This window comes from Coregonus lavaretus (assembly GCF_964263955.1).
Source record: "Coregonus lavaretus genome assembly, chromosome: 24".
NCBI classification, from domain to species: Eukaryota; Metazoa; Chordata; class Actinopteri; order Salmoniformes; family Salmonidae; genus Coregonus; species Coregonus lavaretus.
In genome coordinates, this window is record NC_140011.1 from 13678822 (window position 1) to 13823000 (window position 144179).

Sequence of the window (144179 nt, forward strand, 5' to 3'; positions counted from 1 at the left end):
CCAAGATAGTCGTGAAGAGGGCACGACAAAGCCTATTCCCCCTCAGGAGACTGAAAAGATTTGGCATGGGTCCTCAGATCCTCAAAAAATTCTACAGCTGCACCATCGAGAGCATCCTGACTGGTTGCATCACCGCCTGGTATGGCAACTGCTTGGCCTCCGACCGCAAGGCACTACAGAGGGAAGTGCGTTTGGCCCAGTACATCACTGGGGCCAAGCTTCCTGCCATCCAGGACCTCTATACCAGGCGGTGTCAGAGGAAGGCCCTCAAAATTGTCAAAGACTCCAGCCACCCTAGTCATAGACTGTTCTCTCTGCCACCGCACGGCAAGCGGTACCGGAGTGCCAAGTCTAGGTCCAAAAGTCTTCTCAACAGCTTCTAACCCCAAGCCATAAGACTCCTGAACAGCTAATCATGGCTACCCAGACTATTTGCACTGCCCCCCCACCCCATCCTTTTACGCTGCTGCTACTCTGTTAATTATTTATGCATAGTCACTTTAACTCTACCCACATGTACATATTACTTCAACTACCTCAACTAGCCGGTGCCCCCGCACATTGACTCTGCACCGGTACCCCCCTGTATATATAGCCTCCCTACTGTTATTTTATTTTACTTCTGCTCTTTTTTTTCTCAACACTTTTTTTGTTGTTGTTTTATTTTTACTTTTGGTTGTTGGTTAAGGGCTGTAAGTAAGCATTTCACTGTAATGTCTGCACCTGTTGTATTCGGCGCATATGGCCAATCAAATTTGATTTGATTTGGTTTGTGTTTTGGGTCATTGTCATGCTGGAATAGCCATCCACGACCCATTTTCAATGCCCTGGCTGAGGGAAGGAGGTTCTCACCCAAGATTTGACGGTACATGGCCCCGTCCATCGTCCCTTTGATGCGGTGAAGTTGTCCTATCCCCTTAGCAGAAAAACACCCCCAAAGCATAATGTTTCCACCTCCATGTTTGACAGTGGGGATGGTGTTCTTGGGGTCATAGGCAGCATTCCTCCTCCTCCAAACACGGCGAGTTGAATTGATGCCAAAGAGCTCAATTTTGGTCTGATCTGACCACAACACTTTAACCCAGTTCTCCACTGAATCATTCAGATGTTCATTGGCAAACTTCAGACGGGCATGTATATGTGCTTTCTTGAGCAGGGGGACATGGCTGGCGCTGCAGGATTTCAGTACTTCACGGCGTAGTGTGTTACAAATTGTTTTCTTGGTGACTATGGTCCCAGCTGTCTTGAGATCATTGACAAGATCCTCCCGTGTAGTTCTGGGCTGATTCCTCACCGTTCTCATGATCATTGCAACTCCACGAGGTGAGATCTTGCATGGAGCCCCAGGCCGAGGGAGATTGACAGTTCTTTTGTGTTTCTTCCATTTGCAAATAATCACACCAACTGTTGTCACCTTCTCACCAAGCTGCTTGGCAATGGTCTTGTAGCCCATTCCAGCCTTGTGTAGGTCTACAATCTTGTCCCTGACATCCTTGGAGAGCTCTTTGGTCTTGGCCATGGTGGAGAGTTTCGAATCTGATTGATTGATTGCTTCTGTGGACAGGTGTCTTTTATACAGGTAACAAGATGACATTAGGAGCACTCCCTTTAAGAGTGTACTCCTAATCTCAGCTCGTTACCTGTACAAATGACACCTGGGAGCCAGAAATCTTTCTGATTGAGAGGGGGTCAAATACTTATTTCCCTCATTAAAATGCAAATCAATTTATAACATTTTTGACACGCGTTTTTCTGGATTTTATTGTTGTTATTCTGTCTCTCACTGTTCAAATAAACCTACCATTAAAATTATAGACTGATCATTTCTTTGTTAGTGGGCAAACATACAAAATCAGCAGGGGATCAAATACTTTTTTCCCTCAATGTACATATCCTGAAAGAAATAAATGATCTCACTCCAATACATTTTAAAAGAAAGTTAGCAAAAATAGATAAGATCTAGGTAACACTGAAAGGAAAATCTGTCTATTTGTGGAAAAATCACCCTGATTAACTCTTTAGTCATATCCCAGTTTACCTATTTGCTTAAGGGCCTATTACTAGGGAGTTGTTCCTAGCCACTGTGCTTCTACATCTGCATTGATTGCTGTTTTGGGTTTTAGGCTGTGTTTCTGTATAGCACTTTGTGATATCTGCTGATGTAAAAAGGGCTTTATAAATATATTTGATTGATTTATATAATGAATATTAATTCGGAGGGCAGAAATAATTAAATATTAAAGCGTTAGACCTCTCACTAAAGGTGTCAGTCATACAAAAGTTATGCAGTTGAAGTAGGTGTTTTTCAAACACTCCACAAATTTCTTGTTAACAAACCTATAGTTTTGGCAAGTCGGTTAGGACATCTACTTTGTGCATGACACAAGTAATTTTTCCAACAATTGTTTACAGACAGATTATTTAACTTATAAATCACTGTATCACAATTTCAGTGGGTCAGAAGTTTACATGCACTAAGTTGACTGTGCCTTTAAACAGCTTAGAAGAATCCAGAAAATGATGGCATGGCTTTAGAAGCTTCTGATAGGCTAATTGACATAATTTGAGTCAATTGGAGGTGTACCTGTGAATGTATTTCAAGGCCTACCTTCAAACTCAGTGCCTCTTTGCTTGACATCATGGGAAAATCAAAAGAAATCAGCCAAGACCTCAGAAAAAAAATGGTAGACCTCCACAAGTCTGGTTCATCCTTGGGAGCAATTTCCAAACACCTGAAGGTACCACGTTCATCTGTACAAACAATAGTACGCAAGTATAAACACCATGGGACCACGCAGCCATCATACCGCTCCTAGAGATTAACGTACTTTGGTGCGAGAAGTGCAAATCAATCCCAGAACAACAGCAAAGGACCTTGTGAAGATGCTGGAGGAAATGGGTACAAAAGTATCTATATCCACAGTAAAACAAGTCCTATATCGACATAACCCGAAAGGCCGCTCAGCAAGGAAGAAGCCACTGCTCCAAAACCATCATTAAAAAGCCAGACTACGGTTTGCAACTGCACATGGGGACAAAGATGTCCTCTGGTCTGATTAAACAAAAATAGAACTGTTTGGCCATAATGACCATCGTTATGTTTGGAGGAAAAAGGGGGTTGCTTGGAAGCCGAAGAACACCATCCCAACCGTGAAGCACGGGGGTGGCAGATGGTCTTTCAAATGGACAATGACCCCAAGCATACTTCCAAAGTTGTGGCAAAATGGCTTAAGGACAACAAATTCAAGGTATTGGAGTGGCCATCACAAAGCCCTGACCTCAATCCTATAGAACATTTGTGGGCAGAACTGAAAAAGCGTGTGCGAGCAAGGAGGCCTACAAACCTGACTCAGTTACACCAGCTCTGTCAGGAGGAATGGGCCAAAAATCACCCAATTTATTGTGGGAAGCTTGTGGAAGGCTACCCGAAACGTTTGACCCAAGTTAAACAATTGAAAGGCAATGCTACCAAATACTAATTGAGTGTATGTAAACTTCTGACCCACTGGGAATGTGATGAAAGAAATAAAATCGGAAATAAATTATTCTCGCTACTATTATTCTGACATTTCACATTTTTAAAATAAAATGGTGATCCTAACTGACCTAAGACAGGGAATTTTTACTAGGAGTAAATGTCAGGAATTGTTAAAAACTGAGTTTAAATGTGTTTGGCTAAGGTGTATGTAAACTTCCGACTTCAACTGTAACACTGAGACCGCACTCGTGAAGGTGGTCAATTACCTTTTAATGGCGTCAGACCAAAGCTCTGCATCTGTCCTCGTGCTCCTAGACCTTAGTGCTGCTTTTGACACCATCGAGCACCACATTCTTTTGGAGAGATTGGAAACCTTAATTGGTCTACATTGACAAGTTCTTGCCTGGTTTAGATCTTATCTGTCGGAAAGATATCAGTTTGTCTCTGTGGATGGTTTGTCCTCTGACAAATCAATTGTAAGTCCTCAAGTTTCAGTTTTAGGACCACTATTGTTTTCACTGTATATTTTATCTATTGGTGATGTCATTCGGAAACACAATGTTAACTTCCATTGTTATGCGGACATACACAGCTCTACATTTCGATGAAACGTGGTGATACCCCAAAATTGCCTACCCTGGAAGCATGTGTTTCAGACATAAGGAAGTGGATGGCGGTAAATGTTTTACTTTTAAACTCGGACAAAACAGAGATGCTAGTTCTATGTCCCAAGAAACAAAGAGATTGTTGTGTAAAATAACCACTATACTATATTACAAATAAGGTCTTACAGAGTTTTTGTTGCATCAAGATGACTTTATTAGAGTTTCAACAATGCCGATACCAGTCTGCAGAGTGGCACACCCCCTTACGGTCTCCCTCCATCTTATATAGTCCTCTTCAGTTTTCCCGCTCTTTTATTGCTCCGCCCACTTCCTTTGTCTCTGAGAGCGGCTAAACTTAATTTTCATTAAGTTCAGAGTACTACAATCAATCAATCCTTATCTTGCAAAAACACTCATGTTTGGTTTAAACTCTGTTCAACCCTGGCTCTTTTCACTGTGTTTGAAGACAGAAACAAACGGCCCAAGACAGTTTCAGTCTTTGATATGATAAGACAACCATGGATCTAAGTAAGAGCAAGCAATCTGACCCTAGGTCAGATTCCCTCTTTACCACCACACACACAGTGAAATGACCCAATTACATTCCTGGCCCAGTAACAAATAATTATAAATCTATGTTCGTGATTAACCCAGTTTTATCTGATAATCCATTAAAAAATACACATCAAGATCTTCTGTTGGATCTGACAATTAATCTTAATGGTTGTACAGTCAACTCAAAAAATAAAACTGTTAAGGACCTTAGCGTTACTCTGGACCCTGATCTCTCTTTTAACTAACATATCAAGAATATTTCAAGGACAGCTTTTTTTCCATCTTCGTAACATTGCAAAAATCAGCAACGTTTTGTCCAAAAATGATGCAGAAAAGCTAATCCATGCTTTTGTCACTTCTAGATTAGACTACTGCAATGCTCTACTCTCCGGCTACCCGGATAAAGCACTAAATATACTTCAGTTTGTGCTAAACACGGCTGCTAGAATCTTGACTAGAACCAAATATTTTTATCATATTACTCCAGTGCTAGCCTCTCTACACTGGCTTCCTGTTAATGCTAGGGCTGATTTCAAGGTTTTACTGCTAACCTATAAAGCATTACATGGGCTTGCTCCTACCTATCGCTCCGATTTGGTCCTGCCGTACATACCTACACGTACACTATGGTCACAAGACGCAGGCCTCCTTATTGTCCCTAGAATTTCTAAGAAAACAGCTGGAGGCAGGGCTTTCTACTACAGAGCTCAATTTTTATGGAAAGGTCTGCCTATCCATGTGAGAGACGCAGACTTAGTCTCAACCTTTAAGTCTTTACTGAAGACTCATCTCTTCAGTAGTTCCTATGATTGAGTGTAGTCTGGCCCAGGGGTGCGAAGGTGAACGGAAAGGCACTGGAGCGACAATCCGCCCTTACTGTCTCTGCCTGGCCGGTTCCTGTCTCTCCATTGGGATTCTCTGCCTCTGACCCTATTATGGGGGCTGAGTCACTGGCTTACTGGTGCTTTCAATGCCATTCCTAGGAGGGGTGCATCACTAGAGTGGGTTGAGTCACTGAAGTGATCTTCCTGTCCAGTTTGTCGCTCCCTCGGGCTCGTGCAGTGGAGGAGATCTTCGTGGGCTATACTCAGCCTTGTCTCAGGGTAGTAGGTTGGTGGTCTGTTGATATCCTTCTGGTGGTGTGGGGGCTGTGCTTTGGCAAAATGGGTGGAGTTATATCCTGCCTGGTTGGCCCTGTCTGGAGGTATCGTCGGACGGGGCCACAGTGTCTCCCGACCCCCCCATCTCAGCCTCCAGTGTCTATGCTGCAATAGTCTATGTGCTGGGGGGCTAGGGTCAGTCTGTTATATCTGGTATTATTCTCCTGTCTTATCCGGTGTCCTGCGTGAATTTAAGTATGCTCCCTCTAATTCTCTCTCTCTCCCTCTCTCCCTCCCATCCCGGAGGACCTGAGCACTAGGACCGTGCCTCAGGATTACCTGGCCCGATGACTCCTTGCTGTCCCCAGTTCACGTCGTGCTGCTGCTCCAGTTTCCATTCTTCTGCCTGCGGCTATGGAACCCTGACCTGTTCACCGGACGTGCTACCTTGTCCCAGACCTGCTGTTTTGAACTCTCTCTCTCTACCGCACCTGCTATTTCAACCTCTAAATGCCTGGCTATGAAAAGCCAAGTGACATTTACTCCTGATGTACTGACCTGTTGCAACCTCTACAACCACTGTGATGATTATCTGACCCTGCTGGTCATCTATGAATGTTTCATCTTGGAGAAAAATCTGGCCTTAATGGCCATGTACTATTATAATCTCCATCCGGCACAGCCAGAAGGGGACTGGCCACTCCTCAGAGCCTGGTTCCTCTCTAGGTTTCTTCCTAGGATTATGCCTTTCTAGGGAGTTTTTCCTAGCCTACATTTACATTTACGTCATTTAGCAGACGCTCTTATCCAGAGCGACTTACAAATTGGTGCATTCACCTTATTTTTTTTATTATTATTTTATTTAATTTTTTTATTATAGAGAATGTCCATTTGGGAGAGATGAGGATTCCTGTGCCACCACCCCGCTGACCAGATGCTCTCAGGGTATGCGAGAACACATGGTCAGACGAGGAGAGAGCAGTAGGAGTAGCAGTGTTTTCAGTGGTAATCCATGTTTCCGTCAGCGCCAAGAAGTCGAGGGACTGGAGGGTAGCATAGGCTGAGATGAACTCTGCCTTGTTGGCAGCAGAACGGCAGTTCCAGAGGCTGCCTGAGACCTGGAACTCCACGTGGGTGGTGCGTGCAGGGACCACCAGGTTAGAGAGGCAGCAGCCATGCGGTGTGAGGCGTTTGTATAGCCTGTGCGGAGAGGAGAGAACAGGGATGGACAGAGGCATAGTTGACAGGCTGCAGAAAATGGCTACAATAATGCAAAGGAGATCGGAATGAAATGAACTAAACATCTGGGAAAGGAGAGAGCGGGGCCTCCCTCACCACAACACCCAAATATAACTCTCCCAACTTCCACCTCAGAAACTATAATTGTTGTAAACTACAGCGGTTCAATGTTTTCTAGGAATAGACTAACTTAGTTTATTCAGCTAGCTAACCAGGTACAGTATTCTTCCGTGAAAATCGTCCAGGGCACCTAGTCATAAGACGCCACAGCCAGCTAGCATGCCGGACTCCAACAGCACGGTTTAGCACCAATACTCGGCCACAACAAACCACCAGTGTGTCAACACGCCAAGCAGATTGTTCGTGTCCGTGTCTAACGTTGTGGGTTAGTCCCGACAGCTTGAGCGAGTCCGTCGTCAACTTATTCAGCCAGTTAGTTAGCTCGAATAGTTAGCATACTAGCTAGCCATTGCTTTCAGACAAAGAAGAAACCCCACCTTTCACGGCACGAACACACAGAGAGAGCCAAACTAACGTTAACTAGTCACCCATGTCCCGAATTCCTTGAACGACTCTAGCTACCAATATGTAAAAATAAAACACAAATGTAGGTTATGACTTACCCCTAACAGCTACTGTTAGCTAGCCAAGTGCAAAGCTAGCCACTGAATTGACTCAGCCAGAGCGTCTGTTCGCTAGGTCTTTCCAGCTATTGTTTACTAGTTGCTATCCAGGTAGCAACAAGCTAGCTAAATTTCAAGCACAGTAGCCACTTACTACCTAACGTTAACGGTTCAGACAATGAGGTTAGAAAACAGCTGAAAGGTAGGCAATTATTGTATGTAATTATTGTAGGCAGCCAGCTGGCGTAATTACAGGCACTCTCAGGCGTGAAACAACTATACCGTTGCTAATAGTTGCCAGTAGCTACCCGCTAGGTAGTGGGTTAGCCAGCTAGCTTCGTGCTTCACCGGGCTCAGCCGAATACAATACTAACCTACAATAATTACATACAACAACCCACGATAACTACCTACAATACCTAACTACAATACCTAACTACAATCTAAATACATAGTTTAAGCCTTACTCGACAAAGCCCAAACTATGTATAAAGCCAAGCTTACCCGACGACCTCACCCCACAACCTCCTTTCTGTCCAAACAAGAGGTACATCTGGATTGCTTGCTGTTTGGGGTTTTAGGCTGGGTTTCTGTATAGCACTTTGTGACATCTGCTGATGTAAAAAGGGCTTTATAAATAACATTTGATTGATTGATTGATTCAAGGTCAGTGGAAGGTCATTAGTAAAAACAGAAAACTATGATGGTCCAAGCCAGCTGCCCTGCAGTACACCACACTAAACCGAATTTGCATTAGAGAAGCTTCCACTTCAGAAAACCCTCTGTGTTCTATTAGATAGATAACTCTCAATCCATGACAAGGCAGAGGTGTCACGCCCTGACCTTAGATATCCCTTTATTCTCTATTTGGTTAGGTCAGGGTGTGATTTGGGTGGGCATTCTAGTTTTTCTATTTCTTTGTCGGCCGGGTATGGTTCCGAATCAGAGGCAGCTGTCTATCGTTGTTTCTGATTGGGGATCATACTTAGGCAGCCTTTTTCCCACCTTAGTTTGTGGGATCTTGTTTTTGTATGGTTGCGTTGTAGCCTGCAGAACTTTACGTTTGTGTGTATTTTGTTGTTTTGTCTGTGTTTCAGTTAATAAATTAATATGTTCGCCTACCACGCTGCACCTTGGTCCGAGCCTTCAATCAACGAACGTGACAAGAGGATGCAAATCCATAACACGTACGTTTTTTCAGCAATAGGTTATGATCAATGATATCAAAAGCTGCACAGTCCAACAAAACATCTCCCACAATCTTCTTATTATCAATTTCTTTCAACCAATCATCTGTCATTTGTGTCAGTGCCGAGCATGTTGAATGCCCTTCCCTATAAGCATGCTGAAAGTCTGTTTTTAATTTGTTTTCTGTGAAGTAACTTTGCATTTGGTCAAACACAATTTTTTTCCCAAAGGTTTGCTAAACACTGGTAACAGGCTGATTGGTCGGCTGTTTGAACCATTAAAGGGTGATCTGCTATTCTTGGGCAGCGGAATGACGTTTGCCTTCCTCCAGGCCTGAGGGCACACACCGTCTTCTAGGCTTAAATTGAAGATGTGGCAAACAGGAGTCACAATGTATTCCGCTACCAACCTCAGCAATTTACCCTCCAAGTTGTCAGTACCAGGTGGCTTGTCCTTATTTATAGATAGCAGCAACCTTTTCATATTTTCCACACCCACTTTGTGGAACTCAAAACTACAGTGCTTGCCTTTCATTATTTGGTACGTTATGCATGTACAGTGGGGAAAAAAAGTATTTAGTCAGCCACCAATTGTGCAAGTTCTCCCACTTAAAAAGATGAGAGAGGCCTGTAATTTTCATCATAGGTACACGTCAATTATGACAGACAAAATGAGAAAAAAAATCCAGAAAATCACATTGTAGGATTTTTTATGAATTTATTTGCAAATTATGGTGGAAAATAAGTATTTGGTCAATAACAAAAGTTTCTTAATACTTTGTTATATACCCTTTGTTGGCAATGACACAGGTCAAACGTATTCTGTAAGTCTTCACAAGGTTTTCACACACTGTTGCTGGTATTTTGGCCCATTCCTCCATGCAGATCTCCCCTAGAGCAGTGATGTTTTGGGGCTGTCGCTGGGCAACACGGACTTTCAACTCCCTCCAAAGATTTTCTATGGGGTTGGGATCTGGAGACTGGCTAGGCCACTCCAGGACCTTGAAATGCTTCTGACGAAGCCACTCCTTTGTTGCCCGGGCAGTGTGTTTGGGATCATTGTCATGCTGAAAGACCCAGCCACGTTTCATCTTCAATGCCCTTGCTGATGGAAGGAGGTTTTCACTCAAAATATCACGATACATAGCCCCATTCATTCTTTCCTTTACACGGATCAGTCGTCCTGGTCCCTTTGCAGAAAAACAGCCCCAAAGCATGATGTTTCCACCCCGATGCTTCACAGTAGGTATGGTGTTCTTTGGATGCAACTCAGCATTCTTTGTCCTCCAAACACGACGAGTTGAGTTTTTACCAAAAAGTTCTATTTTGGTTTCATCTGACCATATGACATTCTCCCAATCCTCTTCTGGATCGTCCAAATGCACACTGCAGGATTTGAGTCCCTGGCGGCGTAGTGTGTTACTGATGGTAGGCTTTGTTACTTTGGTCCCAGCTCTCTGCAGGTCATTCACTAGGTCCCCCCATGTGGTTCTGGGATTTTTGCTCACCTTTCTTGTGATCATTTTGACTCCACGGGGTGAGATCTTGCGTGGAGCCCCAGATCGAGGGAGATTATCAGTGGTCTTGTATTTCTTCCATTTCCTAATAATTGCTCCCACAGTTGATTTCTTCAAACCAAGCTGCTTACCTATTGCAGATTCAGTCTTCCCAGCCTGGTGCAGGTCTACAATTTTGTTTCTGGTGTCCTTTGACAGCTCTTTGGTCTTGGCCATAGTGGAGTTTGGAGTGTGACTGTTTGAGGTTGTGGACAGATGTCTTTTATACTGATAACAAGTTCAAACAGGTGCCATTAATACAGGTAACGAGTGGAGGACAGAGGAGCCTCTTAAATAAGAAGTTACAGGTCTGTGAGAACCAGAAATCTTGCTTGTTTGTAGGTGACCAAATACTTATTTTCCACCATAATTTGCAAATAAATTCATTAAAAATCCTACAATGTGATTTTCTGGATTTTTTTTCCTCAATTTGTCCGTCATAGTTAACGTGTACCTATGATGAAAATTACAGGCCTCTCTCATCTTTTTAAGTGGGAGAACTTGCACAATTGGAGGCTGACTAAATACTTTTTTCCCCCACTGTATATGAAGGCTCAGCATTGGTTGTTTGCATGTCATGCCTAGGTGTGCTAATCTTGTCAACAAACATTTTATTGAAGTGGTTGGCATTATCAAAGGGTTATGTTATGAACAAGCCATCAGCCTCAATGACGGATGGGACAGAGTTAGCTTTTTTGCCAAGTTCTCCAGAGCTTTTTACTATCATCCTTTGTATCATTTATCTTGGTTCCATAGTATAGTTTCTTCTTCTTTCAGTTTGGTTTAGTTACGTGATTTCTCAAGAGAGAGAGAGAGTGAGAGAAAAATACAAATAAAATTCGTTGAAAGAGAGACTGATAGAATGTGTTTTTGTGTGCCTGCATGTGCATGTTGCGAGGTCGGGACGGTTGCACATTCACAGGCAATCATTCTGTCCTCGTATTGATCCTATATCAATTCCCTTGGCCACACACAACCACGCACACACAGAGTCCTGCTCCATTTCAGGAATAGATTGCTGCCGCCAGCGACCGGTTGTCACACACTGATTGAAGCAGCTATATACCAATGCTCTAACCTCAAGGCTATCTGCTGCCTACTATGACAGCTGTTGACAGCCCAGAATCTGATCTGTTCAGTGCTGCTTGTCAGATTTTTTTCATGTGCTTCTCAGATTCTCACTGGGGGCAAATATAGGCTAGCAGTCTGTAGCTATGACTACATGCCCATTAGCTACAGGCTAGCAGTCTGACTGTAGCTATGACTACATGCCCACTAGCTACACTACACTCTAGAGTCTATGTCAACTAGCTAACTGTACTCATTTCAGCAGACACTCTCATTCAGAGAGTCTTATTTAAGTCCAGGGTGACTGACTCTATGACATCATAGACCATTGTGTGTACAGTCGGCTATCAACATTTTTGACGGTTTCTTATTGTTTGTCTGTATGATGAGGTTAATAGAATATGTGTCAGAGAAATAAGGTTTCTCATGCCTCTATTAATTGTGCACTGCTGTAGAGACTCCACGTGTGTGTGTGGGTGTGTTTGTGTCTGTCTGTCTGTCTGTCTATCTATCAGAGCTGATTGAGTGTGAAAGGACATCAGGGGGTTGATCCCTGTTGCTCTGCCGCTGGCTGGCTGGCTGCATCTGTGTGGAGCAGTGGGGTATCTCACACACAGAGAGAGAGAGAGAGAGGCACACACACACTTAATTTTAAGGGGTCCTTATTACAATGTAATTACATATGAATTACACTCTAGCAAGTATTGTAAATAATTGTAATAATTCATAGTTACACTGTACTAACAACATGTAACAAGTGGTAATTGCAGTCTGTAATTACAGAGGTGTAGCAATGAATGCTTGTTACCATGTTTGTTACAAGTTAGCTAGCTGGCTACTTGAGTCAACACAGCTAGTATGAGTAGTTTATTTTCGTTGTGAACACTAGCTAGTTAGCTTATTCATGTTAGCAAGCACCACTATTGGTATAATGCTAGCTGGATAAGACAACAACTAGGTAGCTTGGCCTAGCTATAGGCCTAATCCCTAAATTATCGAAATTATGATAATGATGATAGCAGAGATATTGGAGGAAGGTTTATATACCATCTCTGATGATAGCTAGCTAACTAGCTGGTAGGCTAATTGTAGAGTGTCTTTGCTAAATTATAATACATTACTATTTTCTACCACAGATTCCCACAAGTTTTCAGACTCCAAGATGGGAAAATGCTTAAAAGATAGAAACAGATGAAGACACATCCGTTGTCGATTTCCATTGTTATTTGTAATGTTAAAAAGGGGAGAAAAAGACAATCATTTTTTTCTGAAATAGCTAGCTAGGTAGCTAGGCTACTCACCATACTATAGGCTGCAGATCTGAGTCACCACTAAAATAGTTATTTTCTTTTCTTGAGTAGGCCTATATCTTTGTTTATTCTAATTAATCAAATTGTTAATCCAGCAATAAAAATCTTTGTTTTGTAAGAAATGTAAGATCTTTTTACATTTTGCATTAAAGTTGACTAAAGTACGAGCTCATTTTTTGTTTGTTTTCACTTGGTAATGATTAACAAGTAAGTACAGTGGCTTGCGAAAGTTTTCACCCCCCCATGGCATTTTTCCTATTTTGTTGCCTTACAACCTGATTTTTGGGGGGTTTGTATTTTTTTGATTTACATAACATGCCTACCACTTTGAAGATGCCAATTTTTTGTGTGTGAAACATACAATAATTAAAGACAAAAAAACAGAACTTGAGCGTGCATAACTATTCACCCCCCCCAAAGTCAATACTTTGTAGAGCCACCTTTTGCAGCAATTACTGCTGCAAGTCTCTTGGGGTATGTCTCTATAAGCTTGGCACATCTAGCCACTGGGATTTTTGTCCATTCTTCAAGGCAAAACTGCTCCAGCTCCTTCAAGTTGGATGGCTTCCGCTGGTGTACAGCAATCTTTAAGTCATACCACAGATTGTCAATTGGATTGAGGTCTGGGCTTTGACTAGGCCATTCCAAGACATTTAAATGTTTCCCCTTAAACCACTCAAGTGTTGCTTTAGCAGTATGCTTAGGGTCATTGTCCTGCTGGAAGGTGAACCTCCATCCCAGTCTCAAATCTCTGGAAGACAAACAGGTTTCCCTCAAGAATTTCCCTGTATTTAGCGACATCCATCATTCCTTCAATTCTGACCAGTTTCCCAGTCCCTGCCGATGAAAAACATCCCCACAGCATGATGCTGCCACCACCATGCTTCACTGTGGGGATGGTGTTCTCGGGGTGATGAGAGGTGTTGGGTTTGCGCCACACATAGCATTTTCCTTGATAGCCAAAAAGCTTTTTTCTGGCCACTTTTCCACAAAGCCCAGCTCTGTGGAGTGGTCCTATGGACAGATCCTCCAATCTCCTCTGTGGAGCTTTGCAGCTCCTTCAGGGTTATCTTAGGTCTCCTTGTTGCCTCTGATTAATGCCCTCCTTTCCTGGTCTGTGTGTTTTGGTGGGCGGCCCTCTCTTGGCAGGTTTGTTGTGGTGCCATATTCTTTCCTTTTTTAATAATGGATTTAATGGTGCTCCGTGGGATGTTCAAAGTTGCGCATACTTTTTTATAACCCAACCCTGATCTGTACTTCTCCACAACTTTGTTCCTGAACTGTTTGGAGAGCTCCTTGGTCTTCATGGTGCCGCTTGCTTGGTGGTGCCCCTTGCTTAGTGGTGTTGCAGACTCTGGGGCCTTTCAGAACAGGTGTATATATATATACACTGCTCAAAAAAATAAAGGAAACACTTAAACAACACAATGTAACTCCAAGTCAATCACACTTCTGTGAAATCAAACTGTCCACTTAGGAAGCAACACTGATTGACAATACATTTCACATGCTGTTGTGCAAATGGAATAGACAACAGGTGGAAATTATGGGCAATTAGCAAGACACACCCAATAAATGACTGGTTTTGCAGGTGGTGACCACAGACCACTTCTCAGTTCCTATGCTTCCTGGCTGATGTTTTGGTCACTTTTGAATGCTGGCGGTGCTTTCACTCTAGTGGTAGCATGAGACGGAGTCTACAACCCACACAAGTGGCTCAGGTAGTGCAGCTCATCCAGGATGGCACATCAATGCGAGCTGTGGCAAGAAGGTTTGCTGTGTCTGTCAGCGTATTGTCCAGAGCATGGAGGCGCTACCAGGAGACAGGCCAGTACACCAGGAGACGTGGAGGAGGCCGTAGGAGGGCAACAACCCAGCAGCAGGACTGCTACCTCCGCCTTTGTGCAAGGAGGAGCAGGAGGAGCACTGCCAGAGCCCTGCAAAATGACCTCCAGCAGGCCACAAATGTGCATGTGTCTGCTCAAACGGTCAGAAACAGACTCCATGAGGGTGGTATGAGGGCCCGACATCCACAGGTGGGGGTTGTGCTTACAGCCCAACACCGTGCAGGACGTTTGGCATTTGCCAGAGAACACCAAGATTGGCAAATTCGCCACTGGTGCCCTGTGCTCTTCACAGATGAAAGCAGGTTCACACTGAGCACGTGACAGACGTGACAGACGTGACAGAGTCTGGAGACACCGTGGAGAACGTTCTGCTGCCTGCAACATCCTCCAGCATGACCGGTTTGGCGGTGGGTCAGTCATGGTGTGGGGTGGCATTTCTTTGGGGGGCCGCACAGCCCTCCATGTGCTCGCCAGAGGTAGCCTGACTGCCATTGGGTACCGAGATGAGATCCTCAGACCCCTTGTGAGACCATATGCTGGTGCGGTTGGACCTGGGTTCCTCCTAATGCAAGACAATGCTAGACCTCATGTGGCTGGAGTGTGTCAGCAGTTCCTGCAAGAGGAAGGCATTGATGCTATGGACTGGCCCGCCCGTTCCCCAGACCTGAATCCAATTGAGCACATCTGGGACATCATGTCTCGCTCCATCCACCAACACCACGTTGCACCACAGAGTCTGCAGGAGTTGGCGGATGCTTTAGTCCAGGTCTGGGAGGACATCCCTCAGGAGACCATCCGCCACCTCATCAGGAGCATGCCCAGGAGTTGTAGGGAGGTCATACAGGCATGTGGAGGCCACACACACTACTGAGCCTCATTTTGACTTGTTTTAAGGACATTACATCAAAGTTGGATCAGCCTGTAGTGTGGTTTTCCACTTTAATTTTGAGGGTGACTCCAAATCCAGACCTCCATGTGTTGATAAATGATTCACCTGGGAGTCAGAAATCTTTTTGATTGAGAGGGGGTCAAATACTTATTTCCCTCATTAAAATGCAAATCAATATATAACATTTTTGACATGCGTTTTTAGGATTTTTTTGTTGTTATTCTGTCTCTCACTGTTCAAATAAACCTACCATTAAAATTATAGACTGATAATTTCTTTGTCAGTGGGCAAACATACAAAATCAGCAGGGGATCAAATACTTTTTTCCCTCACTGTATATATTTTTAAATAGCTATATATACACTGCTCAAAAAAATAAAGGGAACACTTAAACAACACATCCTAGATCTGAATGAATGAAATAATCTTGTTAAATACTTTTTTCTTTACATAGTTGAATGTGCTGACAACAAAATCACACAAAAATTATCAATGGAAATCAAATTTATCAACCCATGGAGGTCTGGATTTGGAGTCACCCTCAAAATTAAAGTGGAAAACCACACTACAGGCTGATCCAACTTTGATGTAATGTCCTTAAAACAAGTCAAAATGAGGCTCAGTAGTGTTTGTGGCCTCCACGTGCCTGTATGACCTCCCTACAACTCCTGGGCATGCTCCTGATGAGGTGGCGGATGGTCTCCTGAGGGATCTCCTTCCAGACCTGGACTAAAGCATCCGCCAACTCCTGGAGAGTCTGTGGTGCAACGTGGCGTTGGTGGATGGAGCGAGACATGATGTCCCAGATGTGCTCAATTGGATTCAGGTCTGGGGAACGGGCGGGCCAGTCCATAGCATCAATGCCTTCCTCTCGCAGGAACTGCTGACACACTCCAGCCACATGAGGTCTAGCATTGTCTTGCATTAGGAGGAACCCAGGGCCAACCGCACCAGCATATGGTCTCACAAGGGGTCTGAGGATCTCATCTCGGTACCTAATGGCAGTCAGGCTACCTCTGGCGAGCACATGGAGGGCTGTGCGGCCCCCCAAAGAAATGCCACCCCACACCATGACTGACCCACCGCCAAACCGGTCATGCTGGAGGATGTTGCAGGCAGCAAAACGTTCTCCACGGCGTCTCCAGACTCTGTCACGTCTGTCACATGTGCTCAGTGTGAACCTGCTTTCATCTGTGAAGAGCACAGGGCGCCAGTGGCGAATTTGCCAATCTTGGTGTTCTCTGGCAAATGCCAAACGTCCTGCACGGTGTTGGGCTGTAAGCACAACCCCCACCTGTGGACGTTGGACCCTCATGCCACCCTCATGGAGTCTGTTTCTGACCGTTTGAGCAGACACATGCACATTTGTGGCCTGCTGGAGGTCATTTTGCAGGGCTCTGGCAGTGCCCCTCCTGCTCCTCCTTGCACAAAGGCGGAGGTAGCGGTCCTGCTGCTGGGTTGTTGCCCTGCTACGGCCTCCTCCACGTCTCCTGATGTACTGGCCTGTCTCCTGGTAGCGCCTCCATGCTCTGGACACTACGCTGACAGACACAGCAAACCTTCTTGCCACAGCTCGCATTGATGTGCCATCCTGGATGAGCTGCACTACCTGAGCCACTTGTGTGGGTTGTAGACTCCGTCTCATGCTACCACTAGAGTGAAAGCACCGCCAGCATTCAAAAGTGACCAAAACATCAGCCAGGAAGCATAGGAACTGAGAAGTGGTCTGTGGTCACCACCTGCAGAACCACTTCTTTATTGGGGGTGTCTTGCTAATTGCCTATAATTTCCACCTGTTGTCTATTCCATTTGCACAACAGCATGTGAAATGTATTGTCAATCAGTGTTGCTTCCTAAGTGGACAGTTTGATTTCACAGAAGTGTGATTGACTTGGAGTTACATTGTGTTGTTTAAGTGTTCCCTTTATTTTTTTGAGCAGTGTATATACAGTGGGGGAAAAAAGTATTTAGTCAGCCACCAATTGTGCAAGTTCTCCCACTTAAAAAGATGAGAGAGGCCTGTAATTTTCATCATAGGTACACGTCAACTATGACAGACAAAATTAGAAGAAAAAATCCAGAAAATCACATTGTAGGATTTTTAATGAATTTATTTGCAAATTATGGTGGAAAATAAGTATTTGGTCAATAACAAAAGTTTCTCAATAATTTGTTATATACCCTTTGTTGGCAATGACACAGGTCAAACGTTTTCTGTAAGTCTTCACAAGGTTTTCACACACTGTTGCTGGTATTTTGGTCCATTCCTCCATGCAGATCTCCTCTAGAGCAGTGATGTTTTGGGGCTGTCGCTGGGCAACACGGACTTTCAACTCCCTCCAAAGATTTTCTATGGGGTTGAGATCTGGAGACTGGCTAGGCCACTCCAGGACCTTGAAATGCTTCTTACGAAGCCACTCCTTCGTTGCCCGGGCGGTGTGTTTGGGATCATTGTCATGCTGAAAGACCCAGCCACGTTTCATCTTCAATGCCCTTGCTGATGGAATGAGGTTTTCACTCAAAATCTCACGATACATGGCCCCATTCATTCTTTCCTTTACACGGATCAGTCGTCCTGGTCCCTTTGCAGAAAAACAGCCCCAAAGCATGATGTTTCCACCCCCATGCTTCACAGTAGGTATGGTGTTCTTTGGATGCAACTCAGCATTCATTGTCCTCCAAACACGACGAGTTGAGTTTTTACCAAAAAGTTCTATTTTGGTTTTATCTGACCATGACATTCTCCCAATCCTCTTCTGGATCGTCCAAATGTACTCTAGCAAACTTCAGACGGGCCTGGACATGTACTGGCTTAAGCAGGGGGACACGTCTCGCACTGCAGGATTTGAGTCCCTGGCGGCGTAGTGTGTTACTGATGGTAGGCTTTGTTACTTTGGTCCCAGCTCTCTGCAGGTCATTCACTAGGTCCCCCCGTGTGGTTCTGGGATTCTTGTGATCATTTTGACCCCACGGGGTGAGATCTTGCGTGGAGCCCCAGATCGAGGGAGATTATCAGTGGTCTTGTATGTGTTCCATTTCCTAATAATTGCTCCCACAGTTGATTTCTTCAAACCAAGCTGCTTACCTATTGCAGATTCAGTCTTCCCAGCCTGGTGCAGGTCTACAATTTTGTTTCTGGTGTCCTTTGACAGCTCTTTGGTCTTGGCCATTGTGGAGTTTGGAGTGTGACTGTTTGAGGTTGTGGACAGGTGTCTTTTATACTGATAACAAGTTCAAACAGGTGCCATTAATACAGGTAACGAGTGGAGGACAGAGGAGTCTCTTAAAGAATAAGTTACAGGTCTGTGAGAGCCTGAAATCTTGCTTGTTTGTAGGTGACCAAATACTTATTTTCCACAATAATTTGCAAATAAATTCATTAAAATTCCTACAATGTGATGTTCTGGATTTTTTTTTCTCAGTTTGTCTGTCATAGTTGACGTGTACCTATGATGAAAATTACAGGCCTCTCTCATCTTTTTAAGTGGGAGAACTTGCACAATTGGTGGCTGACTAAATAGTTTTTTTCCCCACTGTATATTGAGGTGAGAGCATTGGAAATGCTTTTGGCGGATGACCTGCTTCTGTTTTGTGGGTGGCACTGTGTGCTGTTTTCGATTGATGGGTCCTGGCCTCTCGGGGCCCTAGGGATCCGGAGGGATGGGGGTGGTATGCCGATCACTGGGATGACGGCCCAACTTGGGATGGGGACTGGCTTTAGCGGGGGAATTAGTGGAGAACAAATTGGATGGTTACTTAGTAGCAATGCAAATATCATGGTACAGCTATATGGACACTCAATCACTATGGTATTTTTTTTTTGTAAATGTATAAACATATATAATGATAAATAGATTTGAAACTTGTATCTCGTTATGGCATATGGTGAAATAAGTATAGCCAGTTATAATTGTAATGGCTTAGCAGATAATAACAAAAGAAGAACAATATTTACATGGCTCAAAGAAAAGGAATATAATATCTATTGTTTACAGGAAACTCATTCAACAATTCTAGATGAAGTTGCGTGGAAAAAGGAATGGGGGGTGGGGCGAAATATACTTCTCCCATGGGCAAAGAAACTCAAAAGGGGTGATGATATTAATTAACAGTAATTTCGATCCGAATGTTCAAATTGTCCAAACAGATACGCAAGGTAGATGGATTATTTTAAATATGTTATTGGACCATAAACAGATATGGCTCATTAATCTTTACAGACCAAATAATGATGATCCACACTTCTTTGACAATATATATAATAAATTATCAACCCTGCATGCAATTCAGGACTCTATTATTATGGTGGGAGATTATAATACCGTTTTTAAATAGCTCAATGGACCGTAAAGGAAATCACACTACAAACAATCACCCTCATGCTCTTAAGGAAATTGTGAATGCCATGGATACATTAGAACTTGTTAAATATCCTGATCTAGTGAGATATACATGGCGGAGACTCAATCAAGCTAGTCTTCTTGACTTCTTTCTTATGTCATTCTCGTTGGCACCAAAACTTTAAAAAGTGTTGATAGGGGACAGAATGCGGTCGGACCATCATATAATTGGCATATACATTACTCTTACTGAATTTCCACGTGGGCGAGGATATTGGAAATGTAATCAAAGCCTATTGGATGATAACTTGTTTTTAACTAGGACAGAGGAATTTATAACTGTTTTTTTCCGACATAACATAGGTACAGCAAATCCCCTTATTGTATGGGACACCTTTAAATGTGCCTTTTAGAGGCCATGCAATTCAGTACTCATCTCGAAAACAAAAGCAATTTAGGTCAAAAGAGTCCATACAAAGGATAGCAATAAAAACTGTAACATAGAGGCTCAGTATAAATTAGAGGAAAAACAAAAAGAAATGGAGAAACTTATTCAAGAAAGATCAAGTGTAATATATTATGAAAATAAAGCAAACTGGATTGAATATCGGGAAAAATGCACCAAATTCTTTTTTAATCTTCAACATAGGAATGCTACCAAAAATAATTTACTGAAACTGGTTACTTTAAGCATATGTTTTTGTTTCAGTCGCCTCCATCTCCTCTTACTGAAACTAATTGTAGAGATTTTTGTTCTATTGATAATGTAAAATTAACAGCCATACAGAAAGACTCATGTGAAGGTGAAATTACAGAGGAGGAACTTCTGGATGCAATTAAAGACTTTAAGTCCGGTAAGATTCCAGGTTTGGATGGCATACCAGTCGAGGTAAACCAAACCTTTTTTGATATACTCAGAGGACCGTTATTAGCATGTTTTACCCACTCCTATGTAAATGGTAGATTATCAGACACTCAAGAAGAAGGTCTGATTTAATTATTACTGAAACAGGATACAAGTGGAAAATATAAAGATCCAGTCCATTAAAAAAATTTGAGGCCCCTTACACTTCAGTGTTGTGATGCAAAAATTCCAGCAAAATGTATAGTGCATACAATTAAAAAGGTATTGTCGGACATTATTCATTCTAATCAAACAGGTTTTTTACATGGATGTCACGCCCGGACTCAGGGGACTCGTATATGTTGAGTCAGGGTGTGTAGTTTCTATGTCGTGTATTTCTATGTTGTAGTTTCTATTATGTCTAGATCTATGTTGGCCGGTGTGGTTCCCAATCAGAGGCAGCTGTCGCTCATTGTCTCTGATTGGGGACCATACTTAGGCAGCCTATTGGCACTAGTGGGTTGCGGGATCTTGTTCTGTGTTAAGGTATGTTGTGTTGTACTGCCTTGGACTTCACGTTTCGTTTCGTTTTGTTGTTTTGTCGGTTGTTTATTCCTTTAAATAAACATGTATGCATATCACGCTGCGCCTTGGTCTGTCCCGTCTGTAAGCGAACGTGACAGAAGATCCCACCAAACGAGGACCAAGCAGCGTGCCCAGGAAGAGCGAGTAGCGATGTCACAGGTGGGCAAATTGTGGTCATGGGAGGAGATATTCGCGGGGAAAGTGCCATGGGCGAAGGTAAATGCCCAGGCAGGAGGGGAGAAACGGCGCCAACAGTGCCGACGAAGGAGACCCGAGAGGCAACCCCAAGAAAATTTTTTGGGGGGGGCACACGGTGTGGACGACGAGGCAGCAGGATGCAGCGACAGGGCGGATCTGCAGGTTAGGAGAGGAGGCCACCATGTTACGGGGGCTATTGGTTCAGAGGGAGCAGGGGTTATTAGGTCAGATGGAGGAGCTACAGGAGGCAAAAAGGGAGAAGGAAAGTGTAGAGGCACGGCGAGAGGAGCTGGTTAGGCAGCAGAAGGAGCGGGGGTTTATAAAGGAACCCAGTCCCGCTCCTCGCACCAAACCAGTGGTGTGCGTCGCCAGCCCGGCCCGGCCTGTTCCTGCTCCCCGCACTAAGCCAGTGGTGCGTGTTCCCAGTACGGCCCGACCCGTTCCTGCTCCTCGCACCAAGCCAGTGGTGTGCGTCGCCAGCCCGGCCCGGCCTGTTCCTGCCCCTCGCACCAAGGAAGTGGTGCGCGTCGCCAGCCCGGCCTGGCCCGTTCCTGTCCCTCGCACCAAGCCAGTGGTGCGCGTCGCCAGCCCGGTCCGGCCTGTTCCTGTCCCTCGCACCAACCCAGTGGTGCGTGTCGCCAGCCCGGCCCGGCCTGTTCCTATCCCTCGCACCAAGCCAGTGGTGCACGTCGCCAGCCCGGTCCGGCCTGTTCCTGTCCCTCGCACCAAACCAGTGGTGCGCGTCACCAGCCCGGCCCGGCCTGTTCCTGCCCCTCGCACCAAGCCAGTGGTGCGCGTCGCCAGCCCGGTCCGGCCTGTTCCTGTCCCTCGCACCAAGCCAGTGGTGCGCGTCGCCAGCCCGGTCCGGCCTGTTCCTGCTCCTCGCACCAAGCCAGTGGTGCGTGTGTCCAGTCCGGCACGGCCCGTGCCTGTCCCACCGGTGCCTGATCCGGCACCGGTCAGCTGCTCCACTCCGGAGCCAGAGCAGTCAGTTCCACCGGTGCCTGATCCAGCTCCGGTTAGCTGCTCCACTCCGGAGCTAGAGCAATCCGCTCCACCGGGGTCCAGTCCAGCTCCGGTCAGCGGATCCACTCCGGAGCCAGAGCAGTCCGCTCCACCGGTGCCTGATCCAGTTCCAGTCAGCGGCTCCACTCCGGAGCCAGAGCAATCCGCTCCACCGGGGTCTAGTCCAGCTCCGGACAGCGGCTCCACTCCGGAGCCAGAGCAGTCCGCTCCACCGGTGCCTGATCCAGCTCCGGTCAGCGGCTCCACACCGGAGCCAGAGCAGTTCGCTCCACCGTCGTCGGGTCCAGCTCCAGTCAGCGGTTCCAGTCCAGACCCAGACGTCAGCCCCTCTCCAGGTTCGGGGTCTCCCACACCAGGGTCCAGACAGGGCTTGGTACTTTGTGGGAGGAAGGAGAGGGGAAGCTGCGCGCCGAGGTCCAGACCAGACCAGGGGTGCAACAGGGAGGTGGAGAGTAAGTGGTGGTCAGGCCCGGAGCCGGATCCGCCTCCGAGGTGGAATGCCCACCCGGCCCCTACCCTGTTATGTTTATGTGGCGCGGTCGGAGTCCGCACCTTTGGGGGGGGGGGGGTACTGTCACGCCCTGACTCAGGGGACTCGTATATGTTGAGTCAGGGTGTGTAGTTTCTATGTCGTGTATTTCTATGTTGTAGTTTCTATTATGTCTAGATCTATGTTGGCCGGTGTGGTTCCCAATCAGAGGCAGCTGTCGCTCGTTGTCTCTGATTGGGGACCATACTTAGGCAGCCTATTGGCACTAGTGGGTTGTGGGATCTTGTTCCGTGTTAAGGTATGTTGTTGTACAGCCTTGGACTTCATGTTTCGTTTCGTTTTGTTGTTTTGTCGGTTGTTTATTCCTTTAAATAAACATGTATGCATATCACGCTGCGCCTTGGTCCGTCCCGTCTGTAAGCGAACGTGACAATGGAAGATCCATTGGAGATAATATAAGGCAAGTACTGGAAACAATAGAACACTATGAAAAATCTGGGAAACCAGTACGACTGGGGTTTATATATAAATGCCTGGACCATTTCAATTTTGGAGAATCTCTTATAAAATGGGTTAAAATCATGTATAGTAACCCTAGGGGTAAAATAGTAAATAATGGCTATTTCTCAGAAAGTTTTAAACTCTCAAGAGGAGTGAAACAAGGTTGTCCACTATCGGCATATCTATTTATTATGGCCATCGAGATGTTAGCTATTAAAATCAGGTCCAACAATGATATCAAGGGATTAGAAATCCAGGGCTTAAAAACAAAGGTGTCATTTTACGCTGATGATTCATGTTTTCTTTTAAATCCACAACTTGAATCCCTCCACAGCCTCATAGAGGATCTAGATACATTTTCTAACCTCTCTGGATTACAACCAAATTGTGATAAATGTACAATATTAGGTATTGGATCACAAAAAAATACACATTTTACATTACCATGTAGTTTACCAATAAAATGGTCTGATGGTGATGTGGATATACTCGGAATATATATCCCAAATGAAATAAATGATCTCACTCCAATACATTATTATAGAAAGTTATCCAAAATAGATAAGATCTTGCTACCATAGAAAGGTAAATACCTGTCAATTTGTGGAAAAATCACCCTGATTAAATCTTTAGTATTATCCCAGTTTACCTAGTTTTTTTAATTATATGTGAAAAAATATTCAATTTTATTTGGAACAGCAAGCCAGACAAAATTAAATGGCCTATTTATATAATGAATACAGTGGGGAGAACAAGTATTTGATACATTGCCGATTTTGCAGGTTTTCCTACTTACAAAGCATGTAGAGGTCTGTAATTTTTATCATAGGTACACTTCAACTGTGAGAGACGGAATCTAAAACAAAAATCCAGAAAATCACATTGTATGATTTTTATGTAATTAATTTGCATTTGATGTTTCCACCCCCATGCTTCACAGTAGGTATGGTGTTCTTTGGATGCAACTCAGCATTCTTTGTCCTCCAAACACGACAAGTTGAGTTTTTACCAAAAAGTTATATTTTGGTTTCATCTGACCATATGACATTCTCCCAATCCTCTTCTGGATCATCCAAATGCACTCTAGCAAACTTCAGATGGGCCTGGACATGTACTGGCTTAAGCAGGGGGACACGTCTGGCACTGCAGGATTTGAGTCCCTGGCGGTGTAGTGTGTTACTGATGGTAGGCTTTGTTACTTTGGTCCCAGCTCTCTGCAGGTCATTCACTAGGTCCCCCCGTGTGGTTCTGGGATTTTTGCTCACCGTTCTTGTGATCATTTTGACCACACGGGGTGAGATCTTGCGTGGAGCCCCAGATCGAGGGAGATTATCAGTGGTCTTGTATGTCTTCCATTTCCTAATAATTGCTCCCACAGTTGATTTCTTCAAACCAAGCTGCTTACCTATTGCAGATTCAGTCTTCCCAGCCTGGTGCAGGTCTACAATTTTGTTTCTGGTGTCCTTTGACAGCTCTTTGGTCTTGGCCATAGTGGAGTTTGGAGTGTGACTGTTTGAGGTTGTGGACAGGTGTCTTTTATACTGATAACAAGTTCAAACAGGTGCCATTAATACAGGTAACGAGTGGAGGACAGAGGAGCCTCTTAAAGAAGAAGTTACAGGTCTGTGAGAGCCAGAAATCTTGCTTGTTTGTAGGTGACCAAATACTTATTTTCCACCATAATTTGCAAATAAATTCATAAAAAATCCTACAATGTGATTTTCTGGATTTTTTTTCTCTCATTTTGTCTGTCATAGTTGACGTGTACCTATGATGAAAATTACAGGCCTCTCTCATCTTTTTAAGTGGGAGAACTTGCACAATTGGTGGCTGACTAAATACTTTTTTTCCCCACTGTATATATATTTTTAAAGGATATGTATGTATGTATATATATATATATATATATATATATATATATATATATATTCATATATATTTGTGAGAAAAAATTAACATATGGGGGATTGGAAGTGATGCAAACAATTACATTGATGGAAGTTACAATCTATCTGCAATATTAAAGCTGATCTACCCCCTAAAAAAAATAAAACAATAAAAAATTATATTCAGACCCTTTATTATGAGACTCGAAATAGAGTTCTGGTGCATCCTGTTTCCATTGATCATCCATGAGATGTTTCTACAACTTGATTGGAGTCCACCTGTGGTAAATTCAATTGATTGGACATGATTTGGAAAGGCACACACCTGTCTATATAAGGTCCCACAGTTGACAGTGCATGTCAGAGCGAATACCAAGCACTGAAGTCGAAGGAATTGTCCATGGAGCTCCAAGACAGGAATGGGTTGAGGCACAGATCTGGGGAAGGGTCCCAAAAAAATTCTGCAGCATTGAAGGTCCCCAAGAATACAGTGGCCTCCATCATTCTTAAAGCTGGCCACCCGGCCTAAATTAGCAATCGGGGGTGAAGGGCCTTTGTCAGGGAGGTGACGAAGAACCCGATGGTCACTCTGACAGAGCTTCAGAGTTCTTCTGTGGAGATGGGAGAACCTTCCAGAAGGACAACCATCTCTGCAGCACTCCACCAATCAGGCCTTTATGGTAGAGTGGCCAGATGGAAGCCACTCCTCAGTAAAAGGCACATGACAGCCCGCTTGGAGTTTGCCATAAGGCATTTAAAGGACTCTCAGACCATGAGAAACAAGATTCTCTGGTCTGATGAAACCAAGATTGAACTCTTTGGCCTGAATGCCAAGCATCACGTCTGGAGGAAACCTGGCACCATCCCTACGGTAAAGCATGGTGGTGGCAGCATCATTCTGTGGGGATGTTTTTCAGTGGCAGTGACTGAGAGACTAGTCAGGATTGAGGGAAAGATAAACGGAGCAAAGTACAGAGAGATCCTTGATGAAAACCTGCTCCAGAGCACTCAGGACCTCCGACTAGGGCAACGACTCTAAGCACACAGCCAAGACAAAGCAGGAGTGGCTTCGGGACAAGTCTCTGAATGTCCTTGAGTGGCCCAGCCAGAGCCTGGACTTCAACCCGATCTAACATCTCTGGAGAGACCTGGAAATAGCTATGCAGCAACACTCCCCATCCAACCTGACAGAGCTTGAGAGGATCCGCAGAGAAGAATGGGAGAAACTCCCCAAATACAGGTGTGCCAAGCTTGTAGCGTCATACCCAAGAAGACTTGAGGCTGTAATCGCTGCCAAAGGTGCTTCAAGAAAGTACTGAGTAAAGGGTCTGAACACTGTGATATTCTAATTTTTAAATTTTTAATACATTTACAAAAAAATCTAAAAATCTTTTTTGGCTTTGTCATTATGGGGTATTGTGTGTAAATTGATGATGATGTTTTCTTTTCATCCATTTTAGAATAAGGCTGTAACGTAACAAAATGCGGAAAAATTCAAGGGGTCTGAATACTTTCTGAATGCACTGTATAGGCTGCCATAAAGACACACGCACACACCCAGAGAATATGGTATCCGGTTGCAAGAGGTTCAACATGTCTTTACTGTTTAACTTCCGGATACATTTATACATAATTACTCTCTGGGTTGGAGGAACAGAAAAATGTGCCTCTAGGAGAAATAATACAATTTGTAGTTTGTGTAGTGTGTTTGTGTTTGTGTGTGTGTGTGTGCTTGTATGTGTGTTTGTGTGCATACATGCATGCCCTGTGACGAGGTGTGAATGAAGGAGTCAGGCACAGGAGGTAAAACACCGAAGTCCAGAGTTTTTTTCGTTCACATATATAAAACGCACCCAGCGTCAAAACGAAACTATAACAAGGGAAAAATATTCCACCTTGGCAAATACAAATGGAAGAGTAGCTCAACCGAGCTACTCGCTCTCACAATAAACAATCACTCACAAAGACAAGGGGAACAGCGGGAACACTTATACACATACAAATGTAGGGGAATGAGTACCAGGTGTGTGTGATTGACAAGACATGACAAGTGCAGTGATGAAAATGGGATCGGCAGAAGCTAGTAAGCCGGTGACGACGAACGCCGAAACCTGCCCGAACAAGGAGGGGAGACAGCCTCGGCGGAAGTCGTGACAGTACCACCCCTTGACGCCCGGCTCCAGCAGTGCGCTTACACCGGCCTTGGGGACGGCCAGGAGGACCAGGAGCAGGGCGAGTCGGATGGCGATGGTGGAAATCCCTCAACAGGGAGGGAGAGGATGTCCCTCCTTGGGACCCAGCACCGTTCCTCCGGACCGTACCCCTCCCACTCCACGAGATACTGAAGGCCCCCCACACCCGACGCCTCGAATCCAGTATGGAACAGACCGAGTATGCCGGGGCCCCCTCGATGTCCAGAGGAGGTGGAGGAACCTACTGCACCTCAGACTCCTGGAGTGGACCAGCTACCACCGGCCTGAAGAGAGACACATGAAACGAGGGGTTAATACGGTAATCAGGAGGGAGTAACAACCTGTATGTAACCTTGTTTATCCTCCTCAGGACTTTAAACGGCCCCACAAACCGCGGGCTCAGCTTCCGGCACGGCAGGCGGAGAGGTAGATTTCGGGTCGAGAGCCAGACCCGATCCCCCATTACGAAAACCGGGGCCTCCCTGCGGTGGAGGTCAGCGTTCACCTTCTGACGACGCACGGCGCACTGGAGGCGAACGTGGGCAGCGTCCCAAGTCTCCTCTCCGCGCCGAAACCAGTCATCCACTGCAGGAGCCTCGGTCTGGCTCTGGTGCCATGGTGCCAGGACCGGTTGGTAACCCAAAACACATTGGAAGGGTGTTCGGTTAGTGGAGGAGTGGCGGAGAGAGTTCTGAGCGTATTCTGCCCATGGCAGGAACACCGACCACTCCCCCGGCTGGTCCTGACAGTAGGTCCGCAGGAACCTACCCACATCTTGATTCACCCTTTCCACCTGCCCATTACTCTCGGGGTGAAATCCAGAGGTCAGGCTGACTGAGACCCCCAGACGTTCCATGAACACTCTCCAGACTCTAGACGTGAACTGGGGACCTCGGTCGGTCACTATATCCTCTGGGACCCCGTAGTGCCGGAATACGTAAGTAAACAGAGCCTCTGCAGTTTGTAGGGCCATGGGGATACCGGGCAGAGGAAGGAGGCGGCAGGATTTCAAAAAGCGATCCACAACGACCAGGATAGTGTTACCTTGGGAGAGGGGAAGATCAGTAAGAAAATCAATACTAAGGTGAGACCATGGTCGTTGTGGAACTGGTAAAGGTTGTAGCTTACCCGCTGGGAGGTGCCTAGGTGCCTTACTCTGGGCGCACACTGAGCAGGAGGAAACATACACCCTCACGTCCTTAGCCAAGGTAGGCCACCAGTACTTCTCGGTCAGGCAGCGCATTGTACGACCGATACCTGGATGACCTGAGGAGGCTGACGTGTGTGCCCAGTAGATCAGACGATCACAGATAAGCGCAGGCATGTACTGTAGCCCAGCTGGACACTGTGGTGGAGATGGATCTGTGCGTAATGCCTGCGCTAAATCCGCGTCCATCACCCATACTACCGGAACCACTATGCATGAGGCCGGGAGTATGGGGGTGTTGTCTCTGGGCCTCTCCTCTGTGTCATATAGCCGAGACAGTGTGTCTGCCTTCACATTCTTCGTACCCGGAATGTATGAGAGTGTGAAATCAAACCAGGTGAAGAAGAGGGCCTGCCTGGCCTGGCGAGGATTCAGCCTCCTCGCTGCCCGAAAGTACTCCAGGTTACGGTGGTCTGTCCAGATGAGGAAAGGATGTTTCGCCCCTTCGAGCCAATGCCTCCACACCGTCAAAGCTCGGACAACAGCCAGCAGCTCCTGATCACCAACGCCGTAGTTCTGCTCCGCCGAGCTTCTTCGAAAAGAAGGCACAGGGGCGGAGCTTGGGTGGCGTGCCCGAGCGTTGGGATAAGACAGCGCCTATCCCTACCTCAGACGCATCCACCTCCACTACGAACGGTAGTGATGGATCGGGGTGAGCCAGTACCGGGGCGGAGGTGAACAGACCCCGCAATCTACTGAAGGCCAAATTAGCCTCAGCAGACCAGCGGAGCCGGGACGGCCCACCCTTCAACAAGGAAGTAATGGGAGCTGCGACCTTGCCAAAGCCCCGAATAAATCTCTGATAGTAATTGGCAAAGCCAAGGAAGCGCTGCACCTCCTTCACTGTGGTTGGAGTCGGCCAATTACGCACGGCTGAAATGCGATCTCCCTCCTTCTCCACACATGTGGTAGTAATGCGGTATCCGAGGAAGGAGATTGACTGCTGGAAAAACTCACACTTCTCTGCCTTGGCATAAAGATAATTTTCCAGCAGTGGGACCAGTACCTTGCGAACCAGGGACACATGCTCGGCGTGCGTAGAGGAATACACCAGGATGTCATCGATGTAGACCACCACACCGCGACCAAGCATGTCCTAAAACACCTTGTTCACAAAGGACTGTAAAACGGATGGAGCATTCATTACATTTACATTTACGTCATTTAGCAGACGCTCTTATCCAGAGCGACTTACAAATAGGTGCATTCACCCTATAACCAGTGGGATAACCACTTTACAATATCTTTTTTTTTTTTTCATCAAACCGTAGGGCATCACCAGGTATTCATAATGCCCCGAGGTTGTGCTGAATGCTGTTTTCCACTCATCCCCTTCCCAAATACGCACCAGGTTGTAGGCACTCCTGAGGTCTAATCTGGTGAAAAAAAGGCCCCATGCATTGACTCAATCACTGAAGGAATGAGGGGAAGAGGATAATTAAATCGTACCGTCACCTTATTCAATGGTCGATTATCAATGCACGGGCGTAAACCGCCAACCTTCTTCTTCACAAAGAAGAAACTCGAGGAAGCAGGTGAAGTGGAGGGACGTATATACCCCTGGCGCAGGGACTCGGTGACGTATGTTAGCCTCCATAGCCTCCATTTCAGCCTGCGTCAGGGGATACACATGACTCCTGGGAGGTACAGCGTCTACCCGAAGGTTCATCACGCAATCCCCCTCCCAATGAGGTGGTAATTTAGTCGCTTGCGTCCTGGAAAACGTGAGCGCCAGATCATGGTATTCGGGGGGAATGCGCACGGTGGGAGTACCGTCTGGACTTTCCACCGTGGTCGCACCAACGGAAACACCTAGATACCTACCCGGACACTCACGTGATCACCCCGTAAGAACCTTCTGCGGCCATGTAAAATTGGGGTTGTGAAGGGCTAACCACGGAATACCTAACACTACAGGATAAGCAGGAGACTCAATAATCAAAAACGTGATCTGCTCAACATGCGTCTCCTGTGTAATCATGGTGACTGGTACAGTAACCTCCTTATCCAACCCGGACCCTGATGGTCGACTATCAAGTGCTCTGATGGGGAGTGGAATGGATAGGGGAACCAATGAAATGCCTTGACAGCGTGCAATTGCCCTGTCCATAAAGTTCCCAGCTGCGCCTGAATCGACTAGCGCCTTTCACTGGGAAACTACCAGGTGATCGGGAAAGAAGATAGATAAGGTACAGTGCTCCGCAAAGGGCTCTGAAAAAGTTTGAGTGTTCGTTACCTGGGGTGATGCATGAATACCCTGCCTACCGCATCCAGATCCAAAAGAACGTTGACTGCGACGTGAGGTGGATTGTCCCTTCGTGCCACCAGAGTGGCACTGTTGCTGACCTCCTGCACTCTCTCGACCGGCCGCACCCCCCAGCTCCATCTGCTCGGGGTCAGAGTCGTCCGGAGTGGGAACGGGCAGACCCCTACCAGGACTTTCTCTGGCTGCTAGCAGATTGTCTAGCCGGATGGCCATGTCCACCAGTTGGGAGAACGTTAGCATGGCATCACGGCAGGCTAGCTCCTGTCGGACGTCCTCCCTTAGGTGGCACTGGAAATGGTAGATCAGGGCCCGCTCGTTCCACCCGGACCCCGCTGCCAGCGTCCGGAACTCCAGCGCATAGTCCTGTGCGATCCTCGTCCCCTGCCTCAGATGGACCAGTCGTTCGCCCGCCTCTCGACCCTCAGGCAGGTGATCTAAAAGGGCCCGAAAGAGGCGAGCAAACTCCCCGTAGTCCTCCAACGCGGCACCTCCCTCGTTCCACACCGCATTGGCCCATTCCAGGGCTCTCCCACAAAGGCAGGATACGAGGACGGATGCTGGAGAAATACAGATCAAGTTGGAGCAGAAATCCCTTACATCGCGCTGCCGTCCCATCAAACGCCGGTGGTCGGGATATCTGGATCCCTCCAGGGGCTGGGGTGTAGGTGGCTGGATCCGGTTGACCAGCTGGTCTCGATAGATCGGTCCTCTCCTCTCCAGGCGTTCTACTACCTGAAGAACCCGATCCATCGCTTCCCCCAAGCTGGCCGGCATCGAGGAATGCTCCTGGACCCTTGCCACAACTCCAGGCATGCGGTCTTCTCCTGCTGACTCCATTCAGCGGGTGAGTGATTCTGTGACGAGGTGTGAATGAAGGAGTCAGGCGCAGGAGGTAAAACACAGAAGTCCAGAGTTTATTTCGTTTACATAAAGAAAACGCACCCAGCGTCAAAACGAAACTATAACAAGGGAAAAATATTCCACCTTGGCAAATACAAGCTCAACTGAGCTACTCGCTCTCACAATTAACAATCACTCACAAAGACAAGGGGAACAGAGGGAACACTTATACACATACTAATTAGGGGAATGAGCACCAGGTGTGTGTGATTGACAAGACAAGACATGACAAGTGGAGTGATGAGAATGGGATCGACAGTTGCTAGTAAGCCGGTGACGAAGAACGCTGAAACCTGCCCGAACAAGGAGGCAGCCTCTGCGGAAGTCGTGACATGCCCGAATGTCTGTAATCCCAAGCCAAATCTAATTTATATCAACCTCCTCTCCCTCTTCCCCCAAAGCGAGAGAGAGAGATAGTGGAGAGAAAGATGAAGAGAGAGATGGATAATGGAGGGAAAGAGGGAGAGAGAGTCTCAGGGCAGTGACAGAGCCCCAGGCAAAGATTAGAGATATGATAGCTCCATCCCCGGACACACACAACCACGCACACAAAAGCACACACACACAAGACTGGGGGCTGGGTGTACTGATCTAGATTGTAGTTAATAGTGTTCCTTGAGAGCGGACTGTTCTGACTGTTCACACATATCCACACATATGCACGCACCCGAGCGCGCATACACACACACACACACACACACACAGGGCCAGAGGAGCTGGTGTCTCTGATGTGTAGAGTATCACAGCAGTGGTTCAGATCAGATCATTAAATCAGGAATCTGCAGGTCGTGGTTGACCCTATGCCGCCCCACTTCTTGTGTAATGTTTTCACTTTGAACGAAAACAAGTGGGTCGAGCCCTGAGCCGCTTTGGGCTGGCCTTCGGGGCAATATGTGTCTTTACGCTAATCCTGCCCACCGAATGACCCTGCTGTCCCGGAGCTGGAGAGGAAGTGAGAGTCACTTGCAACATAACGTTACAGCCGCCAGAAACAAACAGAGCAGATGAAGCCAACAAGCATCATTCTCAGTTCTTGAACCTGAATCAACTCGACCCCAGAAGAGAAAAAGACTGCTCATGACCAATCCAGAAACCGGATAAACATTGGAATTAATTTTTAAAGGTGGAAGAGCGATGCCGAAATGGCCACCATTCTCATGAGCTGTTAACATGTTGGGTTGAGTTTTTAGCCTGCTAGCTACGTTAGCTGCTAACCTTAGTGTGTTCAATGTTCAAGCTAGCTAACACGGCTACATAGCAAACTAGCTAACATCTTCTGTATTCTGACTGTTTAGTACTCAAAGGAATCTAACGATAGCAAAACAGCATAAACCCCACACAATGTCCAATGCCTTTATTTCAACTAGCTAACGTTAGCTAGCTAAAGTTAGATATTCAGATTGTTGACATGATAGTGTGTTTCGTTTGTAAAATATATTGTCGAGAGCATTTTCGGCCCAGGACCACCCCAAAAAATGCATCTAGCTATATCATTCGGTACAGATACTGCTGGAGACAGTCTGGTTTCATGGGAAAAGTTGTGGTTGTGCAAACCCTACCACTGAAAGAGAAGTACGAAATGCTGAATGCATTTTCTGTTATGCTTTGAGATTCAATCATTATTTTGTTGGTAATCAACCAAAATAGTTAGCTATGTTTGCCTTTTCAGCACCTTGCATGCCTATATACAGCATTGATTTCTACCTAGTGTGAACTACCCACCAGAACGACTGAATGAATACCCAGCGTGGTCAGTAAAGTAAACAATGGCTCATCTGCATGACATATTGGTGGACTATGAGCCATTAAATCATAGGATGGGACATTAGCATGACATGTTACACTGGTTATAGCACAAAACCACATCCTATGTATGTAAATGACACCGTTGTGACACTGACTTCTTTGGTGGTAATGTCTCCCCCCCACCCCCATACAGTCTCTAATTTATCGTTGTCAACTATCCTCCCCCTGGTACCCAACCCCTTATCTCATCTTATCTTTTGTGCCACCTCTCTCTTGAAATGTGTGCTTGTGCTTAGCTTTAACCTTCATTTTAAGAGCTCTTGGCACATGGTGAAATCAAAACACTCGTCAACAGTCACAGCAATGAAGGTTGTTGACAACCTCCCTTGAAGACTCAACACAAAGCATAGTGAAGTAACTGCTTTCTACAACTTGCATGATGAGGTACACACTGTCTGAACATCTCTGACAAATGATGATTGTGTTCAAACACAGTTCAAACCCTTAGTGCTATAGGGTAGGCTCAATGTGTCAGTTTTCTATCTTGACATTTACCATATACAGTCGTGGTGAAAAGTTTTGAGAATGACACAAGTATTGGTCTTCACAAAGTTCGCTGCTTCAGTGTTATGATATATTTTTGTCAGATGTTACTATGGTATACTGAAGTATAATTACAAGTATTCCATAAGTGTCAAAGGCTTTTATTGACAATTGCATTAAGTTTATGCAAAGAGTCAATATTTGCAGTGTTGACCCTTCTTTTTCAAGACCTCTGCAATTCGCCCTGGCATGGTGTCAATTAACTTCTGGGCCACATCCTGACTGATGGCAGCCCATTTTGTTTGTCCACCCGCCTCTTGAGGATTGACCACAAGTTCTTAATGGGATTAAGGTCTGGGGAGTTTCCTGGCCATGGACCCAAAATTTCGATATTTTATTCCCCGATCCACTTAGTTATCACTTTTGCCTTATGGCAAGGTGCTCCATCATGCTGGAAAAGGCATTGTTCGTCACCAAACTGTTCTTGGATGGTTGTTACCATTCTTTATTCATGGCTGTGTTCTTAGGCAAAATTGCGAGTGAGCCCACTCCCTTGGCTGAGAAGCAACCCCACAAATGAATGGTCTCAGGATGCTTTACTGTTGGCATGACACAGGACTGATGGTAGCGCTCACCTTGTCTTCTCCGGACAAGGTGTTTTTCGGATGCCCCAAACAATCGGAAAGGGGATTCATCAGAGAAAATGACTTTACCCCAGTCCTCAGCAGTCCAATCCCTGTGCCTTTTGCAGAATATCAGTCTGTCCCTGATGTTTTTCCTGGAGAGAAGTGGCTTCTTTGCTGCCCTTCTTGACACCAGGCCATCCTCCAAAAGTCTTTGCCTCACTGTGCATGCAGATGCACTCACACCTGCCTGCTGCCATTCCTGAGCAAGCTCTGCACTGGTGGTGCCCCGATCCCGCAGCTGAATCAACTTTAGGAGACGGTCCTAGCACTTGCTGGACTTTCTTGGGCGCCCTGACGCCTGCTTCACAACAATTGAACCTCTCTCCTTTAAGTTCTTGATGATCCGATAAATAGTTGATTTAGGTGCAATCTTACTAGCAGCAATATCCTTGCCTGTGAAGCCCTTTTTGTGCAAAGCAATGATGACGGCACGTGTTTCCTTGCAGGTAACCATGGTTAACAGAGGAAGAACAATGATTTCAAGCACCACCCTCCTTTTAAAGCTTCCAGTCTGTTATTCTAACTCAATCAGCATGACAGACTGATCTCCAGCCTTGTCCTCGTCAACACTCTCACCTGTGTTAATGAGAGAATCACTGACATGATGGCAGCTGGTCCTTTTGTGGCAGGGCTGAAATGCAGTGGACATGTTTTTTGGGGATTAAGTTCATTTTCATGGCAAAGTGGGACTTTGCAATTAATTGCAATTCATCTGATCACTCTTCATGACATTCTGGAGCATATGCAAATTGCCATCATCAAAACTGAGGCAGCAGACTTTGTGAAAATTTGTATTTGTGTCATTCTCAAAACGTTTGACCACGACTGTACACACTGGCATGGCTTTGTGATACTGTAACTCTTTAATTGCTCTCACAGCAATTACCATACGTCTAATGATGCCGTAGAGTCAGAGGATCTGAGTAGTACTGTATTATTGGAGCACTCCCTGGGGATCAGAGCTCATTGCCGGTTGGGCTCTAGAAAGCTGTTGAAATATGCTACAATATCAGTGACAGTACTGTTTTCCAAATGTACTATTATCACATTTCCTCAGATATCTTTAGGTCTGTTTGTATTTGTATTTATTATGGATCCAAGGCAGCAGCTACTCTTCCTGGGGTCCAGCAAAGTTAAGGCAGTTATACATTTAAAAAAACATTACAATACATTTACAACAGATTTCACCACATATTAAGTGTCCACATAAGAGACCAAAAAGAGTTGTCTGAAAAAACAAGACCCCCCCCTCCCCAACATTTATTTGGCATATGCACTGGATACAGTGGGGTGTATACGGTAACATAACATTGCATTGTACCATGTACTATTGACGTAACAATTTGTTTTATGTTTTCCCACAGTGCCAACAACCCCCACAGACTCAGACTCGTCACTCCTGTCCCAATAACAACCAAGCAAGAGTATCTCCAGGAACATCAGTGCAAAGGGCTTGGTAGGAAACTTTTATTCATACAGAATGACAGACATTACACTCATTACAAGTATTTTGAGTATACTTGAGAAATTCATATGAAATTACATTGAGTTAGAATATTACCTAGCTTATACATCTCAGGTGAGACCATGGCCAGTATGTCTGTACCTGCCTCCTCTCTCAGGGCTCAACAGTGCAACCATTTTACTTGCATATGCGTTTAAATATTTTGCTGTGCGACCTGGAATTTAAATGTAAATCTCCCAGATGATAATTGTTGCAATGATTACTTCACTGTACCGCAGCCCCTGGGTGCCATGGAGAATACAATGAGCGCAGATTCATGACCGTCATGCTTGCACCATTGCTACAAAGAAAACTGATTTTTCCTTGTGCTACTACATTTTTCAACATAGGCGCACACATGCTCCTTGTAAAAAAGGTCAGCGTTGAGCCCTGTCTCTCTCAGATGAGACCATGGCCAGTATTTTACCTACCTCCTCTCTCTATGGTGATACCATGGCCAGTATGTTACCAACCATCAATTAATTGATGGAGAGTTAATGGTTAAATTCCTAAATGGTGCATACGTTCTCACTATAATTTACTCATGTTCCATCAATATTATGTTATCAAATCAAAATCAATGTTTATTTGGCATATGCACAGGATACAGTGGGGTGTATACGAGAATATCCCATTGCATTGTACCATGTACTATTGAAGTAAGAATTTGTTTTATGTTTTCCCACACAGTGCCAACAAGACTCAGACTCAGACTCGACCCTCCTGTCCCACTACATTTACATTTACATTTTAGTCATTTAGCAGACGCTCTTATCCAGAGCGACTTACAATTAGTGAATACATTATTTTTTTTTATACTGGCCCCCCGTGGGAATCAAACTTACAACCCTGGTGTTGCAAACGCCATGCTCTACCAACTGAGCTACATCCCTGCCGGCCATTCCCTCCCCTACCCTGGACGACGCTGGGCCAATTGTGCGCCGCCCATGAGTCTCCCGGACGCGGCCGGCTGCGACAGAGCCTGGATTTGAACCAGGATCTCTAGTGGCACAGTTAGCACTGCGATGCAGTGCCTTAGACTACTGCACCACTTACTACCAACCAAGCAAGAGTTCCCCCCCCCCCCAAAAAAACCTTTGTGAACGAACTAACACTAGCACTTGACTTCTTTTCCCTCCTTATTAGCTCTGACTTTGCTGATAGCTACTTTATTGAGGAAAAATGTACTTACTATGACTATGATAAGTTGTTGTCCCACCTAGCTATCTTAAGATGAATGCACTACTTGTAAATCACTCTAGATAAGTGCGTCTGCAAATGACTAAAATGTAAATGTAATTGTAAACATCAGTGCAAAGGGCTTGGTAGGAAACCAGTCTCATCATTAGGTTATCCGGGATGAAGCTGTTGATGTGAGCCATGACCAGCCTTTCAAAACACTTCATGGCTATCGACGTGAGTGCTACGGGGCGGTAATAATTTAGGCAGGTTACCTTCGCTTCCTTGGGCACAGGAACTGCTTGAAACCGATTTGGTATTTCAGACTCAGTCAGGGAGAGGTTGAAAATGTCAGTGAAGACACTTGCCAGTTGGTCCAAACATGCTTTGAGTACACGTCCTGGTAATCCGTCTGGCCCCGCGGTTTTGTGAATGTTGACCTGTTTAAAGGTCTTGCTCACATCGGCTACCGAGAGCGTTGTCAGACAGTCGTCCGGAACAGCTGGTGCTCTAATGCATGCGTCAGTGTTGCTTGCCTCGAAGTGAGCATAAATGGCATTTAGCTCGTCTGATAGGCTCGCGTCACTGGGCAGCTCGCGGCTGGGTTTCCCTTTGTAGTCCGTAATAGTTTTCAAGCCCTGCCACATCCGACGAGCTTCAGAGCCGGTGTAGTAGGATTCATTCTTAATCCTGTACTTACGCTTTGCCTGGTTGATGTTTCGTCTGAGGGAGTAGCGGGATTTCTTATAAGCGTCCGGATTAATGTCCCACTCCTTTAAAGCGGCAGCTCTAGTCTTTAGCTCGATGCTGATGTTCCCTGGCATCTGATTGGGATATGTACGTACGGTCACTGTGGGGATGACGACGTCGATGCTCTTATTGATGAAGCCGAATGACTGAGGTGATATACTCCTCAATGCCATCGGATGAATCACGGAACATATTCCAGTCTGTGCTAGCAAAACAGTCCTCTAGGGTAGCTTCTGAGTCATCTGACCACTTCAGGCACTTCCTGCTTTAGTTTTTGCTTGTAAGCAGGAATCAGGAGGATAGAATTATGGTCAAATTTGCCAAATGAGGTAAAACGGATTTAAGTTTCCTGCATTAAAGTCCCCGGCCACTAGGAGCGCCGCTTCCGGATGAGCATTTTCTTGTTTGCTTATGGCCTTATACAGCTCGTTGAGTGCGGTCTTAGTGCCAGCATCCGTTTGTGGTGGTAAATAGACGGCTACGAATAATATAGATGAGAACTCTCTTGGTAGATAGTGTGGTCTACAGCTTATGATAAGGTACTCTACCTCAGGCGAGCAATACCTCGAGACTTCTTTAATATTAGACATCGCGCACCAGCTGTTATTGACAAATAGACACACACCCCTGCCCCTCATCTTAGCAGACGTAGCTTCTCTGTCCTGCCGATGCATGGAAAATCCAGCCAGCTCTATATTATCCGTGTCGTCGTTCAGCCACGACTCGGTGAAACATAAGATATTACAGTTTTTTATGTCCTGTTGGTAGGATATTCTTGATCGTAGGTCATCCATTTTGTTTTCCAAGTATTGCATGTTGGCCAATAGAATGGAGTGTAGTGGAGGTTTACTCACTTGCCTCCGAATTCTCAGAAGGCAGCCTGACCTCCGCCCCCTTTTTGTCTGTCTTTTCTACACGCAAATGACGGGGATTTGGGCCCATTCCCGAGAAAGCAGTATATCCTTTGCGTCGGACTCGTTGAAGAAAATATCTTCTTCCAGTTCGAGGTGAGTAATCGCTGTTCTGATGTCCAGAAGTTATTTTCGGTCATAAGAGATGGTAGCAGCAACATTATGTACACAATAAGTCAAAAAATAAGTTACAAAAATATATATATATATATATATAAAAGCGAAAAAACTTACAAAATAGCACAGTTGGTTTGGAGCCCATAAAACGGCAGCCATCCCCTCTGGGGCCATTTTTGTAATATTAAATGACATTGAGTTAGAATCAATAGTATGAAAACTTGGTTTGGAAAGGCCATTGACACCTGCGCTAATAAGTGATTTCAATACATTTAAGTGATATGATTTTTTTTTTTCTCCCATCAGCATCAACACTGCCGGAGTAACAGAACCATGTATGGCTTGGACAACTTGCTGCTTTATTCAAAAAACTGACCACATGAATATCTCTTATGGAAAAATACACATAATTCACAATTAAAAACTTTACAAGGTAAAAGTGACTGTTTTCAACAACACAAAAGGGATAATTACAATAACATCTGAACACTTGCAGAACTTAAATAAAACACATATACAAGGTAGGACATGTGTGACCGACCGGCTCGATTCGGTCTTATGTAGCAACATTTGAAATAGTGTTTTTTACATTGGATAAAAATGGTGACTCAGAGCTAAAAAAAATGGCATATCATACAGTATAGTTGAGGAACAATGGTAAAGTAGTTCTGCTTTGAAAGTTGATAAACTTGAAAAAAATCACTTTTGAGAAAATGCTCCTTGAATGTTTTGGTACTATCGTATCTGAAGATTATGCCTTTGTTAAATGTTTTGGAGGAACAAAGAATGTTGTTTTATGATCTTAGTTCAAATGTAGCGTTGGGAGGGTGATGCCCCAGGGGAGACTGGTGATTGGCCAGAAGAGGGAGTCACCCCTCTTTTTGCATTGTTTATAAATAGGGGTTAAACGATGAGACGGCAGAACGGCCATAGCAATCTGGGGAGCCGTTCTCCGGACATCGCGAGTCTGTACCTATGCTGTAAATTCGTGATTTTAATAAAAGCCTCTAACACGATGCAGCATAGCGGACTTTTTGTTGACAGCAATAATTGCCACCACTCATCATATACGACAGTACACATACTGGAGAGCTTTTCTTTGTCTACACCCATTCAGCATCGTTCACAGCCTCTTAAGCTTTAGCCCCACCCATCTCTTTAAGGATTCACATGTGAGGCCATGTACTTAACAACCAAAAATGTCAAGACTAAAGGCTGGTTTATACTACGGGTGTGTTCGTAAATTTAATCTGGAGTGCCAGAGTGTTTTCTGGGCGCTTGTAAACTCAGAGCTTTGTCAGATTGTCAGTTCGTGAATTCAGAGCGTTTTGCTCTCGTTCAGAGAGCACACTGGCCGCTCTGGCCGAGGAGTAGGGTTGATTCAAGTGTTCTGACCTAACAACAGCAGTCAAGCACCCAAGCTAACTGGCTAAAGTTGGCTAGCTTGCTTGCTACTTCCAGACACAAATGAGAGAACAGATCACTCTGACAATTTTACTCACCCTAGCAGAGCTGGTTACGGTGTTTTTATGTTATCCAGAGCGTTGGTGACTGCAACTGTGCAGCTGGCAACAATTTAATTACGCTTTTTTGCCAACATATACAGACACCGGCCATATTCAACGGGAGTTGAGCATTCGTAAATTTGTCAGTTATTCTGCGCTCTGGCACACTCAGGCGAGAGTGCTCTGAAATCGGAGTAGATAGCCAGAGTGAATTTACCAGCTACGTCTATCGACAGTTGTCGCAGTGACATCATGAACATTCTATCGAAATGGTTACTTGCATAGTGGAGTCTTTTGTTTAGACATGTAGCTAGCTAGCTAGCTAGCTAAACAATGAACCATAATCCCAACTCATAACGTTACTACCCTGCATGAATCTGCAGGTAGCTAACCAACCAGGTTCAATGTAAGATAGCTAACATTAGGCTATAACTAGCAATGCAAATGGCTCTGAGATACAAATAATATTACTACACAGATCATACACATAACGTTAGCTAGCTTGCCAGCTAGCTGGCCAGCCAGCTAACATTAGCTACACTTTAACTAGAAATGAAAACGAATTTCTGACAAAATTAGAAAGTTGTAATATCCTAAAATGTAGCTAGCTAGACTATCTTACCTGTATACATGGATGGACGCTTCTCCTGCTCTGTCACGGATGCCATGGTTGCCCTTAGTTTGAAGATGTAATCTGCAGACAGGTGTTTTATACATCAGCCTTCTGTGTGTTCTCTTTTTGACTCCGTCTGCATATTTGCAATCAAACGCCAGAATGTTCTCCATCTCCTTAGCTATCATATTCTAATTCCACTGATTTCAAAACTCGGTCCTCCAGAATGTGGAGAGCAACACTTATGCAGCACTACTACATGATATATTTCAAAAAAGCCACATTACAAAGTATTACCTACATATACTGACCAGCTCATGTTATAGACAGAACCATGCTAAATAACAGACCAATCCGAAATCATCTCTTGGCATGTCCAGTCCACTCATTATCTCAGCCAATCATGGCTAGCGGGAAGGTTACTGTCTTTTTCTGTGGCTAAACCAACTACGCTCGTAATTTAACAATTGTATTTGTATTTACAGATGGCATACATGTTTGTTATTAAGGCACATGATAGTTCACATGTTCCAGAAGGCATTTCTGCCAAAAAACAATTTACGTTCAAATGGCACACCTGTGAAGTAGTGACGCGGGACATACGCCTAGTTTCCTGAAATGAGTCACATATACAGCTAGCTACCAGCTAAATGTCAGTAAAACCAGTAAAATGTCACATGGACACTGCTGATGGCAATGCATGTAGTGTAGCTGAAGGGTTAGGATCTTCGTCCTCATCTATGGCTGACTTTGTTTCCTCCATCCAACAGGTCCAAGCTATCCTGTGCATTAGAGGTTGACATTGGGAAAACATGAAACCAGGGGTTGGAACCAAAATTATTTTCCAATCGCTTTGTTCCGAACAGAACCATTCTTTTTTTTGTTCCGATCCACTGTACCGACCAGCAAAATTAAGTTCTGAACCGGTTCAAACCCCCCAAAAAGTAACGGTTTATACAGTTTCTTTCTGTTCCTTTTTTAAATTTTTTATTTAGCTCGACATTAAATTACTTCACCAATCAGTGCGGATAGAGCAGCTTGCTATGGAGTGGACAAGCTATTTACATGCATTGGACAGACGAGTATAGGGAGCGAGATGCGACTGAAATTGTGTGGGTGGAAAGAGAGCGAGAGAGGGTGGAGGAGGCTTCGCTTGAAGCGCTGGACATCTTGTTGTTATGACATGCATTATCTGAATTAGGCCCACAAACAGTGGCTTGCGAAAGTATTCACCCCCCTTGGCATTTTTCCTATTTTGTTGCCTGACAACCTGGAATTAAAATAGATTTTTTTGGGGGGTTGTATCATTTGATTTACACAACATGCCTACCACTTTGAAGATGCAAAATATTTTTGTTTTGTGAAACAAACAAGAAATAAGACAAAAAAACTGAAAACTTGAGCGTGCATAACTATTCACCCCCCCCCCCCCCAAAGTCAATACTTTGTAGAGCCACCTTTTGCAGCAATTACAGCTGCAAGTCTCTTGGGGTATGTCTCTATAAGCTTGGCACATCTAGCCACTGGGATTTTTTGCCCATTCTTCAAGGCAAAACTGCTCCAGCTCCTTCAAGTTGGATGGGTTCCGCTGATATACAGCAATCTTTAAGTCATACCACAGATTCTCAATTGGATTGAGGTCTGGGCTTTGACTAGGCCACTCCAGCTCTGTGGAGTGTACAGCTCAAAGTGGTCCTATGGACAGATACTTCAATCTCCTCAGTGGAGCTTTGCAGCTCCTTCAGGGTTATCTTTGGTCTCTTTGTTGCCTCTCTGAATAATGCCCTCCTTTCCTGGTCTATGTGTTTTGGTGGGCGGCCCTCTCCTGGCAGGTTTGTTGTGGTGCCATATTCTTTCCTTTTTTAATAATGGATTTAATGGTGCTCCGTGGGATGTTCAAAGTTTCAGATATTTTTTTATAACCCAACCCTGATCTGTACTTCTCCACAACTTTGTCCCTGACCTGTTTGGAGAGCTCCTTGGTCTTCATGGTGCCACTTGCTTTGTGGTGTTGCAGACTCTAGGGCCTTTCAGAACAGGTGTGTATATATATACTGAGATCATGTGACAGATCATGTGACACTTAGATTGCACACAGGTGGACTTTATTTAACTAATTATGTGACTTCTGAAGGTAATTGGTTGCACCAGATCTTATCTAGGGGCTTCATAGCAAAGGGGTGAATACATATGCTTTTCAGTTCTTTATTTTTTAGACTTTTTTGAAACAAGTAATTTTTTTCATTTCACTTCACCAATTTGGACTATTATGTGTAAGTCCATTACATGAAATCCAAATAAAAATCCATTTAAATTACAGGTTGTAATGCAACAAAATAGGAAAAACGCCAAGGGGGATGAATACTTTTGCAAGGCACTGTAATCCATTTTTATGTAATTACAAATCTCTCTCCCTAATTTCTGAATCGTGCTTGTAACGTCAGTAGGCTACTAGACTTTGCTTCGGATGGGGGAGGGGGGGGGGGGGGAGTTACAAAGTGAGGGCTTTGCATAGGCGCTTTGTTGGGTTTTTTGTGGGACTTTAAAACATTTTTGGGGTTTGGACAACCACAACTTGTACAGCCTCAGGTTCCCCTCGAAACCAGTATCTCGCTGAGAAATCCAAGTTTGTGTGATGTAACTGTACCAAATTTTATAGCTATATGCATTTTTTGGGGTGGTCCTGGCCTGGGCTGAAAATGCTGTCAACCCCCTAGCTAGCTAGCATTATCATCTACAAATGAAACACACTATCATGTCAACAATCTGCATATCTAGCTTTAGCTAGTTAATGTTAGCTAGTTGAAATAAAGGTATTGGGCATCTTGTGGGGTTTATGCAGTGTAGCGAGCTCGATGATGCTATCATTAGATTCCTTTGAGTACAAAACAGTCAGAATACAGAAGATGTTAGCTAGCTAGCTAAGTAGCCATTTTAGTTAGCTTGAACATTGAACACACTAAGTTTAGCAGCTGACGTAGCTAGCAGGTTAAAAACGCAACGCAACCCAACACTTACATAACGTTACCAGTCCATGAGAACGGTGGCCATTTCGGCGTCCCTCTTCCACCTTTCAAAATGAATTCCAATGTTTATCCGGTTTCTGGATTGGTCATGAGCAGTCTTTTTCTCTGAGAATGATGCTTGTTAGCTTTATCTGCTCTATTTGTTTCTGGCGGCTGTAACGTTAGGTTGCAGGTGACTTTCACTTTCATTAGAGTAGGCGGGATTACCGTAAAGACACATATTGCCCAGAAGGCCAGCTCAAGGTGGATCAGGGCTCAACCCCCTTGTTTTCGTTCAAAGTGAAAACACTACATAAGAAGTGGGGCGGCATAGGGTCGACCATGACCTGCAGATTCTTGCTTTCAAAGGATGTAGATTGTGACAGCTGTTTAGGATCCCTCACAGTCATACAATTGGAGTCACTTCTGTTATAGGATGACCGGTGGCCAGTATGTCCACACTGTAGGGTCAGACGCAGAGCAGCATCCCTGGAAGTTTCTTACTCAAGGGCACAATGGCAGTGCAGGCCATCAGAGATTCTGACACCAGTAAACCTCCAGCTGCTGCTTCACATTGCAGCCTGATAAATTCCCTCTGACCCAGGATTTTAACCAGTAACCCTCATCCATCAGTCACCCGTCGCTCACACATACACTTACACACGCACACTTGTCTTGTGAATAAAGAGACTGATGAACAGTGCTGTTTTTAATTGACAAAGAAGGGAACGGAACATCAAGTGGTTATAAATCCAAGGCTTTAAAACAAAAGTGTCAATGACTCAGGTTTCCTCTTTCATTCACAATCTGGAACCCTGCATGATCTCATTGCAGATCTAGATCACTTCTCTAGCCTCTGGACTAAAACCAAATGATGATAGGTGTACCACATATTATGTGTAATTACTTATTATACAATTGGTCTGTCTAATCCTGAATGCTGATTGGTTAAAATCACATTCCATCCGGTGTCTATTCAACAAGTTACCACCATCTACATCTATGACATTAAGATGCCTATTTACTCCATCTGACTGCGCAATCCACTGTCTCAACAGCCCAGCCAAACAATGTATAAACTTGATCTCCACTATAAAAAGCATCTAGACATTATCTAAAATTTCTTTTAGACTAACATTTAGTTTTCAACAGCGGACATTTGTATAAACCTTGCTGTCTATCTCTCCGACATTTGCAACATTGTTTCAATATTCAAATTCAATCTCCAGTTGTCCCATAGTAATGAACGTGTTGGGAGTCAGCTTCAGTTTAAAGTCATTGTGTTGGCTATTTTGTTGGCTAGCTCCTCTGCTCTGAACAACAGTGTCCTGACGAGTGAGTACATTTTCCATACCAGGTGAAATCATGCCTCATTAGCTCATTGTTGGAAATGTATCCAAATAAATGTCACTAGAAAACAGCTGTGGTATCTGAGGAATTTATGACTTTGCTAATGGTTTCAAATGGTTTTAGAGGATGTTGACTCAGCTTAAAGGGAGCATCTGGGGAGTAGTTCTATAGGGGCACCCTAAATCCGAGGAAGTCTGTTAGGTGGCCTCCTGGGATTGGTCGGTAGGAAAACACCCATATTATGTTACATAGGGGATAGGATATAAATACCATGGTTAAAACAAAGGAGGACAGAATAATCATATTTGAGATTGGGCGGTTATTCTCCAGATATTCTGCAGATATCTGTATATTGAAGCTGTAACCCTTTGATATAATAAACCTTTATAATCAAATTACAGCGTCAGCGGATTTCCTTGTTTTCACAGCTTCTCAGCATAGTATTCTCGACACCACAAAATGGCGACAAGGTATTGGTCGTGTTGCGTATTTTCTCAGCGTTCCATTCATGGGCGCCGAGCTGACTTTCGCTCCAGTGTCCGGCAGATAAGGGTGAGTTTTCTCACTACTTTGGGCACTGGTCAGTTCGTGTGTCTGTGTGTGTGCGTTGAATGAATGCACCGTTAAGAACTTGCGTGTGTGCTTTGCTGTTATTTGCGGTGGGATAGGAGTCCGTTCTAAAGGGGGGAGTGTCTATAGGGATATTTTTGCTTGAATAAAATTAAAAAATAATACAATGAAGGAATAAGGCCAAGGTAAATGTATACAAATTAGGCCATTGCGAATCTATGGAAGCCCTCTAAGGAGGCGATCATTAGGATGGGCCGAAAATCCTAAAAGCACGTTAGGTGTATTTAGGCAAGTCCTAGGGGGCTTGAGGTTGTGGTATATATATATTTGGTTGCAAGTTACCGCTCAACATATGGTTGACGAATTATATGATTAATGTGACCGCTCATCGGATGTCCGTGGAACTCGTGGTAGCAAAAATTTAGAGACAAAGAAAAAATGGCGCAATGGAGGTAGCATACTGCCTTAGGGGTCCATAGGAATGGGATAAGCCTCTTAAACTGTATGTATGTATGTGTATGTGTGTAGAAGAAAGTAGGATTTGTGTTCTATGTTTTGTGAGCTCTGTTAAGTGTTACTGTTTGTCTATGGGGGGTAAAAGAGAGGAAGTACAGCGGGACTGTCTACTTTCTGTTGTCTAGCTGGGAGAGAGCTGGGAGAGAGCTCCCTCCACTCTGAAATCGCACTGGTGAATGTACTACGCATGCGTGTGATTTTATGACTTTAGAGTTACGTAGGGCAAATGTGCCACTTCTCTGCCTGCACTGAGTTGCTGGGAGACACAGACTCAGAACAGAGCAGACAGAGAGAGAGGAGTGGAGGGGATTTGAACACGAATGGAGAGTTCTGTTTGTTAAATGGGCTTTTGCTTAACGATGAAACTATTTGAGATCTATTGAATTGGTAAATGAGAGAGATATGTTGACGGATTAAAATACAAATAAAATTAAATAAATAAATAAATAAATAAAATGTTATTGAGCTATTTATACTATTCTTGAGTTAAGTTGTTTGCTTATTTCTTAGAGCGAGTATGACTAGAGGACTATTGAATGGTTGAAATGACTCAGTGAGTGCATAAACTACTAAATTACTGTCTGTTTCTTTGTTCTTCTGTCATATGAGAGATGAGAAGGAGGAGACAGAGAGAGAGAGGAAGTGCTGACGAGTGCATCAGGCGACAGTGTGCTGCAACAGGATCAAGTCAAATCAAGGCTAGTACTGTTCTATTTACAAAACGTACCTTCCCATAGAGGATATTTTGGTTGCCTAGCATATTTGATGTTATGACAATTTGACAAGGACTTGGCAACAGACTGATCAATTGATGTAATTAAGAATTGCATTTTGGAGTTTTTGTGCATGAGTGGGTTTGATTAGAGATGAGGGGAAATCGAGTACTGACATTATTCTGTAAAACTAAGGTAATTGGGTGCTTATTAGGCAATGGGGTTTGTGAGTGCTGTAGTGTTGCTGGATTAGAGGTCTCTATTTTTGGATTGCTCTGAAGTTGACTACTTTCATTTACTTTTCTTGATTGGATGTGGTAAGATTGCCACTAATCAATAATTTGGTAAAATATATAAAATGAATAAATAAGTAAATTGATGAATAAGTTAATAAATACATGCATTATTAATTAATTTGGGGAAGAAAAAAAAAAAAAGAGGGAACTATAGGCTACATAGTCTAAAATAATGAAATAATTTACAATAAAGGAATAGGAGTTTTTACAAGGGGTAAAAAGGACATAAAAACTATGAAAGTAATTACTCCTGTTGATGTAGTAGAAAATAGTAATCCTTTAGTTAATGGTATTGCAAGGTTATCTGGAAAAGGGAATAAACGTTGGCATGACATTGAACAACCATAGCTAGTGGAAGGGATTCTTAACCCTGACGTCATCAACATGATGAAAGTGATTGAATAATAGAGAGAGGAGAAGCAGAAACGACCATAAAGATGAATCAAAACTCCAAAAGTAAGAAGAAAACGAGATGTCTGGAAACTAAGGGTGGAGTGAGGTTCAGGAAGATGGAACTTGAAGATGAAGATGATGATGATGATGATCAGAGTGATTGAGAAGAGATCATGGGTAGATATGACTCTGAGATTAGAAGGAAGTGGTAAGAGAGGAAAGAAGGGGTGATGGAAGTTGAAGGAAGAAGGATACTAGAGATTCGATCTCTGAGGAAAGTTAAGATGGAGAAAGCAATGAAGATTTGGAGAATAAAGGTGCTTTATGTTCAAGAGGATTTTATCCTACAATGACTAGCACAGAAGAAATAGAAAGAGATATAGACCGATGCGTATTATGCCTGGATAAGGGGAATAATTTAGAAGAGAGAAAGAGAACTGAAAGAACAACTGAAGAAGCTGAAGATACAGAAGAGAATATAAAACTGCTGAGAAAAGGATCCCAAGAATTGGAGAAGAAGTATACATTGAGGAAAGGAAAGAGAGCACAAGTAAGAAGATGATGCCAGTGATCATTCGAGGACAGAACCTAGAATATAAGCCTTTGAAGAATACCGTTATGTCAACAACTAGAAAGAACAGGACCAAGAAACTCTCAGAAAACATGATGAAATAAAACTGGGGGAGAATAAGAAGGAGAAAAAAAGCTTTGGTTATGAAGAATCAGTGTGAACCAAATCAACAATCCCTGCCACAGCTTCAACTGAACAAGGTCAAATGCAATTGTACAAGCCACAACTAGTGGTACAAGTTGTTTCATATCCATAGATAGTTTCTGGACTGAGAAAGATTTGGAGAGGAAGAGGACGAGAAGGCTTAGGAAGATGAAGAGGAGGAAGATTTAAGCCATACTTCCAGCATCTTAAGAAGTGTGTTAGGATTGTGGACAGGTTGGTGACTTTGCTGTGAGTGTAATGTGCCAGAAGGAAACACAAGAAAGAATTTCAGAGGAAGATACAGGAGCAAGTGAAGATCATCTGGAGGACAGGTAAACCCTTATAGGGGGAAGGAGCAAGGATTCTAGGGGTGCCTAGAAGATCCGAAAGGGGGGTGTCAGCTGGTAGCACCAGTTAGGGAAAAAAGATCCAACAATTGAAGTGAAAATAAACAAAGGACTATGGGAAGTGATGATGGATAGCGGAAAGGCTTTTATCTGTGTTCAGCCTGAAGAGGTTACACATCTCACTATGTCAAAATCAACTAATTAGGAGGGGGATTTGGAGGAGTGAAGATCAGCGATTTCTGAAAATGATGATTTTGGCTCAAGGACAAGGAGAGTCATAAGCTGTACGGAAGACAAATGAATCTGTTTGAAGTGTGAAGATGGATTGAGAATCTATTAAAGAGGAGATGTTGCAAAAAGTTAAAGAATGTTTGTGATATCAAAGTAGTACTGATATTGGATTTGTGAAATCAGCCCAATTGAGGAAAGTGAAGATTTTGAGGAGGTAGACCTTCTTGGAAGAATCAGTATCCATTGAAAGATGAAGCAAACCAAGGGATTGAACCAGAAATTGAAGGACTTTCAAAAGCAGGTGTTTTGAAGACAATAGAAAAAATCCTTAGAGTAGGAATCAATTGTTGTTTTGGGGAGAAACCATGAGGGGTTAATAGTAGCGCCTCTGGACCTATTAGGTCTGATGATTTAGGAAGCTAGGGGTTAGCTAAGGTTGCAAGGGGGAGATTAGGAGACAGATTATAAAGGAGTAGGGTTTTTGGGAACCAGATTTGCTTGAAAAGATTGACTATATCATAGGAAGGAGGAAAATATGTCTGAAAAATAATGTTTGCAGGGGGTGACTGTTATTCTTGGTTACATTCCTACACCAAGAGGTGAATAAGATGTCAAACTAGGCTAAAAGATGCTCAATCGTTTGCCAAGTTTTTGTGTAAAGAAGTCATAAGCAGATGGGGACTTCCGGATCACATATCCTAAAATTAGTGGGAAAGGAATTTGTGGACAAATCAGTGAAATGGTTTTTGAAAAATTAGGGAAAAGGTCAGACTAAAACGTTAGGAAAACTAGGGTTGAAGGAACTCTAGGACAGTCAGCTAAGCTTCAATGTTAGTAGGAAGAGAGAGAGAACAGTGGTGAAGGGAAATTTAGAGTTCAGTGGGAAGATAGATATGGTAGGAGTTTAGATCTGTTAGGAGCAGATGCATTGAGAAAGTATGCGTTGTTGAAGGATAAGAGAAGATTGAGGGTGATTGTAGTATCTATATTTACAATTCCCAGCAGGAAGATCAAGGTGATTATAAATGTATTTTTATAATCAACAGTTTGAAAGTGAGGGATTAGAGTTGGGACTGAGAGTTAATGTAGTGACACTAGTGGTGATTGATGGAAATACAAGTAAAGAGTTCAAAGCTTTAGAGAGAATGGATGAATCAACAACAATGACATCAACACTTCAGTCTATTATAACAACAGTGAGAAGCAATTCAACTCTTTCAACATTGACAGTTATTAAAGCTATAAATGTAACACATTTGATTACAAGGGAGCCAATTGCTCCAGCACCAATCTTAGAGGAAAAGACTGTCATTAGGGTTAGGATGGGTGGTACAGCTCATCTTCCTTGTAGATGTGAGAGAAGGAATGTGTAGAGGTGAGATTCCTCTCATGTGGAGAGATAATTATGGAGAAGAAGTGTTGTTATGAGGATAAGAAGTAGAAGCTGTTTCACCTAGTGAAAGGAAGTTTATTTTGTAGAATGCTATGAAGTGGAAGAGGGTTATGAGTGATTGTTAACTTATTTTGAGTAATGTTAGAGGGAGAAAACTATCATGGAGGTACAGGATGAGTTGTTTGATTTTAATGGAAGACAATAAGATATATCTGATCAATACTGTTCGTTAGGGAAGAGAGAAATTAAATGGAAGGCATATGGATTAGATTTTTCTGTTTGGAAATTAAAGATGGATGGGCAGGTAGGAATCTTTAGTTCAAAAAGTTACCTCATTCTGTAAGATAAGTGAGGAATCTTGAGGGTGAATGTCTGTTGAGAATTCCAGCTCTAGGAAAATGGGGTTGAATCTTAGAGAAGGCAGCTAAACCTCTATCAAGTATGTGTCAATCTAATGCTTTATAATGGATGTTGTATCAGCAACAATCATTAAGAGAGAAAATAATGTAGTTGCGGAAACATTTGATTAGGCCTAGGTTTAAGTCGAATCAAATCAAATCAAATCAAATTTTATTGGTCACATGCGCCAAATACAACAGGTGCAGACATTACAGTGAAATGCTTACTTACAGCCCTTAACCAACAGTGCATTTATTTTAAACAAAAAAGTAAGAATAAAACAACAACAAAAAAGAGTTGAGAAAAAAAGAGCAGAAGTAAAATAAAGTGACAGTAGGGAGGCTATATATACAGTAAAATAAAGTGACAGTAGGGAGGCTATATATACAGGGGGGTACCGTTGCATAGTCAATGTGCGGGGGCACCGGCTAGTTGAGGTAGTTGAGGTAATATGTACATGTGGGTAGAGTTAAAGTGACTATGCATAAATACTTAACAGAGTAGCAGCAGCGTAAAAAGGATGGGGTGGGGGGGCAGTGCAAATAGTCCGGGTAGCCATGATTAGCTGTTCAGGAGTCTTATGGCTTGGGGGTAGAAGCTGTTGAGAAGTCTTTTGGACCTAGACTTGGCACTCCGGTACCGCTTGCCGTGCGGTAGCAGAGAGAACAGTCTATGACTAGGGTGGCTGGAGTCTTTGACAATTTTGAGGGCCTTCCTCTGACACCGCCTGGTATAGAGGTCCTGGATGGCAGGGAGCTTTGCCCCAGTGATGTACTGGGCCGTACGCACTACCCTCTGTAGTGCCTTGCGGTCAGAGGCCAAGCAGTTGCCATACCAGGCGGTGATGCAACCAGTCAGGATGCTCTCGATGGTGCAGCTGTATAATTTTTTGAGGATCTGAGGACACATGCCAAATCTTTTCAGTCTCCTGAGGGGGAATAGGCTTTGTCGTGCCCTCTTCACGACTGTCTTGGTGTGTTTGGACCATGATAGTTCGTTGGTGATGTGGACACCAAGGAACTTGAAGCTCTCAACCTGTTCCACTACAGCCCCGTCGATGAGAATGGGGGCGTGCTCAGTCCTCTTTTTTTTCCTGTAGTCCACAATCATTTCCTTTGTCTTGGTCACGTTGAGGGAGAGGTTGTTTTCCTGGCACCACACGGCCAGATCTCTGACCTCCTCCCTATAGGCTGTCTCATCATTGTCAGTGATCAGGCCTACCACTGTTGTGTCGTCGGCAAACTTAATGATGGTGTTGGAGTCGTGCCTGGCCATGCAGTCATGGGTGAACAGAGAGTACAGGAGGGGACTGAGCACGCAACCCTGAGGGGCCCCCGTGTTGAGGATCAGTGTGGCAGATGTGTTGTTACCTACCCTTACCACCTGGGGGCGGCCCGTCAGGAAGTCCAGGATCCAGTTGCAGAGGGAGGTGTTTAGTCCCAGGATCCTTAGCTTAGTGTTGAGCTTAGAGGGCACTATGGTGTTGAATGCTGAGCTGTAGTCAATGAATAGCATTCTCACGTAGGTGTTCCTCTTGTCCAGGTGGGAAAGGGCAGTGTGGAGTGCGATAGAGATTGCATCATCTGTGGATCTGTTGGGGCGGTATGCAAATTGGAGTGGGTCTAGGGTTTCTGGGATTATGCTGTTGATGTGAGCCATGACCAGTCTTTCAAAGCACTTCATGGCTACAGACGTCAGTGCTACGGGTCGGTAGTCATTTAGGCAGGTTATCTTAGAGTTCTTGGGCACGGGGACTATGGTGGTCTGCTTGAAACATGTTGGTATTACAGACTCAGTCAGGGACATGTTGAAAATGTCAGTGAAGACACTTGCCAGTTGGTCAGCACATGCTCGGAGTACACGTCCTGGTAATCCGTCTGGCCCTGCGGCCTTGTGAATGTTGACCTGCTTAAAAGTCTTACTCACATCGGCTACGGAGAGCGTGATCACATAGTCGTCCGGAACAGCTGGTGCTCTCATGCATGCTTCAGTGTTGCTTGCCTCGAAGCGAGCATAGAAGTGGTTTAGCTCGTCTGGTAGGCTTGTGTCACTGGGCAGCTCGCGGCTGTGCTTCCCTTTGTAGTCTGTAATAGTTTTCAAGCCCTGCCACATCCGACGAGCGTCAGAGCCAGTGTAGTATGATTCAATCTTAGACCTGTATTGACTCTTTGCCTGTTTGATGGTTCGTCGGAGGTCATAGCGGGATTTTTATAAGCGTCCGGGTTAGAGTCCCGTTCCTTGAAAGCGGCAGCTCTACCCTTTAGCTCAGTGCGGATGTTTCCTGTAATCCATGGCTTCTGGTTGGGGTATGTACGTACGGTCACTGTGGGGACGACATCATCGATGCACTTATTGATGAAGCCAGTGACTGATGTGGTGTACTCCTCAATGCTGTCTGAAGAATCCCGGAACATGTTCCAGTCTGTGCTAGCAAAACAGTCCTGTAGCTTAGCATCTGCGTCATCTGACCACTTTTTTATTAGCCGAATCACTGGTGCTTCCTGCTTCAGTTTTTGCTTATAAGCAGGAATCAGGAGGATAGAGTTATGGTCAGATTTGCCAAATGGAGGGCGAGGGAGAGCTTTGTATGCGTCTCTGTGTGTGGAGTAAAGGTGGTCTAGAGTTTTTTCCCCTCTGGTTGCACATTTAACATGCTGGTAGAAATGAGGTAGAACGGATTTAAGTTTCCCTGCATTAAAGTCCCCGGCTACTAGGAGCGCTGCATCTGGATGAGCGTTTTCCTGTTGATTAATGGCCTTGTACAACTCATTCAGTGCAATCTTAATGCCAGCATTGGTTTGTGGTGGTAAATAGACAGCTATGAAAAATATGGATGAAAACTCTCTTGGTAAATAGTGTGGTCTACAGCTTATCATAAGATAATCTACCTCAGGCGAGCAAAACCTCGAGACTTCCTTAGTATTTGATTTTGTGCACCAGCTGTTGTTTACAAATATACACAGACCGCCACCCCTTGTCTTACCGGAGTCTGCCGTTCTATCCTGCCGATGTAGCCTGCTAGCTGAATGTTGTCATTGTTGTCGTTCAGCCACGACTCCGTGAAACATAAGATATTACAGTTTTTAATGTCCCGTTGGTAGGATAACCGTAATCTTAAATCGTCCAAGTGTTCTTGGTTAAGTGAATTAACCTATGTGAATTTGTTAGATGGGAAGGAAAATCAGTTGATAGTGCTTCATGAAGCATTGGAGGTGAAACCAGTGAGGGCTAAAATCTGTTTTTGTTTAAATAAAACATATGATGGAAAGAGGATGTTTAGGGGAATATCAGATGGTGATGATTATATGATGATTTGGGGTAAGCATGAACATAAGGTTAGTAATGAGAAATATAATGTAACTTTTGATGTTTCATTTAGTAAGAAGAGAAGGACTTTGATGGAGAGAGAAGTTTTTGCATGGTAATGTGACTATTGGGGATTTTAGAGAAACATCTGTGGTTTGTGGTGAGAGAGAATATATTCTTACCCTATGGATGGAAAGGATGTTGTTACATGTTGATGTTGAAGCTTCAAGGTTTTAAAATTAAAAAGAGGGGAAGCACAGGGAAAGAGATAAATCTGATTCTGAAAGAGAGAAGTTTCATAGTCTGGGAAGCCTACCATTGGAGGATAAGTCTAGGAGAGAAGTGGGGATTTTTTCCATGGTATGGTGTAAAATTTGGGAAGATAACATAGATAATATTACCTATAATTTGAAGGGTTTGGCAAATGAAACGATAAGAGGGTTTAACCTTCTGTCAAGACTCAAAGGAGCATTGATGGATAGATATCAATTTTGTATTTTTCAAATGGTTTTAAATATTATGGTGATAGTTAGTATTTTGTGATGAATCAAAGGGGGGAAATGGTATGTGATTCATTTTATATATCATTTTATATATCATTTTTATATTTTTAGTTGATATTGATGTTTTAATTAGAATGTGTTGTTTTGCAAAAGATACTGTTTGGTCTTTTCTTTTATTCCAGAAGCATATGGGGGAATGTGTAGAGGGGATTCAAATACTCAAACAGGGACAATATGAAGGGACAATATGAAAGGACAATAATGAAAGGACAATATGAAGGGACTGGAGGAAGTGGAACAAGGAAGGTGTGGAAAGGTTCAGATTCCATCATCGAAGATGCATTGGAAGTCGACACTGCTGAGGAGATGAAGTGTAGTGGACTACATTCCAGTGTCTGCAATGATATATAGACATATTTGCATGTGTAATTCATAATTTGTGTCATATTCTTTCTGTATAAATTTTTGAAGAATGATATTTGCTGTTATTGGGTACATGTGGGGATATCAGATGTTTTTGCTAATTTCGTGGAAGCTTAGGGATATTGGGTCTAGGCAGGGATAGAGAGAATCCATAGGAGGGTCCGATGGGTTGACCAGCCTGAATGTGGACATTTTTGATTGTATTTTGTTTGCTGAGGCTTTCATGTGTATTCAAATTGCATCATAGTTTAAAATGCATTGATAAAGATGTATGAATTGATCTGGAGTACTTAAGTGGTTGCCTGGGGCAGAGGGGCCGTGAGAGAATTTTACTGTCTTGATTGATTGAGGGATATTTGGAAAGAAAGCTGCCAGACAGGTTTTTCGCTCTCACACTCATATATTCACACTCCATAGAGATTTGTTCATATTTAATAGAAATGTATTCACACTCCATATAAAAATGTGTTTTTGGTTTATTGTTAAAAGTTACTCAGTAAGAGAAAAATTGTTATTTGTCATAAACCTATTATTTTTGTTTTCGAGACTTAATTTGTCTCGAAGGGGGGAATATGTGGTATCTGAGGAATTTATGACTTTGCTAATGGTTTCAAATGGTTTTAGAGGATGTTGACTCAGCTTAAAGGGAGCGTCTGGGGAGTAGTTCTATAGGGGCACCCTAAATCAGAGGAAGTCTGTTAGGTGGCCTCCTGGGATTGGTCGGTAGGAAAACAACCATATTATGTTACATAGGGGATAGGATATAAATACCACGGTTAAAACAAAGGAGGACAGAATAATCATATTTGAGATTGGGCGGTTATTCTCCAGATATTCTGCAGATATCTGTAAATTGAAGCTGTAACCCTTTGATATAATAAACCTTTATAATCAAAGTACAGCGTCAACGGATTTCCTTGTTTTCACAGCATCTCAGCATAGTATTCTCGACACCACACAGCTTAAACAAATGAAAATGCAGCTACTTTGCTGGTATTCTGGCTGCACTTTTTGACGTGACTTTAAGTTAGCCGTAGTTGGCTAGCTAGCAAGCAAGGGATAAGAACGTTGCCAGTCAGAATGGCAATGGAACATTTAGAACAAACGACTGGGTCACGTCTCTAGCAACCAAACCGATAGAATGAACGACCAGCCGGCTTGGGTTGCAATGCTAGATTTGTGTCGGGGCTATATCTTGTGGAAGGATGAAATAGTATGAATACATTAATCAAAATAAAGTTTTTAATGAAAATATGCCAATCATTATTTTAATATTTTGTAACCAGTTGTATAAAAGTGATAATGCCCTCGAAGCCGGTGTTTGGAGGATATGTTGGCACGGTTTGCCGGCCCTTGTCTTTGTCTCGGCTTCTTGGGTGTTATCACTTAATTGGATCGTTAAAAGACAACTTTACATTACCCTGTAAAAAGACCATTTGCAACCAAGCATTAACTTCCTGACTGATGTCTTGAGATGTTGCTTCAATATATCCACATCATTTTCATTCCTCATGATGCCATCTATTTTGTAAAGTGCACCAGTCCCTCCTGCAGCAAAGCACCCCAACAGCATGATGCTGCCACCCCCACGCTTCACGGTTGGGATGGTGTTCTTCGGCTTGCAAGCAACCCCCTTTTTCCTCCAAACATAACAATGGTCATTATGGCCAAATAGTTCTATTTTTTGGTTTAATCAGACCAGAGGACATTTCTCAAAAAAGTACAATCTTGTCCCCATGTGAGGTTGCAAACCGTAGTCTGGCTTTTTTATGGCGGTTTTGGAGCAGTGGCTTCTTCCTTGCTGAGCGGCCTTTCAGGTTATGTCGATATAGGACTCGTTTTACTGTGGATATAGATACTTTTGTACCTGTTTCCTCCAGCATCTTCACAAGGTCGTTTGCTGTTGTTCTGGGATTGATTTGCACCAAAGTAAGTTAATCTCTATGAGAGCGGTATGACGACTGCGTGGTCCCATGGTGTTTATACTTGCATACTATTGTTTGTACAGATGAGCGTGGTACCTTCAGACGTTTTTTTTCTGAGGTCTTGGCTGATTTCTTTTGATTTTCCCATGATGTCAAGCAAAGAGGCACTGAGTTTGAAGGTAGGCCTTGAAATACATACACAGGTACACCTCCAATTGACTCAAATGATGTCAATTAGCCTATCAGAAGCTTCTAAAGCCATGACATCATTTTCTGGAATCTTCCAAGCTGTTTAAAGGCACAGTCAACTTGGTGTATGTAAACTTCTGACTCACTGGAATTGTGATACAGTGATTTATAAGTAAAATAATCTGTCTGTAAACAATTGTTGGAAAAATGACTTGTGTCATGCACAAAGTAGATGTCCTAACCGCCTTACCAAAACTATAGTTTGTTAACAAGAAATTTGTGGAGTGTTTGAAAAATGTGTTTTAATGACTCAAACCTAAGTGTATGTAAACTTCCGACTTCAACTGTATGTGTTATTTCATAGTTTTGATGTCTTCACTATTATTCTACAATGTAGAAAATAGTAAAAATAAAGAAAAACCCTTGAATGAGTAGGTGTGTCCAAACTTTTGACTGGTAGTGTATATCTTTGCTAATTAACTACTGTGTATCACTAATGGCGCTGCAGTGGATAACAGCTGTTTTATGGGCTCCCGACCAATTTTTCACGCTGATCTTGACTTATTTGTACATAATGTCTCCGCCATCATTTCCTATGACCGAAAACAGCTTCTGGACATCAGAACACCAATCACTAACCTCGATTTGGATGACAATATGTACTTTAACGAGTCGGCAGCTCTGAACGTTCTGCTTACTCCGGACCAGGCCCTAATCCCCAGGACTCGGAAGAGGAAGCGACGGAGCAAGATAGACAGATTAGCCAGCTTCCTGATGAGACTACATTGGCGAGCAAATAAACTGCTTCTACCCTCCGTTCTATTGGCGAACCTACAGTCACTAGAGAACAAACTGGATGAGTTCCGTTTGAGACTATCCTTTCAACGGGACCTGAAGAACTGTCATATTTTGTGTTTCTCTGAGTCGTAGCTGAACAAGGCCATGGATATAATACATCTCGCTGGTTTTTCCATGCATTGTCAAGACCGGTCGGCAGCCTTGGCTAACACGAAAGGGGTAGGGGTGTGTCTCTTTGTTAACAACACCTGGTACGTGATCTCTAATGTTAAGAAGTCTCACGTTTTTGCTCACCTGAATAGAATACCCCATGATAAACTGCAGAGAGTTTTCATCTATATTTTTCATATCTATCTATTTACTACCAAAACCGATTCTGGCACTAAGACCGCACTCAAATAGCTGTATAGGGTCGTAAGCAAACAAGAAAACGCACATCCAGAGGCAGCGCTTCTCGTGGTCGGTGATTTTAATGCAGTGAAACTCATTTTTACCAGCATGTCACTTTTGCAACTAGAGGCGACAAAACTCTAGATCACCTTTACTGTACAAACAGAAACGCATACAAGGCTCGCCCTCCCTTTGGCAAATCTGACCATAACCCTACCCTGCTGATTCCTGTTTACAAGCAAAAACTCAAACAGGAAGTACCAATGACGCGTTTGATACGGAAGTGGTCCGATGAAGGGGATTCTAAGCTACAGGACTGTTTCGCTAGCACAGACTGGAGTTTAGCACATCAGTCACCGCCTTCATTAATAAGTGCATTGACGATGTCGTCGTCCCCACAGTGACAGTTCGTAGAGTACATATCGCAACCTGTATTACAGGCAACATCCGCACTGAGCTAAAGGCTAGAGCTGCCGCTTTCAAGGAGCAGGACACTAATCCGGAAGCTTATGAGAAATCCTGCTATGACCTCCGACGAGCCATCTAACAGGCAAAGCATCCATACAGGACTAAGATCTCGAATTCTACTATGCCTGCTCTGATGCTCATTGGATGTGGCAGGACTTGCAAACTATTACAGATTACAAAGGGAAACCCAGCCACGAGCTGCCCATTGACGCGAGCCTACCAGACGAGCTAAATGCCTTCTATGCTCGCTTCGAGGCAAGCAACACTGAACCATGCATGAGAGCATAAGCTGTTCCGGATGACTGTGTGATTTCGCTCTCTGTAGCGATTTATGTCCTGGTAACTTGCAGGGAACGAGACAACGGTCCCCATAGAATGTTCCTTTGGGACCATCACCCAACGTCCTAAAAAGGTCCTGAAATGGTCCTGGGATCTTACAGGGGAACTAAACAAAGGTCCCCCAGAGAACGTTCCCTGAACGTCATGTTTTAATGTTCCTAGAACGTTTTCGTAAAGTCAATGGGTCACATTGTGCCGAAACCCTTAAGAGACCTAATGGGAACATTGCAGAATGTCCTCAAGACGTCCTCTGTTTGCTGGGGTCCTTTTGCCCAAGAATGCCAAGGTAACCTGTCTAAATGACTATCGCCCCGTAGCACTCACATCTGTAGCCATGAAATGCTTTGAAAGGCTGGTCATGGCTCACATCAACACCATCATCCCAGACACCCTGGACCCACTCCAATTCGCAAACCGCCCGAACAGATCCACAGATGACGCAATCTCTGCTGCACTCCACACTGCCCTCTCCCACCTGGACAAGAGGAACACCTATGTGAAAACTCTGTTCCTGACGGGCCGCCGCCAGGTGGTGAGGGTAGGCAACAACACATCCGAAACGCTGAGCCTCAACACGGGGGCCCCTCAGCAGTGCATGCTTAGTCCCCTCCTGTACTCCCTGTTCACCCACTGCGTGGCCGCGCACGACTCCAACAGCATCATTAAGTTTGCTGACGACACGATGGTGGTAGGTCTGATCACCGACGATGATGAGACAGCCCCCATCCACATGGACGGGGCTGCAGTGGAGCAGGTCGAGACCTTCAAGTTCCTCAATGTCCACATCACTAAGGAATTAACATGGTCCACACACACCAACACACTGGTGAAGAAGGCACGACAATGCCTCTTACCACTCAGGAGGCTGAAAAGATTTGGAATGGGCCCTCAGATCCTCAAAAAGTTCTACAGCTGCACCATTGAGAGAATCTTCACTGGCTGCATCACCGCTTGGTTTGGCAACTGCTTGGCATCCGACTGCAAGGCACTACAGAGGGTAATGTGTACGCCCCAGTACATCACTGGGGCCGAGCTCCCTGCCACCCAAGACCTCTATACCAGGCAGTGTCAGAGGAAGGCCCTCAAAATTGTCAAAGACTCCAGCCACCCAAGTCATAGATTGTTCTCTCTGCTACTGCACGGAAAGCTGTATTGAACCAACAGGATCCTGAACAGCTTCTACCCCCAAGCCATAAGACTGCTAAATAGTTAACCAAATAGCTACTTGGACTATCTGCATTGACTCTTTTGACTCATCACATACGCTGCTGCTACTGTTTATTATCTATCCTGTTGCCTAGTCACTTACCCCTACCTATATGTACATATCTACCCCAATTACCTCGTACCCCTGCACATCGACTCGGTACTGGTACTCCGTGTAAATGGCCAAGTTAGCGTTGCTTATTGCTTATTTATTCCTCCTTTTATGTTTTCTATAATTGTTCTATTTTTGTTGCTTATGAAAGATGTGACAAATACAATTTGACTTGATTTGACACTCAAAGAGAGACACACTTTTATCCATACTGCAGTAATGGGCAGGTAAGTGCAGGTAATTTCCCCCACTGGAAATCTTTGCACTTTTTTCATTCTCCCTCCCTCCCTCTCTAAATCAGTATTGTCGTCAGCTCTTTCTGTCATTCACTCTTTCTGTTGAAAGCCAAACGGTCTAAGCCTGTTCTTTAAATATCTGTTTTATTATGTCATAATGCAGCAGTCAGTCCAGACATCAGAACACTTTTCTCTCTCCAGAACACACCACTGCATTCTCAGCTCCCTCTCTGTGCATGTGTGCATGTATTTTGGTTACTTGCTTGTGTGTATAATGTCTATGTGTTTTGTGCACAAGTTTCCCTAGAGGGTATAGGGAAGAAGGAATAACACAAGTGGCTGTAGGTCTCTATTAAAGAATCAAAACCTGATAGAACAGAATCAGTCTCACAATAAAGAACTACATAATATATTAGGCCAAAGCAGAACTATTTCCCAAAGCATGAATCATTAAAAACAATGTTTTTCCAGCATTCCATATAACAACACGGACACACACACGCACACGCACACACACGCACAAAACACACATACATTAATCATTTTGAAGTAACGTATTTTCCAGCACTCCTGCTCCTAGCTAGCACCTCTCCCCTGTGTCTGCTTTGGCAGCCTCTCAATAAGCCCTAACCCAGTTCAACAATACTATAATTTATAACACACATACTGTACATACACACCACAACGCTACAGCAAAAAAAGAAAACACACACACACACACACACAGTAGTACACACATCCTGAAAGCATAACTAACCTTTTTCCTTTCAATTATGACTGTAAGCTAATGAGGCTAACGAGGAAGTCTGGGTTGAAAGTAACCTACCCAACATTGTGTGTGTGTGTGTGTGTTTGTTTTATTGTTGAAAAGCCTTGTGCTCTTTCTCTTGCTTTGTTCTTAGAGAAATAAATTACTTTCTGAAAATATAATATATTCACTCCAAGCCGAGCGGGAGCTCAAAGAGAGTATTTCAACTTTAAATTGCAACACAGGGCAGACAACTCCGAGATATCTTTCTCATAACACACACACACACACACACACACAGACACACACACACACACACACACACACACACACACACACACACACACAGACAGAGAGTGCCAATGCAGCTCTATTACTCTGTTACCAGGGAGACAAGAGCCCTAGAATCCATGTTTCTGCATTGACCGTACATGTTTTTCAAGCACTCCACAAATGTATTGTTAACAAACTATAGCTATGGCAAGTCGGTTAGGACATCTACTTTGTGCATGACACAAGTAATCTTTCCAACAATTGTTTACAGACAGATTATTTCACTTATAATTCACTGTACCACAATTCCAATGGGTCAGAAGTTTACATACACTAAGTTGACTGTGCTTTTTAAACAGCTTGGAAAATTCCAGAAAATTATGTCATGGCTTTAGAAGCTTCTGATAGGCTAATTGATATCATTTGAGTCAATTGGAGGTGTATCTGTGGATGTATTTCAAGGCCTACCTTCAAACTCAGTGCCTCTTTGCTTGACATCATGGGAAAATCAAAAGAAATCAGCCAAGACCTCAGAAAAAAACATTTTTTGTAGACCTCCACAAGTCTGGTTCATCCTTGGGAGCAATTTCCAAACGCCTGAAGGTACCACGTTCATCTGTACAAACAATAGTACGCAAGTATAAAGACCATGGGACCACACAGCCATCATACCACTCAGGAAGGAGATGCGTTCTGTCTCCTAGAGATGAACGTACTTTGGTGCGAAAAGTGCAAATCAATCCCAGAACAACAGCAAAGGACCTTGTGAAGATGCTGGAAGAAACAGGTACAAAAGTATCTATATCCACACTAAAACGAGTCCTATATTGACATAACCTGAAAGGCCGCTCAGCAAGGAAGAAGCCACTGCTCCAAAACCACCATAAAAATGCCAGACTATGGTTTGCAACTGTACATGGGGTGTCAGGAATTGTGAAAGACTGAGTTAAACGTATTTGGCTAAGGTGTATGTAAACTTCCGACTTCAACTGTACAAACTAAAGCACACGTCTACAGTTCCTCTTTTTCCTCTTTTACAATAATAATTGTCTAATATTAGATACCATTTTATTCAGAGCAATCTTGGATATTACAGAAAATGATATAATGAAATAATTTTCTCTTTCTCTTTCCTTCCCCTCTTTTTCTCTCCCTATCACACTGCCACACTCCTTCCCTCTCATGCACGCACGCACACACACAGTCACACACCCCTCTGTGACAGGTAAATAGCTGTAGATCGCTTTAGAGGAGATTGTTTGTCTGTGTTTTGGTTTCTGGTGGAATTTCTTTCCGTCTATAAACTGTTAGGAAGATTGTTTCAGAGTGACTCTGTCTACGTCTGATCTGACCCTGTCTACATCCTGTCTAAACCAGAGCCACATCCAGTTGGACAAAACACTGGAAAGCTCAGATGTAAATATATTCTGTAGGACAGACATTTATCTCTGACATGTTGAGTACAGAGTCATGTCAGCTCTGTTTATAATGGAATTCCTATCAGTCATAATCAGTATGTTGCACCCAGCTGAAGCCAACTCTAGTCTGACTCTGTCTATGACTGGTCTAATCTCCAGTACGTCTGTAGCACAGAGCATCAAACGTGGAGCTGCATTATACCAATGGCAATGATGGGAGGAAAACACAGGGCGTTACTCTCCTCTGAACTGAAATACTAAACTGAAATATTTGCTAAATACATGTACTGTATTGACTTACTGAACTAAAACGTTAAACTCTTCTGTTTTTTTTTGCAGTGGTTTGCCTCAGACTGACTGAGAGCTCCAGCAGTGTTTCCCCCTCATAGAAAAAATGTCATCATCTCATCTCCATTCACACATGCCTGGTCGTTTATACAACTAGTCGTTTATTAAAGAAGTAAAGGGATGTGAGGAGGAGGGAGAGGAATTAATCTGTTTCCCCATGACTGTAAAAGGAGTGAAAGGAGGAGTGTTGTTAGCCAGTGTGTCTTACAGCGGTGATTAGTTCTGGACTGCTGTTGTGTTCTCTTTGCCATGACTGTCCGGCTCCCCAGAATGGAGCCGCTCAAGCAGCCAGTTTCACTTTCAGCCCATTCTCCATCAGGAAACTGGCACCCGCGAGACGCCCACTCACAAAAACACTGACACACAGCAGCAGGGCTTTCTGCCGATCCCGTACACATGCATACACACACACACATACACTCCTGGCGAGTGGAGCCTCAGATGGCAGAGGAACAACAGGAGGATTAAAACTACCATTCACCTCAAACACGCTGACAGGCAGCTGGGGGGATTAATATTGTTTGGGGTGTGTGTGTGTGGGGGGTGTTTGTGTGTGGGGTGTGTATGTGTGTGTGTGTGTTGGTGGGGAAAAGGGCAGGGAGATGAAAGGAGAGTGCTGCTTTCAATTTCCTCTCCTGCAGTGATCACAACACGACACAATCACACGCATGCAGGCACGCAAGCATGCATGCACACACACACACACACACACACACACATATTCCTGTGCAGACTGCCCTCTCACCCTGTATATGTAAAGTCTCTCTGCAGGTGAGAGCTTAAAGATATTCTACAGTACTTGTGTTAACTTTTTTGGCAAAAGCCAAAAGTGGTCTCCGGAAATTGCGTACTACATCAGAAATGGGCAGACATGTCCACCACATCTCTCTCTCACTCTACTGTGTGTGCGTCTTGCTAGCTGTCACTCAAATGGCCAGGGGCTGAAGCTCATTGGCTGAAAATCAAATTGTTGCGGGCTGGCCCACGTGGGTGTAAATGTAGGGAAAATGGCGCCACACAGCTTCCAGAAAACAGTCGCTTTCAAATTAGGGACTTGGTGGCTAATTGAGGTAAGACAGTAATTCTGCTCATAGATGCATGTATTAACTACACATTGACACATCCAGCCCAAAGCAAGAGGCTTTAAAAAATGCTTACTAGTCGCCAAAGTACCAGAGGATGTCTTTAAGACACTGACTACAACCTGCATCTGTCTGAGACACACACATCAGCTGTATGTCCACCTGTTGATGTGCGATCTGTGTTTTGAGCAGTAGCTGGAATCCCCCACCAGTGCTGGAGTTAAGCCAATCATAAACAACGGAACCTGTGTGATCAACCAATCACAATGAGAGAGAGAGAGGGAGAGAACGAGAGAGATACAGAGAATAAGAGAGATACAGAAAGAGATAGATATAGAGCGACTGGAGAGAGCTAACTCAATCTGTTATAAGTCAGTTAGTCAGGTAAGTGAGTTAGTGTTTCAGAGTTGTAAGTGAGTTAGACTGCAGGATATAATCTGTCATCTAACTCCCATAGAGACAGTGTGGCTTGTTCTAACCATCAGGCCTCAGAGAGTCAGTCCTCTGAACATCAGTATCTATTGTGAACAGCCCAAAACTCTTTTATCCTAACTGTATTCTTCCACCAGTACACTTGATACATTTTGAACAATTTATTTCCTGCATACTGTGAGAGAAAAATTAAGTATTTATCTGATTTGTTTGATATTAATAGTTAAATTATATACTTAACAAATAGTAAGACATTTCTGTTCTACTAATGCTGTGTTTTTGTAAAGGAATGGTCTCCACTCTAGCTCCTGCAGCTAATATAGGCATATGGTCAATAGAGATAGCTTGAGCTAACAATTGACTGAGCCTGCATTTCATAGACAAGATGTGGTGTGTGTAACCGAGATAGGGATAGCCTGGAGGAGTAGAACGAAAATCCTCATTGTTCCTAATCATCTTGCCATCTGGGAAACTAAGCCGGGTTGGGGGTAGAACAACACCCTGTGCAAATAACTAACAGATGAACCCAAAGTGGCTTATGATTCCCCGGTCTGCATGGGAAGGGTGGAACCAGCCATGACTAAGCATTTTTAGATCTTCTATATAAAGAACTCTGCATTTTCTGTATGTCAGAGCTCTCGGCCCAACACTCAAGAGTGTTGGATCGACCAGCCTCACTTACTACCTTTTTAATATGTTTTGAATAAAGTAATATCCTGATTGGTGATTGACCCTCATTATTGATTAGAATTTCCACTACAATTTTGGCGACGAGGATGGGATCTGTACTTCACCTGTTGACCACTGCTGAAGACCTGGGTAAACTGTGCACAGGAGATCAGAAATTGGGATCTCAGGGAAAACCACGCTCCTGTAGAGCAGCTGGACCCACCTAAGATCTGAGAGGAAGTGGGCACAGGTGGATGCCAGATCCCGAACATAGTACTGTGAGAGGTGAGCTTGGACAATCTATCAATAAGTGATGTCGGGTAAAGATAAAACATTTAAATAAGAAAAGCCCCTGTGATATGCCCAGAGTGAAGTCCTCCTTAAGGGGGCCACAGCTGGGTTAACTAGCAGGACTGAGGTGAGTTGATAGGAGTGTAAAGTGAGGTATCCTTGGACATCAATGTTAATTAGCCAGTTGCGGGCAACCAAAAGTCCAGATCTGTGGTACTGGGTTGATCACAGTAGGACTGGTGAGGTTAATGTATTGAACGAGGGACTAGAGTGCAGGTGACGCCTTACGAGGGCACCTGGCTTGGTGAAGTTCAAATTATAACATGTAATGTTTTGATAAATAAGGTAAACTAAACAGGTATGCCCTGAGTTACTATCTTGCTCTGATTTGTCGTCCTAAGGGTCCCAGAGATAAAATGTAGCATAGTTTTGTTTGATAAAATCCATTTTTATATTCAAATGTAGGAACTGGGTTCTACAGTTTGAACCCCTGCTGTCTCTGGCTCCACACCCACCCCGCCCGGCCATCTAGATGTGTGAAAGTTAGTGCATAAGCTAATGATCCATCATGTATGACATTCCTGGGAGTGTGTAAACTTACATTTTGTATTACCATATAATTTTTGTATGTTCTCTTTAGTTATGTACTTGAAAATGTATCAATTGACCAATTCGGCACATTTGGGCAGACTTGATACAAAATAGTCCAGTATTGCAATGCTTTACTGGATCAAACTGAAACTTTGCACACACACTGCTGCCATCTAGTGGCCAAAATCTGAATTGCGCCTAAACTGCAATATTATATTGTGGCCTTTCTCTTGCATTTCAAAGATGATGGACAAAAAAATAATAGAAAACGCATGTTTTTTGTCTTTGTATTATCTTTTACCAGATGTAATGTGTTATATTCTCCAACATTAATTTCACATTTCCACAAACTTCAATGTGTTTCTTTTCAAATGGTATCAAGCATATGTATATCCTTGCTTCAGTTCCTGAGCTACAGGCAGTTAGATTTGGGTATGTCATTTTAGGCGAAAATTGAAAAAAAGGGTCCGATCCTTAAGAGGTTAATAAGTGTGATGCAGAAAGAGAAGACAAAGTTGTCAAGGTGTTTTTTAACCTTACGATAGAGGTAAACGCAGAACGTTGTTTGAGAATGGTTGAAAATATATATATATATACAAGACAGAATGGAAGAGTTTCCATTTGTTTAGTCTGCAGGTGTTAGCGACTGGTGCTCGCTGAAATCGAGTGGGCAGTATGGGACATAGTGGGTTAGTTTGGTGTAGAGGTATGACTAAATTGAATGCAGAGATGTTCTTTGAAAATTTCTAATTGTTATTACTCAATTCTATAGTTTGGGTAACACCAGTGAATTTGAGCAGAAAGTGAATGTATTTTAAACCAATAATTTGTTTCCATTATGTGGAACAGTGTCAAGTAATTGAAGTGAATTGCAGTTAGTTTTGACATGCCAAAATAAAAGAGACCAGTCAGATACGGGAGTGAATCATTAGACTCAGTGGCGAGATAAATGTTGCCATCTCTACGGGTAGTACATGCTAAAATAAGGGCACATAAACATTGAGGTGGATTAAAACAATCAATTAATGATTGGAGGGAGTACAGTGGACTTATCATTATCATGATTTATTTGTAACTAAAACTTTTGGGTTACTGATTAAGATGTAGCATAGTGAATGTTAACGAAATGTACACTTTCTCTTCTTTCCAGAGACTGTGGTCTGGGGAGCGCAGTTAGTGAAATGTGGCAGTTTTATAAGTATAAAGGTATCCAGATTTGGCCGTAACTGGAGCAACCAAATTAAATAAGTTCTGTCCATTTTTGTTTGTTAGTGGGTTTTTTCACTGGTTAGAGCCGAGGTATCTTAAAGGCGCACACATGGAATTTTCTGAAGTTTCATTTTCTGAGTTTGAATTGAACACGTGAATTCTTTTGATAAGAAATGTACTGAAGAAACTAACTGTAACCCTTGGATACGAAATGTTTGTCTGTTTTTAAATAATTTGTATAATATAGAAATACATACTTATTTGAAGGGTTTGAATGACCTCTGACCTCTGTCCTGACTTTCTAGTGTGGTTTGATCACCCTCACTGGAAAGCCAAGAGATGGTGGGTGATGATTTAAAGGTCATATGTAATACTCATACCAATGGAGAAGTTTATAATTAATAGTTATATGTGTGATTTGGACCACGAGAAGGATAGACCTGTCTCTAGTCTATTTTTCTATTCCTTACCTTATGGGTACAATTTTCTTCTTTATGGAGTTATTAAGGGTAGTCATTTTAATTTGATTTGCAGTGTTGTTGTTTTTTACACAATCACATTATGAGTAATGTGTAAAAATGGGGGAATTACCAGTCCTCTGAAGGTTTTTGGATTGAAGTTTTACACACCTTGAGTGATATATAGAAGTGTATCGAGTGATATATGAATGAGTGTATTGTTGTTTTGATCTGTCCTCTCTCGAAATTATGGTGAACGTGACTACAGATGGTATCTAGACGCATGGAATGGATAATGTGACCAAACAGTGTGGTCCTCAAACCCCCTCTAACCGGCTGAAGAAGAGCGAGAAAGGCGTTCAATACGACTGTGTCTTCACCACTTCTTTCTGAGACCTGAGTCGGAGCCAGCAACCTGTACACAGGAGTGCGACAGGAGTCCACGTGGAGTGAGCATGGAGAGAGATCCGTTCCAAAACTTCTCTCATGTTGCTGGTATACTGGTTGGCAAAAGGACAAGACATAATAGGCATTGTGGTGGGGCTCAGGTGAGACATTAGTCTGTCTGGAAAAAATCAGATTATTCCTGAGACATTCAAATTGGGACATTATCATGGGCCATCCACTTTGACCTGTAAAGCTATCTGAAGAAGACAATGAAGAGACATGGGGTATCAAGTTGATTGTAGGGGTATACACCGTAAAATGTACAGTGATTTAGACAAAGAATGCATTAAGATACTGATCTGTACTTATAATCGTGATGAGAAAGTTAATGCTAGAATTATAAGATTAATATATTGTACATGTATGTTAATGTAAATGTATATTCTGCCAGGGTTGATGTGTGCTAAATTGAGGGTTTTAACTTTGAGTGATAGAACCAACGTGAATCACTGAGAAATGTCATTCTAAATTTGGGTTGGAAAATGTATTGGGTTTTAATTATGATTTGGAAACAGAATAATTTCCCTGACCTATTACCTATTCCTGGCTACATCTCTGATGATGAGGACCCCAATCCTGAGCATAAGGACCCAGATGTGGAGCTCATGTTCCACACTGTGTGTACAAAGTGCACAGAGAGGGGTCTCTGTCACTGGTGTAGGAAGGGTTCTAAACGAGATGGACATTTTCATCATGCAGACCCCTACCATTGTGCATGGTGCCAGCGTGATGACTGTCCTCTTTGCTGTAATTAAGCTTGTGTGTGCATCACCAGCATCACTTACTACCTTATTCATAGGTTTTGAATAAAGTAATATCCGGATTGGTGATTGACCTTGTCTCTCCTCATTATTGATTAGAATTTCCACGACAATTTGTACTCAAGTAAATAAAAATAATTGGAAAATACTATTTTCTCTTAGCAGCACTACTGTACAGCGATGCCTGAACATACTGCAATATATTGACATTCAAAGCTATTTGTTTGGGTTTACTTTCACGCATTAAGTTTTGAATTCAAAATAAAATAAATCGTAAACATGAAAAATGAAGTTGGAAATGTATTTATAGAATTTATAGATTTGTAAACAAAAATAATTATATCAAAATCAACAACAAAAATACTTGCAAGGTAATAATTTTAAAGTGAGAGAAAAACTATTTTAAAAGCAAAAACAAATTATTTGAAAACCAATGCAAAAATAGTTTTCAGTTAAACTTTTCCAACAACCAAACCTATTGAATCCATTTTGCCTACGCTCTTGCATGAAGTTTCTATCTTTGTTTAGGTTACTCAGATCTTTGCTTTCTCCATCTGTTTCTTGCGAGTTTTGGGAATTTTTTCAAAAAAAGCGGGGTTTGGAGGGAGGCGTAGATAATTGGTCCACTAGTTTTGGAGTGACGGTTCAGCCCAACCCAACCAATGAGCAGGATAGACAGAGGAGGGTGGACCTCACATTTTTTGCCTTTTCTCCATTCGTCCACATGGCTGCTGGCTGCGCTTTGCTACCACTAACAAAATTGTGAACATTGCCCATTATTTAGTTTTTGTAAGGACAAAATATTGACAGCATACTGGCACCAGAGATGCCATCTTAGTACTGTAATTTTGCTTAACAGCAGAGATGCTGTAATATATTTTACAGTTCTATTTTCCATGCTGTTAAATATATTAGAGAATTCCTGCTTTAAATGTATTTCACAGTACTATTTTCCTTACTGTAAAACATATTAGAGCATCCCTGCAAAACGAACCGAATCACACAGGGTTACTAGATACTGCCCGCACCAATGTGATACAGCTGCCAAGTGGGAAGCACCTTAGGTCGGCAGGCACCTTGATACAACAGTAGTGCACTATTCATTTGTATTAGCTTTAATGGCCCACAATGTGGTTTATGTGTATAATGTGGTCCGTCAATCTGAAAATTTTTGCGCCGGTAGTATGGGTCATATCTTTTGTACTTCTAGAAACAAGTCATTTTCTCTGTAGTAATGGTGAAAACATAGTGGTTACAAATCTGCACTCAGTTAATTCTCTTTGGCACTCAGAGGCTGCAGTACAGTGAAGCCTATCAATTCAATGTAATTCAATTCAAAGGGGTTTTATTGGCATAGGAAACATATGTTTACATTGCCAAAGCAAGTTAAATAAATACAACTGAGAATAAACCAATTTAACAACATCAACAAAAATCTTCATCACAACAATCATCACAATAATTATTATCTATTCGATTTTTGGGGGGGGTCGCACAGCAAAATATTTATGAGCAATTTAGAAGCAGACCAAATTGGCTTGTGTCAACTTGAGCTCGCTAACTAGCTAGCTAGCGAGCAAAGGTTACCTAAGAAAACATTCAGTAATTCAACATAGGCTAGCAATGAAGATACTTAGAAACAAGTCAAGGTACCTACCCAGCTGCTGAAAATATTCTTCCACTTCACAGCCGCTTCAAGAAGATATTTACTAAAACAGTCTGAGCTGCATGTGTCTCACCCGACAGCATGAGGTTGGCACCTGAAACTGATCATTTGAATCTACAGTAGGCATTAGCCTGTAAAGAAATAAAGTACTTTAGAGTAATTTTTACAGGAAGCTTCCAAATACAGTTAATACCAGCATTTTTCAGCATTTTGCTCATAATGCAGTGCAATCTACAGCATTAATACTGTACACATTTACAGCATATTGCTGGGCATTCTACATTGTTTTACGGTTGAAATTACAGAAAAGTCTTACAATGTAGATAGCTAGCTAACTACCTACCTACAGTAGGCCACCATGTATGCTAACTCAACTGAGCTGCTAGCTAGCTAGCTAACTTTACACACTGTTTAGCTAAGTGAATTAAATGTCATCATCTAGCTAACTTCCTATTAGCTAGATATCTTGATGTAATCCTTTAAATTAAAAACACATGATCCAAATGTATTTGTAGAGAACAGCCATGGAAGAGGGTGAAATTGCAAAGTGTAGTCTAGTACCGGATAGGGCAGGTCATTTTGTGGGAGGACATTCTGAAAATATTCTATAGGGGAAAACTGAGGACAGAGAGATAATAGCAACATAGTATTCAGTGCTGTCTAATTTGAGTATAATGAGTATAAAGCCTGTTTCTTTGTGATGTTTTCTGTCTTCAGATATTGAAAGCTGTGAAATCCTGTTTGCAGATGAAGAGAGAGGTCCCAATGAATGTCCCAAGAGACTAAGGGTATAACCTAAATCCCATGGGCTATATGTGTACCTATATTAGCAAATGTTGTTTACAAAAATACAGTTAAACATCCCACACAATGTATAAACCTATTACAACAGGAGCAGGCCGACCCTGCGTGGAGGTCTGCTGAGTGTGCAGGGTTCTATTTCAGCCAAGCAATAACACACCTGATTCAACTTACCAAACCTAATGAGTTGATAATCAAGTCGCTATTGCTGGGCTGGAATAGAAGTCTGCTCACCCAGTAGATCAGGGATCAGTGGAGCAAGGTTGGTCACCGCTGGTATGGACTTTTTTGTTCACCTGAAATTATGCTTTAATAATAATAAGCTGCTCTACCAGTGAGCTATGGACTGCCACTTCTGTATTACCCTTAGCTCTAATGGTTTTCCAAAATTTATCTATTTAAAATTTGTTTGTTGATGATTTTCTTGTGCATAGAGTGTAAATTGTGTCAAATAATTCAGCATCGACTGCCATTGATACTTTGTAATGTCGAATTTATTAAATAAGCCATTCTATACACTGAGTATACCAAACATTAGGAACTTCTTTAACCTGTCTCCTCCTCTTCATCTATACTGATTGAAGTGGATTTAACAAGTGACATTAATAAGGGATCATAGCTTTCACCTGGATTAATCTGGTCAGTCTGTCATCGAAAGAGCAGGTGTTCTTAATGTTTTGTAGGCTCACTGTATAATAGCCTACTTGTTACTACTCAATTATCTATTGTTGTTTAGACTAAGATGTCTAACCTTTATATACCAGTTAGCTTATTTGTACATTTTGAAATGATGAAGTGTTGATTCTTTGAAGTGAAGTGTTTAAACTTGTTTTAATTGTTAAACTATTATACAAAATGAACTAGTGTCAATGTTGATTAATCACAGATCACAATCCTGCAATAAAGAGGAGAAAGGGTTCTGTCTGTAATGTGTCTGTGTTGTATTCTCAAATGAACATTTTATTTTTGTCTATCTGTTTCATTTGAATCTCTCTCTCTCTCAGTATATCAGCCATGTGAATCAATTTAGCAGCTTATCATATGGCATGTATCGACAATGCAGCCAAATGCCTACATGGCATTATTGGCCTTATGGGCATGTGCAATGCACTCCTTGTCATCTGAAGCAGAGAATAGTTAAACTCACACGTTGTTAACATGCTGAGCAATATATTCTCATTAGTAGTCAATGCATGAGGCAATGAGGCAAACTATATACCAGATTTTGTACATGCCTTTTAAATTCTGGCATATTAAATTGTTTGGTGCAAATCCAACCCTTGTAATTTGGGTACAGTATGAAAATAAGGAGAAAAGAATTACAGGTAACATATCGTAAAGTTCACTTAATAATTTTTATAATGTACAGTTGAAGTCGGAAGTTTACATACACCTCAGCCAAATACATTTAAACTCAGTTTTTCACAATTCCTGACATTTAATAATAGTAGACAGAATGATTTATTTCAGCTTTTACTTCTTTCATCACATTCCCAGTGGGTCAGACGTTTACATACACTCAATTAGTATTTGGTAGCATTGCCTTTAAATTGTTTAACTTGGGTCAAACATTTTCGGGTAGCCTTCCACAAGCTTCCCACAAAAAGTTGGGTGAATTTTGGCCCATTCCTCCTGACAGAGCTGGTGTAACTGAGTCAGGTTTGTAGGCCTCCTTGCTCGCACACACTTTTTCAGTTCTGCCCACACCTTTCTATAAGATTGAGGTCAGGGCTTTGTGATGGCAACTCCAATACCTTGACTTTGTTGTACTTAAGCCATTTTGCCACAACTTTGGAAGTATGCTTGGGGTCATTGTCCATTTGGAAGACCCATTTGCGACCAAGCTTTAACTTCCTGACTGATGTCTTGAGATGTTGCTTCAATATATCCACATAATTTTCCATCCTCATGATGCCATCTATTTTGTGAAGTGCACCATTCCCTCCTGCAGCAAAGCACCCCCACAGCATGATGCTGCCACCCCCGTGCTTCACGGCTGGGATGGTGTTCTTCGGCTTGCAAGCAATCCCCTTTTTCCTCCAAACATAACGATGGTCATTATGGCCAAACAGTTCTATTTTTGTTTCATCAGACCAGAGGACATTTCTCCAAAAAGGTACGATCTTTGTCCCCATGTGCAGTTGCAAACCGTAGTCTGGCTTTTTTATGGTGGTTTTGGAGCAGTGGCTTCTTCCTTGCTGAGCGGCCTTTCAGGTTATGTCGATATAGGACTCGTTTTACTGTGGATACTTTTGTACCTGTTTCCTCCAGCACCTTCACAAGGTATTTTGCTGTTGTTCTGGGATTGATTTGCACTTTTCGCACCAATGTACATTAATCTCTAGGAGACAGAACGCGTCTTCTTCCTGAGCGGTATGACGGCTGCATGGTCCCATTGTTTGTACAGATGAACGTGGTACCTTCAGGCATTTGGAAATTGCTCCCAAGGATGAACCAGACTTGTGGAGGTCTACAATTTTTTTGCCTGATTTCTTTTTATTATCCCATGATGACAAGCAAAGAGGCACTGAGTTTGAAGGTAGGCCTTGAAATACATTCACAGGTACACCTCCAATTGACAAATGATGTCAATTAGCTTCTAAAGCCTTGACATCCAGTCAACTTAGTGTATGTAAACCTCTGACCCACTGGAATTGTGATACAGTGAATTATAAGTGAAATAATCTGTCTGTAAACAATTGTTGGAATAATGACTTGTGTCATGCACAAAGTAGATGTCCTAACCGACTTGCCAAAACTATAGTTTGTTAACAAGAAATTTGTGGAGTGGTTGAAAAACGAGTTTTAATGACTCCAACTTAAGTGTATGTAAACTTCCGACTTCAACTGTATGTATGATGATATAGCACACTTGTCTACATGCCCAAATAAGAGTGTTGGTACAATATGAAAAAAGTATTTGATCCCCTGCTGATTTTGTACGTTTGCCCACTGACAAAGAAATTATCAGTCTATAATTTTAATGGTAGGTTTATTTGAACAGTGAGAGATAGAATAACAACAAAAAAATCCAGAAAAACGCATGTCAAAAATGTTATACATTGATTTGCATTTTAATGAGGGAAAAAAGTATTTGACCCCTCTGCAAAACATGACTTAGTACTTGGTGGCAAAACCCTGGTTGGCAATCACAGAGGTCAGACGTTTCTTGTAGTTGGCCACCAGGTTTGCACACATCTCAGGAGGGATTTTGTCCCACTCCTCTTTGCAGATCTTCTCCAAGTCATTAAGGTTTCGAGGCTGACGTTTGGCAACTCAAACCTTCTGCTCCCTCCACAGATTTTCTATGAGATTAAGGTCTGGAGACTGGCTAGGCCACTCCAGGACCTTAGTGTGCTTCTTCTTGAGCCACTCCTTTGTTCCCTTGGCCGTGTGTTTTGGGTCATTGTCATGCTGGAATAACCATCCACGACCCATTTTCAATGCCCTGGCTGAGGGAAGGAGGTTCTCACCCAATATTTGATGGTACATGGCCCCGTCCATCGTCCCTTTCATGCGGTGAAGTTGTCCTGTCCCCTTAGCAGAAAAACACCCCCAAAACATAATGTTTCCACCTCCATGTTTGATGGTGGGAATGGTGTTCTTGGGGTCATAGGCAGCATTCCTCCTCCTCCAAACACGGCGAGTTGAGTTGATGGCAAAGAGCTCGATTTTGGTCTCATCTGACCACAACACTTTCACCCAGTTCTCCTCTGAATCATTCAGATGTTCATTGGCAAACTTCAGACGGGCACTGTATATGTACTTTCTTGAGCAGGGGAACCTTGCGGGCGCTGCAGGATTTCAGTCCTTCACGGCGTAATGTGTTACCAATTGTTTTCTTGGTGACTATGGTCCCAGCTGCCTTGAGATCATTGACAAGATCCTCCCGTGTAGTTCTGGGCTGATTCCTCACCGTTCTCATGATCATTGCAACTCCACGAGGTGAGATCTTGCATGGAGCCCCAGGCCGAGGGAGATTGACAGTTCTTTTGTGTTTCTTCCATTTGTGAATAATCGCACCAACTGTTGTCACCTTCTCACCAAGCTGCTTGGCGATTGTCTTGTAGCCCATTCCAGCCTTGTGTAGGTCTACAATCTTGTCCCTGACATCCTTGGAGAGCTCTTTGGTCTTGGCCATGGTGGAGAGTTTGGAATCTGATTGATTGATTGCTTCTGTGGACAGGTGTCTTTTATACAGGTAACAAACTGAGATTAGGAGCACTCCCTTTAAGAGTGTGCTCCTAATCTCAGCTCGTTACCTGTATAAAAGACACCTGGGAGTTAGAAATCTTTCTGATTGAGAGGGGGTCAAATACTTATTTCCCTCATTAAAATGCAAATCAATTTATAACAGTTTTGACATGCGTTTTTCTGGATTTTTTTATTTTTATTCTGTCTCTCACTGTTCAAATAAACCTACCATTAAAATTATAGACTGATCATTTCTTTGTCAGTGGGCAAACGTACAAAATCAGCAGGGGATCAAATACTTTTTTCCCTCACTGTATTTGAAGAGGCTTTTTATTCCAAGTTGACTGCAAACATCTGTTACCTGGCAACGGCTGTTATAGATGTTTAATTTGCATACTCGTTTATCTCAAATGCTTGAATGGAATTTATTTCTGTACTAAAGGAACAGAGATTATTATTTTTTTAACACTTCAACTTGTCTGCAGTCTGTTTGCTGCCATTCCACCACACACCAATTATGGCTTTAGTCTAGAACACCAACAAAAATGTTCACTTTGGGCTAAATTCTACCACATCCACGCTAGCCGACACCCGCATAGTTTTGATCGTGTCAGAGGCAGAACTGCATTAGAGCTGTCAAATCCACTAGGGGCTCCCAGCATTATAATAAAAGCTTAAGAAGTAATTATCTTTCCCTGAAAAAGTCTGTAAAGTCAATGAATAGAGAGTGAGAATAGGATTGGCATGACACACACACACACACACACACACACACACACACTGTCTTTGACACCACACACACACAGTGCACAGGTGTAACAAGTGTTGAATTTCATGTAATATAATTACACCAAATCTGAATAGCTCCCATGCCTGATATTAGTGTACATTCCTTTTGTTGACTTAAGTGCCCTTTTTAATGTTGAACGCTTCCTTCTCCTTCTGCATTCCCCCTTATAAACATCCTCTTACCCCCTTACCTCTTCCATTTTCCATGTCTACCCATGTGGAAGAGCTAGGTTACTGTAAAATTGTCCCATGAAAATCATAATCAATCCTATATGTTAATTATCCAATAAGGCATGAGATCCCGGGGATTATTGTGTGATAACAGTTTGAAAATGTATGCACTCACTAACTGTAAGTCGCTCTGGATAAGAGCGTCTGCTAAATGGCTCAAATGTAAAATGTAAAATAACTCAAGACTAAGGGCTGTTCTAAATTGGGATTTAATTGCTGTTCTTAGCGGGCTGGTCATTAGTTATTTTCTCATGTTTTGACCCAGTCGTTAATTCTAATCCTTCTATTCATTCGACATTGCTATGCTAAACAACTATTCAGGTTGGCGAGTCCGAGCTAACCAAGCTACTTGGTGATGTTAATAGTGAAGTTTCTGTTGATGGCACACGAGTGGAAGAACTGTCCATTGTCCTGGCGCTGGTTGGTGACAGCCAGTGCTTGCCTCTTCTTTGGTGGAGAATGGGACTTCCCACTCACATCTTTGCCAGCTAAAATGGCACTCCAGCACTTTCTGTTCTCCATGTTAGGGGTTGCCAATAACTCTTGAGTGAGCTCTCACACCAATGGCCACTTACAGGCATTATTTTGCAACAAGTCAGTTTGGTGGAAATACACCCCTGGTGGGAAAATGCTCAATTGTCTTTATGCAGATTTTTGAATATTCGCATGAAAATCTGTTGCCAATTGGATGGAAACCTAGTTACTGTACATAACTCCTGGCTGTCATTGAGAAAGTTGGCTAGCCTAGGCCCATAGGCTATACTGGACATTACTATTTCATACTGTACATTGCATTTACCTTAGCCTATATTGTAGTTATGTGAAATGAGATTGTTGTTATATTGGGGCCTGTCTAGTGTACCCATGTGGAAGAGAGGAGTTGATGTCCACAGTGTTAAATGCGAGTAAAGTCCTACTGAATAAAAAACAATCAAGACAGCTGTGATGGAAACAGGAAGTGTGATGAGTTGTGAATGACGGAGTCAGGCGCAGGAGGTAAAACACAGAAATCCAGAGTTTATTCAGTGAACATGAATAAAGCGCAGCAAGCGTCAAAATGAAACTAGCACAAGGGAAAAATCCACCTTGGCTATATACAAGGAAAGAGTATCTCAACCGAGCTACTCACTCTCACAATGAACAATCACTCACAAAGGACAAGAGGGCAGAGGGAACACTTATACACAGACTAATGAGGGAATGAGTACCAGGTGTAGGTGATTGACAAGACAAGACAAGACAAGACAAATGGAGTGATGATAAATGGAGCGGTAGTGGCTAGTAAGCCGGTGACGACGAACGCCGAAACCTGCCCGAATAAGGAGGAGGGGCAGCCTCGGCTGAATTCGTGACAGGACGTTTCGGTACAATTTTATAAATGCCGACAGATATTTTGTTTGTTCGACATGGTCAGATCTTTTTGTGTCGGTACATTTATTATTTAACGCAAACATTTTTTGGACAAAACTATCGGTAGAGTTGAACTTTAGATTTTTATTTGGTCAATGAAAACTTAAGCGAAAAAGTAGATTTTGTGTGCACTATGTCATCACGCACTGATTTTTATCTGCAACAAGTCAGTTTGGTGGAAAAACACCACTGGTGGGGAAAATGCGCATATTTTCTTTATGCAGATTTTAGAATATTGCATGAAAATCTTTCTCAAATTGGATGGAAACCAAGTTACCAACCCTGATCCTTTGGTTCAATGTAAGCCGATCATCGCTAGCATGATCGCAGGGTTCCTCCATCATCCACTCTGCTGTGTGTGCGAGTCTATGCACGAGAGGTACAGCGCATTTAGGCGTGAAGCAGAGTCATTCAATACTTGTTTGGTGTTTACCACCACATGTTTTGATGAAATGTATTGATCTACTGTGTCAGAGATATTTTGTCACTGCAGATATGTATTTCTTTCTCATGTTTTCAAGACATTCTCAGTTCATTTGGAATGTTTATGCATGTGAATGTGCATATTGAGAATTTTAGTTATGGTATTTTGCTTTATTCCATTTGCTCCATTGACAGACCAAGTTTTTTTCTGGTCTATGCATATTAATAGGCATACAGTGGGGGGGGAAAAGTATTTAGTCAGCCACCAATTGTGCAAGTTCTCCCACTTAAAAACATGAGAGAGGCCTGTAATTTTCATCATAGGTACACGTCAACTATGACAGACAAATTGAGAAAGAAAAATCCAGAAAATCACATTGTAAGATTTTTAATGAATTTATTTGCATATTATGGTGGAAAATAAGTATTTGGTCACCTACAAACAAGCAAGATTTCTGGCTCTCACAGATCTGTAACTTCTTCTTTAAGAGGCTCCTCTGTCCTCCACTCGTTACCTGTATTAATGGCACCTGTTTGAACTTGTTATCAGTATAAAAGACACCTGTCCACAACCTCAAACAGTCACACTCCAAACTCCACTATGGCCAAGACCAAAGAGCTGTCAAAGGACACCAGAAACAAAATTGTAGACCTGCACCAGGCTGGGAAGACTGAATCTGCAATAGGTAAGCAGCTTGGTTTGAAGAAATCAACTGTGGGAGCAATTATTAGGAAATGGAAGACATACAAGACCACTGATAATCTCCCTCGATCTGGGGCTCCACACAAGATCTCACCCCGTGGGGTCAAAATGATCACAAGAACGGTGAGCAAAAATCCCAGAACCACACGGGGGGACCTAGTGAATGACCTGCAGAGAGCTGGGACCAAAGTAACAAAGCCTACCATCAGTAACACACTACGCCGCCAGGGACTCAAATCCTGCAGTGCGAGACGTGTCACCCTGCTTAAGCTAGTACATGTCCAGGCCCGTCTGAAGTTTGCTAGAGTGCATTTGGATGATCCAGAAGAGGATTGGGAGAATGTCATATGGTCAGATGAAACCAAAATAGAACTTTTTGGTAAAAACTCAACTCATCGTGTTTGGAGGACAAAGAATGCTGAGTTGCATCCAAAGAACACCATACCTACTGTGAAGCATGGGGGTGGAAACTTCATGCTTTGGGGCTGTTTTTCTGCAAAGGGACCAGGACGACTGATCCGTGTAAAGGAAAGAATGAATGGGGCCATGTATCGTGAGATTTTGAGTGAAAACCTCCTTCCATCAGCAATGGCATTGAAGAGGAAACGTGGCTGGGTCTTTTAGCATGACAATGATCCCAAACACACCTCCCGGGCAACGAAGGAGTGGCTTCGTAAGAAGCATTTCAAGGTCCTGGAGTGGCCTAGCCAGTCTCCAGATCTCAACCCCATAGAAAATCTTTGGAGGGAGTTGAAAGTCCGTGTTGCCCAGCGACAGCCCCAAAACATCACTGCTCTAGAGGAGATCTGCATGGAGGAATGGGCCAAAATACCAGCAACAGTGTGTGAAAACCTTGTGAAGACTTACAGAAAACGTTTGACCTGTGTCATTGCCAACAAGGGGTATATAACAAAGTATTGAGAAACTTTTGTTATTGACCAAATACTTATTTTCCACCATAATTTGCAAATAAATTCATAAAAAATCCTACAATGTGATTTTCTGGATTTTTTTTTCTCATTTTGTCTGTCATAGTTGACGTGTACCTATGATGAAAATTACAGGCCTCTCTCATCTTTTTAAGTGGGAGAACTTGCATAATTGGTTGCTGACTAAATACTTTTTTCCCCCACTGTAGTCTCCATCATGTACTATTCCAGTGATACTTACGATCTGAGCCCTGGTATACCTCAATTCATTAACTGTTCTCTATATACCCCAAGTCATAAAGTGTTATCTCTGCTACCGGTAATCGGTACCGATGCACCCAACCTGGTCTCAGAGCATTTTGTATCATTCTGTACTTATATCTGAGACGCTTCATTTAGTATGATATGTTACATTTCGTTTGTATTCATTTGTGGATGTCCATCATCCATTTCGTATGATACTCTATGTTACAAATTGCAATTCGTACAATATGTTACAAATTTGCGAAACTTACAAAATTTATACTAATTTGCAAAACGTATGATATGTTACAAATTCCAATTTGTTGTGGGAACAGTTCATGAATTGAGTTATATCAGGGCTCAGATCGTAAGTATCCCTGGAATAGTACATGATGGAGACTATGCCTATTCATATGCATAGACCAGAAAGAAAACTTGGTGGCTACGTGGCTAACACTAACATTAGCTAGGTGGCTAATGCTAACGTTAGCTAGCTGGCTAACGTTAGCTAGGTTAGGGGTTGGGGTTAGGGTTAAGGTCAGGAGTTAGGTTAAAGGGTTAAGGTTAGGGTTAGGGGAAGGATTAGCTAACATGCTAGATAGTTGCAAAGTAGCTCAAATGTAGTAGGTAGTTGAAAAGTTTCTAAAACGCTAAACTTGTCTGTTGTGAGATTCAAACCTTTGGATTGCTAGACATTCGCGTAATACGCATATCCATCCACCCCAACCAACCACCCTACTTTCGTTTTTGCCTTAAGCAACCTTTCTTATGTAGCCATACCAAGCGTAGCATATACTAATTTAAGTGTCCCGGATTTACGTTTACTATCTTACGTCTAGTCTATGGGACGAGGCTGATGCACCAAATCTGGAACCAACAGGACCCTGAACAGCTTCTACCCCCAAGCCATAAGAGTGCTAGTTAGTTAAATAGTTAACCAAATAGCTAACCGGACTATCTGCATTCAACCTTTTTGCATTATCTTTTTGACTCATCACATACGCTGCTACTGTTTGTTATTTGTCAGTTATTCCCAGTTATTTGTACATATCTACCTCAATTACCTCATACCCCAGCACATCGACTCGGTAATGGTTTCCACCGTGTAAAAAGTTGAGTTATCGTTACTTATTGTGTATTTATTATTACGTTTTTTACTTTTCTATTATTTCTCTATTTTACATTGTTGTTTACGAAGCATGTGATGAATAAAATGTGATTGGTTGATTGATTGATTGATAGATATCCCTGCCCCTTAATGCCCCTCTGTCCCAGAACATCCTAGTCAGAGCCCCCAATCGAGCAATCACCCCACTTGTAGGTTTGGGTGAATTATCAAGCCAGTGTGAAGAGTCTATGGTAAAACAGATGGTAGACACTAATGGGTATTAATAAGACAGAGTCCCCCATTATTAATGAGTGAATCAACTTAGATGTTGAGAAGTTTAGTTTACGTACATTGTCAAGTTCAAGTAAAATGTGTTTATTTGTCATATACAGTACTTAAGATATACATGAAGAACACAGTGCAATGAAATACTTACTTGCAGGTTCACCTCTCGACAATGCAACGTCAAAAGGAAAGTAATTAAGTGAATGAAGGAGTACTAAAAATAAAAGTGTGTTGCGAGGCAGAGGACCTTGGTTAAAGCCCAGTCAGAGGCAAGTTGAGGGAGGCAGCGTTATATGCTAGGCCAGCACACTGACCCCGAAAAAAGTTTTGTTTTGAAGTTTTAGTTCACTACAGTAGTAGAAGTCCTTGTGGTGTAAAAGGCTCATTTTTCTATAGGGAGCTCTGAGACCTGATCAATCTCTATTCTCTCTTAACATTTTACTAGGTAGCTATTTAGCTGATATAATCCAGTGTGTTGTTTGGTAACACTTAGGGACGGTATCTACGAAGTCATTACAAGTATTTTCTTTTACTTTTCATACTCTCCAGATGTTTGCGTAATTCTGGGGGGTGAGTGTAACAAGTGTTGAATTTCATGTAATATAATTACACAAAATTGGAATAGTTCCCATGCCTGATATTAGTGTACATTAGTTTTGTGGTTGTAAGTGCCCCTTTTAATGTTGCACACTTCCTTCTCCTTCTGCATTCCCCCTCATAAACATCCCCTGACCCCCTTACCTCTTCCCTGTCTACCCATGTGGAGGAGGTAGGTTTCTTTAAAATTGTCCCATGAAAATCACAATCAATCCTATATGTTAAAACACTAATGAGTTTATATGGTCACTGACAGTGTATTATAATGGTCTCCCACCATGACAGTATATTGTGATATGTATGCACTTCAATCATTTATTAACTTTTTATCTGTTGATTTGTGAATGCTGTACATGCTAGTTAGCTACTGTACTTTCTACCGTACATGTTGTCATTGGGCTAGCACGGCTATTCATGTCCACTTTCGTTGTTAATTTGTACTTTGCAGAGAAGTTGGCATATAAGGCAGCACAGCATTTGTTTATGGAAGTTTTTCCTGTCGTTATCATGTATATCATGTGTTTTTGTTTGTTAAGATATTTTTGACGATATTTTGCTGACTGTTAGTCATTTGCAAGTGCACATCACATCACTGTACATAATGCCTGGCTGTTATTGAGAAAGTTGGCTAGCCTAGGCCCATAGGTCATACCGTACATAGAATTTACCTTACGATATAATGTACTGTTATGTGAAACAAGATTATTGTTATATTGGGGCCTGTCTACTGTACCCATGTGGAAGAGAGGAGTTGGCGTATAAGGGCAGCACAGCATTTGTTCATGGACGTTTTTCCTGTCATTATCAGATAATAAAATATCAACACCAACCCTGATCCTATGGTTATATGTAAGCCGATTAAAACACAACGCAGAGGCAATCTACACCGGTCACACAGGCACACACACATACAATCACTGGTGAAGCTCCAGGACATACTCACCCTATAACTCCCTTCACATCCCAAATCACTGTCACACAGTAAGACAGTTATTCAAGACATGCTCTGGAACTTTGGCGACTAGTAAGTATTATTTAAATCTCCCGTTTTGGGCTGGATGTGTCAATGTGTAGTTCATACATGCATAATCTATGAGCAGAATTACTTGTCTCACCTCAATTAGCCACAAAATCCTTGAAAGCGATTGTTTACTGGGAGCTGTGTGGTGACATTTCCCTACATTTTCCCCCACGTGGGCCAGTCCCCTAGCAATTTGAGTTCCAGCCAATCAGGTTCAGCCCCTTGCCATTTGAGTGACCGCTAGCAAGATGCACACACAGCAGAGCAATAGAGAGAGCAATGAAGTGGTGTACATACTGTATCTGCACATATGTGACATACTGTAGTACGCAATTTTTGGGGACCATGCTCATGAACGCTATTTTCAGAACTACTGGCTAAAAAGTATACAAAATTATTAGAGAATCTCTTTAACTGGCTTCATTAAAAACGAATCCCTGAGTAGAGAGTTGTTCGCACGCACACACTCTTCTTTTTCTCTCTCACACACACACACACACACACAGAGAGAGACAAACACAGATACACACGCATCTTGCTGGGGATGGAGGATAGAGCTAGTGTTTGTTTGTATGTTAGTCATGTCTCAAATAGAGCGATGTGATGCCTGATGTTGTTGCTCTAATGTCTCTCCTCTGGTTGAGTCCTCTCTGCTGATTGACTTCCTTTGTGATTTAGCTTCATCAGAGCTCTGTTTGGCTTTTCCTTTAATGTCATGGAAAATCGCATGATGAGCTCTCTTCTTTTAATAATGCACACTATAATCTGAATGTCCATGTAATGAGTGACTGATGATGCTATCTGTTCTGGGGTATAATGTACTGTAGGACTGTAATGTTGCAGTAATGTAATGTGGAGCCAAATGTTCATGTTATCTTTCTGGAGAGCAGGCTCATCTCAGACCTGCTTTCCTCATCCATTTTCTGAAATCCATTCCTCATTTCCTTCCTTCACTTCCTTCCCTGATTTTCTGAAGGGTACCTGCCAAGCTTAGATAAGAGCGATAGAGAGAAAGGAAGAGATGGTGCGAGAGAGATGGAGTGAGTGGGTGAGAGATGTTGAAGAGATCTGTTCTTAAGTAGCTGGTCTGAGATTTACTGTATGTCAGCAGGTATTTAACTTCATCTGCTCTTCAGTGACACACCCACTCACAAACAAACACACACACAGAGGTATGCACTGCTATGTGCTGTTATGTTAGTAGATGTAGCTGTGAAGAGCAGAACAGTGGAACTCCTGATAGAATTGATTACTGAGGGGAAACGGTGGTGAAATGCTGGTTTCAGGGAATTTATCTGTGTGCGTGTGTGTGTGTGTGTGTGTGTGTGTGTGTGTGTGTGTGTGTGTGTGTGTGTGTGTGTGTGTGTGTGTGTGTGTGTGAGAACACATCAGAGCATTACAGATCATGTCAGAGTGGATGTTCTCTCTTTCTCCCCCAGCGGACACACACACACAGATCAGTCAGTAATCCCAGAATCCTTTGCACGCAGAGGTGCGTCAATCGGCACCAGCCAGAAAACCTCCTCAGGAACCACCCTCCATACCTCTTCTCGCGCTCTCTCTTTCTATCACTCTCTCTCTCAACATACCTCCTCTTTCTCCCTTTCCATTCCTTTCTCTCTCTTTCTCCCACTCTCTCTCTCCCTCTATTTGTCACTCTCTCCCTTTCTCTACCTCGTTCTTTCTTTTTTCTCTCTCTCTATCTCTCTCTATCTCTCCCTCTCTTTCTTGTTCTCTCTCTCCTCTGTTTCCTCTCTCTTCCTCTCTTCTTTCCTCTCCTCTCCTCACCTCTCCTATCCCCTCTTCTCTCTCCTCTCTTCTCTATCTTTCTCTCTATCTCTCTTTTTCTCTTTCTCTCTCTCACTCCCTGTCTCGTCCCTTCCACTCTCCTCCTCACCTCTACCCTCCCTTATTCCTCTCTCCTTTCCTCTCTCCTTCACTCATTCTGTTGAGTCATGTATTTGTCGGTACTTAACCCCCCTCCCCCTCCTCCTAATGAGCTCGTCTACATGAAAGGCCAACAAAGCAGCGAAATGGTTGGTTGTCGGGCCGTCGCCTGGCCGGTCGTCAGGGCGGCATTGATTTGTCTGTTTCAACACTGATAATGTAAGTAATTATCTCACTGTGTTAAGCCTCACCACCTCACACACCCACACACACACCCTACAAAGAGACACACAAACATTCCACAGACTCACACACTTCAACTACACGCCCTACCTTACGCAATAAAACTGACGTTTGGCATGCAGAGAACGCTGTCAGACAGAGGACGCGTATGGGTATGTGCACCTGTGTGACAGTGCATATTTGTGTGAGTGTGTGAGTGTGTGTGTGTGTGTGTGTGTGTGGTGCAGGGCTGTAGTGCTGATTGATTAGCCTGGTTAAGCTGTGAACTATATGCAGAGGGAATATTTTGCATATTAAATACACTAGGCTTCTCTTCCTCCCTTGTCACTCAGAGAACCAAGGACAAACAGTTAGACATGACCACCTTGTTTAAGAGGACAGTAACAGACATGGTCTAAGAGAACAGTTAGAGTCTAAGATGACAGAGATTATCTAAGAGGACAGTTAGAGACATGGTCTGAGAGGATAGTTAGAGACATATCTAAGAGGACAGTGAGAGACATGGTCTAAGGTGACAGTTAGAGATGGTCTAAGATGACAGTTAGAGACATGTCTGAAAGGACAGTTAGAGACATGGCCTAAGAGGACAGTTAGAGACATGGCCTAAGAGGACAGTTAGAGACATGGTCTAAAAAGGACAGTTAGAGACATGGTCTAAGAGGACAGTTAGACACAACAGAACGTATGATTCAACAAACGCATCTAAACACCATTGTGGTCTGGACAGCATCTGAATAGTTTTTTCAACTTTATTGCTCAATTTGACCTTTTATTGTAAAATATAAATGTGAACTTCATCATCCAAGCATCACAGGGAACACATCCACAGCCAAACTCATTCCATAAACCAGTCAAATAACACGTTGCGCTGACAAAACATAAGTTAGTGACCTAACAGCTAGTCTAGTTTACAATGTACCACATCTCTGGTGAGCACAACGGACAAATGTAATATTGTTTAGAAAAGAGATATGTGTCAGCTAAGCCAACAGCAGCTAAATGGTTTATGATAACTGCCATGTTTGTTTATGTTTGACAAAAGAAAACTCCCTAATCCCAGAATGCCATTCACTATAATGCCTCGTTCAAAACAACTGGGAACTCGGAAATCTCTGACTTCCGACTTCAGTGCATTCAAAACAACTGAGAACTCGTAAAGAAATTAGCACCGACTGGGAAAAATGTATTTGAACGGTCATCCAACTCGGTTTTCTAACTCAGGAACTTGGGCCTCTTTCTAGAGCTCTGAATTTCCGACCTGAAGATCACTGACGTCATGATTTTACCTTGTATTTCCCAGTTGTTTTGTTCTCCCGAGTGGCGCAGTGGTCTAAGGCACTGCACTGCTAGCTGTGCCACTAGAGATCCTGGTTTGAATCCAGGCTCTGTCGTAGCCGGCCGCGACCGGGAGACCCATGGGGCGGTGCACAATTGGCCCAGCGTCGTCCAGGGTAGGGGAGGGAATGGCCGGCAGGGATGTAGCTCAGTTGGTAGAGCATGGCGTTTGCAATGCCAGGGTTGTGGGTTCGTTTTCCCACGGGGGGCCAGTATGAAAAAAATAAAAATAATAATGTATGCACTCACTAACTGTAAGTCACTCTGGATAAGAGCGTCTGCTAAATTACTAAAATGTAAATGTAAAATGAAAGCGGCATAAGACGCAAATAAACAAAGTCAAAGTCAAATATGGCTGCGCACATTGCCCGAAAAATATCAACTTAGTTTCCCTACTTTTCAGCATATTATAAATCTGCCATGTGCTTGTTACAGTGTATACAAGAACCGGAGCACATGACTTGACACAAAGCAAATAAAATGTTATCATCTCACAGATCATCAACCAAATAATTTTCCTAGGAATATACTGTATAGTTAGTAATACTTAAAGTTTATACAAATGTAACCACATTTTGGAAGGAGAGCGATAACTGGTCCACTCACGTAACATTCAGCCCGTAGATGGCGCCAAAGCATAAACCTAGATAATCTTGTCTAGCGCCATAGTTTACGATGACCCACTATATCTACAACCTCACTTCACTCATGCCACGGTCTTTGCATACAATATAGCTGAATGCACACACACACATCATTCAATCTGATCACCCGAACAAACTACCTCACTTTGTTGCTTACATGACTTGATCCACCCAGTTCTCACTCTCCTCCGCCCCAGCCAGGCTAAAACCTATCCAAGCCATAATACTCACTGCATTTGATGAGAAATATCTTCCTCACTTGGTGACAAGGCAGGCATCTGTAGGCTACATGTCCAGTGGTGATAATACGTTGACATGATGATGAAATGCAGCCACCGCTGTAGCCTAGTTTTTCTCATGGAGAATAAATTATATTAATTTAAAAAATGAACAAAAAGTATTTAGGATGCCAGCGTTTCCCAGCCTTAGCCATGGTCGGCTCATACCCCGCTCTCACTTTGTTGGTTCGCCACTATTGTATCAAATACACTGGATTTAGCACCTCATGTTTCCCGCCCTGTCTCACACGTGCAGCCCCTCAGACAGGCTAATACCAAAGCCTCTTTCAGATAATAACACATGTAATATAGATGATAATAATAATTATACAATTATCAATAATACTATAGATACTCACTGCTACTACTATTTTCATCAAGCCTCATATGAGGCAGACATTGAGCTCTTGATGCAATGAAGGGTGTAGAGAATAACGGCAAAATGCAACAATCAAATTCTAGAACAGCAGCATAGAATTCTAGTACCGCGTGCAGAAAGAACTCATGCTGTAAGGGCCTTTATTCATATTGAGAATTTACGCGTCAAAAGATTAAGTTTATAAATGTTTAAAATAAAGACAAATGGCATGGACAAACTTATTACCACCCCGGAGCTAGTACTTGGTTTCACAGCCTTTGGCCAAGATAACTGCTGACAAATGCTTCTTGTAGCCATCAATAAGGTTGCTGCACCTTTCTACTGGCAATTTGGCCCATTCTTCGGCAGCAAACTGCTCTAATTATTCAATGTTTGAGGGGTGCGCTCCACCAACTGCTGTTTTCAGCGCTCACCCTAGGTTATGGATGTGATTCAGATCTGGACTCTTCGCCTGCCACTCCAGAACAGCCCAGCATTTCTTCTTGAACCATTCCAGGGGGCTTTTGATGTGGGTTTGGGGTTGTTGTCCTGCTGGAAGACCCACAACCTTCAACAGAGACAGTTTTTGGACACTGGGTTTAACATTGCACTCCAAAACACCTTAAAAATCTACTGATTTCCTGATGTCTTGAACACATTCAAGGCCCCCAGTACCAGAGGCAGCAAAGCATCCTCACAGCATTATTGAACCTCCCCCACGTTTGATTGTGGGGAGGGTGTTCTTTTCTTTGAATGCTTAATTTGGTCGTTGGTAAACATAGGAAGACCCCAATGCTGAAGGTGACACAAGAAAGCCATATTGAACTTCACATAAACCCACCTAAACAAGCCTATATCCTGGGGAAAATGTACTGTGGACCAATGAAACAAAGTTAGAGAGATACTTATTTCCCTCATTAAATTGCAAATCAATTTATAACATTTTTGACATGCATTTTTCTGGATTTTGTTGTTGTTATTCTGTCTCTCACTGTTCAAATAAACCTACCATTAAAAGTATAGACTGATCATGACTTTGTCAGTGGGCAAACGTACAAAATCAGCAGGGGATCAAATACTTTTTTCCCTTACTGTAGCTCTTATCAATTTGTAAATTACGATGCATAAAGAATGGTGTTATTTCTATCAGAAAAAAATGATGACATGTTTTTCCACTTTGAACTGACAGGTTGGTATCCTTGATAACCTTCGTCTGCACTTATGGACTACCCTCTTCATTTCAAATCACTGGTTTTCAATGGGTTTCTAGTCCGGAGACTGAGATGGTAAATGCAAAATGTTGATTTTGTGGCCAAATAACCATTTATTTGTGGATTTTGATGTGTTCTCCAATCTCCTAAAACATTTTATATAAATATTCAGTGCCGATATCCTCGCAAGGTGAGATATGGGAAGGTATTCAAAACAGGGGTCCCAATCATTTTGACCCCTATCTTTTTGAGAGAAAATAATATGACTTGTTGAGCAAAATCTGTTTCTCTGAGCATTAGTATAAAATAATATCATTTATCTTTTTTTTTTTGCAGACAACATACAGTGCCTTGCAAAAGTATTCATCCCCCGTGGCATTTTTCCGATTTTGTTGCATTACAACCTGTAATTTAAAGGGATTTTTATTTGGATTTCATGTAATGGACATACACAAAATAGACTTGCAGCTGTAATTGCTACAAAAGGTGGCTCTACAAAGTATTGACTTTAGGGGGTGAATAGTTATGCACGCTCAAGTTTTCTGTTTTTTTGTCTTATTTCTTGTTTGTTTCACAATAAAACATATTTTGCATCTTCAAAGTGGTAGGCATGTTGTGTAAATCAAATGATACAAACCCCCCAAAAATCCATTTTAATTCCAGGTTGTAAGGCAACCAAATAGGGAAAATAGTCAGTGGAATTAGAGTATGATAGCTAAGGAGATGGAGAACATTCTGGCATTTGATTGCAAATTTGCAGACAGAGTCGAAAAGAGAACACACAGAAGGCTGTTGTATAAAACACCTGTCATCGGATTACATCTTCGAACTAAGGGCAAGCATGGCATCCGTGACAGAGAGGAAGAAGCGTCCATCCATGTATACGGGTAAGATAGTCTAGCTAGCTACATTTTCAGACATTACACGTTTCTAATTTTGTCAGAAAGTGTACTGTTAGCTAGCTAGCTAACGATAGCTGGCTGGCTCGCTAGCTAATGTTACATGTATGATCTGTATAGTTATATTATCTCAGAGCCATTTGCATTGCTAGTTATAGCCTAATGTGAGCTAGCTAACATTGAACCAGGTTGGTTAGCTACCTGTAGATTCATGCAGGGTAGTAACGTTATGAGTTGGGATTATGGTTCATTGTTTAGCTAGCTAGCTACATGTCTAAACAAAAGACTCCACTATGCAAGTAACAATTTCAATAGAATGTTCATGATGTCACTGCGACAACTGTCGATAGACGTAGCTGGTAAATTCGCTCTGGCTATCTGCTCCGATTTCCGAACGGACAATCTAACAATGTTCTGAATTTATGAATGCCCAGAGTGCACTCTGAGCAAACTCTGGCACTTTATGAACACACCCGTAGTATAAACCAGCCTTTAGTCTTGAAATCTCTGGTTGTTAAGTACATGGCCTCCCATGTGAATCCTTGAAGAGATGGGTGGGGCTTTAGAGGGTGTGAACGATGCTGAATGGGTGTAGACAAAGAAGTGCTCTCCAGTACATGTACCAAAACATTCAAGGGCCATTTTCTCAAAAGTGAGGTTACAAGTCTATCAACTTTCAAAGCAGAATTAATTTCCCATTGTTCCTCAACGGTATCATAATATACCATTTTCTAGCTCTGAGTCTATACTTTTATCCAATGTAAAAAACACAATTTCAAATTTTGCTACATAAGACCGATTCGAGCCGGTCGGTCACATGTACAGGTAACTGCCAAAATAAAGGAAACACTTGAGTAAATGAGGGATACAAAGTGTATTAAAAGCAGGTGCTTCCACACAGGTGTGGTTCCTGAATTAATTAAGCAATTAACATCCCATCATGCTTTGGGTCATGTATAAAAATGCCTGTTGCCCATTATTTTGTTTACAATGTCTAGAATAAGAGATCTCAGTGACTTTGAAAGAGGGGTCTCAAAGGGTTTAAAGGGTGTGTATGCGTGTACACGTTTTACTGTAGTACCAGAAGTCCTCACAAGAATAATAAACCAACTAAAATTCAAAGAAGTGAGGAAATGTTGCCGGTCCTCTCTTGTAAAAAGGCTATTTTAGGCTTAGGGGTTAGAGAAAATAGGATTTTGATAGGGAACCAATTGCCCAAAAAGTAATCACAAGTATAGCAAGACATAGCTGTGTGTGTGTGTGTGTGTGTGAGTGTGTGTGTGTGTGTGTGTGTGTGTGTGTGTGTGTGTGTGTGTGTGTGTGTGTGTGTGTGTGTGTGTGTGTGTGTGTGTGTGTGTGTGTGTGTGTCTCGGTCACCAGATCTGAACTCAATTGAACTGGAGTGGCGCCTGAGACAGTGTTTTCCAGCACCATCAACAAAACACCAAATTATGTAATTTCTCGTGGAAGAATGGTGTCGCATCCCTCCAATAGAGTTCCAGGCTATGCCATAATCTATGCCAAGGCACATTGAAGCTGTTCTGGTGGTTCGTGGTGGCCCAATGCCCTGTTAAGACACTTTATGTTGGTGTTACCTTTATTTTGCAGTTACCTGTACAGTTGAAGTCGGAAGTTTACATACACTTAGATTGGAGTCATTAAAACTGTTTTTTTCAACCACTCCAAAAATGTATTGTTAACAAACTATAGTTTGGGCAAGTTGGTTAGGACATCTACTTTGTGCATTACACAAGTAATTTTTCCAACAATTGTTTACAGACAGATTATTTCACTTATAATTCACTGTATCACAATTCCAGTGGGTCAGAAGTGTACATACACTAAATTGACTGTGCCTTTAAACAGCTTGGAAAATTCCAGAAAATGAAGTCATGGCTTTAGAAGCTTCTGATAGGCTAATTGACATCATTAGAGTCGATTGGAGGTGTACGTGTGGATGTATTTCAAAACCTGCCTTCAAACTCAGTGCCTCTTTGCTTGACATCATGGGAAAATCAAAAGAAATCAGCCAAGACCTCAGAAAAAATATTGTAGACCTCCACAAATCTGGTTCATCCTTGGGAGCAATTTCCAAATGCCTGGTACCACTTTCATCTGTACAAACTATAGTATGCAAGTATAAACACAATGGGACTACGCAGCTGTCATACCGCTCAGGAAGGAGACACGTTCTGTCTCCTAGAGATGAGCGTACTTTGGTGCGAAAAGTGCAAATCAATCCCAGAACAGCAGCAAAGGACTTTGTGAAGATGCTGGAGGAAACAGGTACAAAAGTATCTATATCCACAGTAAAACAAGTCCTATATCGACATAACCTGAAAGGTCGCTCAGCAAGGAAGAAGCCACTGTTCCAAAACCACCATAAAAAGACAGACTACGGATTGCAACTGCACATAGGGACAAAGATCGTACTTTTTGGAGAAATGTCCTCTGGTCTGATGAAACAAAAATAGAGCTGTTTGGCCATAATGACCATCATTATGTTTGGAGGAAAAATGGGGTTGCTTGCAAGCCGAAGAACACCATCCCAATCGTGAAGCAAAATGGCTTAAGGACAACAAAGTCAAGGTATTGGAGTGGCCATCACAAAGCCCTGACCTTAATCCTATAGAAAATTTGTTGGCAGAACTGAAAAAGCGTGTGCGAGCAAGGAGGCCTACTAACCTGACTTAGTTACACCAGCTCTGTCAGGATGAATTAGCCAAAATTCACCAAATGTATTGTGGGAAGCTTGTGGAAGGCTACCCGAAATGTTTGACCCAAGTTAAACAATTTAAAGGCAATGCTACCAAATACTAATTGAGTGTATGTAAACTTCTGACCCACTGGGAATGTGATGAAAGAAATAAAAGCTGAAATAAATCATTATCTCTACTATTATTCTGACATTTCACATTCTTAAAATAAAGTGGTGATCATAACTGACCTAAGACAGGGAATCTTTCCTAGGATTAAATGTCAGGAATTGTGAAAAACTGAGTTTAATGTACTTGGCTAAGGTGTATGTAAACTTCCGACTTCAACTGTATATCCTTTACCCTTTCCCACCACTTCCCTACTGCTTGCTATGAATTCCATCTGATTGTGTATGCATGTTTAGGCCAGTGATTGACTTGATCTGAAAAGGTGCAGGGTACTCATTTTGGGTGCTGGTACCACATATATTTACAGTAGGTGCAGGAACTCCTCAATACTTTTGAACTAATATTCTATAGGAGGTGCAGGAACTCAAGCAGAATTTCTTTTCAGTTGCTGGTACTCAGTTCCGGTGAGCTCCTGCCCAAGTCAAGCACTGTGTTTAGGTAAAAAGACAAATAATGTCCTGTTTGGAACACTGACAAGTAGAGAATAAATAATAACAATAATAATAATTTGTTGCTCAATCTGATTGGGTGGGCCTGGCTCCCCAGTGGGCACACCCGTGCCTACACAACTGTCTCTCCCCCTCCATACCCAGTGACTACTGAGAAGAACATGCAGTATGATACACTAAAACTACTTATACAGGCGCGAGAGAGGAGCATTCAAATGACAACACACACAACTAAACAGACGCTCAAACAGACAGACACACAGATATGCTTGAATGTGCACACACTCTCTCTCTCACACACACTCTCTCTGACACACACACGGGAGAAAAAGAGAACAGGATACATTAACAGAGCAGCTTTCATCTTTCTCTCTATTCAACCATTTTCGAAGAATGTCCTCCTTCGGCAATTTCAACCACTTTCAGGAGGCGAATTGATTTGCCATCATCTCAAAGTCATCCTCTCCTCTTTTCTCCTGACAGTTTAATTGAAGAGCTGATTCTGAGAGTCACATTTTGTTAGTTAAGTTTCTCGTAGTAGATGTTAGATGTTATGGAAATACAACCAGAGTTAAGTGGAGGGGGATGTTTAGTTAATTTAAGTAGATAATGAAACACATTATTTGGTCTATGATCAAAAGGTCTTCTCCGGAGAATGCCTATGAATATTCCGCGGAATATGAATAAAGGTTTTATACATAATTTTACTAAGAAGCCAACTGAAGCCAACATGGCCTATTGGCTTTGTTCGTATGTTATGAATGCTAGTAATTGGATGCTCTCTGTTAGAAGAGCAGATTTCAAGAAATGGAAGATCACCTTGCACTCCTCTTTTTGAAAAAACACGTTGTTTAGGACAAGCTCAATCTTTTTACAACATTGGTTGTAACGTGCGGTCGGTATGTGTGTGTGTGTGTGTGTGTGCGCGCGAGCGAGCGAGCGATAAGGGAGCAGCAGGTAGCTGTTGATTCAATCAGAAAACCATTTTCTCTCTTGGTCCAGGATCAAATCTGTCTTCAGGCTAACGTCCCTGTGCAAACATCGACAGTTTGTGTTTGTTTGTTTGTGTGTTGTCATGAGCCTCTCACTCCACCGGGTTACCACCTTAATTTTCTTCCACTCTGCTCACCACTCTCTCTACTCAGCCTAACTAGCTCCACCTGTCCCTGCTCTGCTCTGCTCTAATTACTCTGCCAGCTGCGCTGCATTACCCACTACCTCTCCCAGTATTTAAGGCCCTGTCTTTCAGCTCTCCGGTGTCAGATCGTCTGCAAAGCTCACACCCGGAACCTGTTTGCTCGCGCTTCTGGCTCACCCTGGTTTTGTGACCCCGGACCTGCCTGATTTTTGGATACTCTTCTGCCCCAGGAGATCCAGACCTGCTTCTGCCATAACGACTCCTGACTACTCTGCAATCCCGGTAACTCTGACCAGCCTTCTGCCTTGCTACTACGTATTTTGGATTTCCCTTGAACTGTACTGCTGCCTTGTTTCATTCCGCCCTGTTGTGTCTGTGTCTCCCCCCCCCAGGACTTCTGGACCACCCACCACCGGCTTCATAGGACGCATCGCTGCCACTGGGGGGGGCACAGACCCAGCACATTGGACGGGATCCCTGTTACCCCTGGAGCCTTCATTCACTCCCTACTTCCCTTTTCCCTTAAGTTTTAATAAACTTTCTGGTGTGACGCAATTGTGGTCCTCTGGTCGTCTGTCTGAACCGTGACAGTACGATCTGACCATTATGGACTCAGCGCACACTTTCCCCGACATGGAAACCGATGAGCATGAGCAGCAGTTCCAGCAGCAGCAACAACAACTCGCCATGATCATTCAACTCCTCACCAACCTTACCCCAGCCAGTCTGCCCACCAGCCCTGCCCCCGAGTTACCTGCCCCGGTCATTGCAGCCGCTGCTCCGGAACCCAAGATTGGAAACCCCGAGCGGTTCAACGGCGATTCAACCCAGGTCCGGCCATTCCTGACTAGCTGCCGACTTCAGTTCTCCTTGCAGCCAAGGACCTTCGCCACGGAGGGGGCTAAGGTTGGGTATGCCATCACTCACCTGACGGGCCGAGCTCGACTCTGGGGAACAGCAGAGTTCGAACGTCAAACCCCCGCATGTGCAACCTTCGACCTGTTTGCTGAGGAGATGCTGAAGGTGTTTGACCTGGATTCACCAACCGCAGAGGCGTCTCGTGAACTGTTCAGTATTCGACAAGGCAGACGTACAGTCGCAGACCATTCCATCGACTTCCGAACCCTGGCTAGACGAAGTTCTTGGAACACACCATCGTTGGTGGACGCGTTCTTCCATAGTTTGGCTGACTATATCAAGGACGAGTTGGTCTCCCATGAACTGCCTTCCACTCTTGATGAAGCCATCGCACTGACTGTCAGGATCGACAGAAGGATACAGACCCGTCGTCGTGAGAGGGGGCGCCAAGGTCCACCTACTACCGGCATTCGGAGAGATCCGACTGGGCTCCTGTCATCTACTGCCACTCACCCAGGTCAGCTTGATCAGTCTGAGCCTATGGAGATTGGGCGAGCCTCTCTCACTCCTGCAGAGCGCCAGCGCCGCTTCACCTCAAACCTCTGCCTCTATTGTGGAGGTGATGGACATCGTGTGGTAACCTGCCCTTTAAAGGGCCGGAGCTCACCGGGCATAGAGGGAGTCCGGTTGAGTTCAATGACCATCCAGTCCTCCGACCGCAAACCCCTGCTGCAAGTTCACCTCCGCCTCTCTGACTCAACTCACACCCTGGCTGCTCTGGTGGATTCTGGCGCCGAAGCCAACATAATGGACATCAAGCTGGCACGCCAACTGGGACTGGAGAACCTCCGTTTGACACCTCCTATTCCTGCCCGGGCACTGGACGGACACTTACTCGGATCGGTCACTCATGTCACGGCCCCGGTCTCGATGGGTCTGTCCGGAAACCATCAAGAAACTATCCAGTTTCACCTGCTCCCCTCTCCAGGCCAACCCCTCATCCTGGGTTACCCATGGCTCCGCCGGCACAACCCTCAGCTCGACTGGGTGACCGGGGTGATCAGGGAGTGGGGAGAGGACTGCCACCGAACCTGCCTGCTTGCTGCCGCACTACCCCCTCGGCCAGTACCTACTAACTCCGCTCCTGACCTCTCCAATGTCCCAGAATGCTACCATGGTCTCAGAGAGGTGTTTAACAAAGCAAGAGCCACATCTCTGCCCCCTCACCGACCGTACGACTGTGCCATCGACCTCCTCCCTGGAACAGCCCCTCCAAAGGGTCGTCTTTATTCGTTGTCTGCTCCTGAAAGAAAGTCCATGGAGGACTACATCAATGGCTCTCTGTCCGCAGGATTAATCCGTTCATCTTCATCTCCTGCTGGTGCTGGCTTCTTCTTTGTGGGGAAGAAGGACGGATCCCTTCGCCCCTGCATCGACTACAGGGGACTCAACGACATCACAGTGAAAAACCGTAACCCTCTGCCTCTGCTCACCTCTGCTTTTGAGTTGCTCCAGGGAGCCACTGTTTTTACCAAGTTGGATCTCAGAAACGCTTACCACCTAGTGCGGATCCGGGAGGGAGATGAATGGAAAACCGCATTCAATACACCAACAGGCCACTACGAGTATCTGGTTATGCCTTTTGGCCTCACCAATGCTCCTGCTGTGTTCCAGGCTCTAGTGAATGATGTACTGCGGGACATGTTAAACAAGTTTGTCTTCGTTTACCTGGATGACATCTTAATCTACTCCAGAAACCTGTCTGAACACACCCGCCATGTCCAGCAAGTCCTTCATCGTCTTCTGGAGAATTCCCTCTACGCCAAGGCAGAGAAATGTGAGTTTCACGTCAAGACAGTGGCCTTCCTGGGGTACATAGTGGCAGAGGGAAGTATCCAAATGGATCCTGCCAAAGTATCAGCAGTCACTTCATGGCCAGTTCCGGAGAACAGAAAGAAGCTGCAACAGTTTCTGGGGTTTGCTAACTTCTATAGAAAGTTTATCCGGAACTACAGTACCGTTGCTGCCCCTCTCACTGCTCTAACCAGCACCAAGCAACCCTTCACCTGGACCCCAGCAGCCGACAAAGCCTTCAGTACCCTCAAGGTGAGGTTCACCTCCGCTCCCATCCTCCAGATGCCTGATGTGGACCGGCAATTCATTGTGGAGGTGGACGCCTCGGATGTGGGAGTTGGTGCTGTGATTTCTCAGTGGGCTGCGGAGGATAGGAAGCTCCATCCCTGTGCCTTTTTCTCACGTCGGTTGTCCCCCTCTGAGTGCAATTACGACATAGGGAACCGTGAGCTGCTGGCTGTGAAGCTTGCCTTGGAGGAGTGGCGTCACTGGCTGGAGGGGTCCACCATTCCATTTCTCGTTTGGACCGATCATAAGAACTTGGAGTACATCCGCACGGCCAAACGGTTGAACTCCAGGCAGTCCCGCTGGGCCCTGTTCTTCACCAGGTTTAATTTCACTCTGTCATACCGGCCTGGATCACGCAACACCAAGCCAGACGCCCTCTCCCGTCAATTCCAGAAGGATGACACCCCCTCCAAGGACCCTGTGTCGATTCTGCCAAGTCCCTGCATCGTTGCAGCTCTGACCTGGGCTGTTGAGGAACAGGTGCTGGAGGCTCTCCGTAACCAGCCAGGTCCCAGCACTTGCCCAGCTGACCGCCTTTTTGTCCCCGAAGACCTGAGGTCCCAGGTCGTTCAGTGGGGACATGACTCCCGCCTAGCTTGTCACCCTGGCTCCACCCGCACTTACAACCTGCTCGCCCAGAGGTTCTGGTGGCCCTCTCTGAGAAAGGATGTACGGGAATTCGTCCAAGCCTGCCCCATCTGCAACCAACACAAGTCGTCCTGCCAGCCCCCAGCCGGATTGCTGCAGCCCCTGCCTGTGCCCAGACGTCCCTGGTCTCACATCGCCCTTGACTTTGTCACGGGGCTGCCCCCTTCAAGTGGCATGACCGTCATTCTCACCATAGTTGACCGTTTCAGCAAGATGGCACACTTCATTCCCCTCCCCAAGCTCCCAACCGCCAAGGAGACCGCCCAGGTGGTCCTGGAACACGTCTTCCGGATCCACGGACTGCCAAAGGATGTAGTTTCTGACCGTGGTCCACAATTCTCCTCCGCTTTTTGGAAGGAGTTCTGTCACCTGCTGGGAGCCACAGTCAGTCTGACTTCCGGATTCCATCCCCAATCCAATGGGCAGTCAGAACGGGCTAATCAGGAGCTCGAGAAGGCACTGCGATGCATGACTTCACGCAACCCCCACTCCTGGTCGCAGCAATTGACATGGGTGGAGTACGCACACAATTCTCTGACCTGCTCTGCCATCGGTATGTCCCCTTTCCAATGTGTTTATGGATACCAGCCTCCTCTATTTGCCAGCCAGGAAGAGGAGGTTACTTGCCCATCTGCACTTGCTTTTGCCCGTCGATGTCGCCGCACCTGGTCACAAGCCCGAGCCACACTCCTCAGATCCGTTGCCAGCTACACTACCGGGGCCAACCGTCGGAGAATTCCTGCTCCCACCTACCATGTTGGTCAAAGGGTGTGGTTGTCATCGAAGAACCTGCCACTCAGGGTGGAGTCGCAGAAGCTGGCACCTCGGTTCATTGGCCCATTCCCTATCATAAGAGTGATTAGCCCAACTGCTGTCCGGCTCCAACTGCCTAATTCCCTGAGGGTGCACCCCACTTTCCATGTGTCTAAGATTAAGCCCATCCATGAGAGTCCGCTGGTCCCTGCTGCGCCTTGTCCTCCTCCTCCACGGCTCGTCGATGGTGGTCTGGTTTACACCGTCCGCCGCCTGCTTCGGTCCAGACGGAGGGGTAGGGGTCTCCAGTACCTCATTGACTGGGAGGGCTATGGACCTGAGGAAAGGACCTGGGTGCCAGCTAGTCGGATTGTGGATAGGACTCTCATCACCGCTTTCCACCAACGGCATCCTGATCAACCTGCAATCCGTAGGGGCCGCCCCAGAGGGGTCCCTAACCGTCCTGCCCGCTCGGCTTCCTGTCCTGTGCCTGATCCTGTCTCGGGACCTGTCCCATCTCCCGACCACGGCCCTCCGGCTTCCTCCGAGGATGAGGACGTTCACTCGGACCGTTCGGAGGAGTTCTAGCCCTCCTCCGGCTCCCCTCCTCCCGCCCGGCGTGGTGTTGCTCTTGGGACTTCTGGGGCCGTCCCTTGGGGGGGGGGTTCTGTCATGAGCCTCTCACTCCACCGGGTTACCACCTTAATTTTCTTCCACTCTGCTCACCACTCTCTCTACTCAGCCTAACTAGCTCCACCTGTCCCTGCTCTGCTCTGCTCTAATTACTCTGCCAGCTGCGCTGCATTACCCACTACCTCTCCCAGTATTTAAGGCCCTGTCTTTCAGCTCTCCGGTGTCAGATCGTCTGCAAAGCTCACACCCGGAACCTGTTTGCTCGCGCTTCTGGCTCACCCTGGTTTTGTGACCCCGGACCTGCCTGATTTTTGGATACTCTTCTGCCCCAGGAGATCCAGACCTGCTTCTGCCATAACGACTCCTGACTACTCTGCAATCCCGGTAACTCTGACCAGCCTTCTGCCTTGCTACTACGTATTTTGGATTTCCCTTGAACTGTACTGCTGCCTTGTTTCATTCCGCCCTGTTGTGTCTGTGTCTCCCCCCCCCAGGACTTCTGGACCACCCACCACCGGCTTCATAGGACGCATCGCTGCCACTGGGGGGGGCACAGACCCAGCACATTGGACGGGATCCCTGTTACCCCTGGAGCCTTCATTCACTCCCTACTTCCCTTTTCCCTTAAGTTTTAATAAACTTTCTGGTGTGACGCAATTGTGGTCCTCTGGTCGTCTGTCTGAACCGTGACATGTGTGTGTCCGTGCGTCTGGGCAAACGTGTGTATCACAGCTTCCGTCCCACTTTGATCGAGTTCATTATTACAGTTGACTTTTGGAAAACCATTGGGTTGGCAGAATTTCATTTTAATTGCTCTGGAAGCAACCTTTATTTCCATCAGTCTAACTAACCGATAATACCAATGTTTTCAGTAGTTATTCTTTTCTTAGACCATGTCTCTTAGACCATATCTCTAACTGTCCTCTTAGAACAAATATGTAGATTCCTGCCTAAATAGACACAACCAAAAGTAATTACAGTCAGGTCCAAAATTATTGGCACCTTTGATAAAGATGAGCAAAAAAGTATTCACCCCCTTTGGTATTTTTCCTATTTTGTTGCCTTACAACCTGGAATTAAAATTGATTTTTGGGGGGTTTGTATCATTTGATTTACACAACATGCCTACCACTTTGAAGATGCAAAATATTTTTTCTTGTGAAACAAAAAACAAATAAGACAAAAAATATATATATTCACCCCCCAAAGTCAATTCTTTGTAGACCCACCTTTTGCAGCAATTCCAGCTGCAAGTCTCTTGGGGTATGTCTCTAGCCACTGGGATTTTTGCCCATTCTTCAAGGAAAAACTGCTCCAGCTCCTTCAAGTTGGATGGGTTCCGCTGGTGTACAGCAATCTTTAAGTAATACCACAGATTCTCAATTGGATTGAGGTCTGGGCTTTGACTAGGCCATTCCAATACATTTAAATGTTTCCCCTTAAACCACTCAAGTGTTGCTTTAACAGTATGCTTAGGGTCATTGTCCTGCTGGAAGGTGAACCTCCGTCCCAGTCTCAAATCTCTGGAAGACTGAAACAGGTTTCCCTCAAGAATTTCCCTGTATTTAGCACCATCCATCATTCCTTCAATTCTGACCAGCTTCCCAGTCCCTGCCAATGAAAAACATCCCCACAGCATGATCCTGCCACCACCATGCTTCACTGTGGGGATGGTGTTCTTGGGGTGATGAGAGGTGTTGGGTTTGCACCAGACATAGCGTTTTCCTTGATGGCCAAAAAGCTCAATTTTAGTCTCATCTGACCAGAGTACCTTCTTCCATATGTTTGGGGAGTCTCCCCCATGCCTTTTGGCGAACACCAAGCGTGTTTGCTTATGTTTTTCTTTAAGCAATGGCTTTTTTCTGGTCAGTCTTCCGTAAAGCCCAGCTCTGTGGGGTGTATGGCTTAAAAGGGTCCTGTGGACAGATACTACAATCTCCGCTGTGGAGCTTTGTAACTCCTTCAGGGTTATCTTTGGTCTCTTTGTTGCCTCTCTGATTAATGCCCTCCTTGCCTGGTTCTTAAGTTTTGGTGGGCGGCCCTATCTTGGCAGGTTTGTTGTGGTGCAATATTCTTTCCATTTTTTAATAATGGATTTAATGGTGCTCCGTGGGATGTTCAAAGTTTCTGATGTTTTTTTATAACCCAACCCTGATCTATACTTCTCCACAACGTTGTCCCTGACCTGTTTGGAGAGCTCCTTGGTCTTCATGGTGCCACTTGCTTGGCAAAACATCAGTATAGAGACAAAGTCGAGTCGCAATTCAACGGCTCAGACACGAGACGTATGTGGCAGGGTCTACAGACAATCGCGGACTACAAAAAGAAAACCAGCCATGTCGCCGACACCGACGTCTCGCTTCCAGACAAGCTAAACACCTCCTTCGCCCGCTTTGAGGATAACACAGTGCCACTGACGAGGCCCACTACCAAGGACTGTGGCCTCACCTTCTCCATGGCCAACGTGATTAAGACATTTAAGCATGTTAACACTTGCAAAGCTGCCGGCCCAGACGGCATCCCTAGCCGCGTCCTCAGAGCATGCGCAGACCAGCTGGCTGGTGTGTTCATGGACATATTCAATCTCTCCCTTTCCCTGTCTGCTGTTCCCGCATGCTTCAAGAGGGCCACCATTGTTCCTGTACCCAAGAAAGCAAAGGTAACTGAACTAAATGACTGTCGCCCTGTAGCACTCACCTCTGTCATCATGAAGTGCTTTGAGAGACTAGTCAAGGATCATATCACCTCTACCTTACCTGTCACCCTAGACCCACTTCAATTTACTTACCGCCCCAATAGATACGATGCAATTGCCATCACACTGCACACTGCCCTATCCCATCTGGACAAGAGGAATACCTATGTAAGAATGCTGTTCATTGACTATAGCTCAGCATTCAACACCATAGTACCCTCCAAGCTCATCATTAAGCTCGAGGCCCTGGGTCTGAACCCCGCCCTGTGCAACTGGGTCCTGGACTTCCTGACGGGCCGCCCCCAGGTGGTGAAAGTAGGAAACAACATCTCCACTTCGCTGATTCTCAACACTGGGGCCCCACAAGGGTGCGTGCTCAACACCCTCCTATACTCCCTGTTCACCCATGACTGCGTGGCCAAGCACGCCTCCAACTCAATCATCAAGTTTGCAGACGACACAACAGTAGTAGGCTTGATTACCAACAATGACGAGACCGCCTACAGGGAGGAGGTGAGAGTGTGGTGACAGGAAAATAACCTCTCACTCAACATCAACAAAACAAAGGAGATGATCGTGGACTTCAGGAAACAGCAGAGAGTGCACGCCCCTATCCACAACAACGAGACCGCAGTGGAGAAGGTGGAAAGCTTCAAGTTCCTTGGCGTACACATCACCGACAAACTGAAATGGTCCACCCACGCAGACAGTGTGGTGAAGAAGGCGCAACAGAGCCTTTTCAACCTCAGGAGGCTGAAGAAATTTGGCTTATCACCTAAAACCCTCACAAACTTTTACAGATGCACAATTGAGAGCATCCTGTTGGGCTGTATTACCGCCTGGTATGGCAACTGCACCGCCCACAACCGCAAGGCTCTCCAGAGGGTGGTGCGGTCTGCTGAACCCATTACCGGGGGCAAACTACCCGCCCTCCAAGACACATACAGCCCCCGATGTCACAGGAAGGCCAAAAAGATAATCAAGGACATCAACCACCAGAGCCACTGCCTGTTCACCCCTCTATCATCCAGAAGGCGAGGTCAGTAAAGGTGCATCAAAGTTGGGACCGAGAGAATGAAAAACAGCGTCTATCTCAAGGCCATCAGACTGTTAAATAGCCATCACTAGCATATTAGAGGCTGCTGCTGCCTATTGAAATCACTGGCCACTTTAAGAAATGGAACACTAGTCACTTTAATAATGTTTACATATCTTGCACTACTCATCTCATATGTATATACTGCATTCTATTCTATAATATTCTTCTGTATCTTAGTCCATGCCGCTCTGTCATTGCTTGTCCATATATGTATATATTCTTAAATCCCATTCCTTACTTTTTTGTGTGTATTGGGTATATGTTCTGAAATTGTTAGATATTACTGCACTGTCGGAGCTAGAAGCACAAGCATTTCGCTACACCCGCTATAACATCTGCTGAACACGTGTATGTGACAAATACAATTTGATTTGATTTGGTGGTGCCCCTTGCTTAGTGGAGTTGCAGACTCTGGGGCCTTTCAGAACAGGTGTATATATACTGAGATCATGTGACAGATCATGTGACACTTAGATTGCACACAGTTTGACTTTATTTAACTAATTATGTGACTTCTGAAGGTAATTGGTTGCACCAGATCTTATTTAGGGTCTTCATAGCAAAGGGGGTGAATACATATGCACGCACCACTTTTCCATTATTTATTTTTTAACAAGTTATTTTTTTCATTTCACTTCACCAATTTGGAATATTTTGTGTATGTCCATTACATGAAATCCAAATAAAAATCAATTTAAATGACAGGTTGTAATGCAACAAAATAGGAAAAACGCCAAGGCGGATGAATACTTTTGCAAGGCACTGTATGCAGTTCTACAACGTGATATCTTTCAAAAATGTTAGAAAGGATTACCTACACATACTGACCAGCTCATGTTATAGACAGAAGCGGCCTACATGGCAGAACAATCCGAACTCATCTCTCCGCATGCCCAGCCCACTCATTACCTTAGCCAATCATGGCTAGCGGGAAGGTTGCTGTCTTTTTCTGTGGCTAAACCAACTAGGCTCGTAATTTAACAATTTTATTCATATTTACAGATGGCATAGAAGTTTGTTATTAAGGCACATGAAAGTTCACATGTTCCAGAATCCATTTCTGCCAAAAAACGCATTTTGATTTTTAAAAAAAGTTTACGTTCAAATGGCTCTTCTGTGAAGTAGTGACGCGCGACATACGCCTAGTTTCCTGAAACAATTTACATATTGACAATAATAATAATAATACATTTTATTTGGCCGATGCCTTTCAGGACACTCAAGGACATCTAACATTAAAGTAGGACTACATACCAAGATTAATTGAATTGAATTGATTTACTTAATTTTTCCAGAAGGAACTTCAGTTGTGGCAGATGAGATAAAAATAAAGTAGTAAACATAAATAGAATCATCCACACATGACAGATACAAACGCTTACAAGGTATATACAAGATAATTGTAAGTCACAAAAATCTATTTCATTAAATCAAATCAAATTGTATTTGTCACATGCGCCGAATACAACAGGTGTAGACCTTACAGTGAAATGCTTAATTACAAGCCCTTAACCAATAAAGCAATTTTAAGAAATAAGAAATAAATAAATATTTTTGAAATAATTAAATAGCAGCAGTAAAATAACAATAGCGAGGCTATATACAGGGGGTACCGAGTCAATGTGCCGGGGCACCGGTTAGTCGAGGTAATTGAGGTAATAGGTACATGTAGGTAGAGTTCTGAAAGTGACTATGCATAGAAAATAAACAAAGAGTAGCAGCAGCGTAAAAGGGGGGGGGGGGGGTAATGCAAGTAGTCTGGGTAGCCATTTTATTAGATGTTCAGGAGTCTTATGGCTTGGGTGTAGAAGCTGTTTAGAAGCCTCTTGGACCTAGACTTGGCGCTCCGGTACCGCTTGCCGTGCGGTAGCAGAGAGAACAGTCTATGACTAGGATGGTTGGAGTCTTTGACAATTTTTAGGGCCTTCCTCTGACACCGCCTGGTATAGAAGTCCTGGATGGCAGGATGTACTGGGCCGTACGCACTACCCTCTGTAGTGCCTTGCGGTCGGAGGCCGAGCAGTTGCCATACCAGGCAGTGATGCAACCAGTCAGGATGCTCTCGATGGTGCAGCTATAGAACCTTTTGAGGATCTGAGGACCCATGCCAAATCTTTTCAGTTTCCTTAGGGGGAATAGGTTTTGTTGTGCCTTCTTCACGACTGTCTTGGTGTGCTTGGACCATGTTAGTTTGTTGGTGATGTGGACACCAAGGAACTTGAAGCTCTCAACCTGCTCCAATACAGCCCTGTCGATGAAAATGGGGCGTGCTCTGTCCTCTTCTTTTTCCTGTAGTCCACAATCATCTCCTTTGTCTTGATCGCGTTGAGGGAGAGGTTGTTGTCCTGGCACCACATGGCCAGGTCTCTCACCTCCTCCCTATAGGCTGTCTCATCGTTGTCGGTGATCAGGCCTACCACTGTTGCGTCATTGGCAAATGTAATGATGGTGTTGAAGTCGTGCCTGGCCATGCAGTCATGGGTGAACAGGGAGTACAGGAGGGGTCTGAGCATGCATCCCTGAGGATCAGCGTCGCGGATGTGTTGTTACCTACCCTTACCACCTGGAGGTGGCCCGTCAGGAAATCTAGGATCCAGTTGCAGAGGAAGGTGTTTAGTCCCAGGGTACTTAGCCTAGTGATGAGCTTTGAGGGCACTACGGTGTTGAATGCTGAGCTGTAGTCAATGAACAGCATTCTCACATAGGTGTTCCTTTTGTCCAGGTGTGAAAGGGCAGTGTGGAGCGCAATAGAGATTGCATCATCTGTGGATATGTTGGGGTTGTAGGCAAATTGGAGTGGGTGTAGGGTTTCTGGGATAATGGTGTTGACGTGAGCCATTACCTGCCTTTCAAAGCACTTCATGGCCTGAGACGTGAGTGCTACGGGTCGGTAGTCATTTAGGCAGGTTACCTTAGTGTTCTTGGGCACAGGGACTATGGTGGTATGCTTGAAACATGTTGGTATTACAGACTCAGACAGGGAGAGGTTGAAAATGTTAGTGAAGACACTTGCCAGTTGGTCAGCGCATGATTGGAGTACACGTCCTGCTAATCCGTCTGGCCCTACGGCCATGTGAATGTTGACCTTTTTAAAGGTCTTACTCACATCGGCTACGGAGAGCGTGATCACACAGTCATCCGGAACAGCGGTGCTAGACAAGACAAATGTAAGTCACACAAATACATTTTCACTTAAAAGCTGTACTGCTACCGGTACACAACTGTTAGTAACTCACTTGGTTTTAAGAGGTAAAGACCTACATCTGCACCCTGATGGCAGTATTGCATATTGGCTGGTCAGTGGATGTGTAAGATCCAAAATGATTTATTTGCCTCTCTTACGTGTGCACTCTTTGTACATTTCTCAGAGAGCCTTTCGCTTTCTCCCTACAATCTTACCACTGGCCTGCACAACTCTATCCAGGGTATTCTGACTTGCCCATGTCAGGGAGCGAAACCAGGCAACTACACTAAATGTTAAGACAGGTTCAATAAAACATCTGTAAAAGGCTGTAAAGCAGATTGATTGACATTCAGCCTCATAAGTTTAAGCAGGAAGTACAGTCTGGATTGACACTAACCCACTATTGGCTCCAAAATTCAATGTATTGTCAACTATTGTACTGAGGTACTTATACTCCTCCACCTGTTCTATGCTCTGGTCACCAATGGTGATTTCTTTCGGAGCTGAAGATTGCTTCCTAAAGTCTATGCTAAGGTCTTTAGTCTTGGTGGCATTCAGATCCAGGAAGTTCTCCTTGCACCAGAGGTCAAACTTGTCCACTGTAGACAATCATGTCCTCAGAATTGGAAGTTCCAATAACAGTTCCATCTTAGTATTGTATGTATGTTATCTCAGGGCAGGTGCTCCTACAGTCATCTGTATAGTGTGTAAATAGGACAGGAGAGATGACTGAGCTCTGTGGTGATCCAGTTGAGATGGTTTTCTTAGTGCTGCACTCACCGTTGAATCTCACCCATTGTGGTCTATTTGACAAAAAATATCAAATCCACAGAATGAGGATTCTGACCCATTTAGATGTGGCTGTATTGTGTTTAAAGCACTGGAAAAGTCTGCAAACATAATCCGGGCATAGGATTTATGCTTCTCAAGATGGGACTGAGCCAGGTGTAGTAAGTACACAAGAGCATCGTCCACTCCTCTCTGTTGCTTGTAGGTGAATTGAAAGGGGTCTACAATGTCTCAAACCTTGTTTTGTATGTGGGAGAGAACCAGGCGCTCAAAACGTTTAATTAAGACATGTGTTAATGCAAAGGTGTGGTAATCATTTAGAACAGCAGGGCGGCTCTTCTTGGGCACTGGGCATACGATGGATGATTTCCACAGAGCTGGTACTGTGTGCTCCCTCAGTGAGCAATTGAACAGCTCACAGAACACACCCGACAATTCCTTGTGACAGGATTTCAGAACATGGTTACTGATGTTATCTGGGCCAGTGGCTTTGTTGACTGATATTTTTTTTAATACCCTATCAACATCTGCTTCCTCTAACTAAATCAGCTTCCCCTTGTGCTAAAGATAAAAGTTCACACTTTCTCAGTACTAAAGTCCAGACTATCAAATCTACAATAAAAGAGTTCAGACTTTGCAAACTCAATACAATGTTCTTTTGATTGGACATTGGGCTCAGTGTAATTGGTTGGTAGTCCAGAGAGGGTTTTTAGGCCCTTCCAAGCATCCCTCATGTTTCCGTCCTGGAATAGTCCTTGAACCTTTTCGGTAAGCCCTTTTTGCTTTTATTTGTCTTTTCAGGCTGTTTTGATTCCATTCTATTACCAGAAGAAAGTGCTAATTTTTTGTAGTTCAATGTTGTTTTCAGTTCCTTTATAATCCAAGACGTATTATTTGAAAACACTTGAACTCTTTTTGAAGGGACCACTATATCCTCACAAAAATGTACAGTACCAGTCAAAAGTTTGGACACACCTATTCATTCAAGGGTTTTTCTTTATTTTTGCTATTTTCTACATTGTAGAATAATAGTGAAGACATCACAACTATGACATAACACATTTGGAATCATGTAGTAACCAAAAAAGTTAAGCAATGTCAAAGAAAATATATTTTCCATTTTAGATTCTTCAAAGTAGCCACCCTTGATGCCTTGATGACAGCTTTGTACACTCTTGGCATTCTCTCAACCAGCTTGATGAGGAATGCTTTTCCAACAGTGTGTGGAGGCCAGGTCATCTGATGCTGCACTCCATCACTCTCCTTCTTGGTAAAATAGCCTGGGGGTGTGTTTTGGGTCATTGTCCTGTTGAAAAACAAATGATAGTCCCACTAAGCGCAAACCAGATAGGATGGCTTATCGCTGCAGAATGCTGTGGTAGCCGTGCTGGTTAAGTGTGCACCTCCACACCATCACACCTCCTGCTCCATGCTTCACGGTGGGAACCACACATGCTGAGATAATCCGTTCACCTACTCTGCGTCTCACAAAGACACGGCTGCTGGAACCAAAAATCTCAAATTTGGACTCATCAGACCAAAGGACAGATTTCCAGCGGTCTAATGTCCATTGCTCATGTTTCTTGGCCCAAGCAAGTCTCTTATTCTTATTGGTGTCCTTTAGTAGTGGTTTCTTTGCACCAATTTGACCATGAAGGCCTGATTCACGCAGTCTCCTCTGAACAGTTGATGTTGAGATGTGTCTGTTACTTGAACTCTGTGAAGCATTTACTTGGGCTGCAATTTCTGAGGCTGGTAACTCTAATGAACTTATATTCTGCAGTAGAGGTAACTCTGGGTCTTCCTTTCATGTGGCGGTCCTCATGAGAGCCAGTTTCATCATAACGCTTGATGGTTTTTGCAACTGCACTTGAAGAAACTTTCAAAGTCCTTGAAATGTCCCGTATTGACTGACCTTCATGTCTTAAAGTAATGATGGACTGTCGTTTCTCTTATTTGAGCTGTTCTTGCCATAATATGGACTTGGTCTTTTACCAAATAGGGCTATCTTCTGTATAACACCGCTACCTTGTCACAACACAACTGATTGGCTCAAATGCATTAAGAAGGAAAGAAATTCCACAAATTAACTATTAACAAGGCACACCTGTTAATTGAAATCCATTCCAGGTGACTACCTCATGAAGCTGGTTGAGAGAATGCCAAGTGTGTGCAAAGCTGTCATCAAAGCAAAGGGTGGCTACTTTGAAGAATCTCAAATATAAAATATATTTTGATTTGTTTAAAAAAAAAATGGTTACTACATGATTCCATGTGTGTTATTTCATAGTTTTGATGTCTTCACTATTAGTCTACAATGTAGAAAATAGTAAAAAATAAAGAAAAACCCTTGAATGAGTAGGTGTGTCCAAACTTTTGACTGGTACTGTATGTAATCAGACTAGGGCTAACCCCGTTTAGTCGAATGGTTGATTGTTTGGTCGATAGGCTGTTGGTCGGCCGAGATTTTTTTTGTCAAGCAGTGGCAAATATATATAAAAAAATGTATGTTAATTTCTGTTAATGCATTCACTATATCATTACAGTCTTACCATTGTCATTATAGGAGTGGACACTTTGTTTGCAGAGCACACAAACTAGGCTACATTTGTGAAAAATAAGTTTGGATTTATTTCATTCCATTTACGAGTTGTCAATCTTGAGTAAGGACACGCACCTGATTATGCATAGAAGTAGGCCTAGGCTACCTGGCCTGAGCGCAAATGTAGGCCTATAAATGTTAACTCTTAACTCACCATCACTGTGTAGCTTCTAAAAGTAAACATTTTCTTCGCCTCAAACAGCAAGTAAGAAACAAAGTCTGTTTTTACCTCCATTGAGAATGACATTAGTTCCTCAACGTAGCCTATTTGAAAAATCTTTCCAGCTCTCTCCCTTTTAATAACCACTCAGCATGAAAGGGGAAACAAATGGCATGCTCTGATCCGGTGGAAATGTCATAAAATAGGCCTACCTGATTACTTCTTATCCCTTGCGCAAATAGTCTACAGCGGTGTCTGTCTGTCCAGAGCTCACTGGCACAGGAAACTCTGAGGGCCCAGAATATTTTATACAATGTTGCAAGTTTGCTAGCACCATCAAGCTGGACCAAGTTAATAGTTGATACAATGTTTCAAGTTCCTTGCAGACAGTCCATGCATGGCCAATGTAATTTATAGGATATTTATTTTTATCAGGATATTTTCTACCTGCAGTCTGCAAAGTTTTTATTTGTTGGTTTATGTAGGCTATTCTTACATGCTGGCAATGGCAATAGAAGTTACTTTTAGATTTTTATCATTTTCATTTAAATATAATTTTGATTATCCACATGATGTTGATTTTGAGATATGAAGACTTTATTATAAATTAAATGAAACTGTTCCACGAAAATGTGCATATGAAAATCATAACTGGCATGCAGAGCAGTAGAAATGGTACGATAACTTGGCAATCCAAATGGAAAAGGTTGCCGACCGCTGGTTTAGCCTATTACCAGCAACTTTAGGAGTGTAATGTCAGAATCTGCAAAGACCAGCAGCAGCGGCAGCGGGTGGAGGACGGTTGGGAACAGGGTTTTTTCTTCTGGTTAGGCTATATTGATCTCTGGCTCCCTCTTTAGTACATTTTCGTCTTAATTTTTAATTGTAGTGCTTAACGCATCAGACAAGCTCAGTAGCACACATACAGTTGATTCTATTCAAATACAGTGGGGAAAAAAAGTATTTAGTCAGCCACCAATTGTGCAAGTTCTCCCACTTAAAAAGACGAGAGAGGCCTGTAATTTTCATCATAGGTACACGTCAACTATGACAGACAAATTGAGAAAAAAAAATCCAGAAAATCACATTGTAGGATTATTAATGAATTTATTTGCAAATTATGGTGGAAAATAAGTATTTGGTCACCTACAAACAAGCAAGATTTCTGGCTCTCACAGACCTGTAACTTCTTCTTTAAGAGGCTCCTCTGTCCTCCACTCGTTACCTGTATTAATGGCACCTGTTTGAACTTGTTATCAGTATAAAAGACACCTGTCCACAACCTCAAACAGTCACACTTCAAACTCCACTATGGCCAAGACCAAAGAGCTGTCAAAGGACACCAGAAACAAAATTGTAGACCTGCACCAGGCTGGGAAGACTGAATCTGCAATAGGTAAGCAGCTTGGTTTGAATAAATCAACTGTGGGAGCAATTACTAGGAAATGGAAGACATACAAGACCACTGATAATCTCCCTCGATCTGGGGCTCCACGCAAGATCTCACCCCGTGGGGTCAAAATGATTACAAGAACAGTGAGCAAAAATCCCAGAACCACATGGGGGGACCAAGTGAATGACCTGCAGAGAGCTGGGACCAAAGTAACAAAGCCTACCATCAGTAACACACTACGCCGCCAGGGACTCAAATCCTGCAGTGCCAGACGTGTCCCCCTGCTTAAGCCAGTACATGTCCAGGCCCATCTGAAGTTTGCTAGAGTGCATTTGGATGATCCAGAAGAGGATTGGGAGAATGTCATATGGTCAGATGAAACCAAAATAGAACTTTTTGGTAAAAACTCAACTCGTCGTGTTTGGAGGACAAAGAATGCTGAGTTGCATCCAAAGAACACCATACCTACTGTGAAGCATGGGGGTGGAAACATCATGCTTTGGGGCTGTTTTTCTGCAAAGGGACCAGGACGACTGATCCGTGTAAAGGAAAGAATGAATGGGGCCATGTATCGTGAGATTTTGAGTGAAAACCTCCTTCCATCAGCAAGGGCATTGAAGATGAAACGTGGCTGGGTCTTTCAGCATGACAATGATCCCAAACACACCGCCCGGGCAACGAAGGAGTGGCTTTGTAAGAAGCATTTCAAGGTCCTGGAGTGGCCTAGCCAGTCTCCAGATCTCAACCACATAGAAAATCTTTGGAGGGAGTTGAAAGTCCGTGTTGCCCAGCGACAGTCCCAAAACATCACTGCTCTAGAGGAGATCTGCATGGAGGAATGGGCCAAAATACCAGCAACAGTGTGTGAAAACCTTGTGAAGACTTACAGAAAACGTTTGACCTGTGTCATTGCCAACAAAGGGTACATAACAAAGTATTGAGAAACTTTTGTTATTGACCAAATACTTATTTTCCACCATAATTTGCAAATAAATTCATTACAAATCCTACAATGTGATTTTCTGGATTTTTTTTTTTTTGTCTGTCATAGTTGACGTGTACCTATGATGAAAATTACAGGCCTCTCTCATCTTTTTAAGTGGGAGAACTTGCACAATTGGTGGCTGACTAAATACTTTTTTCCCCACTGTATAGGGTGTCTATTTATGGAAAAATACACATTAAAAAATCGATTGGTTGAAAGAACAGACGACTCTCGGTCGACCAAGATTTTTTTTTAGTTGGGGACAGCGCTAAATTAGACACAGCCTCTGCTGTCATCCAGTGCGGCATTTTCTGAGAACACAGTCCAATCAGTACTGTCAAAGCAGTCTCGCAGTGCGGATGACTGCATTATGTTGAGCAATGCTTAGCAGAGCCTTCTGAATAGACTTATAGACATGGTTAATATCGCTAAAGCAAAGATATATTGTTTTACTACGCCTTGTAGAGTGTACAAAACATTCAGAACATCTCCCTAATATTGAGTTTAAACAATTTGCATGACCGTTTCCGTATGTACAAAGGAAATGCAAATGACATCATTTGTTTGCTGGAGCCAAGGCTTTCAACTGACTCTCTTAGGGGAAGGCTCATCCCCCTTCCCTACAAGTACTGATCAGCTTGAGATTTTTGATCTGGAACCTTCCATCGTGAAACAGGAGATTTGTGTGGTGTAAGTGAACCGACTGTATGCAGAATAGTCCCCAAAGTCTCCAATGCTATTTGTGAACTGAAAGACAATTACATCAAGTTCCCTGATGCTGCTGCCCAAGCCAACTACAAGGTGGAGTTCTATGAATATGGGAACTTCCCTAGAGTCATTGGCTGTATAGATAGATGTCATATTCCCATCAAGTGTCCCTCTACAGTAGATGCTGAGGAGTACAGAAATCGTAAAAACTGGTTCTTAATAAATGTACAAAGTGTGTGCACTTCCAATTTATACTTCTCCAACATTGTTGCATGTTGAAATCTCATGACTCAAGGATTTTCCAAAACTCCTATTTGTATGCTCAGCTTGAAGGCGGACAACATAGCGGAATCATACATGGTGACTGTGGTTTTGCACAGACCAACTTCTTGTTCACCCCCTATCTTCATGTAGGACCAATAGGACCTGAGCAACAACGTTACAACCAAGCTCATATCCGCACCAGAAGTGTAGTGGAGCGCATATTTTGTGTATGGAAGAGTTGTTTCAAGTGTTTAAGAAACACATTGCCATTCAACCAAGAAGATGCTGCATTGTCATAAATGCAACAGCAGTGTTTCACAATTACCTCAAACAGCATGGCTGCCAGATCCTCGCATTGAAGATGAGGATGACCCAGATGTTCCCATGGTTGAGGCAGTAATGGACTAACCTGATGAGATGCTTTTGCCATGCAGCACTTCTCACAACAAAGATAACTCAAGTGATTGAAGCAAACAATAGCCATGGATTGGTAACAAAAAGGTTTTCATTCACAAATTGAAATATCGGGACCCCGAACGAGTGCTGGTTTGAGAAGAACATTGGTACTGCTACCTCTTCAGGTTTCTCTCCTACTCCTTCATAGCCAACTCAACATGAAGAATTCACATCTTCATATCAGGTTCTTCTTTTAAATACATTAGTTTGTGCTCATGAAATTCCATGGCCAGTTTCTCATGCATGCAGAGCCTCTTTGTCTTTGTCCTCCGGCCTGGTTTAGTGACACAATCTTCCCTCCTGGCTGCTGCAGATGTAGTGGGCTGACCTTCATCCTGTCTAATCCCATCCAAGCTATGGTGATCATCTGCCTCTAGAAAATGATTACATTGCTGCATTAGAGAATATTATTTATTCAAGAGTTGAGTTCATTACATAATTTTTATTATGGGAGTGCATGAGATGACTGACAACATTCCATTTCCCCTGCAGTCTGGGGATTGCACATGTTGAATGAATGTGTCCTACCAAATTAGGATTGGAACGATCCCCCATCTGAACTGTCCAAATGGTCATTATCGGGGATACCTTCCAGGGGATGCTGGCTATCAATGATCCCGGTCAACAAGTCCCCCAGCTCATCTGTCTCCGGTCTTAATGGGGGTCCGTCACCAGTCTTGAAACTCTTCCTACGAGCAACAGCATTTGTCTTCTTTAAGTAGATTATGTTTTTCCACAGGACCTTAGAAAGACAAAACAATATAGAAATGATATTAGTAATTATGTATGATATTGTTTGTATTAGATTTCTGTCACACAAATACATTTAGGCCCCACTGTGTTGTGTTACACAAGAAAACTAACATTTTAACGTGACTGATTAGTAAAAGTGGGCCAACAATAAATACAGTATCTTACCTGAAGTTGTTGTAGCATCCTTTTGTTTACTTTTTCATTTGAGTTTAATTCATTACAAATGGTAGTCCAGACATTATTTTTCTTGTAATCTGTTGATGAATCATGCTGTTTGTTCACGATAATTGGGTGGTTTGACACAATTGTGACCCACCACCTGGATTCGGTCCTATGTACCAGAATTTGAAATTGTGTTTTTCACATTGGATAAAAGTAGAGACTCAGAGCACAATTTGCTTTAAGAGGGATTTTACAAAGTCACTGAAATTCTTTGAATGTTTTATTTTACCTCCATCCATTGCTTGGTTTTAGGTGACTTGCTCCAATTCCACAAAAGGCTTATGTATTAGTGTCCTATCCCTGGTTTTTGAAACATCCTCAGGTCAGCACCAAGTGCACATTATTAATCTAATTAGGCTTCACAAAGATTAACTGGTTAGTCCTTACTTACGGTGAGGGAAAAAAGTATTTGATCCCCTGCTGATTTTGTACATTTGCCCACTGACAAAGACATGATCAGTCTATACTTTTAATGGTAGGTTAATTTGAACAGTGAGAGACAGAATAACAACAAAAATATCCAGAAAAACGCATGTCAAAAATGTTAAAAATTGATTTGCATTTTAATGAGGGAAATAAGTATTTGACCCCCTCTCAATCAGAAAGATTTCTGGCTCCCAGGTGCCTTTTATACAGGTAACGAGCTGAGATTAGGAGCACACTCTTAAAGGGAGTGCTCCTAATCTCAGCTTGTTACCTGTATAAAAGATGCCTGTCCACAGAAGCAATCAATCAATCAGATTCCAAACTCTCCACCATGGCCAAGACCAAAGAGCTCTCCAAGGATGTCAGGGACAAGATTGTAGACCTACACAAGGCTGGAATGGGCTACAAGAAGATCGCCAAGCAGCTTGGTGAGAAGGTGACAACAGTTGGTGTGATTATTTGCAAATCTCCCTCGGCCTGGGGCTCCATGCAAGATCTCACCTCGTGGAGTTGCAATGATTATGAGAACGGTGAGGAATCAGCCCAGAACTACACAGGAGGATCTTGTCAAGGATCTCAAGGCAGCTGGAACCATAGTCACCAAGAAAACAATTGGTAACACACTACGCCGTGAAGGACTGAAATCCTGCAGCGCCCGCAAGGACCCCCGGCTCAAGAAAGCACATATACAGGCCCATCTGAAGTTTTCCAATGAACATCTAAATGATTCAGAGGAGAACTGGGTGAAAGTGTTGTGGTCAGATGAGACCAAAATCGAGCTCTTTGGCATCAACTCAACTCGCCGAGGAATGCTGCCTATGACCCCAAGAACACCATCCCCACCGTCAAACATGGAGGTGGAAACATTATGCTTTGGGGGTGATTTTCTGCTAAGGGGACAGGACAACTTCACCGCATCAAAGGGACGATGGACGGGGCCATGTACCGTCAAATCTTGGGTGAGAACCTCCTTCCCTCAGCCAGGGCATTGAAAATGGGTCGTGGATGGGTATTCCAGCATGACAATGACCCAAAACACACGGCCAAGGCAACAAAGGAGTGGCTCAAGAAGAGGCACATTAAGGTCCTGGAGTGGCCTAGCCAGTCTCCAGACCTTAATCCCATAGAAAATCTGTAGAGGGAGCTGAAGGTTCGAGTTGCCAAACGTCAGCCTCGAAACCTTAATGACTTTAAGGAGAAGATCTGCAAAGAGGAGTGGGACAAAATCCCTCCTGAGATGTGTGCAAACCTGGTGGCCAACAACAAGAAACATCTGACCTCTGTGATTGCCAAAAAGGGTTTTGCCACCAAGTACTAAGTCATGTTTTGCAGAGGGGTCAAATACTTATTTCCCTCATGAAAATGCAAATCAATTTATAATATTTTTGACATGCATTTTCTTGATTTTTGTTGTTGTTATTCTGTCTCTCACTGTTCAAATAAACCTACCATTAAAATTATAGACTGATCATGTCTTTGTCAGTGGGCAAACGTACAAAATCAGCAGGGAATCAAATACTTTTTTCCCTCACTGTACCTTAGTCTGGGACTCCCTGGTCTAGAACTAATTCATCTGAATTTAAGCAACGTCAAAGAAAGCCTTTTTTTTTTTACTCTGGATTAATTTAAGTAGGATTTATTTTGGTTAAAAAAAAACATGACTCCATTCCCTGCCTCAAATACACATGCTGTTCACCAGTCTCATCAGTCAACCTCTCCGATCATTTTCATGATGTCCATCCGGTTTGTTTCTATATGCCATATCTTTCTAACTGTGCTCTTTCACAAAACCTCTGAACCTATATGTGACACTCTGGCTCCACGGACCTTTATTCTTGAGCCAGGGTTGTTCATGTTCATTTGTTTTGGGTGTATTTCTATGTGGGGGTGTCTAGGTTGTTGTATTTCTATGTTGGGTGATTGTGCGTGTTTGTATTCATTGACTCCCAATCGGAGGTAACGAGTGTCAGCTGTTCGGCTCGTTATCTCTGATTGGGAGCCATATTTAAGATGTAGGTTTCTGGTGTTAGTGGTGGGTTATTGTTCCAAATGTTCTATGTTCAGTCTGTGTACTGAGGACGTCACGGTTCGTGTTTTGTTTTGTCGTGTGTTTCTTTATCAAATTAAAGTCATGTTCACTCGCTACGCTGCGCATTGGTTTCATCCTTACAACCGCCGTGACAGAATAACCCACCACAAGAGGACCAAGCGGCGTAACAAGCAGGGTGTCCAGGAGCCGACGCCCTTTCCAACTTTAGCGGATATCCACTTTAACTGGGTCAAGCCGCGTGAGGAGGAGAGATGTTGGACTTGGGAGCAGAGGATGGAGAGTCTGGAGAGTCTGGCGAGGAAGATAGATGCCTGGTCCACGGGGAGGAGAAACCCCCAGAAATTTTTTTGGGGGGGGCTCACGACGTCGGGGCAGAAGGTGTACGGCCCGGAGGAGTGCAAGAGGTTGGCAGATATGGCCGCCAGTACAAGGGGGCTACTGGGTGAAGCAGGGAAGGAAAGTGTTGAGGCACGGCATGAGGTACTGGGGTGTGTAACCAGTTCGGTCCGGCCCGTTCCTAGTCCCGAGGTGCAGCCAGTAGTGTGTGTTCCCCGTACGGTACGGCCTGTTCCGGCCCCTCGCACTAAGTGTACGGTGCGCGTCGCCAGCCCGGTTCAGCCTGTCCCTGCACCACGTAGGATGCCTACGGTGTGCGTCGTCAGCCCAGCCCGGCCGGTCCCTGCGCCACGTAGGATGCCTACGGTGTGCGTCGCCAGCCCAGCCCGGCCTGTTCCTGTGCCACGTAGGAAGCCTACGGTGCGCGTCAGACAGCCAGAGTCTGCCGTCTGCCCAACGGGGCCTGAACTGTCCGTCTGCCCAACGCCGTCTGAACGGCCCGTCTGCCCAACGGCGCCTGAACTGCCCGTCTGCCCAACGCCGTCTGAACTGTCCGTCTGCCAAGCGCCGCAGGAGCTGCCCGTCTGCCATGAGCCTGCAAAGCCGCCCGTCTGCCATGAGCCTACAGAGCCGTCCGCCAGACCGGAGCCGCTAGAGCTCTCCGCCAGACAGGATCAGCCAGAGCCTTCCGCCAGACAGGAGCAGCCAGAGCCTTCCGCCAGACAGGATCAGCCAGAGCCTTCCGCCAGACAGGATCAGCCAGAGCCTTCCGCCAGACAGGATCAGCCAGAGCCTTCCGCCAGACAGGATCCGCCAGAGCCAGCCAGCCAGGATCCGCCATTTAGCCCGGTGCTGCCCCTTAGTCCGGTGCTGCCCCTTAGTCCGGTGCCGCCCCTTAATCCAGTGGGGTTTAGTTGGGGGGTGGTCATGAGGAAGGGTAGACGAAAGCGGAGGTTGACTAAGGTGGAGTGGGGACCACGACCTGGGCCTGAGCCGCCACCAGGGACAGACGCCCACCCAGACCCTCCCCTAGACTGTTTGCTGGTGCGCCCGGAGGTCGCACCTTTAGGGGGGGGTAATGTGACACTCTGGCTCCACGGACCTTTATTCTTGAGCCAGGGTTGTTCATGTTCATTTGTTTTGGGTGTATTTCTATGTGGGGGTGTCTAGGTTGTTGTATTTCTATGTTGGGTGATTGTGCGTGTTTGTATTCATTGACTCCCAATCGGAGGTAACGAGTGTCAGCTGTTCGGCTCGTTATCTCTGATTGGGAGCCATATTTAAGATGTAGGTTTCTGGTGTTAGTGGTGGGTTATTGTTCCAAATGTTCTATGTTCAGTCTGTGTACTGAGGACGTCACGGTTCGTGTTTTGTTTTGTCGTGTGTTTCTTTATCAAATTAAAGTCATGTTCACTCGCTACGCTGCGCATTGGTTTCATCCTTACAACCGCCGTGACACTATAACCTATATACTTATTATGGACACAGTATGCTTTACATTAGTTATCTTGTTGCTTTTAGTTGTTGTTAGTTGTTATTAGTCCCATCCTTCAGCTCCATTCAACACCTCTATCGCTTAACACCATCCATATTGGATTTCTATTTGCCATATATTTTTCAACTGTACTGTGATGTTTCACCAAAGTTCTGAACCCTTCTATTCTCATTGTTTCTACAGACTGTAAATTGAAAATAAACATTTTTGCTAAAAGCATTATTATATTATTGATCGATTGACTATGACTTTTCAGATCACCCAGTAGTGCTATCTGCAGGGTTAGCTCCAGGTAAATATTGCAATCCTTCAGCCATTCCTGGACCTGTGACCAAAAACAAGCTACAAATGGACAGTACCAAAACAAATGATCTAATGATTCTGTCTCTTCGCAGCAAAATCTGCAGAGCTGGGAAGATTGTATCCCCCATATACTGTAAATAACATTCTATTGGTAGCAAGAATTTTGTATAATAATTTAAATTGAAAAATTCTAAGTTTTGAATCCGGCGTCGTTTTGCGTATCATTTCATAAACACTATGCCATGGAATCGGTACATCAAAAATCTCTTCCCAACTATTTTGCAATCTATATGGGATGGCTGTCAATCCTTTGGTCCTTAAATGAAACTGGTATACTTTTTTATTATCACAATTTTCTTTAACCAATTATGTTCTTTACGTAGGGCCGACAGACAAGTTCCTTACTTTTTCCCCCTTCCACTTTCCTCTTCCATTTTTGCGGTAATGCTGCAGTTATTTGGTTGTAATTTGGGGTAGAGCAGACATTTCCAAATGTTTTTGTTAGCTGCATGTGCGACATAACTCCACCAGTCCTACCTATGATATCATTTACGAAGATTATATCTTTTTTAAACAATTAATTGTTTTCTTTTTATTAATTAGTATATTTGAGTTTAACCACAATATTTGTTGCATTATTTGTTCTGTCGTTTCTGGGGGATTAAATTGAAATTGCAACCAACTTTCTATGGCTTGTTTTAGAAATAGTGATATTTGGGAGATTATTTCCTTTTCAAATAACTGAAAGTGAGAGGTTGTAATCTGAATAAAGGGAAAAAGGCCATTCTTGAACATGGGGTGAGACAATCTTACTAATTTGCTAGAGAACCAGTTCGGATTTAAGTATAACTTTTGTATGACTGAAGCTTTTAGTGATAGGTCTAATGCTTTAATATTTAATCATTTCTGTCCCCCGAATTCATATTCATTATATAAATAGGCCCGTTTAATTTTGTCTGGTTTGCCGTTCCAAATAAGATAGATTCTTTTTTTCTCATATATATATATTTTTTAACTGTTCACTAGGCATAGGCAAGACCATAAGTAAATAGGTAAACTGGGATAATACTAAAGAGTTAATCACAGTGATTTTTCCACAAATAGACAGGTATTTACCTTTCCATGGTAGCAAGATCTTATCTATTTTTGCTAACTTTCTATTGAAATTCATTGGAGTGAGATCATTTATTTCATTTGGGATATGTGTTCCGAGTATATCCACATCATCATCAGACCATTTTATTGGTAAACTACATGGTAATGTAAAAATTGTATTTTTTTGTGATCCAATACTTAATATAGTACATTTATCATAATTTGGTTATAATCCAGATAGGTTAGAAAATGTATCTAGATCCTCTATGAGGCTGTGGAGGGATTCAAGTTGTGGATTTAAAAGAAAACATGAATCATCAGCGTACAATGACACCTTTGTTTTTAATCCCTGGATTTCTAATCCCTTGATATTATTGTTGGATCAGATTTTAATAGCTAACATTTCGATGGCCATAATAAATAGATATGCCGATAGTGGACAACCTTGTTTTACTCCTCTTTGACAGTATGCTTTTAATGTTAACTTAATGATGATTTGAGTGCTTCAATATCAGCCCACCCACATTTCTGCAGGCCCACTCACCAACTAATTTCTGGCTACGCCACTAGGGAGTTGGACAGAGGTGGAGAGGGAGAGGGAGAGAAAGAGTGAGTGGGGAGGAAGTAAAAGGGAGTGGAAATAGGTGATAGGGAGAGGGGAAGGAGAGAGTTAGAAGAAAGGAGGAGGCAGAAAGTGAGATGGAGACGCAAAGTGGTAAGCTGCCTCTTGCACACATTGCCCACTGTGCACAGACATACAGACACACACACATGCACACTATTCAGAAGCATTTAGATACCATTTCACTCAGTGGCGGTCAGTGCCGTTTATGATGAGGGAGGAAGATGCATTTTTTCATGAGCATGGCCTTACTTCTATTACAGAATTTTGGAAGACTGTCATATTCCATTCACCCAGTTCAATGTAACATCGATAGGTTCACTACATAATACTTGAATTTTCCCTTTACCCATCATGAGGTTGCTACAACCTAGCCTATAAATTAAAGTTTACAACGTAGGTGCACACAGGTCGAGAGAAAATTTGAGATGACAGTGACACATGGACAGGCAGTGACACATTCAATACCGCCTTGCACACTCTTGCCTGCATCTAGCTTACCTATGGTGTAATCATTAGTCCAACAGTTGCAAACGAGAATTTCTATTGGACAAATTCAGGTATTTTTATCCGCGTTTCGTTTGCTTCTGTTTAAGAAATGTTTTTCAACAGAATTGGCAGAATGAATACACCCCTGATCATGCATAAACACAGTTCACTTTCATAGCAGCCACGTTGTATTCATTTTAGCCTCTATGCACTCTCCTCCTGTCACCCTTTCCCTTCATGCGGTAACGTTACAGTTTATAGTCAGTAAGCAGTTAGACCGGCGGCCCCGGTGGCAATAAATTAATAAAACCAAAAGCTTACCTTGTGTGAGGTGTGATTTGAAGGAGTCAGGCGCAGGAGGGCAAATCACAGAATAAAAGGTTTATTCCGAACACAGTAGTACGCAGCAATGCATCAAACACTTCAGTGCGGAAAACAGCTGCACTGGAAACAACGAAGCACACGTGAAAATAACCCGGCAATACAAAATAACAAAGAGCTCCACTGAGCTAATCGAACCTCCACAATAAACAATCACACACAAAGACAAGGGGGCAGAGGGAACACTTATACAGGTACTGACGAAGGGATATGAACTAGGTGTGTGCAATAAACAAGACAAGACAAATGGAATGATGAGATAAGAGCGGCAGTGGCTAGAAGGCCGGTGATGACGAACACCGAAGCCTGCCCGAACAAGAAGAGGAGGCAGCCTCGGAGGAAGTCGTGACACCTTGACTTGGAAGAGTTCCAGTGTTGTGTTGGATAGTCATTGTCAGCTAGCTAACATAGCATTCCTCTGTTTGAGCCGGGAATTTCAGGAACTAAACTAGCCAGCTGCATATGCTAGGTAAGTAAGTGAAACTGAAACTGAAAGAAAATTATGAATTCTCTCTCTCTCTCTCTCTCTCTCTCTCTCTCTCTCTCTCTCTCTCTCTCTTTGAGTCAACTACTCACCACATCTTATGCACTGTAGTGCTAGCTAGCTGTAGCTTATGCTTTCAGTACTAGATTCATTCTCTCATCCTTTGATTGGGTGGACAAAATGTCAGTTCATGCTGCAAGAGCTCTGATAGGTTGGAGGACATCCTCTGGAAGTTGTCATAATTACTGTGTAAGTTTATGGAAGGGGGTGAGAACCAAGAGCCTCCTAGGTTTTGTATTGAAGTCAATGTACCAAGAGGAGGACGGAAGCTAGCTGTCCTCTGGCTACACCATGGTGCTACCCAACACAGTGCTGTTGAGGCTACTGTAGACCTGTTTTAGTCAATTATTTGGTGACGTGAATATATTTAGTATAGTTTTATCTAAAAAGGATAACATTTTCAATGTTTTACTATTTTTATTGTTATGAAATTCACAGAGGAGGATGGTCCTCCCCTTCCTCCTCTGAGGAGCCTCCACTGATTTCACTCCAGTGGGATGTGCACATGACAGGGATTAAAATCTGATAAAACACTGGGAGAGAGAGAGAGAGAGAGAGAGAGAGAGAGAGAGAGAGAGAGAGAGAGAGAGAGAGAGAGAGAGAGAGAGAGAGAGAGAGAGAGAGAGAGAGAGAGAGAGAGAGAGAGAGAGAGAGAGAGAGGAGAGGAAGAAGGGACAAGGAGAGGGAGAGAGAGAGAGAGTTCTCTCAGTCTGTGTGGACACCAGGCCTCCTTCACTTGTTCCTTCACTCATCTAGTTTATTTTCTTGTTTTTCCTTTTATGAAAGGGCATAACATATAGTCTTGACTCGGAGAGGACAATGTACTGCTCTGTTCTGTGTGTGTGTGTGCATGCGTGCGTGCGTGTGTGTGTCTGTGTGTGACTAGCTAATTTCAGCTCATGTTGGGAGGCTGAGTGCAGGAGAATATGATTATGACATAACAGCGCTTAGAGAAACACAGAGAGAGAGAGAGAGAGAGAGAGAGAGAGAGAGAAGGATAAGTTAGCTTGTGTTTCATATACACACATTTTGAATACTTTATTTGGATCCACAGTAAAACATTTCAGTGGAGGGGAATCATACAAATTGACAGGAAAGCAAGATAAATGTTCCTTTCGCTTTCACTGTATCAGTTTCAGGTTCTGAAGCCAACAGGCTTAGTTTTAGGTCAGTGTAATGATGGCATTACATCGCCCTCTGCTGGAAACCTAGTGACCTTAGACAGGCAGTATATAAGTGCCACGCACACACACCCTTTGGAACACACTAAGGTGCAAACGCACTGACACACACACACACACACACACACACACACACACACACACACACACTGAGGCGCACACACACTGAGGCGCACATTCAAACATACACACAAACACACACACACTGAGCCACACACACAACCCACACTTAGATTGAATCACACCCTGGAGAGTGAGTGAAATCCCATCTGAGCTGGTGAAACAGCGATAGGAGACCACACACAGACACACATATACACACACATGCACACACACACACACTGCACGGAGATCAGTTGTTATATATCAGCTGCTGGCTTCAACACCATAATATTACTTTTCTGTCCTCAGGGCCAATTCCAATAGCACCAGAAGCAGATACAATAACAGGGATATCTCAGAGTACACCAACATGCACACAAAAACACACTTTTTTTTTTTTAAACACACAAACACGCTTTGCGAGATCCACAAGGTTTTGACATGCCACAAGACTGGGTTAGCCTGCTGAGCTAAATCCTAGGCATTAGCTTTGGGAGCTATTGCAAGTATTCAGTTCCCAGGCTAGGTTACTCATTATGGAAGCGTGGTTACTTAACCACCTCTCCTATACAGTTGAAGTCGGATGTTTACATACACCTTAGCCAAATACATTTAAACTCAGTTTTTCACAATTCCTGACATTTAATCCTAGTACAAAATTCCCTGTCTTAGGTCAGTTAGGATCACCACTTTATTTTAAGAATGTGAAATATCAGAATAATAGTAGAGAGAATGATTTATTTAAGCTTTTTATTTCTTTCATCACATTCCCAGAGGGTCAGAAGTTTACATACACTCAATTAGTATTTGGTAGCATTGCCTTTAAATTGTTTAACTTGGGTCAAACTTTTCGGGTAGCCTTCCACAAGCTTCCCACAATAAGTTGGGTGAATTCTGGCCCATTCCTCCTGACAGAGCTGGTGTAACTGAGTCAGGTTTGTAGGCCACCTTGCTCGCACACGTTTTTTCAGTTCTGCCCACAACTTTTCTATAGGATTGAGGTCAGGGCTTTGTGAAGGCCACTCCAATACCTTGACTTTGTTGTCCTTAAGCCATTTTGCCACAACTTTGGAATTATGCTTGGGGTCATTGTCCATTTGGAAGACCCATTTGCGACCAAGCTTTAACTTCCTGACTGATGTCTTGCTTCAATATATCCACATAATTTTCCTTCCTCATGATGCCATCTATTTTGTGAAGCACACCAGTCCCTACTGCAGCAAAGCACCCCCACAGCATGATGCTGCCCACCCCGTGCGTCACGGTTGGGATGGTGTTCTTCGGCTTGCAAGCAACCCCCTTTTTCCTCCAAACATAACGATGGTCATTATGGCCAAACAGTTATATTTTTGTTTCATCAGACCAGAGGACATTTCTCCAAAAAGTATGATATTTGTCCCCATGTGCAGTTGCAAACCGTAGTCTGGCTTTTTTATGGCAGTTTTGGAGCAGTGGCTTCTTCCTTGCTGAGCGGCCTTTCAGGTTATGCCGATATAGGACTCGTTTTATTCTGGATACTTTTGTACCTGTTTCCTCCAGCATCTTCACAAGGTCCTTTGCTGTTGTTCTGGGATTGATTTGCACTTTTCGCACCAAAGTACGTTAACCTCTAGGAGACAGAATGCGTCTCCTTCCTGAGCGGTATGACGGCTGTGTGGTCCCATGGTGTTTATACTTGCGTACTATCATTTTCCCATGATGTCAAACAAAGAGGCACTGAGTTTGAAGGTAGGCCTTGAAATACATCCACAGGTACACCTCCAATTGACTCAAATTATATCAATTAGCCTATCAGAAGCTTCTAAAGCCATGACATCATTTTCTGGAATTTTGCAAGGTGTTTAAAGGCACAGTCAACTTAGTGTATGTAAACTTCTGACCCACTGGAATTGTGATACAGTGAATTATAAGTGAAAAAATCTGTCTGTAAACAATTGTTGGACAAATGACTTGTGTCATGCACAAAGTAGATGTCCTAACCGACTTGCCAAAACTATAGTTTTTTAACAAGAAATGTGTGGAGTGGTTGAAAAACCAACCTAAGTGTATGTAAACTTCTGACTTCAACTGTATGTAACACTCTACTCAGATACCGGCTTATTTTTCCTGTCCTTACAAAACAAACCTCCACCTTGCTTTTGTTTGTCTCGCCATATGTTGTTTACCAAAACAAACAGTCAGGGAAATGTAAATGTTTGTTGCGTGGTCCAATGAACATTTATAGCATTGTGCATTTGTGGCATGAGTGTTGAGAAATTATATAAAAAAAGAAACACAAACACACACACACACACACTCTTGGGAAGGAAACATATTTTTAATTTCATCCCTAAATAAAAATCAAGGTTTCCCTCCTGTTTCACTCCTGGGAATCTTTTCCCCTCAGGGAGACGGAAGGAGCAAGGGACTGACAGAGAACAGACAGAGAATGTTTTAAAAAATAAAAGTGAGACAGGAGTGAGCAGAGGGGAGAGGATAGGTAGGGAAGAGAAAGGTCTGTTCTTTGTCACCTAACGGTTAGAAATTACAATGAATTGATTCAACTGTGGAATAATGGCTTGGTGTTAGTTATGAGGCCTCTATTCAATCAGATTGAGAGTTGGCAGACATCCACATAGCGGTTGTTTCGGCGATGTGGTGTGGGATAATAATGATGACAGAACCCTGTGAGTTTGTATTTTGTATTTCGTGGTCGCACATTGAGATTTGTGGTTGCAAGTACGATTCGCAAATGTCTCATGACATTTTCCAAGCTTGTATCAGGAGGTGTGAACAATGTAACAACGGTCGCAAACTTGTAACTTGACATTTTAATACATTCAATAACATTTGCAAGAATAATTTATTTGAAGATTTATTCAATAGTCTGGCTCCAACAGATACAGTGAGCGAAAAAAGTATTTGATCCCCTGCTGATTTTGTACGTTTGCCCACTGACAAAGAAATGATCAGTCTACAATTTTAATGGTAGGTTTATTTGAACAGTGAGAGACAGAATAACAACAAAAGAATCCAGAAAAACGCATGTCGAAAATGTTATAAACTGATTTGCATTTTAATTAGGGAAATAAGTATTTGACCCCCTCTCAATCAGAAAGATTTCTGGCTCCCAGGTGTCTTTTATACAGGTAACGAGCTGATATTAGGAGCACACTCTTATAGGGAGTGGTCCTAATCTCAGTTTGTTACCTGTATAAAAGACGCCTGTCCACAGAAGCAATCAATCAATCAGATTCCAAACTCTCCACCATGGCCAAGACCAAAGAGCTCTCCAAGGATGTCAGGGACAAGATTGTAGACCTACACAAGGCTGGAATGGGCTACAAGACCATCGCCAAGCAGTTTGGTGAGACGGTAACAACAGTTGGTGTGATTATTCGCAAATGGAATAAACACAAAAGAACTGTCAATCTCCCTTGGCCTGGGGCTCCATGCAAGATCTCACCTCGTGAAGTTGCAATGATAATGAGAACGGTGAGGAATCAGCCCAGAACTACACGGGAGGATCTTGTCAATGATCTCAAAGCAGCTGGGACCATAGTCACCAAGAAAATAATTGGTAACACACTACGCCGTGAAGGACTGAAATCCTGCAGCGCCCGCAAGGTCCCCATGCTCAAGGAAGCACATATACAGGGCCGTCTGAAGTTTGCCAATGAACATCTGAATGATTCAGAGGAGAACTGGGTGAAAGTGTTGTGGTCAGATGAGACCAAAATGGAGCTCTTTGGCATCAACTCAACTCGCCGTGTTTGAGGGAGAATGAATGTTGCCTATGACCCCAAGAACACCATCCCCACCGTCAAACATGGAGGTGGAAACATTATGCTTTTGGGGGTGTTTTTCTGCTAAGGGGATAGGACAACTTCACCGCATCAAAGGGACGATGGTCAGGGCCATGTACCGTCAAATCTTGGGTGAGAACCCTCAGCCAGGGCATTGAAAATGCGTCGTGGATGTGTATTCCAGCATGACAATGACCCAAAACACACAGCCAAGGCAACAAAGGAGTGGCTCAAGAAGAAGCACATTAAGGTCCTGGAGTGGCCTAGCAAGTCTCCAGACCTTAATCCCATAGAAAATCTGTGGAGGGAGCTGAAGGTTCGAGTTGCCAAACGTCAGCCTCAAAACCTTAATGACTTGGAGAAGATCTGCAAAGAGGAGTGGGACAAAATCCCTCCTGAGATGTATGCAAACCTGTGGGCAACTACAAGAAACATCTGACCTCTGTGATTGCCAACAAGGGTTTTGCCACTAAGAACTAAGTCATGTTTTGCAGAGGGGTCAAATACTTATTTCCCTCATTAAAATGCAAATCAATTTATAAAATTTTTGACATGCGTTTTTCTGGATTTTTTTGTTGTTATTCTGTCTCTCACTGTTCAAATAAACCTACCATTAAGACTGATCATGTCTTTGTCAGTGGGCAAACGTACAAAATTAGCAGGGGATCAAATACTTTTTTCCCTCACTGTACCTTCTCATGCCACAGAGGCTGTGAGACATATGAGATGAGACAGGATGTCGAATGGTGCCAGAGAAGATCGTGCGTTACCACCATCAACAGCATGGGTGGTGAAATTGCATTTAGAATTAGAAGCTAGGTAGCTAGTGTGTACTAGCTAGCTTGCTAGTGTGTACTAGCTAGCTAGCCTAGCTAGTGTGTACTAGCTAGCTGCACAAGCAACAGTGGTTAACATATCACCTTGGACCAGAGCTAGTGCGTCGACTGGTATGTGTGTAGCACACTGACAGCCTGGAACAAAGCTATTGACTCACGTGATACACGAGACCAACAAACGTCTACAGGTTGTGTGCGCACATACCATTTCATACCCCCCCCCCCCCAAAAAACATCTGAGATGAACGCGCATGCACTTTGAGGTTCGCAGACCACTCGGCGTCAGCTGTTGTAATGTTACCAAGAGATTCGTAAGCTTGTAGACAGTTTTGTAAAGTTGTAGAAACCTTTACAAAAAAAGATTACTGTTAGAGTGCAGTACAGTTTTGTTAATGCCGTAATTATGCAGTGTTACTGCAGTTGCAGTGCACTATAACTGCAGTTCAATTATTGCGTCCAAAATACCACAGTCAACTGCAGTTACTGCACTTTTACTGCAGTTTCAAAACAGCAATCTTTTTGTGTAAGGGAAGAGATTCGCAGGTTTAAAAAATGGTTTGAGCAACTCTGGGGCCAGGACCTTTTACTCCTGACCAATCAGCCAACACCACAGCGCCTAATGTTGCAACAATTGGCTAGATTGTTCCATAAATCAAATCTCAGGAAGTAGCTTGCAGAGGAGAAGAGAAGTCATTTCTACAAAGTGACGTTATTAACATTGCTCCTCGGCCTGAAGGACTATAATAAAACAACCTACTTAATATGCCATTTAGCAGACGCTTTTATCCAAAGCGACTTACAGTCACGTGTGCATACATTTTTACGTATGGGTGGTCCCGGTGATCGAACCCACTACCCTGGCATTACAAGCGCCATGCTCTACCAATTGAGCTACAGAGGACCACATCTCTTTATATGTGTAGATCCATGTTTTTGTGAAAAGGCATGACAGTAGTTTGTTTATTATGTGAAAGATAATGGTATATTTTGGACAGACTCCATTGACGGCAGCTAAATTCAGCTAGCTAGCTAGCTGGCTTCTGACATTCATCCTAACTTTACTATCAAATGGCCAGCTCCATCAGGCAGCTTTAGATGCGAGGGGAAAACGAATATAATACCACTGTTGTGTCATCGGCAAACTTAATGATGGTGTTGGAGTCTTGCCTGGCCATGCAGTCATGAGTGAACAGGGAGTACAGGAGGGGACTGAGCACGCACCCCTGAGGAGCCCCCATGTTGAGGATCAGCGTGGCGGATGTGTTGTTACCTACCCTTACCACCTGGGGGCAGCCTGTCAGGAAGTCCAGGATCCAGTTGCAGAGGGAGGTGTTTAGTCCCATGGTCCTTAGCTTAGTGATGAGCTTTGAGGGCACTATGGTGAAGAACGCTTAGCTGTAGTCTGAATATGAATAGCATTCTCACATAGGTGTTCCTTTTGTCCAGGTGTGAAAGGGCAATGTGGAGCGCAATAGAGATTGCATCATCTGTGGATCTGTTGGGGCAGTATGCTAATTAGAGTGGGTCTAGGGTTTCTGGGATAATGGTGTTGATGTGAGCCATGACCAGCCTTTCAAAGCACTTCATGGCTACAGACGTGAGTGCTACGGGTTGGTAGTCATTTAGGCAGGTTACCTTAGTGATCTTGGCCACAGGGACTATGGTGGTCTGCTTGAAACATGTTTGTATTACAGACTCAGACAGGGAGAGGTTGTAAATGTCAGTGAAGACACTTGCCAGTTGGTCAGCGCATGCTTGGAGAACACGTCCTGGTAATCCATCTGGCCCTGCGGCCTTGTGAATGTTGACCTGTTTAAAGGTCTTACTCAGATCGGCTACAGAGAGCGTGATCACACAGTAGTCTGGAACAGCTGATGCTCTCATGCATGTCTAAAGTTACATAAGCTTGTAGCTTGAGAAGTTCATGCAATAATACAGACACGGGTGATTTCTGTCCCAGGGAATTGAACTGAACCGTGTGCAAGTTTTTATTCTATTTAGACCACAGTTAGTTGAATGAGGTGTTAAAGAAGTACTAGAACAATAACCTGTACACTCCTGTGTAAAAATAAATAGTAAGTCATGCATATATATGCAGTGCCTTTGGAAAGTATTCAGACCCCTTAACTTTTTCCACATTTTGTCACGTTACAGCCTTATTCAAAAAAAATAGTTTATCCTCTTCAATCTACACAAAATAACCCATAATGACGAAGCAAAAATAATTGGAGAATTTATTTGCAAATATATTACAAATAAAAAACTGAAATATGACATTTAAATAAGTATTCAGACCCTTTACTCAGTACTTTGTTGAAGCACCTTTGGCAGCATCGAGTCTTCTTGGGTATGACGCTACAAGCTTGGCACACCTGTATTTGGGGAGTTTCTCCCATTCTTCTTTGCAGATCCTCTCAAGCTCTGAAAGGTTGGATGGGGAAAGTTGCTGCACAGCTATTTTCAGGTCTCTCCAGAGATATTCGATCGGGTTCAAGTCCGGGCTCTGGCTGGGCCACTCAAGGACATTCAGAGACTTGTCCCGAAGCCACTCTTGCTTTGTCTTGGCTGTGTGCTTAGGGTCGTTGTCCTATTGGAAGGTAAACCTTCGCCCCAGTCTGAGGTCCTGAGCGCTCTGGAGCTGGTTTTCACCAAAGATCTCTCTGTACTTTGCTCTGTTCATCTTTGCCTCGAGTAATCTCCATCCTCGACCAGGAGATGGTGGCGTTGGAGCCACGGAAGGCCGAGGATGACATTGTGCACGGGTGCCTCGATGATACAGGGGTCCCACAGTGATGGTGAATGGTGCTGTGATTGACCCAGATCCTAGTGGTCGATTGTCCAGCGCTTGAACCGGAAACAGAGAGGAGAGCGGGTATAAGGTTATGTTCAGGGAAGAGGCAAGGGCCTGGTCAATGAAATTCCCAGTGGCACCAAAGTCCAACATGAGGGACAGCCAGCTAGTGAAATCGGTACTATAAAGGGTTTGGCGGAAAGGTATGAAGATGGACTACTTATGCCTACCCCCGGATGATCACAGGGCCGTCCCTCTGCTCTAGTGGATCCCGGATTGGGACATAGCGGACACCGTTGAAGCTGGTCCCCCTCCTGACCACAACAGGGACAGAGCCCCAGCTGTCTCCGACGGCGTTGCTCAGCCGCGGGAAGGCGTGTGGCCCCTACATCCATGGGTTCAGGCTCTGAATCAGAATGGTCAACAAAGGACGGAGAGAGGTGATGGGGTTACCGACGCTCCCGAAGAAGGTTATGCAGACGGATGGCCATTGCAATGAGTGCGTCCAAGGAGAGGGTGTCGTCTCAGAATGCCAACTCCGTCTGGACCTCTTTGTGCAATCCTCTTCTGAATAGGATGTGGAGCACCGGCTCATTCCATCCGCTGGATGCTGCCACTGTACGGAAGGTGAGTGCATACTCCGCAGTGGTCTAGCCATCCTGCCGTAGTTGGAGTAGACGCACCCCCCCCCTCTCTGCCCTCCGGTGGTGGATCGAAGACTCCTCTGAACAGAGCCATGAATCTCTCATAGGAACCCAGCTCCTCCTCTCCTCTCTCCCAGATGGCCATAGCCCACTCCAATGCACGCCCGGTCAGTAGGGAAATAACGGTGGCAACCTTGTGCCTCTCTGTGGTGGGGGCTCCCATCTGATGAGTGAAATAGAGGGAGCACTGGTTGAGGAAGCCATGGCATTTGGATGGAGTCCCGTCATATTTGTCCGGGAGGGACACACGGGCATTGCTGATCTGGGCGGACTGCTGAGGTGTTGGCTCACTGGGTCGGCTCACGGTAGAGGATCCTCCGCTCGTTGGGGGTGACGCCCCTTGAGGAAGATCAATACATTGAAGAACTGCGCCAGCTGGTTGTGGTGTTGGCGAAGTTGGTCTTCCTGTTCGTCAACCATCTGTGAGATGTCTCAGTTGACTGCTGCTTCCATTTTATGAGGCAGTATTCTGTAACGAAGACGCAGGGAGTCCAGAAGCAGGTGCAGTCGGTGAGTTTAATACGAATGAACATAGAGTGAATACACAAACAAGAGTAGCGTCTGAACATGATGGGTGATAACAACAGAGTGCTAGATAAAGGGGGAGTAATCAGGGAAGTGATGAAGTCCAGGTGTGCCTAATGATGAGGCGCAGATGTGTGTAATGATGGTTGCCAGGTGTGTGTAATGATGGGTTGCCAGGTCCGGTGGTTAGTAGACCGGCGACGTCGAGCGCCGGAGGGGGGGAGCAGGAGTAGATGTGACAGTATCGCAAAGAGCAGGTTAGGAACAAAGAAAGAGAGAGAGAGACAATGAAGCTAAGACCCTTTTATAACCATTTAATGTTTACATTCAAAATCTGAGTTGTTGACCAATAGCATAACTGTTGAGTTAACTTCCAATCAGATATCAGACCTACAGGATGTAAAGACAGAATGGGGATTAGAGAGCAACACAGAGAAAGCTGAACTCATGAGAAGACAATAAAACCTCTTGCATAGGAGTCACTTCTGGGGGCTCCCCTACAGGTTTCTGGCAGCATGTTGCTTTCTAGTGATCTTACTCCCTCTCCACCTGAAATGCAATAAGAACAAATATATAAATAACAATACGTCTAGTCAGTTAGTAATTTGGCTAACTAGGCTAATTAAAACACTCATGTAAATGTGCAGAAGCATATTCAGCCATATTATACAAAAACAATACAGCCTATTTACAGTAGGGCCTTTTTCTTGCCACATTTTTCAGTCACCAATGCATTAATAAACAGGCAGTGGTACGAAGTAGTTTGACAAAAAGTGCTCAATAGTAAGTAACAAGTCTTTAAAATATAGCTAGCAAATATATAGTTTTTCTTTTCTAGAAACCTAACATTAACTACAGTGATTATGGTTGTTTTTCAACAGGTGTAGACTTTAGTGTGTGTGTGTGTGTGTGTGTGTTGTAGTGTCAGTGTGTGTGAGTTTGCGTAGAGTCAGTGCAAAAAAGGGTCAATGCAATAGTCCGGGTAGCCATTTGATTAGCTGTTCAGCAGTCTTATGGCTTGGGAGTAGAAGCTGTTCAGGTGCCTTTTGGTCCCAGACTTGGCGCTTCGGTACCGCTTGCTGTGCGGTAGCAGAGTGAACAGTCTGTGGCTGGGGTCTTTGACAATTTTCTGGGTCTTCCTCTGACACTGCCTTGTATAGAGGTCCTGGATGGCAGGGAGCTCGGCCGTGTTGTGTTGTGTTGTGTTCATCACTGATTGTCTAGTAAAGCAGCCATGATTCGTGTCATCAACTGGACAGTCTATTTTGTTTTTTATCGGAAATGACTAGGTGAATTGGTGGTTCTATTTCCGTTGTATTTTGAGATGCTACTCGTTGAGATAAACGTCAGCTTCAACTGAGAACAAGTGTTTGTTTTTGTTGTTGTTTTTTACATAACAGGCCGCAGTGATGTACTGGGCAGTCCGCACCACCCTCCGTAGCGCCTAGCGATCGGGCGGTGCAGTCACCATACCAAGCGGTGATGCAGCCAGTCAAGATGCTCTCAATGGTGCAGCTGTAGAACGTTTTGAGGATCAGAGGGGCCATATCAAAACGTTTTAACCTCCTGAGGGCGAAGAGGTGCTGTTGCGCCTTCTTCACGACTGTGCTGGTGTGAGAGGACCATGTTAAGCCCCGCTCCACTACAACCCTGTCAATGTGGATGGGGGCGTGCTCCCCCCTCCGTTTCCTGCAATCCACGTTTCCTGTAGTCCACGATCAACTCCTTTGTCTTGCTGACGTTCAGGGAGAGGTTGTTATCCTGGCAACACACTGGTCGTGTCTACACTTGACACTTACATGCGACTTCTGCTATGAGAATACGAAGCTCGCATCGAAAAGACGGGTCTAGACGCACAAAAGTCGCTTTGTGGTCTGATTGTGTTCAGATCTGTCTTCAGGAGATGGTCAGGGATGCATTGTGTGCGGATTTCTCCTCAGTCTGGACGCAATCAGGCTACTGAACATGCATACAGTGGGCGACGTCATCAGCACTCCTCCCACAAGTCTCCAAAAAACGTATTATAATGTAGCCCATGTGCCTCACCCTAACAATTTGGTCCCTTTCCCTCATAACTTAGCCTACTGTTCTGACTTGGTGGTGCACATGTAGCCTATGGCCTGTTTTAGGGAAATGTAATCATTGAATATTGTAAGAGCTTTCATTGTCTGCTTATATGGCCCCTTTATTTATCCTACGGTTCTGACTTGGTGTACAGGGAGAATACTGTAAGAAAGGCCCATTTTCTGAATTCTGTTGCTGTACATTTCAAAAGTGTTGAACAAATAGTTATATTGACTACGTCCGTCCTAGCTCGCTCATTAATGTCTTCATCGAAATTACAGATTGCCATTTATCTGCTCGTCCCCCCCTTATGCCATAGTTTGTACATCTCAATTGTCAGTAGAAACCACATATCAGCTATGTTTTTTTTTAAGGCAGTGAATGAGGCTGAATGAACTGTTTCGCTGCCAGACAAGGCTTCGCTGATAGCCAGGTGTAGCAGTGGTAAGAATTCACTCCATGGTGCTGAAAAGAAAGCTCTGCTGTTTGGACAGCTTTATGTGGGCCCTAACATCTTGTGGGCACCGTTTGTCTCCGTTATAGTGCAATTAATGTATTGTTTAGTGTTGTGTTGTGTAGTGGCTTTGCTAGCATGCATCAACAACAAAAAATTATTTTTTTGCCCCACCAAGATTTACATGCTTAAACTGCCACTGCATATAACAAAGATGATTACCTAAATTGATCGTTTTATTCTAGTACTTCAGACTGAGGAGAAATTATTTATATTCAAGCTACTTTCTGAAATTCGATTGATTGAACAATTCAGCCAATGGTTGCAGCAATAGGTGGCTGTGATTTTGGCACACGGCGAAAGCGTGAGAGTTGGCAGCTCTTCAAGGAGCTGCTTGTGGCAGAACTGCCAACTCTCACACTTTCACACACGTTTTTGCCTGTTTTCACACTCACGCCACACATCCAATTTCTCACGCAACAAAAATCAGCCGAGACTCGTTCGTTCCTTTTTTTCAAACTCCCCGACGGTAGATGGTGCTGATGAGCGCCACTGAACCGTATGCGCTACACCCCGAAGTTAGCGACAGAAGAAGAGATAATATTGCCGCGAAAGACAACAGGAGAAGAAACGGTCACTACCTCAAGAAGTCTGATAAGAAGCTGAGCTGAGACTAGGTATCTAACAATGAAATGTCGTCCAATTGAGTACCCACTCTCTTAAACTTTAAAAACTTGAAGCTGTGTTGTGTTTCCTGACAAGTGCTGTGGACTATGCACTTAAGAAGCTGCCACTGGAAGAGCCACTGATCAAGCACGCACAATTTGTAGATGTACGGCAGAGGGCTGAAAGTGACATCGAAGATGTCCTGTACTTTGTTGAAAGGTTAGTTTTTTTTCTCTAATTATTTACTATCATCTTAGCTAAAATACCCTGTGTTTTATGATGAGGTGTGTTCACTCCTAAACTGCACATGAGATATTCTTATGTGGCTTCTCCTCAAAGATGTGTATGAACTGCTGCTGGTTGATGACTATATACAGTGGGGAAAAAAGGTATTTAGTCAGCCACCAATTGTGCAAGTTCTCCCACTTAAAAAGATGAGAGAGGCCTGTAATTTTCATCATAGGTACACGTCAACTATGACAGACAAAATGAGAAATTTTTTCTCCAGAAAATCACATTGTAGGATTTATTATGAATTTATTTGCAAATTATGGTGGAAAATAAGTATTTGGTCAATAACAAAAGTTTCTCAATACTTTGTTATATACCCTTTGTTGGCAATGACACAGGTCAAACGTTTTCTGTAAGTCTTCACAAGGTTTTCACACACTGTTGCTGGTATTTTGGCCCATTCCTCCATGCAGATCTCCTCTAGAGCAGTGATGTTTTGGGGCTGTCGCTGGGCAACACGGACTTTCAACTCCCTCCAAAGATTTTCTATGGGGTTGAGATCTGGAGACTGGCTAGGCCACTCCAGGACCTTGAAATGCTTCTTACAAAGCCACTCCTTCGTTGCCCGGGCGGTGTGTTTGGGATCATTGTCATGCTGAAAGACCCAGCCACGTTTCATCTTCAATGCCCTTGCTGATGGAAGGAGGTTTTCACTCAAAATCTCACGATACATGGCCCCATTCATTCTTTCCTTTACACGGATCAGTCGTCCTGGTCCCTTTGCAGAAAAACAGCCCCAAAGCATGATGTTTCCACCCCCATGCTTCACAGTAGGTATGGTGTTCTTTGGATGCAACTCAGCATTATTTGTCCTCCAAACACGACGAGTTGAGTTTTTACCAAAAAGTTCTATTTTGGTTTCATCTGACCATATGACATTCTCCCAATCCTCTTCTGGATCATCCAAATGCACTCTAGCAAACTTCAGACGGGCCTGGACATGTACTGGCTTAAGCAGGGGGATACGTCTCGCACTGCAGGATTTGAGTCCCTGGCGGCGTAGTGTGTTACTGATGGTAGGCTTTGTTACTTTGGTCCCAGCTCTCTGCAGGTCATTCACTAGGTCCACCCGTGTGGTTCTGGGATTTTTGCTCACCGTTCTTGTGATCATTTTGACCCCACGGGGTGAGATCTTGCGTGGAGCCCCAGATCGAGGGAGATTATCAGTGGTCTTGTATGTCTTCCATTTCCTAATAATTGCTCCCACAGTTGATTTCTTCAAACCAAGCTGCTTACCTATTGCAGATTCAGTCTTCCCAGCCTGGTGCAGGTCTACAATTTTGTTTCTGGTGTCCTTTGACAGCTCTTTGGTCTTAGCCATAGTGGAGTTTGGAGTGTGACTGTTTGAGGTTGTGGACAGGTGTCCTTTATACTGATAACAAGTTCAAACAGGTGCCATTAATACAGGTAACGAGTGGAGGACAGAGGAGCCTCTTAAAGAAGATTTCTGAGAGCCAGAAATCTTGCTTGTTTGTAGGTGACCAAATACTTATTTTCCACCATAATTTGCAAATAAATTCATAAAAAATCCTACAATGTGATTTTCTGGAGAAAAAAATTCTCAATTTGTCTGTCATAGTTGACGTGTACCTATGATGAAAATTACAGGCCTCTCTCATCTTTTTAAGTGGGAGAACTTGCACAATTGGTGGCTGACTAAATACTTTTTTCCCCCACTGTACCTTAAACATAACAACTTGTAACTCTACTTTCATAAATAGGTTTCCCCATCTCCTCCCATACCATTGGCCAGAGGAGCATGACCTTCTGGGTGAGGAGTTTCTAAATGATCAGACCATGCCAATGATATCCCTGCAGGACGAAACTGAAATGGAAAGCTTCTGGGCTGAAATGGCAACCCGGAAGCATAAGGTAAAAATGTTTTCCTTTTTTGTCTTTCCTTTTGGCAGGTGTGGCTTGGCTACATCTGTTGCTTAAAATTGTTGCATGCATATATCTGTCATGCATGTTGCAAATTATGCATGTTTTTATCTGAATTTTGTTAATGGATCAACCTACAGTATACTTACAGTATTAATCAATCAAAAATCAAGGTATGTTTTTCCATTGTGTTTTGGTGCGTTTTCCATAGGTGACAGGAGCCAAAGAATTCGAGAGGCTTGCTGCCGTTGCCAAGCTTGTCCTGGTGTTGCCCCATGCAAACGCAGATGCTGAGAGGGTGTTTTCAGTTGTGGGACTGAACAAAACCAAGAGAAGAAACAGCCTAGCATTGGATGGCACCCAGTCCTCAATAATGACCATAAAGATGGCCAATCTGGAGCCCTGCTTCAAATGGGAGCCCCCCTCCGATATCATCAAGGCCTCCAAGAAGTCCACAGGCCAGTATAACCATGCCGACAGATCATAGACAAGAGGCTCATTTGAGATGAGCCAGGTCTGCGCAGAATCTATCAGCGGTGATCACCGCCCAATGCATGCTGGTTAGATTTGTGTCCGACTTGATCCCGACTTTCTCTGACGTCATGCACACGTGGGCAACGATAACCTCATGAGATCAAGGCGGCCGCAGTTCTGAGACGCAGGCAGTGCAATTGCTTTTCACCTACTGCAGGACCCAGGCGGACCCAGGACAAAATCTCACTCCAAGGTTTTTTGAAAAGTTGGCAGGTATGTTGTAGATTTCAAATCAAATCAACGTTTATTGGTTAGGTACACAGATTTTCAGATGTTATCGCAGGTGCAGCAAAATGCTTGTTTTTCAAACTCCAATAGTACAGTAATAATTCAAAACAATAGAAGCCAGGCATGTAATGCATCTCATTTTCGCAGTTGTAGGAGGTGTGATGTCTACTCTTCACCAGCAGATGATAGCAAAGACAAAGTAATGATTCAGAAATGCTCTCTTCTGCTCTTCTGAGGCTGCTGTCATTGTCCAACGGGGAAGGAAATACATGAGATGTTGAACCACCATTTTTACCTGTTTTGATATTATGTGCAGTTATATTTTATAACATGTAGTTGACAACATTTTGTAATCAAAAGGAAACGTTTATTATAGCATAAAGTGTTGGCAAAGTAAGTGCTTCCTCTTTCATTGTGATTGGCAAACCTTAGATCACAATAAAATGTAGCAGATTAGACAGATTACTGTACTTATCAACATGAGATAAGAGGTAAATATCTAAATCCTCATATCTAACTAGGAGTCACTTTTGTAAGCCTAAACTGCTAAACCCTGTCTTAGAGCCAGAGAAAAAAAGTAGTGGATGGGAAAAAAAGAAAAGTCTTCTGTCAGAGTTCATTAAGTGTTGGGGAAACAATGGTGGAGAGGCAGGGCAGGCTGCAGAGAACAGACAGACACACACACACACACACACACACACACACACACACACACAGAGAGAGAGACACACACTGGCACTGTCATTAATCATGGCTGACAAGGAGCTGGGGTCAGAGGTGGGAGAGCTGCCAGAGACTCTGTTACTGATTATACTGGTACTCTCACTCAGAGGAGGAGGTGGGAGAGAAGGAGGGGAGAGCTCAGAGTAAAGCAGTAACAAACATAACTGTAGACACTTTAATGCTACTGCTACAGATTTGTGGGTTTGAATATTATTGTAAAGTGCCAGATTGGTCCCCCACCCCAGCTTTTGAGAAAGAAACAGTGACTTTGATTGATAAAGAGTTGCTTGACTTGTCGTCTATACACTTCTCACTCACTCACTCACTCACTCACTCACTCACTCACTCACTCACTCACTCTCTCTCTTCTGTGCAACATCGCCAGCTGTATTCAACCCTGCCTGTCAACTCTACCACTAAGGGGAAAAAAGGCAGGGAGAGAAAGAAAGAAAAGGAAGGGTGAGGAAGAGAAAGAGTGAGAAAAGACTAGTTATGGTGCCTCTGACTGGGGGAGATTGAGTCTCTGTTAAGTGCTCATCTTGAAAGCATGTCTGGTCTCATTACATGTCAGTAGTAACAATAGTGGAGTGGCAGTGAAGACCGGTTGGAGTCCCCTGGTCATAAATCACTCTGCTACAGATGCCTGACAGGCTGGGAAACTAACACAACCACAGCACAGGGTAGGGTAGGGAAGCCAGGCAGCCAAGTCTCTACACTGCACAGACATACACCTTGGCTTGGATATACACACACATGCACGCACACGCACACAAGCTCAAGGCAAGCCATAAAAGCACTGACACAATCTTCTAAAGAAGGGGAATTTTTGGATTAGGCGTCAGCCCTTGCTTACCATAGATACTTTATCAGTGTGTGTCTTTTTGGCGTGTGTGTGGTGCTTGTGCAATGTCCTTTTCTCCTGTCTGTCTGTCTGTCTGTTTGTGGCCCTGTCCATTAGGTTGACAAGCGTTGGTGTGGATTACTTCTGCTTCTGTGTGTGTGTGGGGGGGGGGGGTAGGCCTGCAGGTCATTAATCAGGCCAGTGACATGTAGAGCAGGAGGCCAGGAGGCCAGAGCTCCCCATGACTTACATACAGCTGCTGCTACTACTGCTGGCCACTCTCAATGCACTAGAGATACATATTCCTCCCTATGCCCCCACACCACAGCACACACTCAGTGCCTGTGGCTCTCATCTGTTCAACTCCTTCAGTGTTGGTGTCCTGAGCCGGGCAGCTCCTCTAACCCACACACGCCTTTTTCTCCCTACATGATTGATGTTATTTCTCCCTGCTCACACCTGATGTTGTGTGGTCTCAGACTTTTATATTTAATATACTGCTTTTGTTTTAGACCATTATTGATTTTGTATTTTAATACAAAGGCATTTTTTCATAGAAAGTGTTGCTTATTTTTCTCAGCAGAATTTCTCCTTACATGCACAGTTATTTTAATAATAATATCGAGCTGTTTTTATGTTGCAGGAAGGGATACTAATTCAGAATATACTCCAGTTTCAGCCATTCCATCACACACCAGAAGCAATATCTGTCAATGTACTTCCTTCATCCAGCGTTGAAATAAGCAAAGCCTTGTAAATGTGAGGAAAGAAGAACTAATGGTCTGTCTCATTCCTTTTCCCATCCAGAAACACACACACACACACACACACACACACACACACACACACACACACACACAGACATGCAGCTGCTTGTATAATGACATAAAGCAGAGGGTCTGAATGGTTGTTTCATCATCCCCAGCCAGTAAATCAGTGGGTCCAGCAGGTGTGAGACAGTGTTGAGAGATGACTCCTTATCAACTCCCCCAACATGATCTGGAGAACATCTGGAGCTCCAAGGTTCCTGCCAACAAATGCTGTAAGGCACCACCCCAGGACATATGAGCTAGTGCTCATAAAAGTATATATTTTTTAATGGCCTTGTCTTTTTACTGTGTTACTAGTCTACCAGGTGATCTCTGAGTAGCATACTATACAACCTTTTAAAAATGCAATACATTTAGTTTAGCATTGGAAGGAAAACATTCATTTTTTCCAAGATATACCAAGTGTAAGCTCACACAACAGCCTAATTGTTATGTACAAATAGCAGTAGTATTTGAACTGGCTGAGAGGGCAGTGAGGGGTAAGAGGCGGAGGCAGTCTGAAACAGAGGAAATCACAGTTGTTAAGAGGTATGAGGGGTGTAAAGTTCTGCTGTGGCACAATGGTAATTATCATCATAACTCACTCACTGTCCACTACACATAATGAATCACACTGGAATAGCAAATATGCACACACCCCCACGCGCACACACGTACGCATGTACACACATATGCAAACACACACAAACACACACAGGCTGGTCCATAAATCAGTGTGTGTGGTTAACTCTGTTGTTTAGTCTGAGTGGCTTTGCTCTCAGTCATTAATCATAATGACAGACTGAAAACACATCTCCCCTTTAATGACTGTATTTGGGTAATCACGTCTGCTTATTCCATACACGCCTCTCTTTTCTTCTCTCTGTTTCTCTTTCTCTCTCTCTATCGCTCTCTGTTTTGCTCTCTCTTCTTTCTCTGTCTCTCTCTCTCTTTCGCTCTCTCTTACACTTTCATGTGTATCTTTGACTGATAGGTGTATCTGAAGAACTTGTTTCTGTGGTCATTGAAGCATGCCTGATTATTTAACAAACAAACAATTAAGTCATATTGGTACAGTAAAAAGAGAGAGAGAGCGAGAGAGACAGAGCATATTAGCTCATCCGTGACCTCCCTATATATCTGTGGTGTGGCGCCTGCTCAGGGTCACAGTGGGTAATTAGCCCTGGTTAGCTCCATAAAGAGTCTGAATCAACCTCCAGGAATGAGAGAATGTGCCTGAGAGCCTGCTGAGGAGGAAGGCTGGGAGAGGATGGTGTCACCCCGGCCGGGCGTGCGGCTAACCCACAAGCCCCCGTTAGCCTCCACTAACCCTCCAGGTCTCCAGGCCTGCTCCACTCACTGCACTGCCAAGGCACGTTTTCCCACCAGCTGCCCAGTGGTGATGCATGAGAATTGGATCCCTGAGAGAGAGAGAGAGAGAGAGAGAGAGTGTGTGTGTGTGTGTGTGTGTTTGTGTGTGTGTGTGTGTGTGTGTGTGTGTGTGTGTGTGTGTGTGTGTGTGTGTGTGTGTGTGTGTGTGTGTATGTGTGTGTGTGTGTGACACAGCCAGATCAGAACCAGCTGCAGCCATAAGCATTAACAGGGAAACCATAATTGCCAACCAATGCCCTCTCGTGCACTGCTGAACTCACTGTGGCCGCACTCTCACATGTCAAACTGGAGGGAAGGAGAAAAACCCAGAGAGAGACGGAGACAGTCAATGGAAAGGGAAGGTCGAGGGAGCAGCGTCCTGTTTCAAAACATAAATTGTAGAGCAGGTTAATTTGCTGTTGGATTTGGGTAATTTACCACAGAGCTGAATGATGGATGGACCTGTCCTCTGTGGTTCTCTGAGGTTTCATGGCATGTAGTCACACAAACACACATACATTTTTACATTTGACATTTTATTCATTTAGCAGACGCTCTTATCCAGAGCGACTTACAGTTAGTGAG

At 43.6% G+C, this 144179-nt stretch overlaps 1 pseudogene across 1 annotated transcript; it reads left to right on the plus strand.

The window, feature by feature from the left end:
- Window positions 1–51267: 51267 nt before the first annotated feature.
- On the plus strand, window positions 51268–115044 carry LOC311099408 (putative nuclease HARBI1; annotated as a pseudogene). Its single transcript has 2 exons — window positions 51268–51279; window positions 114130–115044. The product of its transcript is annotated as a putative nuclease HARBI1 (transcript).
- Window positions 115045–144179: the final 29135 nt, after the last annotated feature.